At 36.3% G+C, this 144,179-nt stretch overlaps 1 protein-coding gene across 1 annotated transcript; it reads right to left on the bottom strand.

The window, feature by feature from the left end:
* Positions 1-29,530: 29,530 nt before the first annotated feature.
* Positions 29,531-114,968, bottom strand: Fsip2 (fibrous sheath interacting protein 2). The gene is made up of 24 exons (XM_021233990.2): positions 114,870-114,968; positions 114,491-114,616; positions 112,094-112,255; positions 110,815-110,904; positions 109,589-109,728; positions 108,058-108,199; positions 107,374-107,484; positions 101,656-101,779; positions 98,627-98,713; positions 94,921-95,036; positions 91,392-91,428; positions 90,689-90,792; positions 88,827-88,890; positions 85,349-85,406; positions 72,498-72,531; positions 61,745-70,691; positions 53,911-60,984; positions 50,909-53,112; positions 46,605-47,099; positions 38,461-38,552; positions 36,710-36,756; positions 33,660-33,703; positions 31,099-31,168; positions 29,531-29,715 (listed from the first exon to the last, which is right to left on the bottom strand). The coding sequence occupies exons 1-24, from the start codon at positions 114,966-114,968 to the stop codon at positions 29,579-29,581; spliced, it is 20,604 nt and encodes a 6,867-aa protein (XP_021089649.1). The 3' UTR covers positions 29,531-29,578.
* Between the last annotated feature and the right edge of the window lie 29,211 nt (positions 114,969-144,179).

The raw sequence follows: 144,179 nt of genomic DNA, 5'->3' as shown, positions 1-144,179 counted from the left end.
ATTGATGTACCAAAAATATAAAATAAAGAATTTAACAGCAAACTCATAATTGAAGTTTTTTTCCTCAAGAAATGCTGTATATAACACATCAGTGAGAAGTTCCACGGAATCTGCAGCCTCTGTGCAAGCACAACTAGACTTAAGGCTACACACAGGTTAGGTCAAAACCTTTACAATCCTTTGTGAAAATGGATACAAACTTAAGTAACTTTAATGAAATAAGGAGATGTTTTGGATTTAACATATTTATAATTTATCTAATAGTTCAATAGATAACCAATCATAATAGCAAAATCATATGTCTTTTCCTAACAAAATATGTAAGAATTTCACATATAATTTTAAAATTCTCCTGTAAAAGAGTAGTTTGAAAGGATTGCTCTCCTTTAACCTCAACAGTAGCCTATAACCTATTCTGATGCTTGGGATTAGGGTCTTACACATCTAATGTGCTGTAGTATACTAGAAAGCATTAGGAACTTGAAAAATCTGTTTGATAGCACAGGAGTTAGTTACTTAATGACCTTGTATGGACTGGGCAGATGTTTGATGATTATTATGAGACTTTTCAGGAGTTACATATGACAATGCTGGAAACTCAATTTGTGTTGGATTATTCTTGTGACTTTAAATATGGACTTAAAAGAAACTTAAAAAAATAACAGATAACATAATGACACAATTACATGTAAAGGAAACAAGTTAGTGTCTAAAAATAAAGTGGACATTTAAAATGTAGGCACATCTTTATTGAGGATAAGAGATTTTGGAGGGTCTTTGTAAACTATGGGAAGAACTTTGGCTTCTGGCAAAATGGTTTTTAGTTGAAAATGGACAACATAAATTCAAGGAGAAGCTGATTATAAATCTGCAATGATGACCTATCTGAGAAATGGTACTGATACAGGTCACTTACAGTAGATATCGTAAGAGGAGTTTGGAATTTCAGACAGATGGACCAATTTAGACACACCACTAGTATGTGAAGTAAGTAACCAATTGCCTATGCTAATGACCTAGAGCAGTAGTTCTCATCCTTTCTAATGCTGTGACCCTTTAATAAAGGTCCTCATGTTGTGGTGACCTCCAACCATAAAATTATTTCTATGGTATCTCATAACTGTAATTTTGCTAATATTACAAATTGTAATGTAAATATCTGTGTTTTCTGATGGTCTTAATTGCACATGAGGCAAATGAGTGCTAATTGTGTTTAAAATGAAAGATTATGTGTAAATAAAAATGTGTTGATGTCACATTAAAGGATATTAAGAACTCTAAGAAGAGTCTATGTTATACCTAGTATAGCAAATTTTGTTAATTTGCATCATATTTTAATTTTCACCTGTAATATACTGAAGAAGACACTTTTATGTCATCAGTTTAGATGATTATAGAAAGTGAGTTATAAACTGAAAAGGAATTAGAAAAATATTGTTAAATTTAGTAATAATTCTTGCATGAAGAAATTATTTTAAATAATTAATTTTATTTTTGATTATGTATGTATGCCTGTGTGTATGCAAGCCACTTATGTGTATGTACACATGGAGGTCAGAGGAGGATATCAGATTCTCTAGAACTGGAGTCACGGGCAATTATGGGTTTCCTCATGTGGGTGCTGGGAACTGAATTCTGAATCACTGAATCACCACTCCAACCCCAAGAAAATTATTAGTTGATAAAAATCACCGGCTAACATATTTCTCTACATTTGTATATAGTAAGTCAGCTTTCCCTAGGGTGCGCAATTTGAAGGAAAGTTATTTTTCTTCTGTGTCTCAATGACATGTTAGAAATAGCAGTACATAAAAATACCAAACAATGACTTATGGTCAAGACTTTGGTGTGAATTTTCTCAAGATTGAAAAGTTGGTTTAAATATTGGAACTGAGATAAAATAGAGCTACGGACCTAGAATTTTCAAAACCACTTAAAACTGAAGAAAAATAAAAACAGCATTCATTATGTAACATGCCAGATTCGAAGTACTTTCGTTAATTTAATGAGTCACATGGAAATGCACAATGTGTATTTAATAACATTTTTATTCAAAATATAAGAAACAATAAATAGATAATATAGCCTTTTAAATCATTTGGAAATAAATAATAAACATTGGAACTAGAAGACAAATCCAGAAAAAGTATGTACAGAGTCCATATTGCTCAGTGTTTATTTTTCTTATCATTTTAATGGCAAAAACACAAAATTTAAGTTACAATTTACATGTGACAAGTAGAGGAAAATGGATCACAATGAAATATTCCACAAATCAATGATTCTATCAAAGAAATCTCAATGTAAAACAAAGAATAAAAATTAAATTTTGTTCTGTGACCATAAGGATTACAAAGAGAAACTACTAACAAAAGGAAGGGGAATATTCTCATAAAAATAAAATACATCTAAATTAAATAAATTTAAAAGTCCCTAGTTTTATTATCCCAACATATAGTGGTATATAGTACACATTGCAATATCAAAAGAGAAGCTCAAGAACATAGCAAGCAAAGACTAGTCAAAGCAATTCTGAAGCTCAGCAAGGCAAACACCAAATTCCTCAGTTCCATATCCAGCATCTGTATCTCACAATGGAATTGTCTGGCTCCAAAGACTCCGAGTGCACTTGCTACTTCACCTTTGCAGCAATCCACGCAGCCTCTTTCTTGGGTCAGCTTCATTTTATGCTAGAAGCTTTTTCTGGGTATGAGTCCCATGGGGGCCTCTCCAGATTGTGGGATCTGTATTACAACTTTGGCTTGATATTCCTAGCTTCATGAAGTGATCTCTTAAGGTCTCTGCAAAGACTTTCCCAGTCATACATTGTCTTACTTCAGTGGTTCTCTGGGACTGTGACAAGACTCTGCTATGTCCCTTCATTCTTTCATCATTCATGCCACCAATACTGCATTGATGACACTAGTTGTACTGCCATATTTGTATGGAGCCTGATCACATTGGACCTTAGTTGCCTCAGCCTTTGTGTACTTCCCCTGGGCACACTGGAGAAACATCCCTGAGTACTTGTTTTCAAACAGGGAACAGCTTCAGTAGCATTTTCAGCTTAGGCTCTCTCCTTTCAAATCCATGTACTTTTTCTTAATTTGAAGCCTTTAAAATTTATTTAGGCGTCGAGAGGCAGAGGCAGGCGGATCTCTGTGAGTTCAAGGCTGGGCTGGTCCAACAGCCTCCAAAACAATACAGAGAAACTCTGTCTCATAAAAACCAAAAAAAATATTTATGCTTGTGTGCACCTGTGTATTTGTATGCCCAAGGAAACTGAGAAATACATGAAGGATCCTCTGAAGCTGAAGGAACAGGTGATTGTTGTAAACACGAGTTCTAACAGGTCTTATTAATAATAATGGCTTGGAGTCAGTTAGAGGGGAAAATGCTGAGAGGTAAGAGAGACTAAGGAGCAAAACCATAGTCACCTTCCCAGCCAAAAGTAGAGTGAGCTTCTGTCTCCTCCTTCCTTATTGCTTCCTCTCTCTGCCCAGCTATATCACTTCCTGTATGTCTGTATAGATCTCCAGAACTCTATGGTTAGTTAATGGATGGTTCAGTCCTCTGATCTTCATTCAGGGAAGCTTATTTGTTAGAGTATAAGCAAGATATCATCACAGGTCATTAGCTGTCCGGTGTGGGTTCCAGTAACATCAGTCGTCTGCAAAAACAGCAAGAGTTATTAGCTACTAAACCATCTCTTAGCCCATGAGTTGGAGTCTTTAATGTGTGTGGTTTTGTCCTAAGGGAAGCCTTCCCACTGTTCTAACACAGAGCAAAGAATTTCTTTAGCTATTAAAGCCTCATTTTTTATAGCACACATCTTGACTTTAATTTTTATAGCACACAGCTTGCACTAGACCTTTTACTCACCAAATTGCACATTTAAAAAATTCTTTCTGCTGTACTTGTTGTTCAGTGTAGATCTAAGGAAGAGCAAGAGACAGTAGCCATGCCAAAGTTTAGATGCTTTCCTGTCTTAAAATTTCATCCAGCAAACAAATTAGACCCTTTTCAACCCCACTCAAATTCTCAGGACTTGAGTAAGAGGAAGACAGATTCTTTTCCCAAATAACATGTGGAAGACACTTTCCTCAGTTCCTGATAGTCTTTGGTCCTTCTGAAGTGTCATAAGCCCAGGCACTACCATATGTTTCTCCCAGCATGCTTATCTTCCAACCTTTCACTACAATGGCCCATTAAGCACTGCTGAGCCTATTCAAGTGTTTTTCTAGTCAAAGCTTTCAAAGTATTCAATATTTTCCTCACAAACAAGTTCAAGGATCTAAGAACTGAATAATCGTGTTTACCACAGCAATGGCTCCTCTTTTCCTATCAGTTTTTAATTTTTGCTGTTTTACTTGCTGTTATAACAGAATACAAAAGCAATTTAAGGGAGGGAGGATTTATGTCAGGTTACAGTTCAAAGCGACATTCCATCATGGTGAAGAAATCAATCCAGTAAAAGCATAAAGTCGCTGGTCATGGTTTATTATATCTACCATCAGGAAGAAGAGACCAATGAATTGCATACTCAGCTCACCTTTTTCTTTTTAGTCAGTCAATGACCCAGCCTAATGGAATGCTGCTACCCACAATTACGGTGAGTCTTTGCAACTCAATTAATAAAATCAGCTGTCCACCAGTGTATGGTTCCATGTCTGTGTCTTTGACTCTATTCCATTGATCCATCTGTCTTTTTTCATGCCAATACTATGTTGTTTTTATCATTATATATCTATAGTAGAGCTTGAGATCAGGGATAGTGATACCTCCAGAAGTTCTTTTATTGTAAGGATTGTTTGTTATCCTATGATTTTTTTATTTGTTTTTCCATATGAAGGTGATGATTATTCTTTCTAGGTCTGCAAAGAATTGTGTTGGAATTTTAAATGGGGTTACATTGAATCTGTAGTTTGCTTTTGGTAAGATTGCCATTTTTACTATGTTAAGTCTATTGATCCATGAGCATAGGAGATCTTTCCATATTTCCATCTTCTGATATATTTTTCCAACTTATTTCTTCAAAGACTTGAAGTTCTTGTCATATAGGTCTTTAACTTGCTTGGTTAGAATTACCCCAAGGTTTTTTTTCTATTTGTGGCCATTGTTAAGGGTGGTGATTTCATGTTTCGTTTCTCAGTCTGTTTATAAATTGTATATAGGGGGCCTACTGATTTTTTAAATTAATCTTGTATCTAGCCACATTGTTGAAGGTATTTTTCAGCTGTAGGAGTTCCCTGGTAGAATTTTTGGGGTTGGTTGTGTATACTATCATGTCATCTGCAAATAGCAATCTTTTGATTCTTCCTTTCTGATTTGGATCCCCTTGGTCTCCTTTTGTTGTCTTCTTGCACTCGCTATAACTTTGAGTACTATATTGAATAGATAGGGAGAGAGTAAGACTCTTAGCAGTGGTGGGTACTTGGTTAGAACTGGCCATCTCCCATGATCTTCCAGTGGAGAGACTGTATCACCAACCCAGTCATATAATCTTTGTGTGTATTAGTGAACTCACCATTTAAAAACATTTCTAATATTTTTTGTAATTGCTTCATGATTGGCTTTTATATTTGCTTTCCTATATAGACATTTCAATAAGGGTTATTCTGAACTGTCATTATTCTACATGCTGTTTCCATTATATTTTCACAATATTCAAGTTCTTACACGAAAGGCTCTTGATGTATAAGAAACTACACAAAAGTCAAAGAAAACATAATGTGTCAGTCAGAGTCTATACAAATAAAGAGAAGCTTAATACAAGAATCTGCTTGCATAATGGAAGCATAAAGATAGGAGGGAAAATCTCTGAACTAGAGAATCATAGGTTCATAATGCTTTTACTACCTTTTGGTGGGGGCATGGAAAGAAGGGCATGACCTGAACCCAGCAGAGAGCATGTCTGACCACAGTTTATATTTCTGAAACTATTTTTCAGCTGTGCTCATCATTCAGGGGAGAGACTTAGGTAACCTAGTACTTCTGAAATTCAAAATCCCAAGAATGTCTGGGATAGTATATCTCTGAGAAAAGAACATACAATTTCTATTCCAGAGATGTGGAAAGGATCTAGACTTTGGATGAATCTCTCTTAGCCACACAAAGGGCACAGATGATAGAAATGGAAGTTGCTATGTTCTATAGCCTATTTATCTTCTATAGTGACTATCATGAGGAGAAGATAGTTTCCATTGACAGTAAGTTGGCTAAGATCTGAAAGGTGAGCAAGTCTTCCTCATTTTAATGCTTGCTGGTTACCAAAACCTGACCACACAGAAAGTTCATGAAGCTCTTCAAATGGCATGAATAATTATTTTAGATTGATGTGTAGTAGATTTGGTTCAAACAGGTACTAGTACAACAAAGTGCTTACATGATGATTGTCTCACTTAGGATGGTGAGTACTAAGGCTTCACTAACTACTACACTGACTTTCCCATCTACAGCTGGAAGGCAGAGGGAGAAGAATTCAGCTGAGTAATTGGTGCTTCTCAAGCTTCAGCATCTGTCAGCATCTGGATGTGCTAAAGCAGAAATTTCTGAATATCGGATCTAATTATGACAAGTTTAAGAATTTATATATGTTAAAAGATCTTAGTGGATACCAATACGTATGGAATTTGATTTGTGTAGAAGAAGATTCAAAAGTGTAGTGCTAGCTCAATATAACGTGGAAGGGAGATTTTGGATGACCACAGCCTGTCAGGTCATATTCTGGTGGGCTGTAGGGATCTGGTCATTCCACTTCCATGAACCTTATCTTTTTCAGTTACATGAGATGAGTTAATTTGAGAAGTAAACAAATTTGGGTGAAATCTGATAAATGAAGTTCAGCCAGTCTCTGAAGAAATTAAGATCTAGAAATGCCTTTACCCATCTTTGTTCATCAAGGACTTTCTTGATATCTAAACTCTGTCAATATGTTTCCACATCCACCAAAAAGGATGAAATAAAGTTTCTTAACTATAGAGTTCTATGAGAACTGGGTTTTATTTTTCATTTTAAAATTTAAATTAAATTAACATACTATCTGATATTCAAATTAAACTTGAAATATGGAATAACAGTTCCATACTCAACTATAAAACAAAATGTGAAGAAAAATGTAAGAAGTGAATGTGATATCTCTATGTGCTCATATTGTTCTGAAATAATTGTGTAATAAATCTACAAAACAAAGCGTTTTATAAAAAAGCAACACAGGATGCAATTAAGGATGTTGGAACTCTTATGCAGAATAAAGATGTAAGTCCAGGAATAATGGGTAAAATTTATGATTCAATTACATGAAATACTCACTTTTCAATGCTAACATAACTACTACTGTAGTTGTATTATGAATTGTAATAGACATAAAATATAATTTCACTAATAAATTATATCACATTTCACTGTTATATTACATGGAAGTTAAATATGATATTCTGATATTAATTTATGAAATACACTTGAAATTTAAAGCAATTAAGTTTTAAGTTTACATGTTTTAGAACTATGAAAAACACATTTCATTCAAAAGGTACTTAGCTGGAGGTTTTATTTCTGAGAGATGATTATTTTCTACCTAAAATCTCTCTTCTATTTTAAAATTGAATTCTATTAACAAAAAGAGTTAGATTTTTGCTTTATTTTGAAAATTCTGTTATTGCTAATTATCAACTTAGGCTGCTTGGCAATACTTACCCCAGCTTGTAGGAGGAAGGCTGTATGCCGCTATTAACCATGTGACTTACTAGAGGCACATACAGATGAGGTAATAAAAGGGCGGTTTACCACACCGCTAACCACACCCATTTTAGGCATGACTAAAGACATATACGGCTGGACGTAAAGACATGTACATAAGTAGGCGGTGAACTACGTCACTAGCCAGGCCCACTTTTGGGCATGGCTAGGGGGCGTTACGGGGGAAGGCATAAAAGACAGCACACAGGAAGTCTTGGTCTCTTTTCCCGGGGTTCGGCTTCCGGTTCGGCAGCAGAAAACTACTGGGCTCATCTGGGTTACTTGTTTGGTATCTTGTGAGTAATTTCTACAATAAATACTTAGTTTTACTTTCAGTGTGTTGTTTATCGTTATAGCGTCATTTGGAGCCTCATTTGGTGTCAGAAGTTTTGGAATCCGGATCCAGGCGCCCAGAAAAGTGGCTGCTCCTCGGCCCAACCAGGCACACGTGGACTCTCCTTTCCCTAAGTTCCTCACCACTTCGCTCGGCAAGGCAAGATTCCTGCCGCCAGGAACCACCACCTTCTACCTGCTGGTAAGGTTAGGTGGTATTCTGAGATTTCTCTCGCGGCCACGTGCTGTTTTAGTGGCGACTTGCTGACTTCGGCCACATGCTCTTTCGCTGGCAGCCTGTTGATTTCTGCCTGAATTACTCCACTGGTAACAAACTTAACTGCTTTATACAATGTCAACAGCTAACATTATGATGCAGGATGTTAAGAATTTTCTTGTTTTTTGTATGGATGGGATTTTAGAAAGGGTTGAGGACCTACCTGAAAGGTACTTCCTACCCATGATGGTAATTATTAGTTTCATAATCAATATAATTTTGCTAAAGAATGGCTCAAAAATAGGACGAAACTTATACAGGTCATATGGTCATCGCAGGATAGTTTTGAAATCCTAGTACAAAGAATTCAGGAAATGCAAAATTCCTTGCAGGATAGTAAGGAAAGTTTGGTAGAAAATATTCAGTATATTAAAAATGATAATGTAGGTCTGACAAACAGGTTTAAAGAGACAGAACACAAAATTGAATTAATTTCAAGAAAAATGTGTTCAACAGATAGAATAGAAAAAGTGGAACATAATGTTGAAACATTTAACCAACAAAACTGTTCCATGTTTGATGATTTCACTAGCAAACTACAAAGACTGGAACATAAGATTGAAATGCTAACAGAAAAGAATTGTTCCATGCCTGAGAGCAATGACAAAATAACTGATAGAATGTCATTTGTGGAAGGCAGTTTACATGCCATTGAGGTACTTTCTAAGGATGAGAATATTAAATATTTGGAATCATATGTAAATGATGAATGCAAAAAAATGAACAATTCCATGACGTCCTTAGAAAATTATTTGACCCAAGAACTTCTAAAGCTCAGAGAAACAATGATAAATAGATTGCAGGTCTTAGAAGACGTCCAATCTGATACTTCAGGATCAGACATACAGGCAACAGGTCAGGACAAGGATTTCGTTGCTTATCAATGGGAACCTATACAGATGAAGGACCTAAAGGGAATCAAGGAGGCCATTGTTTCATATGGTCTTCATTCTCCCTATGTCAGAGAGCTCCTAACCTCATGGGCCACTGCAAATAGAGTCACCCCAAGAGACTGGGCCCAATTGGTCTCAGCAGTGCTCGAAAATTCATGTCAAATTCAATGGAGAGCTTTATGGAGGCAAGAGGCAAAAGTCCTAGAGATTCAGGGATTAAAGAACGGTTATGAAGCGCCCCTAGACAAGATTCTTGGAGAGGGTGCTTATGCTGACCTGCAGGTACAGTATGCATATGACAAGCACATGTTGTCTTTATGTCATACAGCTGCTTTGAATGCTTTGGATAAGGTTTGTGAAACAGTAGAGATAATGCAACCCTATACCAAAGTAGTACAGTGTCCAATGGAAAGGTTCACTGAATTTTTAGAGAGATTGTCCAGAGCAATAGAAGTACAAGTAACAAATCCAGAATCTAGGCAACTCCTTATAGAATCGTTGGCATATCAGAATGCAAATCCACAATGCAAGCAGGTACTTTGGCCATTAAAAATAAGATCAGCACCATTGGAGGAATGGGTCCTATATACAGCTAATCTTGAATGTAAAAGTCAGGATACGGGAGCTTGGGTAGGTGAGGCAATTTCTACAGGCTTGAGGAGGCACCAGGATGCCAAATACCCTACCCGTGATGATATAGAGGCCTGGGTAGGAGAGGCAATCTCCAAAATTTTAACAGACATGAAGATGCCACATGCTTTAACTGTTGTAAAATATGACATCTGAGTAGGAACTGTAGACAAAGCATTCCTAGAAATAATGCTTCTACCAGGAATGCTTCGGACAGAAGGACTCAGCCTTCCGGTCTCTGTAGGAGGTGTGGAAAGGGCAGGAATTGGACCAAGGAATGCTGGACAACTACAGATAGACAAGGTAGACTTATCCAGGGGCCTCAGGAAGGCTCTGAAACCCAAGATAGTCCGGTCATTCCCAGTGACAGTGGAGGACAGCTTCTCCCAGGACAATTAGAAGATCCACTGCCCATTGTAAATAATACGGCACTGGATAATACATTAGCTCCAGAGTATGAATCAATTATATCAGGAGGAAATACAAAACATATATTTTGGCAAATTTCTGTACAATATCATAGACCCAAGTTACCAGTTAAAGTAAATAATACCATGATTAATGACATTTTAGACACTGGACTACAGAGAAGAATTCTGAACTGAACCAACCGGTGTATTTTAAGGATGTTATGACCTCAGTCTGGAAATAAGGATATGTGTTACGTTGGGGAAGGGGTTTTGCTTTTGTTTCCACAGGAGAAGAAAAACTTTGGGTTCCATCAAAATTAAGATTCTATCAGAACAGAAGACATCTCACGAGGAGGAAAGATAACGGCTCATCTACAAAATCATATTCTACCATGGGTAAAGTGACCTCATAAAAGAAAAGAGAAGTGTTTTGTTTTTTGTCTTCACAGGTAAACTCAGTAAAGAATACTGGATGTATGGATTCCTGAAGAAGAATGAATAGCTACCCTTAGGACCACCAAACAAACAATAACTCACTGTGTGGTATCAAAGTCTAAATCTCTCTATATTGTTTTTTACAATACCCTTTTATCTTTGTTTCTTCACATACTTTAGTCCCCATTCATTAACTGAAGCTGGATTTGGATTGGCTCTCCTACTCTAAATTCAGGCATATTATTTACATAAAATCCAGAATTTCTGTATTATATCAAAGAGCCATTGATACAAGACAGAAAAAAAAATAAAATTAGGGACTGTCATCTGTGGATTTCTTTTTCTGAAAAGTCTAATTTCCTTCAGGTTTACCATCTTCCCTATTGTCACCTCTTCCAGTATGCATACATATAAAAGTTAAAATATTTCTTTGTTAATATTAATGTTTGAGTTTTCCAGAGAACAAGGGATTTCCTGACAGCAATCTTCAACTGCTTCAGAAAGAGAATGAGGATCCACTTCCTTGACTACACCTGATTTGACTGGAGGCATCTGAACTGCCCCACATCATCAACTCCACCTGACAAGCACTATCCTGAAACTGGCTTGAAACTACATCACTCTACACAACTCTGGACCAAGAAACTGAAACAACACATCTTCTACAATCTGGCCAGAGCTTCAGATGAGAGCTTCAATCAACACTAGAACCCCAGTCAGGAACTTCAATCAAGCATCTCCTGCCATACAGAGACTGATTTTGTTATACTAACATTTTTCTTCTCACAGGTCCCCATGAGATTATCATTGTCCCATCTCAGCAGGAAGTAGTTTTGAGAATTCCACGCCCCCTCTCCCTACTATTCATATTATAGGATAGTTTACACCTGTTAGTGTTAGTTTTCAATTATTTTAGAGTTGGGATTGGAAGGAGGTGTTCAGATTTGGGTGTTTCAGATAAGTTTAGGTTTAGATAGAATAGATGTTTGATACAATTTGTTCATTAGCACAAGTTAATTGTCCTTTTTAGACTAAAAGGGGAATTGTAGGAGGAAGCCTGTATGCTGCCATTAACCATGTGACTTACTAGAGGCGCATACAGATGAGGTAATAAAAGGGCGGTTTACCACACCGCTAACCACACCCATTTTAGGCATGACTAAAGATGTATACGGCCGGAAGTAAAGACGTATACATAAGTAGGCGGTGAACTAAGTCACTAGCCAGGCCCACTTTTGGGCATGGCTAGGGGGCGTTACGGGGGAAGGCATAAAAGACAGCACACAGGAAGTCTTGGTCTCTTTTCCCGGGGTTCGGCTTCCGGTTCGGCAGCAGAAAACTACTGGGCTCATCTGGGTTACTTGTTTGGTATCTTGTGAGTAATTTCTACAATAAATACTTAGTTTTACTTTCAGTAAGTGTGTCGCTTATTGTTACAGCGTCATTTGAAGCATCACCAGCTATATTTTTCAAGGCTACAAAAACAATCCATTTATTCAAAGATTACAATTTAAGTGGTTATGTTGTCATTAAAATATGTTCTTCAAGACGTGGTTCCCGGAAATATTTTAGAAAAAGTAAATAAATAAGCTTTATTCTTATCTATATCACAAAAATTCTTAATATGAATATTTTACATTATAAAACTGAATAAGCAGTTTAGCTGCTACTGTTTTCCATATGATTTTATGTGTGTTTGTGAGAGATTTTCAATGTGCATTTTTAAATCAAAATAACAAGCAATGCTTTGCTTAAATTATTTAAATTGTGTACATTCAAGTTTTATAACTCTTCTGTTTATCAGATAAAAAACCAAACTTTTTTTCTTTAATTTAACCTGACTAATAGATGTAAAGATTTCAATAAACATTGAGAAACTGGCTATATTAGGAAGTAAATACTTTCACTGTTGGGAAATATTTAAACAATTCAAATGTAGTAGCAATAGAGAGATGACACAATGACTTGACTCGCTTCATACAGCCTTCTCTCAGGAGAGCTATGGGGATCACAGAAACTCATTTATATTAGAAAGACATTACACTGTTCATAAGGGCTCTGCCCTCATGTCATAGACTCCTCTCATTAGGTGCCTTTTCTCAACACAATAGGGACAAAGCTCAACAAGAATTTGAGTGACAACAAATCATACTTAATTTATTAGGCTCTCTGCCTCTCTTTGGGATTTTCCTCTCACTTGTTTTAGGTCTTAGCTCTAGGTTATTTATTGAATAGTTCTTCATGGACTTTCTATTTAAAACAAACCTCTCCACTATCACTCTGCTAGCCTTGGTCTTAATCCACTTTATAGCATTTTTACTGCTCTACAAAGCAACCTCTATAAAACTGGGAACTGTCCACTTGGTTTAGTATTTGACCATGTGTGTTATAAATAGTGACTATAAAATGTTAGGTACTAATATGCATTTCTTACAGGAACAGCACATTTGTAGCAAATTTTGAAGATGTACTAACAATTCTAAATGTTAGGCTTTATATTAAGTGCTTTAAATGCATGTTACATAATCCTGAGAGGAACTCCATATTAGGGAGGAAAACTGCTCCAGCCTAGAAGTAATAGAGGGAGGATTTGTTTTTAGAGACAAAATGCTTGCACATCATGTCAGGCTCCAGTATAAGAAATGACTTTTAGTATTTAAAACACAACATTGGTATGGTGAGATGTCCCAGTGGGGAAAGGCATTCTACATCAAGTCTGACTACCTGGATTCAATCCCCAGGAGCCACATAGAAAAGAACTAACTCCTGTAAGCTCTCCTTAAATTTATACCTGTGTGCTGTGCTGTGCACATACTCAACCACCCCCACAAACACACACAATAAACAGATGTGAGCAAACTTTTAAAATTAAATGGTGATAGATTATTTATGATTTATTAAAGCTTGCCTGAGGATTTAGAAAGCAAAGTCAACCACAAACCATAGAAGCCAGACACACACTTTTAATCCCAGCAGCCAAAAGCTAGATGGTGGTGGTACACACCTGTAATCCTAGGACTCGGAATTAATAGGTAGACTGATCTCTCTGAGTCCAAGACCACCCAGATCTGCATAAAATAGATCTATTCCTAAGGAGTAATAACCCACACAAAGATGATCTCAGCACCTGGGATCTCACCCTTTTAATCCCAGCACCACAGGAGTATAAAAGATAGCATCTGTAAGACAAAGGACACAGTCAACAAGACAAAAAGGCAGTCCACAGAATGGGAAAAGATATTCACTAACCCCACATCTGACAGAAGGCTAATCTCCAAAATTTACAAAAACCTCAAGAAGCAAGTCTCCAAAACACCAAAGGATCCAATTAAAAGATGGGGTACAGAACTAAATAGAGAATTCTCAATAGAGGAGGCCAAGAGACACTTAAGAAAGTGTTCAACATCCTTAGCCATCAGAGAAATGCAAATGAAAACAACTCTGAGATACTATCTCATTCCTGTCAGAATGGCTAAAATCAAAAACACCGAAGACAATTTATGCTGGAGAGGATATGGTAAAAGGGGAACACTCCTCCATTGCTGGTGGGAGTACAGCCACTTTAGAAAGCAGTATGGAGATTCCTCAGGAAAATGGGAATCAATCTACCATATGACCCAGCAATTCCACTCTTAGGCATATATCCAAATGAGGAAAATTCATACAACAAGGGTATCTGCTCCACTATGTTCATAGCAGCATTATTTGTAATAGCCAGAACCTGGAAGCAACCTAGATGCCCCTCAACTGAAGAGTGGATAGAGAAAATGTGGTACATTTACACAATGGAGTATTACTCAGCAGTGAAAAAACAATGGAATCTTGAAATTTGCAGGTAAATGGATAGCACTGGAAGAATCAATCCTGAGTGAGGTAACCCAGTTGCAAAAAGACAAACATGGTATGTACTCACTCATATATGGATTTTAGACATGGGTCAGGATTGTGCCAGTCTGCACTTCCACTGATAGAGAGTCTGGGAAACAGGAAAGAACCTAAAAGATATGCATAGTACCGAAGAGAAGAGGAATGAGGCAAGATCCTCTGAAAAGATGGGAAACACGTCGAGGGATGGGGGGAGTGGGAGCTGGGAAGAAGAGAGGGGGAGAAGAGGAAGAGAGAGTAGGTCATGGAGGAACAGGGAGATTGAGTGGGGGGGAGCTAGAATAGGGGGGAAGAGGGAATCATAGGTTAGAAGACAGATTAGGCACCAGTGTGACCTCTAGTGATCTAAAGGGATGACACCAATTGGCAAGGTAAGCAATAGTGGAGAGACCACCTCGAATGCCCATTCCTGATAATGAACTTGATGTCTATAACCATCTGGGAGCCTTCATCTAGTGACTGATGGAAGCAGAGGCAAACACCCACAGTTAAGCACTGAACTGAACCCAAGGAACTCAGTGACAGAGAGAGAGGAGCAATGAGCAAATTGGCAAAGAATGGGCTGGCAAAACCAGCAGAGACAGCTGATCTGAACAGGGGAGAGCTCTTGGACCCCAGACCGACAGCAGGGAGGCCAGCATGGGACTGATCTGGAACCCCTGAATGTGAGAGTCAGTGAGGAGGCCTGGACAACCTATGGGGCCCTGAGCAGTGGATCAGTGTTTATCCCTGGAATACAAACAGACATCGTGTGCCCATAGCACAAAGAGGGATACTCTCTCAGCCTGGACTCTTATGGGAGTGCCTGGACCCTACCCTGAGTGAAACGATAGACTCTACATATCCCCTATGTGGAAGGAATTGGCAATAGGGTGGGAGGCTGGGGGGGGGAATGGGGGGTATGAGAGGAGGGGAGGGAGAGGAAACTGGGATTGACATGTAAAACACGCTATTTAAAATTAAAATAAAAAAATTAAAAACAAGACTTTGATTCTAAGAATGAGTGAAAATCTTGTAAAAAGTCGGCACAAATATGAGATGATAGGAATCCCGGAGTGGTTCTATGGAGGACTGTGCATCTGAACAGGGAGTGGGGGTAGCAGGAGCTGATGAGGGGAAACAGAGCCCCACTCTGTAGGGAAAAAAAGAAAAAAGATAGGAACAGAGTCTTCAGAAGTCAATATCAGGCATTCATTCTCCAGCTGCATTGAGGATAGGAAGACACTGAAGTCTTCGGATTCTCCAGCCATGATAAGGAGATGCAGCAGTTTGAGGTTTGGTGAAGCCAGGATCGCCTTCCATCCGAGGCAAAATAAGAGCTAGTGGCTGCCTGCTTTGCTTTTCTGAAATTCAGCTTGAAGCTTGAATCCCAATATCTGTCTCTGGGTCTTTTATTTTTCATGTTATATTGTGCAAACAGAAAAATTGTAGGCAACTAAATATATAGCTTTAGGTTATTATTTACTCTTCTAAAATTATTGGTGTCTCCAATAGGACAGTAGTTTATCTCCTATCTTACATGGTCATTAAAATGTGCTTTATAAAATAATATGCATGAAAGCATAAACTACATATGAAAATGATACTAATTTTAGAGATGATATAATTTAAGTTGCAGGCACATTTATGGATCTATACATAAATCACTTTATCTGTATTATCCTAATTTTAGTGCATTAACATAATTCTAAGTTGGGATTTGATGCATACCCATTGGGTAATTGTATGGCTTTCTACCGTTAGAAGAAATTCTGGTTAAATGTAGGCCCTAATGTTGCTAGTGGTTAGAAATAACAGTATTCTGTTGCATAAAAAATAAAGACCCAGAGACTGATATTGGGTTCAAGCTTCAAGCTGAAGATCAGAGAAGCAAAGTAGCCAAGCCAGTAGATCTTACCTCTACACAGCTGAAATGGCAATCCTTGGTGGCAAAAAGCTCTCTGTTCCTGTCTCCTACTGCTTTTTTTCCTTTCTCTGCCCAGCCATGACCCTACTGTTTCCACTTCCCTAGTGCTGGGATTAAATGTGTGAACTCTGTTACTCTTTTAGAATGATTCACTCTGATGTTGCCCTGGGTGCCCTTGAACTTAGAGAGATCCATCTGCCTTTGTCTTCTGAGTGTTGAGATTAAAGGTATGTGCCACCACTGCCTGGCTTCTATGGCTAGCTAGTATGGATGCTCTTTTATTTTGATCTCCTGTGGCCTTAATAAATCATAAACAATATATCACCACAGCCTTCCAGATATGTTTGTATGTTTAAATTTGCTATAGAACTGCAACTTGTGATAGCTGACAACCAGAAGTTTATATATGAAAGTGATGAGTTACAATCAAGTTTTGTATTGGAATGTACTCCATTTCCATGACTCTTAGAGACAGCAGCCTCTAGAGATGCAAGATCATCTCCACTTTCTGTGCCCCTCATAGATTCATTTTTCCCCTTTATTATTAAAGAATGTGTTTGTGTCTCTGGCTACAAAGGGTAGAAGAAGTAGACAACTTGTAACAGAAATGGACAGAATCTTTATGTGAATCAACTGGTATCATTGACCAAAATGCAAAGAGATTTTCTTAGCTTTCACTTTTACTAGTGAATTAAAAGGGAAGGCTTTTAAATGCTTCCGCAGTAATCTGTGGGTTCTCGTCTCAGAATATTGCTAACGCAGGGGCAGCCTAATTTCTTTGTAAGTATTTAGTTTAGCCTTAGCAGCTGCTAGGCTCTACTGGTAACTACAGTTTTTTCTTAAAATAATGATATCCATTTTGCGGAGAAAAAAATGGTTTATTAAATACTGGTGTTTTGTGCCTCCTTTGTTGAAGCACTTTGCCACAGCTGGAAAATACAGTGGCTTTCTTGCTTTTTATGGTGCAAATAAGATAACTTGTAGGAAAATTAATTATAAAATAAAATAATTTATTCAGTATTTAGATTTGGATTTCTGCAAGTAAGAAATGTAAGATTCTCAGAAAATGAATATATAGTTTAAACCAAGAGATTCTAATAATGATCAGTTATTCTAAACATGTTGCAAGAAAATTTGAAATTTATTTTTCAATAAAAGACAAATTATGCTTTTATTTAAGTTTTAAAGAAAACTGAACTTGTGAACTTTGGGATCCCCTAGGGAGTCATTTGTAAGAAATGATCATATATGAAACTTGTTTAGAATTTCATCAGGTCTTTAGGGTTCATATTAGCAATTGGAATCTGGAAAATGTAAAATTATTTCTGATCACATCATTAGAGAAATCCAGAAGGTATTCTAGAGTCAAAAATGCATTGCTGAAAAGAATTTGAGTGGCTTAGCCTGCAATATAACAATAGAGAAACTTTTGACTAAAACACAGAAAGACATTCCTAAATGGCTGTAGTGATCAGTGCCCTGGGTTGATAAACTGTATCAAATGGTTTGTCAAAATATACATGTAGCTCCCTAGGGAGGGGAAAGAGAATTAAAAGTAAAAGAGACCATTTACACAGTTATTCAAAGTAATAAACCTCTGTACAAGTAACCTGCTCAGTCATTCAAAAAAGTCAAATTATAATCCAAACCCTTTTTATAGCTTCGTTTTTAAAAATCTTTTAAAATTTAATTTACAAATGATCTTATTTTACATATCAATTCCAGTTCCCTCTCCCTTCCATCCTCTCATGCCCCCACCGACACCCCCCACCGTCCCACGCCCCCATCCACCCTCCAGGGAGGATGAGGACTTCCATGGGGAATCATCAAAGTCTTTCATATCATTTAGGGAAAGGTCTAGTTCCTCCCCCTTATATCCAGGTTGAGAGAGTATCCCTCCATGGGGAATGGGCTCTCAAAGTCCATTTGTGCACTAGGGATAAATACTGGTTCCAATGTCAGTGGTCCCATAGACTTCCCAGACCTCCTAACTGACACCCACGTTCAAAATTCTTAATAGAGCAGAAAAAAATGAAAAGCTAGAAAAGAACCAGAGTAAGCCAGGCTTGCTGGTGCACCTAATATCTCCATTGTTTGATGCAGGAACCTGTGAAGGACAGTCTAGGCTGCAAAGGAAGGTCAGGGCCTCTATGTACTGACCTCATGTATCTTATAATAGAAGCAAAAGTAAACCATAAAAGACCTGGAGTAAAGTCACATAAAGAATTAGCAGATTGAGAGCATGGGGGGAGGGAAGATGGAGGGGGGAAGAGAGAGGGAGAAGAGGATTAGAGATGAGGACTTGGGAGGGTTAAGTTGGGGGAAGAATAGAGGAGAACAGGATGAGAGATACCATAATAGAAGGAGTCATCATAGGTTTGAGGATATATATGGCACTAGTGAGATTTCTAGAGACCTACAAGGCTGACACCAACTGCAAATGAAGCAATAGTGCAGAGACTACCTTAAAATGGCACGTTACAAAGTTAACTCAAAAAAATCAGTAGCTCTATTATATACAGATGATAAATGGGCTGAGAAAGAAATCAGAGAAACATCACCCTTTACAATAAACCCAAACAACATAAAATATATGGGGATAACTCTAACCAAACAAGTGAAAGACCTGTATAGCAAGAAATTTGAGTCTTTAAAGAAATAAATTAAAGAAAATACCAGAAAATAAAAAGATCTCCCATGCTCTTGGAATGGTAGGAATAACAGAGAAAAAATGGCAATATTGCCAAAAGCAATCTACAGATTCAATGCAAACCCCATCAAAATAATAGCACAATTCTTCACAGACCTTAAAAGAACAATACTCAGCTTTATATGGAAAAACAAAAGACCCAATAGCCAAAACAACCCCGTACAATAAAGGAACTTCTGGAGGCATCACCATCCCTGACTTCAAGCTCTATTAAAGAGCTGAAAACAGCTTAGTATTGGCACAAAAATAGACAGGTAGACCAACGGAGTCGAATTGTAAACCCGATACTAACCCACATATCTATGAACACTTGATTTTTGACAAAGAAGCTAAAATTATACACTGGAAAAAGGACATCTTCAACAAATGGTGCTGGCATAACTGGATGCTAGCATGTAGAAAGAAGACTGCAGATAGATCCATGTCTATTGCCACTCACAAAACATAAGTACAAATGGATCAAAGACCTCAACATAAATCCAGTCACACTGAAACTCTTAGAGGGGAAAGTGGGAAGTACTCTTGAATGAATTGGTACAGGAGACTGTTTCCTGAACATAACTCCAGTAGCACAGACACTGAGATTGATAATTGATAAATGGGACCTCCTGAAACTGAGAAGCTTCTGTAAGGCAAAGGACACAGTCAACAAGACAAAAAGGCAGTCCACAAAATGGGAAAAGATATTCACTAACCCCACATCTGACAGAGGGCTGATCTCCAAAATTTACAAAGAACTCAAGAAGCAAGTCTCCAAAACAACAAAGGATCCAATTAAAAAGTGGGCTACAGAACTAAATAGAGAATTCTCAATAGTGGAATCTAAAATGGCTGAGAGACACTTGAGAAAATGCTCAACATCCTTAGCCATCAGGGAAATGCAAATCAAAACAACTCTGAGTTACCATCATACTCCTGTCAGAACGGCTAAAATAAACACCAAATATAATTTATGCTAGAGAGGATATGGAGATAGGGGAACACTTCTCCACTGCTGGTGAGAGTGCCAACTTGTACAGCCACTTTGGAAATCAGTATGGCGGTTCCTCAGAAAAATGGGAATCAGTTTACCACAAAATACAGCAATTCCACTCTTAGGCATATACCCAAAAGAATCACATTCATACAACAAGGACATCTGTTCTACTATGCTAATAGCAGCATTATTTGCAATAGCCTGAACCTGGAAGCAACCTAGATGCCCATGAACTGGAGTGGATAGAGAAAATGTGGTACATTTACACAATGGAGTACTTACTCAGCGGAAACAAAAAATGGAATCTTGAAATTTACAGGCAAATGGATGGAACTAGAAGAAACCATCCTGAGTGAGGTAACCCAGTCACAAAAAGACAAGCATGGTATGTACTCACTCATATATGGATTTTAGGCCTGAAACAGGGTAGGGCCAGCCTACAATCTCCAGCTAGAGAGTCTGGGAAACAGGGAGGACCCTAAGAGAGATATGCATGGTAACCCAGGTAAGGTGAACAAGACAGAATCTTGTGAGGGGATTGGGAGCACAGGGGTGGGGTAGGGTGGGGGTGGGCAGAGGAAGCTGATAGAAAGAGATGGGGCTGAAGAGGAGGGGAAAGGAAGACATGGGGGAGCAGGATAGTTGAGTAGGGGGAAGAATAGAGGAGAGAAGGATGAGAGATACCATAATAGAAGGAGCCACTATAAGTTTGAAGAGAGATCTGGTACTAGTGAGATGTCCAGAGGCCTACAAGGATGACACTAGCTGGCAATCTAATAAATAGAGGAGAGGCTACCTTAAATGCCCTTCCCTGATAATGTGATTGATGACTTCCTTGTATGCCACCCTAGAGTTTTCATTCAGTGGCTGATGGAAGCAGAGGTAGGCACCCACAGCTGAACACTGAAATGAACTCCTGGAACCCAGTTACAGAGAGGAAGGATTGATGGGTTATGACTTGTCGGGGGAAACCCACAGAAACAGCTGACCTGAACAAGGGGGAGCTCATAGACCCTAGACCGATAGTTGAGAGGCCAGCAAGGGACTGATCCAGACACCCTGAACATGGGTGTCAGTGACGAGGCCTCAGTATTCTTTGGGGCCTCAGGCAATATATCAGCATTTAGCCCTGCCATCCAGATGGACTTGTGAGCCCATTCCACATGGAAGGATGCGGTCTCCGCATGGACACATGGGTGAGGGCCTTGTTCCTGCCCCAGATCATATGACAGACTTTTGAGATCCCCCATGAAGGGCCTCACCTTCCTTGGAGGGTGAAGTGGGGATTGGAGGAGGGGTTGGAGGAAGGTTAACAGGGGGCAGAAGAGGTGGGGAGGGAGAGGGAGCTGGGTTTGACATGTGAAGCAAACTTGTTTTTAATTAAATTAAACTAAAAAAACTAAAGACTTTTTCAGATGCCAGGAAAACACCAGTAAAGGACATTTGAATCTACACATGGAAGAAACTTATATGAGAAATAAACAGTGCATTATATACTTATTTTCTGACACAGTTAAAGGAAAACAGACATGTCAAAGACAAAATGTGAATCACATGTTTTGTGATTTGATGTATACAGAATTAAATTTCATGAAATAAATAAGGTAGCAGACAAAATGAAAACATGAAATTACAAGTTACTTAACATACATATATAAATAATATGTAATTGTGAGATTTAAGAGCTCTGACAAGCAACAGACTTTGTCAAACTGGATAAAAATCTCTTGTCTTTAAGTTGCATGAAATGGAAAAAACTTCATGGTATTTAGTTATTTTTAAATGCACTTACAATACAAATTACACTGTATCTATTATTACATTAGTTTTGATACCTGCCTAAAAGAAGGGAAGTATATATCTCACTTATTGAAACATTTGTCAAGTCTAGAACCCTTCATTTATTTATATTTGAATAGTTTACAAATTTGGTATCTGTTTTTGCCATTCTAATGATTTGACCTGACATATCTTATCATGTATGCCTGATGGAAATAAAATCAGACTTTGAGTACATTTCTCATATCTTCTTTTGAAATATGTCTTTAGCATATATAGAAGTGGACATACTTGGATTCTAGGTTTCATTGAGAACTGTGAGAGTGTTAGTCATTTTATTTTATGTTTATTGGAAATATGAGGATTCTCTATTATATATAATGAAGATGTTTTATGAGGGTAAAGACTATCTTAGTAGATAGTTGGTATGATTGCACTGATTCTAGTGTTAAAAAGTCTGGGTCTGAGTAATATTTTCATAGTCAATGCAATTCTACAAACTGAGCTATCATAATTTTCTAAAGAATTTTTCATGATTCATTGTTTTTGATATTTTATTTCCTTTTATAATCTATATTTTCAGGTTTTAAAGTCAGTTTATACACTGAGAATATCCAGTGCAGAGTGGTCAACCCTGACACCATACACAGCAAGTTGTAATTATTATATAAATATCTGTTAACAATAAAAATCAAAGAAAAAGAGGCTATCAAGTTAAGTGTGGAGGGTCGTGGGAAGGGTTTGAGGGAGCAAATACATCTGAAAAGTGATGTAATTATAATTAAAATATGTTAAAAATAAAACTTTGCAAAAAGTTAAACTAAAATAAATTGAAGTAAATATTTGTGTGTTGGGAGCTGCAGAGTACCGGGCCTATAAATGGCGCTAGTTTCCGCATTTCACCAGCCGGACGGTGAGTACTCTCAGTAAGTAAACAACTCCTTATTAGGAGTGAGGCCACATACCCTTCTAGATCTGCTTGGTGACAACCTATCCTAGCGAGCCACCTGGGTGTAGTTGATTGGCTCCCTGGGGTCGGGGCCACTCCCTGTAAGCAAGTTTCCCGAATAAACTGTGAGAAGATTCCTCATTGCTGCGTCATTTTTGCTGGTCGAGGGTGGTCGCGACATTTGTGTACAAAAGTGTGCAGTTTACAAAATATAGCAATGAGAGCCAACCATCTAAAAATGCTTCTAGACCATCACTGCTAATAAAACATTAAAAATTATATACCATGTTTGTCTTTTTGTGTCTGGGTTACCTCACTCAGGGTGGTTTCCTCTAGTACCATCCATTTGCCTGCAAATTTCAAGATTCCACTGCTTTTTTTCTGCTGAGTAGTATTCCATTGTGTAAATCTACCACTTTTTTTCTATCCACTCTTTAGTTGTGGGGCATCTTCAGATGTGGATCAGGGAAGTGTCAGCCTACAATCCCAGTGCCAGTTTGTCTGGGAAACAGGGAAATTCCCAAGAGAGATGCATGATATCCCAGAGAAGTGAAATGAGGCAAGATTTCCTGAGCAGATCTGGAACATTGGGGGAGGGGACAGGGAACCAGGAAAAAGAGAGGGGGATAAGAGGAGGGGAGAAGAAGGCATGGGGGAGCAGGGAGGTTGAGTTAAGAATAGAGGAGAGCAAGATGAGAGATACCATAATAGATCAAGTCATTATAGGCTGGAAGAGAGAGCTGACACTAGTGAGATCTCCAGAGATCTACACGGATAACACCAACTGGCAAACTAAGCAGTAGTGGAGAGACTACATTAATAGTCCCTCCTTGATGATAAGATTGATGACTACCCTATATGCCATTCTAGAACCTTCATCCAGGGACTGATGGAAGCAGGGACAGATACCCACAGCTAAACACTGAACTGCATTCCTGGAACCCAGTGACAGAAATGGAGGAATGATGAGCAAAGGGGTCAAGACCATGATGGTAAAACCCACAAAGACAGCTGACCAGATAAGGGGGAGCTCTTGAATCCCAGACTGATGGCTGAGAGGCCAACAGGGGACTGATCCAGACTCCATGAATGTAGTGTCAGTGAGGAGGCCACAGAAATCACTGGGTCCTTCGAATAGTAGATCAGTGTTTACCATGGTGTATGAATGATCTTTTGGAGCCCATTCCAAATAGAGGGATGCTCTCTCAGTCTGGACACATGGGGAAGGGCCTAGGTCCTGGCCTGGATGAAATGACAGACTCTAGAGATACCCCCAAGGAGGCCCTCACCCTCCCTGGGGAATGATGTGGGGACTGGATGGGGCACTGGGGGAGCTGGTGGAGGGACTAAGGAGGAGGGGAGAGAGGGAGCTGGGATTGACATGTGAAGCATTCATGTTTTTAATTTAAATAAAAACATATATTGAGGGGAAAAAAGGAAAAGACAATTTAAAACAAAACATTTAAATCCTGACCTTCAAGGGTCTGAGCTCTTGTTGATTAAAGTAAAACAGTGACAGAAGACAAAGTCATAAATGTGTAAGGATATAAGCAAAGTGCAGTGTATGAAATCTGAATTGTATCAGTGGATCTGATTTTAGCATGTAGCAAGCACTCCTGTACCTTGTGTTAACACTGATTTAATTACTAAATTCTGTCTTTTAGAAAGACACTGCTGTAGATGCTGTAGAATAAATGCTCGTGTCTCATCACCCATGAATTTCCTCTGGAGTACTCCAAAGGGTCAACACATGGAGCCCTTAAAGCCACTTTTGTATTCATATTTCACTCTATATTTGTGGGTAGAAGCTATATCTGGATTTTAAAAATATAATTGGCAGATTTATAAGGATTTAAATAAACCTAAAATTTGAAAATGTCCAAGAAACATTAAAATTACAATATATATATACAATACAATATATGCAGTTGTGCAGCAATTAAAAAGTCTTCAATGGAAGCCTGAAGCTGAGCCCTAATTCATCAGTGCCAGGATGGGACAGGTTGACTTGCCAGCCAGAGTAATTAATGGCAATGAGGCAAAAGCAAAGCTTCCTGCCAACTTACATATGTTCAGATGTATACAATTCAATCTGAAATCATTTGATGAAGCATTTATAGACTATTTAATAAGTATTAGTGATAGAATAGAAGTTGGAGAGATAAATTCATGGTTAAGAGCACTTGCTGCCTTTCCAGTGGACCTGACTTGATTTTTCAGCACCCACACTACCTCTTACACCTTCTAAAACAGCAGTTTTAGAGAATTCAATGCCCTCTTTTTGCCTTGGTGGGCACTACACACACATGCAGTCAAAACACAATACACATAAGACCAATAAAAATAATAAAACTTATAAAAGGAATGCACAAATTCTACTAGGATTTTAGCTTTCTAAATGTTTATATAAAATATTTTTAAATGAATATCCTAAAATCATACAGTAGTTTTGATTTCTCCTATTAAATATAAGAATTTTACTTATAAAGAGCATATTGCATGTTTTGTTATGACTTCCAGATTTTATTCTGAATAGCATAAAAATCTCATAAAGTTAAATCATTATAGTTAATGCTTATTTCACTGAAAACATTTTAAGCAGAAAACTGATGACTTGTCTCTGACTCTAGTTAGCAGGGTAATGCAAGTTTCATAAAGTGAGTTTGGAAGTATTTATTTATGTTTTATTTTTCTGCAATATATTAGATCCGACTGCAGTTTCTCCTCCCTTCTCTCCTCCAGTCCCTTCCCCCTCAATAATCCAATCCACCATTTCCCTTCAGAAAAGAACAGACCTTGACATATCAAGTTTCAGTAGACTATGCACCCCCACCCCCTCACCCACTCACCTCATATTAAGGCTGGACAAAGTAACCCAGCTTGAGCAACACCATCCTAAAACCTAGTAAAAGAGCCAGGGACAGCTCCTGCTCCCATTGTTAGGAGTCTCGCAAGAACACCTTGCTGCACAACTGTAACATATATGCAGAGGACCTGTCAGACTCATGCAGATTCTCTGACTTTTGGCTCAGTCTCTGTGAGTCTATGTTTGCCCTGGTTGTAGGTTTGTGTGTGGTATCCTCCTATGTCCTTCCTTCCCCTCTTCTGTAGGATTCCACCAACACCTTCTCATATTAGTTGAGGATCTGTGCATCTGCTACTTTCAGTTGCTGGATGAAGTCTCTCTGAAGATGATTGTGCTAGGGTCTGGTGTACAAGTGTGGCAGAGTATCATTATTGGTCATGGTATTCGTTTGTTTGTTTTTGGTCAGTCATTTTTGATCCTATTCTTAGGTCTGTAAGCAATTTAGGCTCTGATTCTTGGTCCATTGAGCAATGTCAAGGGTGAGCTTCCTCTTGTGGCATGGGTCTCAAGCTAGACCAGTTCATTGGTTGGCCACTCCTATAAGTTCTGTACTACCTTTAGCCCAACACATCCTGTAGGCAAAGACAAATTGTAGGTTGCAGGCTTTGTGGCTGTAGTGTCCCAATCCCTACATTGGAAACTTTGCCTGGTTACAGGCAAGTAATCCCTATCCATATTACAGTGAGTTTTAGTTAAGGTCGCACTTGTATACTCCTGGGAGATTCCATTGCATTGGGTTTCCACCATGTCACTGAAATGCCCCCAATTCTGGTAGTGTCTCTCAGCACTTGCTCCTTCCATCTCCCCATCCCTCATGTTCCCATCTCCACCCACTACCACCACATCCTCAGATTCTGTTCTATTTCTCCTTCTCAGGGAGATCCATGCTCCCACCATGAGCCCTCTTTGCTCCTTGGTGTCCCTGGGTCTGTGGAATGTAACATGGTTCTCCTTTACAGCTTATCTCCACTTACAAGTGGGTATATATCAAGTTTGTCTTTCTGGGTCTGGGCTGGAGAGAGATGGCTTAGTCATTAAAGGCTAGGCTCACAAGCAAAAATATAAGAGTTTGGACATATATGTATTTTTACATTTTAGAAATATTTGTAGATAATTGTCACTAATTATTCTTTGAATACTAGCAGACTACATCTATGAAGGAATATGCTACTACGGCATTCTATGAGACTTTTTTATTAGAATTCATATATTTGTCTATGTTTTCATCTTCATCTTGAGTCACATGTTGAGGCTGCATGTCTTTAAGAATGCATCTCTTTCCTCCAGTTACGCATTCTGTTGTATAGAATTATTCATAATAGCTCATTATAATCATTTGTGGCTTCCAAGACCTCTATGCTAATTCTCTTAGCTTATTTGGATCTTCTTTCCTGTTTAGATTAGGGGACTTTTGACTTAAGTTTTCAAAGAAACTTTTTATTTGCTGACTTTTGTTTTTTATATTACTTATGTTTGTTCTGATATTTTTATTTCCTTTCTTATGATAATTTGTAGATTTGTTTGTTCTTATTTTCCTCAGTCATTGAGAGCTTTTTTGGCTTTTTTCTTTATTTTTAATGGTGACTAACTGCATAAAATTCCCCTTTAGGGTTCTTTCTTGGAATCCTACTAGGTCTGATTTATTATATTTTCATTTTCATTTTTCTCAAGACATGTTTAAAATCCACTTTTGATTTCATGTTTGGCTCAGTCATTGTTGAAGAGAATTTTGTTTAGTTTCTATGGGTTTGTGGATTTACCAGAGTACTTCAGTACTTCTTGCTATTGGTTATTACACATTTCATTTCACCATATTCTGCAAAGACACTACAAAACACCAGTTTGTGTCTTTGAAGAATACTGGTGAAAAGATCCTTGAAAATGATCAGAAGATTACAGAAGAGTCTGGATTTTAAGTCTTCATTGGAAGCCTATAGCTCTGCCCTAATTCACTAGTGTCCAGGATGGGACAGGTTGACTTGCCAGCCAGAGTAATTAATGGCAAGGAGAAAAAGCAAAGCTTCCTGCCAACTTTTATCTCGGCTGCTCACATTTCAGAGTGACTTTTCTTGTTCAAATAATGTGACCAAGAAAATCCCTCAAAGGAATTCCATAATTTCCAGAACTCATATAATTCTTGCATATAGTTTCCTCACTGTATTTTCTTCCTCAAAATGCCTTCTTTTATTTACTATTAATACATTTAGTACCAATTTTTTTAAAGTTCTAGTTAATAATTTTAATATCTGAGCTAGTAAGTTTTTGTCAACACAAACTCAGACATATCTGGGAACAGGGAAGGTTGGTTGAAAAAGTATCTCTGTAAGATTGGTCTGTAAGCAAGTCTTTACTGATTGATAAGGATGAACCAGATCACTGTCGACAGTGTCACTGCTGGGCAGGTGGCCCTGGGTTGTTTAAGAAAGTAGGTTAAGCAAACCCTGAGGAGGAAGTAGGAAGTGTTCCTCCTTGAGAGTTATAAGCTATAATAAATACTTTCTTTTCCAGTTGTTCTTGGACATGGTATTTATCAAAACAAAAGAAACCTATCCAGGACAATATCTTAGCTTCTTTCTAGCTTTACCAGTAATAAAAATAAAAGTTCAGAAGTAATACTCCATAGGTGATGATGAAACTATGTAAACTGCTGAGACATGAATTCTCTGAATGTGCCTTAGTTCATAATTGTTTTGTATAATTCATAATGGCTATGACATATACTTTACAATCATATTAGGAATATGAATCCTAAAAAAATTCTAGCAGGCAAAGTTCACATTCAGTTCTAGCAGGTACTTTGGGTTGCTTGATTTATTAATTAAATTTTTAGTCACTTGCTGTCACAGCATACAGATAATAGTGAAGTTTAAAATATTACTGAAATTTTCATAGAAAACACTTATTATATACAGAAGTTGAATCATTGATGCTTATGGTGTATATAGCAAATTACTATAAAAATAGCTCAAATTAATTTTTAAGTTCACAATAAAGAAATAACTTCTCTAAGAGACAAATTGTTTTACTCAAATTTAAACACTGTAATTAATATGTATACATATACCTGCAGGTGCACATATTGACCAGTATGGTCCTGCATTATATAGATTTTTTACTTAATTTACTGTTTCTCTATGCTGATTAAAATCTGTTCCAAATGAAACATATACAGAACTGGGGCACCTAAGATTCAATGCACACTGCTGAAGAGAAGGCAGGAAGACTGTGTGAGACAGCAGAAGAGGGGATTTGCTGTGAGGCTTTGTCTCCTTGTAATTTCAGAAGTTACATCCTTAAAGTTTCATCAACATGGTTGCCTAAACATGAGCTGAACAAGGGCAACAACAACAGACGTTTTAACTTGGAAGGGAGAAAGAATTCAAGGCCTCAGCCCTTCACAAAGAACTATAGGCAGCTAAGGAATGCTGAGAGCAGAAGAAACAGACTTCCCTAGGAAAAAGCACATCAACTGGCTATTCAATATCAAGTGGTCAGCCTTGAAATTATGCATATAAGTAACAGTATATAGAAAAGACTGGTTATATGTATGGACATGTATGCATATGCATATATGCATGTAATAACTATTAATAAAAATGTCCATGAAATTGAAATATAGTAAGGAGGAGTGTATGCAAGGGCTTGGGAAAATAATTTCATTAAATTGCAAACCTTACTATACCTCTAACTAAAGTACATATTTTAAGTTGAATTATTATAATAATTGGACAGTATGTTCCACTTTAAATATTTTATTTTATAGGAAATCACAATTTTATCAAGTGGAGAAGCTTAGTGCTTATCCTGGTGAGGTGGTGAAGAGGAGTTCAGAATACTGCCACTAGATCGGGAGAACACCTTTGACAGAGTTGAAGATACCTTTGCCAGCATTTTAGACCCTTGCTTGGAAATAGTGTTCTTGGATGTTTCTGTGGAAAAAGACAGTATTAATAAAGTGAGAGATAACTGAAGTAGTTACATTATAGCAATGGTTTAGAACTCAGAATTTGGCATCTGTAAACTAATTTGTGGAAACTAAAGCAGAGTTACAGTGTCTTCACTTGACTTGTTATATTCCCCCCAAGGAAAGATGCAGAGCATTGTCTTTATTTATGGGTGATGTGTTTTGGTACTGTCAAAGACCTTGTCTATAAGTCTAAGCTAGGAGTACAGTTCAGTAATTTTGTCTCTCATGGTGTAGTATTCACTTGACCTTGAGGCATCTTCCAAGTAAGTGTGTAAAGTCCACTTCTTGTCCCTCCTGAAAATATTTGAAAATGCCTAAGGAACTGAACAGGGAGATACCGTACAATGCTCTTATGTGGATTCTACTTTCTAGTGCTCAAGTGTAAGAAGAAATATAGTAGGGGCTGTGATTTCTCTATTTTGTATAAATTTCCTTTTGAAAGTCCATAGGTATATTTCTTCACCATGTAAGATATGACTGCATAGATGTTGAAAATGACAGAGTTTAGATTCCGTTTTCTGTATCAGATATTAATAACCCCCGAGTCTTTAACCAAGTACCTCAGTTTATGAAAACATACAAGAGGTCGAAGTCCAACATTTTCCTAACTTCAATATATAACTTTCAAAAGTTGGGAATATTCGTATTTGGTTTCTCTTAGAGAGAGAGAGAGAGAGAGAGAGAGAGAGAGAGAGAGACAGAGAGAGAGAGAGAGAGAGAGAGAGAGACAGAGAGAGAGAGACAGAGAGAGACAGAGAGAGGAGAGAGGGAGAGAGAGAGACAGAGAGAGAGAGACAGAGAGAGAGACACACACAGAGAGAGACACAGAGAGAGAGAGAGACAGAGAGAGAGAGAGAGAGAGAGCTCTGAAAATACTAAGAATCTAGCATTCTGGTGATGAATGGGTCTTGCCAGTTCCACTGAGTTACAGTCATTATTACATTTGCTCAGGAAGCCATACTTTCTTGTGAACAATGCTGCTTCTAAATGACTGTAGGCCATAAAAATCCTGGGGGGATCTATGTAGCTCAGCAGCTATGGACAGCTCACTATGGTTTTCCTCCTCAATTATTTCTACTTCTTTAGTAGCATATGGATAGCTGTGGCCTAAAAATGTTAGTTGTATCATCTGTTGCCCCTTCATGTCAAAAGTTAAAGACAATTTGTATAATAATCTAAAGATTTTTTTATTTAAATAGTTCGGATAGTATATAATCCCATATTAACAATGTACAAGACAAGGGCCATTCATCCTGGAAGGATCAGTGATAAAAATGTCTACATTCACAATAGTATTAATAAGAGTTTTATTTCAATAGTTGCTAAAAGTTACTGTATTTTGTACCTGAAATGTGTTCCTTTGAGGGGCATGCACTGCTGGCCATATTTTTTGATCCTTCAAAGATGGTGACAAACTGCCAAGACAAATTGGCATACTTAGTCATTAGATAGTAAAGATTACATATGCCGAGAAATACCTAAATAAATATAAAACATAAAATTTCACCCAAGTGAAATCTGTATTCTTCTGTTTCAAATAAGCCCCCTCTGAGCCTCAGGCAGGTTAACTTTGCCAGTTATAGTTCTGAGGATTTGTTTATATGATGGGTGATGACCTTGGGTATAACCACATGATGACCACAGGCAGACCTGTATTGACTCTTGGAAAAGGTTAGCGGTTTGCCCACATCTCCCTTTGCATTCATTGACATACATTGCAAACATGTCTGAGAAAAGAAAAAAGTATAAGGAAAAAGCCAGAATGCTTTGCTCTGCAGCTCTCAATTTTCTCTATGGAAAGTTTAATAATTACAGGTTCTGAAACAACAGTCACTTCTTATTTTGGTATTTGCAGGAACAAATTCTGTAAAAATATGTCTGATTGGTTTGAATAAAGCACTGTTGGCCAATAGGGAAGCAAGGTAAGTGAGACTAGAAGTCAAGGAGGATTCTGGGAATGAGAGGCACAGTCAGAGACAATGTAGACTACTTGAGGAGTAAGGTAAGAGAATACTTAGATTAACAATTATGGGTTAAATACTTAAGTCAGAGCTAGCCAGTAAGAAACTAAGCAAACGGCCAACATTTTCATAATTAATATAGCGTCCTGTGTGCTATTTGGGGATGGCAACTGTGGCAGGGCCCAGGTGGCTGGCTAGGGAAAAACCAAAGTGGCAGGCAAGGAAGGATACACTCTACTCTAGTTTTAATTTGGAGACCTGTGTCATTTTTCTAAATTAAGAGTAGCAACTGATCCTAAAAGACAAAATTTGGCCACTACCAAGACTCAAGTTCTCAAAACCTTTTGTCAAGTACTCAAGAGAAACTTCACACAGATAGGTGAGTACTACCTTTCCTCTGCCTCTCTATAATTTGCCTTATTTTGGACTCTTAACAGACCTTGTCCATTTAATTATCTGGTTAAAATGCCCTAGGGCTCTAGTCTCTTATATGTTATGTTTCATACTCCTTAGGATTGCATCCACCTCCATTGTTCCATGACAATAAACAAAGAATAGAAACAAAACAGGTCCACCTCATAGTGTTCATCACCTTGGTAGTGTTACATTCCCTGCTAAGAAAGAATACACTTCCTCCCAAATTTATCTTCATGACTGACACTTGTCAAGGTAGCAGGTAAAACAATCCATCCTCTACCACTCATGGGTTAAATACCAAGGCTGTGTAAGCGAACTTCATTCTATTGGGTTTTTTCCTATGAAATTTTCAAAATTGTGCCAGCAAATAGTGATAGAAATTAAAAAAAAATGGTACTGACTGCTCTTTGAGATTTGATTTCCGTGCCTAAATGTCTACTATTTATTTTCACATCCTCAGTATTGTCTACAGTTTTCAGTTATAATCAACTGGAGAATATGTGTATGTGAAAAGTACTTTATTTAGAAATGCACTGAGTAACAATTTTGACAACAGTTTGGACATGGAAAAGGTAACAAACTAGGAAAGTACTACAGGGAAAGGGTATAGACTATCTAGGAATTTAGCATCATCCAAAGAATGTTAATGACTACTAGACTAGAACTTCTTCCATTGACATATGATTTTATTTTCTGCAAGGTATGAGTTAACTGAGATTGGAGATTATTAAATAGATGCTAGCATTCATAAATAAAAATGAAACTGAGTGGAGAAGTAACTGGTTTCTTTGGAAAAATGACAAAAATGTCTTTAAGTGTGATCCAGAATGTTATGAATTTGATCTGAAAATGGTAGTATATTTTAATACTTGAAAGCGGCTGAGTTCCTGGGGAATTTGTAATTCTGTTTTTGTGGATGTGGGGGAAATTATGGAACTGGATTAAATTAAACCAAGAAGATACTGTGAAAAAGAATGAAACAAATAAAAGATACAGCAGGATCTACAAAAGGGTTGAGGAAGAGGAATGTAGAAAGAGCCCAGTGTAGAAGATAGCAGGATGTGAAGTGTCAGTCAGTATGAACATGGCAATATGGGTGACATCAGGCATCTATAGTCCTCTTGACTCATCCGTGAAGTTGCCCTATGTATCCTGTCTCCATTTACCACATGATAGCTGGACCCTTAGCCTGAGGCTAAGCCTTTAGGCTTTTCCTTAGAACAAGAACAAGCTATTAATGGAATTGTCACATATTGAGAATCAGTAACTTACTCTGCTCACCCAAATAATGAATTCTTATGAGAATCCAAGTGTAAGAAACTTTCATAAAGGGACTTTTCAGGTATTAAGGACAGGTCTCATTCAGATGCAGAGATCTGAGTATGGCTTGACTGATTATGAATAGGTCAGTGTTTCCTGATTTGCCTCAGTAATTCTGGCAACTCAGGCTGTGATAGAATTTGAAAACTGAGCTACTTTACAGCTAAACCCCAATGTACAGAAGTTAGAGGATATTAAAAAATATTACCTGAACACTGCTTGAGTTCCCTGCATGTGGTTCCTGAGAACATCCTGTGAAAGTCATGAAAACATACTTTTTCTTACATATACACATTCATAAACACACACACATATATAATTGTTGATACAAATCCAGTATTTTCACCTCAAATAATATAACTTGGCCATACAGAGTTATTATTATTTTAATTAATTGACAGTTGTAACAAATTTGAAACAAATAGGAGCCCTAGAATGTTATGTCATTTTTGCTTCCACTTGGAAATGAAAGATGAGTATGATCTTGTAAAAGAGAGATTACTTAAATGATAGCTACTAAGGCCCTTTTGAACTTTAACATGTTTTATATTCATCTAGTTACAAAAAGGTGAGTCAGACATGGTGGCACACACTTTTAATCTCAGCAGAAGCGGTCTGATTTCTATGAGTTCATGGCCTGTTTGGTCTCTACAACAATTTCCAGTTTAGCCAGAACTACATATTAAGACTCAGTATCAAAAACAAAACACATGCCAGAAATAGTAAGTGATGATGTTTTAAAACAGGGTGTCTCTGAGTTAATACTCAGAGAAAATCCAATGAGATCACTTCAGATCAAAAAGCTACATGGGGTTCCAAAGGAGGTCAATGCGTCATTGAAACAAGGGAGAAGAAAGAACTTTAAAAGATTCTCAGAGAACCATTTTCAGTGGGGAACTAATCTGCCAGCAGAGGATGTCTGTTGAGCCTTACCTTCATTGCTTAGAAGTGGGTACAAGTTAAATGTAACTTTTCTGACTCAGTTTCCTCATATGTAAAATGGGAATAAGATTATCTATTCTGACTGTGTTATAAGAAGACACAATGAAATACGACACACTCAGGTACTATGTCCTCTCTACATATGATGTAATCAAAAGCCATCAGAAGTGAATATTATAACTTTTGAGAGCAATAAAGATTATAGAAAAAAGTAAAGGCTAAACTTCAAGTAGGAATGATTGAGATATCTGGCAGTATTAATAACTTCATGATTAATTAATTATATTCCTAAAGGATCTGATTCTACTTTATATTTCACATGACTGAAATGACATTTTCTTTGAAATGGTGTTATATAAGAGCCCAAACTGTAAGCATCAGTTTTTTTCATGTTTCTACAGGGGATAGGCTTTGGGCTTTCAGGACTATCTAGAAAACTGCTTTGATTAAGAGGTATGTAAGAGTTCCAGTTATCTAAGTGGCTCAGCTATTCACACTTACTTGAAATTTTGTTTTATATTATATGAAAATAGGAATAAGTATATTCAGACAACCTCCATTGAAATCTCTATTGAAATATCCAATGGTTCACATGATGCTCAGCTTGAGTGTCTAATGGATACCTTAATCTCATAACCCAAACTGTTTTCCCCTGCTTCTTTCCCACTTATTTAGTTCCTTCCAGATCCTGTATTATTCAACGTTTTTAACATCTATATGCTGATGTTCTATTTCAGGCTTCAGTGGATACCAATTCACTAAGCTTGCATTCAATAAAAAGCAGTCAAGATCAATAATTAAAATACATGATCTTTAAGACAACTGCAGGAGAGAGAAAAAGGAAGCAAAGATGTGGCCTACTTAAGATCACAAAAGACAATTAATTTCACTTTCAGGGCCTGTGATCAGAAGAGTTCTTTCTGGGATAGTGAAGTGGAAAAAAATCTACAGGTGAAGGAAAAATAAGGTAGACTAAGGGGAAAGAAAACTCCAAAAGTCTTGTCAAGTGAAAGGCTGTCTAGGATTTAAGGATGGCAAAGAGGTCTGGAATTAGTTTGTTGGAGTAGAGGAAGCCACAAGGAAAACAGAGGAAGAGTTAAGAAAGGCAATTGGAGTAGTATAAGCTAATGATAGGAGGTCTTGTAACCATTGTAATATCTTGAAATTTAGTCATTAGTAAAATTGGAATGGACTTAACAACCTCTGGATTTATCTTATATTCTGATCATTGGACTCTTCAACTCAAGTTAACATGTAAATTCCATAAGAACAAACATTGTCTGTATTGATTACACAGGAATATTGTAACAACTTTGGAACTGTTTAGTGAATCTTTAGATTAATCAATGAATAAATGACTTGGTCAGTAACAATATCACTAAAAATATAAAAAAATATGCAAACATCAAAGTGAAACAAAACAAAATAGTACAAAAAAGTTAACCACAAGGAATGAGGCCCAGTGTGAACTCTTAGACAAAAAATTGGACATGTTAGACACTAATACCTTCACCTCCTGCTTGAATGTCTTCAATAATGAAATAAAAGAATTGCACTAAGTAGTTCCTAGCTGGATCTTGTAACTCACAATTCAGAACTCGGGAATCTCACATACAGATTATGATGTGTTGATGGTGTTCAGAAAGAATTGCTGCTAGCAACAGTGAAAATGATTTCTACATCCCAGTTCAGAGAAGGTTTGCTTGAGTGGATTGCAGAGAAACAATTATCATAAACTTGTGGCTTGAAATTCAAGGCCATGCTGTAGTAAAAACGACTTCTATACCTCTTCTACGTTTTGTTTTTCATTTAATCAGATATATCCCCCGAGAGCTGAACAAATATTGAAATAAAACATTCAAAAATGTGATTAACTGGTATTCATATAAGCTGATATTTAAAAACAAAAGTAAACAATTCATGCTAGCCAGTAATTATTGTGAGCAACTCTATTTAGTCTTTAAAAGGACTTTTGCATCTTAGTAGAGGTAAGTAGGATTTGTTATAAGGAAAGTATAACTTTTCAATGAGGTAATTAAATCCAGTTCTAGTCCCGGTGTAAATTAGCATAACACTTATAATAAATTATAATATCAGACTAAATTTATATAAAACAAAGGATTTGGCTTATTTTAACAGCTGGGTGACATAATAATGAGTCACTTCCTAAAAGTAGTTATACTTAATGGAGAAATAAACTACTATCAGTTTCAAGTTAATGACTAACATTTTCCCAGTAGGAAATAAATAAGTTATCAAAATAGTCAATAAAGTTACTTTTTCATCAGTTTCTAGAAGTTAAGAAAAATATCCAACCTTTCAATACTTTACCCTTTAGATCTGGTTTAAACTCTTCTGCTTCACTAAAATAAAATAAAAAAAGAACAATTTTAATATATTTATTTAACAAATTAGCTGCTGGTTAACAACAAGCTGCCATTTTCAAAATGGATGGAGAATGATTTACAAATTTATTTTCTCCATTTTAAATATATTATTAAATATACATAAAATTTACAACCTTAAAGCGCCATTAACCACATTTACATTACTGCACAAAAATTACTATCTCCCACCTCTAGACATGTTTGTACTTAAACACCAACACCCATTTTCCTTTAGAAAATGACTATTATAATTTGTATCTTTGGGATTTTGAATACTCCAAATAAGTAGAATCATAACTGTTTTTGTCATTTTGTGACTTATTCTAATTAGTTCAATGTCATCTATATTTATGTGTATTGTATTGGGTGAGTATTTTCTTTAAATAGTAGATGATATTCAAAAGAATAAGACACATTTTCTCATGAATTTATCCCCTGATGAACAATGATGGAAGGTTGTTTGTCTATTGTAAATCATGACATCTTGATACAGTTTCACTGACATCTGTTGCAGTAACTGTTTTCAGTTCTTTATGAGTATACTTAATTTATGGGCCACATGCTAATTCTTTAGGAAAGCTCCACACTGTTTTTCACAATGATTTCACAATTTTATAATTTTACTATCAGTGCATAAAGGTTTCGATTTAGATCCATCCTTAATACTTATTTTCTTTTCTCTCTCGTGCTCTCTTTTCTCTCCCCTTTCCTTTCAGTGACTGCCTTGATTTCAAAATGGTATCTTTTCTGATTTTGATTTACATTTCCTTAGTGATTAGTGATGTGGAGCACCTTTCATGTACTTTTTGTACATCTTTTTAGAGGATTTTTCTATTCAAATAATTTGTGTTTTTAAATTGTTTTTGTTGTTTTACCTTAAAGTAGGGAAGTAGTTTAGATATTGACCATGTGTATATATAAATATGTACATAATTTGCAAATATCTTCCATTCTTTGTAATGAATTCATATTGACCACATTGTCACACAAAGAATACTTCTTATTCTATTTAATAATTTATATGTTGACTTCTGTGTTTTATACTAATTCAGATAATTTGTGCTTTTATTTATATATTTATTTTTGGTTTTACGAGACAAGGTTTCTCTGTATTGTTTTGGAGGCTGTCGGTCCAGCCTGGCTTCGAACTCACAGAGATCCACCTGCCTCTGCCTCCTGAGTGCTGGGATTAAAGGCGTGCGCCACCACTGCCCGGCAATTTGTGCTTTTAAGATTGATTTTTGAGCACTCAAGCTTAACATTTTTCTATGTCTTCTTTGTATTCTTTTTGTAAGGCAGAGTTATATACCTTTAACTTACTTAACAAAGCTGAGCAGAAATCTTTCTGTACTGACAGCACACTATCTGCTGCTGACTCTATGGGTATCCATTGGGTTATAGTAACAACCACAAGCAGCAGCAGAACTCTATCACATTATCAAATATCTGATCCACAACATTTATATACAAGAAAGCAAGTGTCCAAAAGATATGTAGAGATCAGGTAACTAGAAGTACAGTATTGTGTGTTAAGAGAAAACTTAAAGGGTGTGGAGTCAAGGAATGGGACTCATAAGTGAGGAGGATTTGATGCTAGACCTTTTCCAACTACAGATTTACTAACACACTCATTCTTTCAGCTTAGATTACTAGATTTGTTCTGCATTAAATTTTATGTACCCAGAAATGAGATCTTCCTGGTTGTATGATGAGGTACTCATAATTCTGTGTATGAAGTAATGTGTTGGTTCCGTAGCAAGGCTTTCTTCTTTCTGCAAAATTATAGATCAGGTATTATACACAAGGAACTTGATATGTACATTTGCCCACATTGCCATTTTTGTATTCCAATCAATACTTTAATGGAAAGAAAGTTTTAGAGATTACTTACAATATTTTTAAAGTAGTAAAAATTGAGATGGTCTCAAATTCTGATTAAATTATCTCCTCTGAACAGGGGAGAGCTCTTGGACCCCAGACCGACAGTGGGGAGGCCAGCATGGGACTGATCTGGACCCCCTGAATGTGAGTGTCAGTGAGAAGGCCTGGGCAACCTATGGGGCCTTGAGCAGTGGATCAGTGTCTATCCCTGGAATACAAACAGTCATCTTTTGCCCATAGCACAAAAAGGGATGCTCTCTCAGCCTGGACTCTTAGGGGAGTGCCTGGACCCTACCCTGAGGGAAATGTCAGACTCTAGATATACCCTATGTGGAAGGAATTGGCAATAGGGTGGGAGGCTGGGGGGTGGGGAGTGCGGGAGGTGGAGGGAGAGGGAATTGGGATTGACATGTAAAACAGGCTATTTAAAATTAAAATAAAAAGTGATAATAAAAAAGAAAAAAATATCTCCTCTAGTGTAAGTTTTCTTGAAATTACCCTGTAAAGCTATTCTAAATTATAATACTATATTTTGAACACATTTTAAATATAAACCTAGTTCAGATACTGAAGAATGTAACATCCTATTTTAAACTTTAAAATATTTTAAATATAGTTTATTGCATTGAATAGAAGATCAGGGATACAACTCTAAACATCTCAAGAGCTTGTCTGATAAGACATTTTAACACATACTCTTATCTATTTGTTGCAAACTTCTGTGCTTCATATTTGACTGAAATTAGATATGTTTATTTTCTGTGGTTTATTGCATATTTTGTGTAGCATAAACACAATAGTACAAAAACCACGTGAGGATGTTTAATTCAGGCAATTGCCTCACTAGGAAATCTCATATGATTTCCAAAAATATGATTAGTATTGAATTTTGGACAGGGTAAAACCACAAGGATCATTTGATGGTTTAGATGCAGTAACATGAAGTGTACCCCATCATGATTAAGAAGCTTAATAGGTAAATATATTTCTGATATTCAAAACACCGTGTATAACTTGTTACATTTAAGAAAGTTTTCAAAATATATTTAAGAAAAACATTCGTCATGTAATTTATGAAGGTAACATGCCTATTAAGTTCAAGTCTGGTTTCAGACACATTGCAGGATATTTGATTAAACCATGAACTTTGAGATGGCATTATTTATTGGAAAATCCTGTGTCTAGTTGTGGTGTAGTTCTGATCTAGTGCATAACTTTAATCCAAGATCTTTCTGCTTGAATACTATAAATAGAAATAAATAAATCAACCATAGGTCAAGAGGAAAGCAAGTGAGCAGTTGATAAGAAGTAAGGATAGGATTAAACCACAGAGAGTAAGAGGGGGTTTCACAAGAAATAGAAGGGAAAACATTGAGTTTGAGATGGTGTAGAAGAAAGGTCTTTTTCTGGAATATCAGTGGAGGAAGGTCACCAGGTGCTTTCTCTGCCTTTCTGACCTAGTAGGCTTTAGCCCCACCATATGGCTCTTGAGACTTTATGGGTAAATTGAGCTTTTGAGATTGTTAAAAACAAAATTTGGTGCACAATGTGGGGCATGACCAGAGACAGAAATCATGCCAACTGTGAATAAACTGAAAAGACATCAGATTTGGTAAGACATCTGAGAAGTCCTCAAGGAAAGAATTAATATTAAAAAGAAAATATCCTTGCCGTGTCAAGAGTGGGAAATATCATAATATGGAGCATTAGGACCCTAGACTACAGATGGCTTGAAAACAGAAGAGAAAATGAAAAGATAAGTGACTTAACTGAGGTCGGCATATTATCAATTATAATTACTGTCAGTTTGGTAATTAATAATTTATCCTGAATAGCCACATTTTTTGTGCCAAATGTGAAATGGGGATTGATAACATGCAAGCCTTAGAAAGAATTATAAATGAAAATGAGAAAAATACTCAGATACAGAGCAATTTAGACAAGAACATACCATACCACTACTTGATGAAACTAAAGAGAACAGTCCAAGTGTTGTAGAATATTATTTAATGTTGTAGGAAGTGTTTATTTAATGATGCAAAGATATGTTGTATTCCTTTATGTTCATTTGTTTAACTGTGAAGCTGTGTTATTTTGCCTGTCTAAAACACCTGATTGGTTTAATAAAGACCTGAATATCCCATAGCAAGAAAGGAGATAATAGAGGCAGGACTGGCAGGCAGAAAAAATACATAGAAGACAGCATAAAAGGGTGATCAAGCAATGAGAAAATGAGGAGAGGAGGACTCCAGGGGCCAACTACCTGGCTACACAGTTAGTCATGGAATAAGAACTAGTAATATTACAGAGGAAAAAAGAAAGACAAAAGCCCAGGGACAATAGATAAGTGGGATGATTTAAGTTAAAAAAAAGTCTGCTAGAAACAATCCACGTTAAGGCCAGGAATTTATAATTAAGAATAAGCCTCTCTATGTAAGTTTTTGGGAACTGGGTGGCAGGTCCCCAAAGAACAAAGAGCCAAAAGAGCAAAAAACAACCAACAACAGCCAAGAGTGTTAGTAAGCCAAACTTAGTTTATTCAGTTACAATACAAAAACTACCAAGGTATAGTCATACCCAAGGTTATCAAGTTTAGGGGTGGTCATTAAGAAGTGGTCATTTCATATGGTATGCATTTACCCTATCTGAAACAGATATTAAATTCATGGGTAACTCAGAAAAGAATTATTCCCAAGATTGGAAACATTTGGCATTCACAATATTGGAAGTTGGTCCTCAGTTACAATGGTTGAATATGGTGGAAACAGGAAGCTAGGGCCATAGAATAACAAACATGTCTGGGAGTACTAATATTTCCCAAGATTGGTTCCTAGGTGAAGGTCAACATGCTGAGTTACAAAGGCAGCTTAAATTTGGTGATCACACCTTGGCAATATGCTGTTTAGCAGTTTTAAATGCTTGTCACAAGGTTGAATCATTTACTAAAATTATAAAAGTCCCAAAGAAACCTTTACTGCTTTTGTTTTTGCAAAGGTTGAATTCAGCTGTAAAAATAATAGTATCAAATCCAGAAGTCAGATAAATATTAATTGAATATTTGGCTTTTGAAAATGCTAAGTCACAATGCATTTATGATTAGGACTTCAAAGGCAAATCAGCAACAATAGATGAATGGATTAGAAATATGGATGTCACATTTATCATGTTTTTCTCATAGGAGAAATGTCAGATGTTTTAATTGTGGTAAGCAAGGTCATTTGAAAAGGGATTTTAGACAAGGCATTCCTAGAAACAATGTTTTTTTCTAGAGATAATACAAATATAAGGTTCCATCCTTCTCAAAGTGTGGGAATGGCTGTCTTTGAGCCAATGAATTCAGACCAATAAAGAACAGGCAAGGCAAACCCTTTACATCAGAAAATGTCAAGAGGCCTCCCACAGACCCCTATATCAAATCTGATATAATAATTCCCTGTTAGCATTGGAGACATTCATCCACAGGGCAATGAAAAGATTTAATGCCTGTTTTTTGTTTTGTTTTGTTTTTTTGTTTTTAAAACAGTGTTCTGGATGTAATCAAGGATAAAACACTTAAGCAGATAAAACAAAAAATTCAGGATAGAGCAGAAAACAAGTATTTTGGCAAACTGCTAAAAATGAAGAGAAACTAAAACTAAAATTAAATGATATTAAAGCTTTCCTAGTCACAGAATCAGATGTAACAATAATTTCATCTAAATCTTGACATCCTGACAGCCCTCTTTGGGAGGTAAATATCAGCTTCTAGGGATTGGAACTTTATAGCAAGTAAAACAAAGTTCAAGATGGATCCATTGTATAGGCCCAGAAAGTCAAATAGGATAATTAAAGCCATATGTGGCTAATATTGCCATGAATTATGGGTAAGTTGATGGGGAAGTCCTGTGTATATGTCAATAAAGCACCGTTGGCCAATAGGGAATCTAGGTGGGACTAAGGAGGATTCTGGGAAAGAGAGACACAGGCAGCCACAAGGTAGCTGCCATAGGAGTAAGAGGTCTGGACCCCTTTCTCTGGTAAGAGAAATACGTAGATTAACAATTATGGGGTAAATACTTAAGTCAGAGAAAACCAGTAAGAAACCAAGCAAACGGCCAACAGCTTCATAATTAATATAGCATCCTGTGTGTTATTTGGTGACTGTAACTGTGGCAGAGCCCAAGCAGCTGGCGGGGAAAAAACTAAAGCAGCAGGCAAGGAAGGCTACACTCTAAAGGAAGTGATTTGCAGCAGCAATGGAAAACACAGATTAATATTTCTCCAATCAAATAAACAAGCCATAAAATAAAAGATGCTTCTGAGGCAAAAAATGTTAAAAGCTATTATCAAGAAGACTCACACACAGATCATTCAGGTTGTACATAAATCTCTCTCTCTCTCTCTCTCTCTCTCTCTCTCTCTCTCTCTCTCTCTCTTTGTATATGTATGTACACCACACAATTGAAACCTATATATGTGACTCTGCCATGCCCTCTAGCACAAAGTAATGATGAAATTGATCAACTACTGATAGGAAATGTGCTAAAGACCTCAGAATTTCATAAAAAGACACCATGTCAAAAGCAAAGGTTTGAAAAAAAAGACTTTTTCCATCACTTGGCAACACACCTAGGATATTATAAGGAAATGTCTTACTTCATCTTTATATAGCAAACTCCACTACCTACAGGAAGTAGCCCAAGGGCTACTCAAAGGAATAAAATATGGCAGATGGATATGTTCCATTTTGTAGAAATTGGAAACTAAAATGTGTATACCACATCATTGAAACCTATTCAGGTTTTCAATGGGCAACTGCTTTGACTTCAGAAAAGGCTTATTTGGTAATTACATATTATTTTCTAGAAGGTATGGCCATCATGGGCATACCTGCACAAATAAAGACCGACAATACTCCAGCATATGTCTCTAAGAATATGAGACGTATTTTTACTTATTATAATAAAAAGCATATTACAGGTATTCCATACATTAGTTTTTTATCTAAATTATAGCTATAATGAACAAGGTTGTGTGGTGGCACATGCCTTTAACCCTACCACCCAGAAAAAACACCAAACTCAGATACAGCACCTAGTTGGTGTGTCGTATACTATAGAAATCACATACCTTGTTTACAGAATATTATTTTTAAAAACCTCTATATGGTTACTATAAAAGCAACTAACAGCAGTTTTTGTAACTCTGCCAGTAAGCTGTTCTCCATGTATGCAATCCTGAACAATATCGTAGTTATTGGTAAATTGGCAATTGGAGACTCTTCATAAAGCAAGGAGTCCATTAACTTTTGCCTGTTGGCTTCCATTGCAAACACTTTTCATATATGGAGAATAAATATTCTCTTTGAGAGTGGAGAACCTTATACTCTGTCATTGCCAACCACCTTATGTTCCTCAGGGCACCCTTATCATAATGAATTGGATCTGTTCTGGATCTGTTCAAAGACAGAGTTCTTTACAGGCTTAGACATGGATGGAAATGTATTACATTGGAACTATCTGAATTTCTTCATGACCAGAATATGGGAGTAAAGGGGCATGTTCCTTCCTGCACTGAGGAAATAGCTCAGTTGTCCACAGTCCCCATCCTTAAACATCTCACTCCTCCCCCAAAAGAGTCACATATTGAACTTGGAGACAAACAGAACAGTCACATTTGACTAAGCTATGGTTTATTGATAGTTCATCTACCACAAATGAAAACAAAACTAATGAAATGGCAAATCTATAGACCAGGAGTGGAATGGTCAATACTGAGCAAGGAACCACAAAGCCAGTGCAGCAATATTGGAAACAAGACAAACAATTCGGAAAGCAAAAGGAAAATCTCGATATCTCCAATTCGTGGTGTGCGTGCAATGGTATAGATATATGGTCATCAGAATGGAAAACCACTAACTGGTAGACAAATGGAAAAGTTATTTGGTCATGGGGGGCATAAATGGAAATGATATAACCTAGCAAAATTTAGTAAGGATATCAAATTTTATGTAGCTCATATAGGCAAGATAGCCAAAACATTCAAAAATAGTTAAATAGTAGATATATTTACATCATGCTTAATTAAGATTAGAATATTAAAATTTGCCAAGTAACAAATTCAGAATAAATCAGCAAGAATGGTGGATTACACATCAGAACAACTTGAAAATTTATTCCTAATATTAAGCAATAAGGGGAAATTGGGAACCAAATTAAACTAGGACAACACTATAAGAATAACTAGTCTAAGGAATCCATAGCCAGGTGGTGGTTTACACCTTTAATCCTAGCACATGGGAGGGAGAGGCAGGCACACAAGAATTACAGTGATTAAAATTTAAAAGCCACTTGTAAAAGGCAGGCTGAAATTCAAAGTGAATGCCCTTTGTGATTTAAAAATAAATACACTTAAGACTTGAATTTATATGTAAATAAAATTATATGTACATAAAATAAAACATATGAGAATATATGTTTATCCACACATACTAAGGTATATTTAGTTTTTATATTTAATTTTTTAAATTGAAAAATAATACTTTTTCTGCTGCCAAAGAATATTTTGCCCTAGGAAAGTTATAACCTGCAAAGGAAAGGAATCCCCAAAATTTGGATTGGGGTAAGGTTTTAATTTTATCTTTCCAGGAGAATGAAAGCATCCAACTAAGGAATCCAGAGACCACTGGACAAGTGAAGCATCTACCAAATAAATGAATGAATGAATGAATGAATGAATGAATAAATAAATAAATACATGATGGATCATCAGGAGAAAATGTCCTCTCCAAAAGAGCAAATTGGCCAAGCAGTATTGTTTACCTCCAGCTGATGAACCTAATATCCCAGCTTGGAGCCCCCAGACTAGTGATCCCAAGATGAGCTTCAGACTACAAATTTCTCAGGACATTCAAATTTCTGTGTTCATATCAGACTGATACAAACATTTTCTAGAACTTTGAACTCAGAAATACTTAATCCAAAGAGTGCCAAACACAGCCTAGTTGGACATTGTGGAAATCTTGGCACAAATAGCTTCATTATTGTAACTAGTTCTACTGTGGTAGAGTTAAAAACCTTTCCCTTTTATTTAGACAAAAGGGGAATTTTTTCCAAATATTTTATGTACACTGTGAGCCCTGAGATTATGTTATTTACTGGAAAAGCTTGTTTCTAGTTGTGGTGTGGTTCAGGCCTAGTGCACGGCTTTAATCCAAGAGCTTTCTGTTTGAATATTGCAAACAGGATTAAATAAAGTCAACCAAAGGTCAAGAAGCAGAACAAGCAACCAGGTGATAGGAAGTGAATATAGGATTAAACTATACAGAGTAAGAGGGAGTCAGAAGGATGAATAGACTCACAGGAAGTAGAAGGGAGGGACATTGAGGTTGAGATTATTTTGTTTGACATAGCATAGAAGAAATGTCTGTTTCTAGGACATCAGTGGAGGATGACCAGCCAGGTGTTTTCTCTGCCTCTCTGAGCTAGCAGGATTTTACCTCTGGCTCTTGAGTCTTTATTAGAAAAATTGAGCATTTGAGATTTAGTTATTTGTTTGTTTTCTATGCTGCAGATTAAACTTAACACAAACTATGCAACAATCTGTCTTCCCACAGATTTCTAACTTCCGTATAATTTGGCCATGCATCTGGATCCATCCTATTGACATTAACTTATCTATGGATATCTAATTTAAAAAATAGTATTTGTTTAACAAACAAGGTTGAATTCCCTTAAGCAGTGCCAATTTTCCATTTTGTTATCAGCTAGTAGTTCTAGGTTTCCTTGTACTAAATAATTGAGTTTCATGTTTGGTTAAATATTTAACCTATACTATATATATCTGCAAGCTTATGCAGATAATGACTTTAGCATGCTTTGCTGGATAATCAAGGTATATCCCAGAACAGAATGTATGAGATTGTCTACCCTTCCAAGCTTCTGGGAATTATGTTTGCCACCTACCTTATTTTGTAACTTGTCCCTAGAAGACGGTTCTTCTGCTAAGCTTTTGGAAGAAGGCATGTCAAGCTCAGCAACAGCTCTTTTAACACTTGTCTTGTTAGGCTCCACTGTCTGGCTTTCAGTTGCTTCTATACTTTCAATATGTTCACCAGATGTGGGATGACAGCATTTGCTTAGTGCTAAGAATTTTCTCAGGCTGCTTGTGCTCGTTGTTGACTTGGGAGAAACAACTTGGGTTTCTGAAGGTTTCACAACTTCTCCAACATGATATCCAGATATTTCTCCTAAGCACTGATGTCCAACAACCTCTCCTAAAACAATTTCCTCTTCATCAGAAATCATGTCCTCTCTGAAGCTACCATCTAAATCTTTCTGACTAATGTCATGAGCTACTAACCGAACGATCAGATCTTTCTTGTTATGAATATCTTTCAAAAGCTCTACTCTGGTGATATCAGGCCTTCTTACATTTTGAAATGAATTCCTGCCAACAGCCTAGAATTGAAAGTACAATACATATTAAAAATAAACATGTCAATATATTTTCTGATATTACTTTGTGTCATAGCTATTTTTTAATAACTTCAATCTAGCAAATAACTTCAAATTATACTTACTGGTATATTTTCACTATTTTAAAAGAAATAGATTAAAATCATAAGCAGTATTTGTTTGTATCTAGAATTATTTTTATATTGAGATGTTAGTCTATCATAATTTAATCCCAATATTCAGCCTAACAGAATAGTTTGAGCTTTATGCTTTATTATAGAATAATTTGTTTCTATTTGTTTAATTTTTCTTAAAAATTGTTGTAGAACTATGTAAAACTGTTTGTTCTTAATAAGTAATCCTATATAAATTTGGGCATTCATTTAAAAAAAGGCAAGACTTTGAGGAGCTTTACTTATAAAAATCAATAACCCATTGAAATTATGATCTTTAGATTATTTTTTACACTATAATCACATTCTTTATATTTTTCAAAACTAGGAAAGCCTTCATTTCTTTTATATTTTCTACTCAAATACCAATTAGTATTTTTAACTCAGAAGAATCCAAGAAAAGGTAATTATAATTCAGTAATCAAGTCACTCCATTTCTGTAGCCTTTCTTATATCACAAAAATTATAAAGTAATTTATAATTAATCTTCAACTCAGCATCCATTTGCAAGTTTTCAAACCATATTTTCAATTGATAATGTCTTTGCAAAGATACCCTCTGTGAAATAAAATATTTAGCAGCCACTCTTGAAAAATTTAAAGCAACAAACTTTATCTATTATATGTAAAAAATTATAAGGTTAGAAAATGAAAATATATGCAATATAGTTTGGGGATTTGTTACTTCATACTGTTTAAGTATGTTATATTGGGTGAAAAGTATGATATCTCTAAGCAGAATATTAAGCCATGAGATAAAGCCAAGTACCTAAAATAACGGACTTAAGCTACTGGATTTTTTTTTCTGCCTCTGTTGACAAAAGACATGGTTATAATCTGATTGGCATGTAAGATTTCTGTGCTTTGAATTCTACATGGCTGTTGGCTGTTTATTGTTATTGTTGTTATTACTACTATTATTATTATTGCCAAATGGATTTTTCTCCACTTAAAAAGAAAATGGTATATGTGTTTAAAAATTAACTGTGCATGAATAAAGTTGATAACCAGGAAAAAATGTTATGGATGGTTCTATAGATAATTAAAAATTATTTTACTAATATTATTTTAAAGGATACTCATAGAAATTTTACTCTTAAGGAGTATATGTAAAATGAATACTACATAAAATATATACTAATGTAGCAATGGGAACTCAGAAAGGAAAAGAATTTTTTATACTGGCAAGGACCATCATATGTTCTTTACAAAAGAACAAAACCTATTAGATGAATGTAAGTGCACAATAATTTCAGCATTTCAGTTTGAAAACATAAATATTTGCAATCTAACACCAAAAGGCAGGGGCAGATAGTCAGAGGGAGACAGAGAGAGCACAGGGTACCTTTTCCTGGGGATACATGAACAAATGACTGTTCTTTTCAGGCAGAACTCAAGGATAGACTTAAAAACAAACAAGCAGCAACAACAACAACAACAAAAAACCAATTTTATCCAACTCTAACTTACTAGTATTTTTGAAACCAGTGAGTTTATTGGGGTTACTTAAAGGAATATGGATGACAGAGTACTTAGAGAAGAGTAGATGACTCAAAGGTAGCTTTATTAGCAAAAATCTCAACCCAGCAAGACTGATGTCTCATTAAAATTGCATCCTTTGAGCACACTGTATAATTTCCAGGCAGCTTTCTCCTTTCTAGTAGTTACTGCTAAAATGATTTTGAGGAGAATTTAGTGAATCTGTTGTGCCCGCGGAACTTCCTGAGACTTGTAAACTGTATTTAATTCTTGAGTTTTAGTAGGTCTCTGTCTAAAAGAGAATGTTAATTTTGGAAGAAACAGCAAACATCACCAGCCTTTGTAATGAGTTCCAGCTTGGCCAGGGCTAAGCAGTGACCTGGTCTGTAAGTAAGAAATCAATCAATCACCAGCCTTAAGACTTAATTCAGGAATTTTCAGAGTCATTTTGGAAAACACTGAAATATTTATTCTTCAGAGAATATAGTTTTATAATTGGGTCAAGGCCATGGCACAAAGTACAATCCATAAAAAGAAAAATCTGTCAAAAATGCACACCGTCCATGTGAAGAATTTTAATAGAATTCCATGCCAGGAATGGGTTCCATTATATTGAACTGCTGAGCCTATAGAACCTCTCCAGTATCACAGGCTATTGATAAGTTACCTTCTCCGTAAAATGTTACTGCTTATGTCTTCAAACATGAAGAAATAGTGCTGGTATCTCACTAGAAGCTTCACTCCTAGTGACTAGCTTTCCTGATACAGGAAGGCAATTTGAGTGCTACTGGAGAAGAAAAGTAGTTATCAATATCACCCAGCTACAAACCCTGAGGCCTGCAACAGTGACCTGACTGCAAGATACACTGGGATAATAGTGGCACAAGAGTTACAGCAGTAATTAACCAATTTTGATTGTATGTAAACTCAGTCAAATGAGACCAAACCTATATCTGACACTATTCAAGTGGTTAATGGCCTGAGACTAGAGAGATCATTGGCCTAGGAGAAATCTAGTTACGATTATTCTGATAAAGGAAAACAACAATTAAATAAGTTCTCACGACATATTGCTATAGCCATAGATCAGTGTCTCATTCATCACTCATCAGAAAATAATCTTCTTGGTAATTAACAAAGAGATCTACAACTAGAAAATGTACAGAAACTAAGAGACTTTGTAGCACTCAGCCCTAAATGTGGTGTCTTTAAGCAAACCTCTACCCTTAACAGGTATCTATGAAGAGAAGATGAAAAGACTGTTAAGGATCACAGGTGGAAGATGATTGCAAGAAAATGGTATCTTCTAGACATAACGTAGCATGTCTGTTAGACATGTAAGTCACAGAGAGTGTGACAGCATGCACAAGTTCTAATCAAACAGAATTCCAGCAGTGAGAAGAGAAAGTGGATACATAGTGTCACTCCTAAGCAAGAAGCTATTTCCAAATGATAGAGAAAGGGAAATCAGTTTCCTTTAAAAGAATGTCACTAGGTATACACTCATACTCCAGGGCAAGTCTCATGCCCAGGAATAATTGACCTACAGAAACTTAACTCTGGGTACTTTTGCACGTTTTTGTTTGTTGGTTGGTTGGTTGGTTGGTATGTTTTGTTTTATGGTTTCCTTACTAGTTTTTTTCCTTGGTCTGTTTTCATATTTTTATTTTTTAAGAAGATTAAAAAAAGAAAGAGTATGAAGTAGAGTGAGTAGGGAGGTCGAAGGATACAAGAGGTCTTGGTATAGGAATATGAATAAAATATACTACATGGAAATTTTTAAATAAAAATAATAAAAGAAAAATAGTACTGTATTGCATTAAGTAGATGCCTTTTAATACATGTTCCCAAAAATTTCTAAATAAAATTACATTCCAGTCATTCTAGTTTTAATAAGACTCTATACTTATTTACTTCCCTGCTTCAAAGAAAAATAGTTTTAGTGGATTGTCTTATAAAAACTAGCCTTAGGCTGTTAGTGTGAAATATGAAAATGATATGGCAAGTCCTTGAAAATCCTGACTGTAGAGATGAACAATTGTAACCAATTTCCTGTTCAGCTGACAAAATAACAAACATATCTTTCCTTGTACCAAGAAAGGAAGGAAATCATTGAACTAGCTTACGCTTTGCCGATTTTCTCCGTTGCTGCGATACTTACCTCTAAGGGTTTTACATCTAGTCGTCCTGTCCTATCCAATGAGATGCGTCTTTCTTTCTGTCTCGTTCCTACTTCACACACTTCTGTGGAAGAGTGACCTTTTCCACTTATGGAAGCCCTTCTCAGCTCTGCGATGCTGCATCCAGTTCTCTTTATACAGTCCATCTTAAGTGTTTCCAGAGGCTGAGTCTTCATAGAAATAACTGCTAAGTGTTCTGCGATGATATTTGGATCTATTTTCAATGGTTTATTCCCGACATGTGGAATTATTCTAACTGGAAGTTCATCTTCTAATACATCATCTGACTCTTTGTCAGAGTCAGAGCTCATTCGTGCAGCATGCTTTTGTGCCTTTTCAATGATTCGATTTGTGTCTAGATCTCCAATGGCACCAGCATCAGAACTCTTTGTGCTAACTCTACATGATGGAACACTGGAAACTCCATTGACAATTAAGCTAGCCACTTTCTTAGGGAAGGACTTCTTTGTATCTTTCATATCACAGAGTTCATTATGGGCTCCAGATTGTTTTATTATATTATCATAAACAGACTCAATAACCTGGGAAATCATTTCAATGTTTTCTGGATCTAAAGGTTGCTCTTCAGGATCAGAGTCCACAAGACTTATGTTACTTCTGGAAATTTCAGCTGTTACAGATTTTGTCAGCTGAGATGCAATTTTATTTAACTCCGGCTTTGTTAAACTGTCTGTGTCTTGGCTCGCCACACCAGACTTCTTTACTAGTTTAGCCAAGAACAAGGCCAAAGCTTCCTCCAAAGCTCTGGAGTCTAACATTAAATCTTTTAGGGATGAAGATTTTTCCTGGGACTTAAGCTCATCAATAATTTTTACTACCTTCTCCATAATTTTGACAGCTTCTAGAGCTAATTCTGAATTTGAAAGTTCTTCTTCTGCTTGAGGTTGAAATTCTGAATTGGAAATCTCCTTCACCATTAGCGAACCTATTATGTCAGGAAGAACATTACTCTTACCCATTAAGTCTTCAAATACAGACGTAGGAGAGCCAGAGTGTTTTAAAAGATTGGCATAAACAGAATTGGCTACTTTTTCAATAGTTGCATCGTCAGCTAAAGGCACAGGTTCCGATTCCTTGGAAGGTTTTACAACTTTGATCTTACTTTTGGAGATACACTCTTGGATTGACTTTAATATTTTGGAGCTTATTTTTTGCATTTCATTTTCTTGAGATTTAGTTCTTCCCATTTGCACTTTTGGAAACACGGATAAAAGCTTTGATAAGAACTTTACAGCAATTGCTTCTATTACATTATAAGATAGTTTACGAGGACATGGTGGCTGTGATGGAGTAGTTAAGGCAACATTGGTGAGGATATTTTCAACAACATTGTCAACTTCTTCACACTGATATGGAGTCAACTCACCACCAAAATAGTTCTGTAACTGATTGCCAGCCACTTCTCGTAGAACTAAATCCACTATGGTTTTTGAAAGGAGTCTGCATCCACTAGCTATACAATTTTGTATGGTTTCCTGTGATCCGAACTGTGGCAAAAGATTATTATAAATGGTCTGAACCACCAGTTGAATAATTTCATCGTCATTTGGATGCAAGGATTCTACATATTGTATAATCATATCTTCATTTTTGGCAATATCTGCTGCAACCGCACTTACTAACTTCATTTGAAGGAAATCAAGTTGTGTCAAAAAATTTTGTTGTGATATTTTTGTTTTGACATTGGATAGCTTTGAAAACACTTTTGCTAAAAGAGCAGCAATAACATCATCTAAAAATTTGAAAGGCAACTTTACAGTATATGGAGATGAGGTTTGACATTCTTTACTAGCTGTTTCCACTGCCTTTTGGATCTTTTTCTCAATATCTTTTGATTCCAGAGGCACACATGCTGAAGTTGGTATCTCATCAGAAAATAACAAGTTAAGCTGATGCTGAAAAATTTCACTTATCACTGTGCTAGTTAGCCTTTTTGCTAGTTTTTCCCCATTACTGTTGATGTTCTTGCAAACCGACTCTTGAGATGTGCATTCCTTTAAAACATTGCAAACACAAGAGTGAACAATTTTATTGACAACTGATTTTTCAATTGATGGCATCCTATCTATGGAGGGGATCTTGTCAGGAGAGGATTGTTCAGTGGTTTTATGTGTATGTGGCAATTTATCCACATTTTTAATATTCATGCTGGATGCTGGTTCACCTTTAGCTGCTTCTGGTATGGAGGGAATCTTGTCAGGAGAGGATTGTTCAGTGGTTTTATGTGTATGTGACAATTTATCCACATTTTTAATATTCATGCTGGATGCTGGTTCACCTTTAGCTGCTTCTGGTATGAAGGGAATCTTGTCAGGAGAGGATTGTTCAGTGGTTTTATGAGTATGTGGCAATTTATCCACATTTTTAATATTCATGCTGGATGCTGGTTTACCTGTAGCTGCTTCTGGTATGAAGGGAATCTTGTCAGGAGAGGATTGTTCAGTGGTTTTATGTGTATGTGGCAATTTATCCACATTTTTAATATTCATGCTGGATGCTGGTTTACCTGTAGCTGCTTCTGGTATGAAGGGAATCTTGTCAGGAGAGGATTGTTCAGGGGTTTTATATGTATGTGGCAATTTATCCACATTTTTAATATTCATGCTGGATGCTGGTTTACCTGTAGCTGCTTCTGGTATGAAGGGAATCTTGTCAGGAGAGGATTGTTCAGTGGTTTTATGTGTATGTGACAATTTATCCACATTTTTAATATTCATGCTGGATGCTGGTTTACCTGTAGCTGTTTCTGGTATGGAGGGAATCTTGTCAGGAGAGGATTTTTCAGTGGTTTTATGTGTATGTGGCAATTTATCCACATTTTTAATATTCATGCTGGATGCTGGTTTACCTGTAGCTGTTTCTGGTATGGAGGGAATCTTGTCAGGAGAGGATTGTTCAGGGGTTTTATATGTATGTGGCAATTTATCCACATTTTTAATATTCATGCTGGATGTTGGTTCACCTGTAGCTGCTTCTTGAAACCCAAGAGGTACCGTATGAGCTTCTGATTCTTTGGTTGCTTGTGAGATAATCTCATTTTCCTTCTTTGGTCTAAATACCTTAACTTCTGCATCTGAAAACTGCTTCAACATTGAGTCAATGAGTCTCATAGCTGTGTCATAAAGTTTACTTTGGTTTTGGTCCTCACTTGTTGCTGGAGTTCTATCACGAGTTTTTGTTTCTGGCGAAGATGTAAATATTAGTTTATTCACCAATTCAGTGATCACATCTTCTAGAAACTTAGCAGGAATAATTGTAGGTTTACTTTCTGATGAGGACTGTGGATGGTCTGATTTACTAGGATGACTTTTAATGTCTTTCTCTTTTTTTATCTCACTCTCCTCTTGTTTTCTGTTAGTTTCAGTTTCTTCACTTGCTTTCTCTTTAATGGTGATGTCTTTGCTAACTGATGGGGATAAACTCTTTGTTGTAACAGACTGTGCAGAATCTTGAAGTATAGCCAAAGCTTTATCACTTTGGAGGGCTTTGTTGTATATTTGTTTGGAAAAATCCAATGGTTCTTGAGAAGATATTGTTAAAACATTGTCATAAATATTCTCAATGACATTTTCAACACGCTCAGTTTCTGAGTACAGCTCTTCATCTATATCTGTTTCAACTACAGATTGTGTCCTTTTTTCCGTAACGGGCAGTTGGGCTATTTTTACAGTTTTTTCTGTTGTGCTCTCTTTACTCTTGTTTTGGGGCTTATCATCTGTTTTCACTAAATCTTTACTGGCATTGTCCATTTTCCTTTCATTGTCTGTTACAAAATCTGATACAAGTACCTCCTTCTCAGAACTGTTTTCAACAGTAGCAACTGAAAAATGGGTGTATATTTCAAGCATCTGACCCTGCTCATTGATTATAAGTAAGTTCTCTTTCCCAGTTTCTTTACTCTTACCTCTGTCCCTCAAATGTTGAACTTGAGTACCTATACTTTTCACACTGGTAGTTGAAGACATAAATTTCGAGGCATTCTCATATATTTGATTGGCAGATCTCGGTTTATTTTCATCATCTTTCTTTGTATCTGTGACACCTGTAGTTGATCCCGACATCAGGTTGATGATATTGCTTTTCATCATGGTAGCAAAAGAGCTAAGCATTGGATATGGGACCTCATCTTTTTTCATTGATGTGTCTTTAGATAGAGCCAGCTGGGTCTGTTTTAAGCATCGGCTAATCTGTGTGGAGGTTTTCTGTGGTAGGAGCTGAATCCTTTGGGTGATATTTTCTGGATCTAAAAATGAAAAGAAAGTTGAACACCAGTCTCCTGAAAATAGAGGTTGAATTTTGAATGCAGATATTGCCTTCTGGGCTAAAGAAGAAACCATTTCTATAACAATGTTACCAGTGTCATCTTTCTGAATACTATCAGATCCAAATTTCCCCACGAACTGATCATATACAAAATTAGATATCTCAGCAACTGTCTCCTTCCCAATTGGTGGGAAAGAAAATATTTCTTCAGCATGTGGTAAAACTTTGATTTCACTTTTCCTAAATTCCCGTATGAGAGAGTTTGCAAAGTTGATAGGCAAGCTTACAATTTCTGGCTCTGGCATACCTTTTTTCCTAGAATCTTCAGTAAGAGTTGTAAAAGAACAAAATTTGTGAGCAAGGTCAACAATTACATCTTCTAAAAATGCAGCTGAAAATAGAGAAGGCTGTGCCTTTTCTTTGCCAGACTTAGCAACAACAGAAGCATGGCCATAATCAGGTAAGTTACTGGAAGGTGAGTCTTCACCATATAAAAATGGTCGCAAATGATAATCCATGATTTCTTTCATAATGAAACCAGCCATTTTACTGAGAAATGAACCTCCCTTTTTGTGTGCATCTTTCTGTACTTCTGCTTGGAATTCAGAGTTTTTCAAAATATTATTACATACAGAGTCAACGAAATTCTCAGTAGTTCCCAGTTGTGTAATATCTGCATTCTCCTCTTCAGTTGCAAATCTGATCTCATGCTCAGAAATTTCTTTCATAATTTCATCAGTCAGTTTTGAAGCTGCAGCCATGAACTCGTCACCATCATCTGGCCCAACCTCTTTCTCTTGTTTACTTGTAGTCTCATCTGTAGGGAAGATATTTACTAAAAGCTTGTAAATCATATTTTCTATTAGAGAACAAGGGAGCACTGTAATGCATGATGGCAAGGCATTGGTATCCTTCAAGATGACATTGAGCACATTTTTGATGATATTTTCAGCTCGAGGAAAAGAATAGGAAGAAGGCATTAATTCACCTGAAACTAATGACTGCACTTGATAATCATAAATTTCTTCCAGTAGAAAATGATATACTTTTCCTCCAAAACAAGTAGTGTCATTTTGTACAGCCCTATGTAGTTGCATCAGTGATTTATATTTATCTAATATATTTTCATAAACGGAGTTGACTGTTTTTTGAACCATTTCTTTATATGTGTCTGAACACCATAGACTCTCATCCAAATTTTCTGCAAGTAAAATTTCAGATGTAGTGAACTCTAAAACAATTGATTTTACTAAGGTTGTAACGATATCCATTATTTTGGCTATTGCTTTCTCTGGGGTTTCAGCAGCCAAGTAATTCTGTACGAATGTCTGCAGAATTTTGCATAAAAGCTCAGAAATTACTTCCTCCAAAAAGACAGCTGAGTTCATAATGAAAGACAATTCTCTTTGCTTAGGGTTTGTTGATTTATTTTTGCAAGGTTGAGCAACTGAAGCTGAAAGAAAACTTTTATCTCCTGATAAGAATGACTCTAGATGATGATTAAAGATTTCTTTTATTATAAAACTTGCTATTTTTGAAACAGGTATGCTACTTACACCTTTTTTATCCTTTGTTAGAGACTGGTAAAGGTTTGAACGAGAAAGATCAGCATATATGGAGTCAACCATTGACTGCATATCTTTTTCTGAAATCATACTTTGTTTTTCATTTCCATGTTTTACAATACATATTGCATGTTTTGAAATTATTGACATGATTTCATTTATCAGTTTCATAACTGTGTTACTTAGGTCTGATTGAGAAGTATCAGAATATTCTACACTGGAATGTGATGTATTTATCTGAGATATAAGCTGAGTGACAATTTTTTCTAAATGAATATGTGAGAGCATAGTAGTATATATTGTTGATGCTTGTCTTCGGAATCTTGATTTACTAATATCATAATGGACTCTGTTTACCAAAACATTTTGACTAAGTTTGGAATGTAAACTTGAAGGCAGATTTGCTATAAGATCTGGTGGAATTTGGAAATCAAAAATTTCAATCAGAATGATTTTGGTTATCTGGCCAGCCAATGCCTTTGTGTCATCTAGAAAATCTTTATCAGGCACCACTTCCATTTCATATTCTTCTAAAACTTTGCTGTACACAGTGCCAATAATGTTTTTGAGTACCTCTTCCTCAACTGAGGGAAAACACAACCGTTCCTCAGCATTCTCTATAGTTGTAACCTGGGCTTTTGAAAATTCCTCTGTTATCCAATATATGAGACTTTCAGCTTTATCAAACAGAACATCTTCTGAATTTCTTGTAGACTCCACTTGGACAATGCCAACCACTCTGTGAAATATTTTGCTTACTACTCCAGAGACCACATCTTCCAAAAAAGTTGAAGAATAAGCACTAGAATAAATGAACTGCTGTCTGTCACCAACACATTTGTACGGTGAAGTAGATAATTGCCTTTTTTCCAAAAATGGCTGAAGATGCTGTTCACACACATATTTAATAATAAAACCTGCGATTTTGTCAATGAAAACGTCATTACTCTTTGTGATATTTTCTTCCACTGATTCTTGAGAATCTGAGTTTTCTAAAATATTTGTGAAAACAGAATCAACAAGACGGCGAACATCTTCTTCTGAGTAAAAGGGCTTGGCTTTAGCTTCATCTTTTGAAAATCTAATTTCATGTTGGGAAATTTTTCTCCTAATATCGCTGATCAGATTGGAAGCAATTTCATTAAAATTTACTTCTTTATCTTTTGGAGCTGCTGTATTTGGAACCATTTTGGGAAAAGGGAAAAATTTAGATAAGAGTACTCTGATCATATCTTCTAAAAATGTATATGGTAGCAATGTATTATATGGAGGTAAACACTGGTTTGGCTTACTAGATTTATTGATGTTACCAAGAACATCATAAACAATATTATCAGCCATTGAACTAGAACAGGAAGCGGTCGATAAATCACCAGAAAACAGTGGGTGAAGAAGGTAGTCTGAAATAGCTGCCATGATTAATTTGGTAATATTTTCCACAAAAGCATCACTATTTTCAGACTCGTCAATGTCAGGATCTAGCCCATGCTGCTTCAAAACGTTTCTATATACTGAGGTGACAAGTTCATCTACAATATCTGTATCACCAAATGGAAAGGATGATTGTTTATCACATAGAATAGGAATCTTAGCTTTGTCTAAATGGTTATTCACTGAGTTTACTATTTTTTGGGTCATATTTTCCAGTTCAGCATTAATATTAGGCTTAGGACTAAAAATCTTTGATAAAATTCTGGTAACGATTTCCCCTACAAATTTATCAGGGTAAACGCTAAAAGGTGATGGCTTCTGGAGTTTGTGAGACTCTACAACTTCACTGAGAACTTGTTTGACCATATAAGATACCTCATCCAGTGGAGTTTTGGGGCGAGGTAAAATCTCTCCACACAAAAATGGTTGAAGATGGTTTTCAATAATCTCTTGGATAATGAAACTGGCTATTTGGTCAATCATAATCGGACTTCGGTTAATTATATTCTTCTGTATTGAATCAAGAGAATCAGAAATTTGTAAAATATTACTATAAACAGAATCTACCATCTTTTGGAGGTTCTTATCTGTGTAGAGACATTGATTATCATAGATGGTGAACCAGATTTTATGTTTTGAAATGGCTGACATAACTTTATTTGTTATACAGTTGGACATTTCATTAAAATTTGAGTTCATTAAACATTGTTTTTCTAAAGATGAAGGCTTAATAGGCAGGGGAATAAGCTGAGCTAAAAGTCTTCTGATGACATATTCTAAAAATGAGTGTGGTAACATGGTGCTATAACCTTTTGAAGACATGGGTTCAGAGATAAATTTTCTTAGATTATTTTGAAGTTTATATAGTATGATTTCAGCATTGAGAGTATGATATGAATTTGATCTAAGCTTTCCCTTGAAGCAAGAAGGAAGTTGATAGTCCACAATCTCTAACAATATGCTATTAGACATTTGTTCACCTACTGAAGTGTTGTCATATGGCAGATTATTCCCACAGATTACTTTAAATTCATAATGCTGTAAAACATCATAATAAATGGAATCAACAATCTTAGTAACACATCCTTTATGTGCTGATGGAAAATACAGCCTTTCCTCAGGATACTTTAGAACATTGATTTGAGCATTATTTAACTCATCCACTACATTGTTGATAAGTGATGTATTTATCTCATTGAGCCAGGTTTCAGTGATGTTTATATTTTTCCTCCACAATGAAGTAGTCAGCTTAAAAAACAATTCTGAGATTATGTCCTCCAAAAATGTGGCTGAATAAATACCACCATTTGCACCTCTTTGACATAGCTTACGAAAGGCTACTGTGTTCATTCCCCTTGTTTCTTGTCTATCAGGAAGTGACAAAGAGAAAGGTCTTACTGCCCTTTGTTTGCCAAATGGTGTTTGCATTTTAAAGCTTGCTCCATTATTCAGAATTTTACTGTCACAGCTCATGAATCCTACATGAGCATTATTTTGTCCCAATTCTATTAATTCTCGCCTTTTTGCTTTTGGGAAAAAAGGCTGTATTTCTCTTGTTCTGTAGCTCATGCATTTGTTTTCAAAAGGAGCTTGTTGAAAACCATGAGATAGCTTATCCATCAAAGATTTAACCAAGCTGTGGGATATAACATTAAGTACACAGTCTGATGATAATAAATCTTGATCCATGTCTGCCAGATTTTCCAAAAGGTCTGCCATGTAATCTCCTTGAAATTGTTCACAGTCCATTGGTGCCTTACAGTAATCAAAATCTCCACCTTGAACACTTTGAAGTAATTTTCCATATTGACATTCTTCTGCTACTTCACGAAAAAGAGAACTATCTGCAAGAAATGCAGAACCTGTGCATTTTTCTAGAAGTGTTCTAATAAGTTTCTCACACACAATATTGAGAAGAAAAACTGATTTAGGGGAAAGTCCTAGATTATTTGTAAGGATTCTATTACTTTGTTGATTATTTGTAGTGACAAATGTTCTTGCTAGTTTGACAGAACTCATATCCCCATCTGGGAATTCATCTGGTAAAAATAAATCTAAAACAATATTGAAGACTTCATTGACAACTTCTTTGGATTCATGAGATTTTAGGTTACCAACAAGACTGTTTAACCTACATGCCAGATAATTTAATTTATTTCTTTGAGCATGGTGATCAATTAGGTGAGATGATTCCTGGTCTCTGGGACCTATCTGACTTTCTATGGTATTGATTTTGTTAAAAATGGGCATATTGTTTCTAAATGTAGAATATGTTTTGTTTCTTACATTATTTTCAAAGTGATGATTTATTCCTAGTACTTTGGACAATACACAAATCACTCCTTTTAAGAGATCTTGAAAGATATCATCAATGTCGGAAGAAGTCACTCTTGGACCGAATCTGTACTTGTTTTTTATGGAAGTCTGATGTGCCTCGTCAGCACTTATAAAGTTACCATTAGAAAGAATTTCAATAATAACTTCAAAAATACTTAAAGCGAGTTCTCCAATGGAAATAGTCCTGCTCTTATACACTTGAGAATGAATTAAGATATTTTTGTTAGATATTACATCTTGGATTTCCCATGCTTTGTCTTTGTTATCCTCTTCGGTGCCATCTGAAATGTTTGAAATTAAGTAGCAGATGACTGATTCAGAGAGATGTTCACAAAACTGATACACTGAAGAATTACTGTATATACTTTTTAGAGGCTGTTTTGAGTCATAATTATTCTCTGCGAGTGAAGAAACATGAGATAACTTCTCATCAGTTGAAACTAAAAAAAAATGTAAGAAGAAACATGAGCATCTTTAGAATGGATTAGAGGAAATTTGGAAAATTCAATATATTGGCATATATTTTGTCTGCAAAACTCCTTACTAAAGTAAAGGGTAAAACTTAATGGCAAAAGAAATAGGATTTTCCTTAAATACTTCACAATTGTAAAGTCTTACTCTTAGACAATATGTTGAGATAACAGGTCTTCCATATTCAATTCTCTAAGACATGGGTAGATTTCTGCCTTGGCAGAAATTAAGAGACCAGATTTTCAGGTCTGTTGAAACATCCTGCTATAATTCCAGTGATATGATTATTTAAAAGCATATTAAATGACAATATTTGATGCTATGCTGCTTTTTACTTGGAAGTTTAAAGATTTGTGTTACTCTGTCATCTTGAATAAAACACAAGTGTGTCACTCCAGAATGGCTAATGAGAGAATACAGCAGCAAAGGCATATATAAGTACTTTGCCAACTTTTTTATTCACAGTGTTTGCTCAATCAAAGTTTCCTACTTTCTTTTTCATTTTTCCCTCATCTGCAGGCATAAAGGGGAAACAAAACCCCAAATCTTTTATATTTAACACATAAACAGTTAACTATGGAAGTTTAAAAACAATCAAATAGCTATTCCATATTTTTGAAGCTATTTTCAGATAAAACAAAATGTAGGCTCTTGGACAAGAGATCTTTTAAATATACCTTTTACTGTTTCCCCAAAATTATCCCAACTTAAAACATATCTCTTGCTTACCTGCAGTTTTGAAGTTCTTCAAGTGTCTGATCACAGATGTAGTAACATGTCTTGCCACCAAATGCATTTCATTTGGACCCAGTTCATGGTCAACGAAAGTGATTGTGTCAGTTTCCTCCAAAGTCTCTGTCATTTTAGTGTTTTTATTTTTCCATTTGTGTAATAAAGAAAAATCCCCTTGGCAGGCTTCAAGTCCTTCACTTTCTTCTTCATTTATACAGGCCATTCGTTGATACCACATTCTAAGCAAGTTTTTCTCATTTGTTTGTCCATCACATACCGCAGACAAAGAATTTTGCCTTGATGTAAAACATGGTTTTGTGTTCTCCAGGCTTTCATCAGGGTTTGGCTGATGGGAAAAGTCATAGCTTGACAGTACTGTGTTAACAATATTGTCTGCAGCTAAACATATTTTGAGTGGAGAAGCATTTGTCTTAATTTCATTTGGCTCAGTTGGTTTGGTGGTCTCATAATGAAAAACCCTTGGATTTTCACCTTTCCCCATTTCTATGAATGACATGACTTGTTTTAATGATTCTTCTGTGGAATCATTTGCTTTCTTAAACAATTTTTGCAACACACTGCCTTCAGGAAGAGAACTGCTACCTTTGGTGGATCCCTCAAAAAGTCCAAAGTTTGGTTTCCTTTGGCTCTGGTCTTGTGCTTTGTTTCTAGAATATGATGGCACAGCTTTTGAATTGGGCCTTCCTGTTGACTCTGGGCTTTTAATTTTGTTTTCGACACAGGAACTGATGTGTGAGGGTGAATTAGAAGTTATCTCATAGTTTTGTTTTGCATCATCCTCTGAATTAATCCCCAAACCAGATATACTCCTTTGTGGAGTGTTAGTCCTCATACTAGTGTTTCTTATCTTTGATGTAGGCATTTTCACATGAGATCCATATTCAACCTGATTAACAATGTAAACATTCTCAGTTCTTTCGAACCAATTTTTGTTTGGAAGGTTTGTGATCAAAGACTCATTGAAATTAGTACACTGGTCTATCAGTGTACCAATGATTTCACTTGCAGCAATATTCTCTTTCAGGATGCTAACTGGAAATGGTTCCATTTGGCTTATTTCTTTGTCTAGCTTATTCTTGATTATACTAAGCATGTCACTGACAGTAGTGACAGAATACGTAAGTAATTCTGAATGGAATGAATGAACCTGTAGGAGTGTGTTCTGTACGTTTTCTTTGGATATAATAGCACTTGACTTGGGTTCGTCACCAAACTTTCTAAATGGTTGTAATTTTGGCAACATCTTTTTGCTTAATTGTCTCTGTTGCACTTGAAAGAGATTGTCTATAGGCATTTTAACTATTTCAGAAAACTCATATTTAGAGATATGCTTAAACTTCAAGTCCACAAATGACTCTAACATGTTTAAGACCCTTTCTACAATCTCTTGCACAATTTGGTTTCTAGGATTCATAGACACTTGATCTTTCGTCTTGTTACAGGTCTGCACACCACTGAGGATACGCTTGTTTGGAACACCATGCTTACTTTTAGCAGCAACATGTTCTTTCCTACTTGTTAGAATTCCCTTACTATCTTGAGTAGGCATCTGAGACAAGAAGCACAGTTGTAATTTTTCAAATAACATTTCGACAATTTCCCGTCCAAACATATTGATTTGTGCTTTTGTATCCTCAGCTCTAGTAGATCCACACTTAAAGCGATCATAGAATCTGTTTTCACAATCTTCAAGAGGTGGTAAATTTAAGAGTGAAAGTGAATACTCCAAATCTTTTGCTTTAATTGAAATTTCAGTCAAAATGTTTTCAGCTATGGTTAAAAGTTTAGACTTTTCATTTTCTGTATCACTTGTTTCTGTTTGCCACTTGTCAAACATTTTTTTAAATATACCTTCTTTAGGAAAAATCTGTTCTAGCTGTGAGGAAACATTCTCTAAATAAAAGCATGCCTGTTGCTCAGTAGGGGAGCCTGCACTCAGATTCTGCTTTGATAGGCGAAGATCACCCACATTTGAGACATTAATTGGAGAAGTCAAATTTTGATTGTTTGTAGCATATAATTCTTGCAACACTGAATTAACAATTTTGCTTGCTTCAAGGATTTGACCAGATGGTAAAGCTTTTGTATTCAACACGGTTCTATTTTGTGCCACCCTTTCAAGTTCTTTCATAATTATTTCTAAAATATCAGTTATTATATTCTTGGCATAAACTCTTAATTCTGAAGCTGGTAGTTTAGTTTTCAGCATGACTTTGGCATCCTCTGTTGACAGAGTTTGTGGTAGTCCAATGGCGGTTTTGGATCGGTTCTCTCTTGGAGTCTTCTCTCCAGCACCTAACTTGGTCTTGCTTTTAGACTTAGTACCGCTAATGCCTAGATGTGGTTTTGTTCTAAATTTAGAGAGAGAGGTAATTTTTGACCTTGTTTTTAAACTTGTTTTACATCCTGTCCTAGGGCTGTTCTTAGGGCTAAGTTTAGAACTATGTAGCCTAAGAAGGTACATGTCATCATAGCTACCTTCAAAGGGAAATCTTTCTTCTAGATGCAGGGAAACAAAATTTGACAGCTTATCAAGAACTATTTCAACTAAATATCTTCCAATTTGCAATGGTGAATATGGAAAAAACGTGTTTTCTAACACAAGAGCATTTAAATTGTCAGCATAATGATGCATTTCTGGTACCCCAAATCTAGGGGGATTACTTATTTTTCTTGTTGGCTTAGTTTCTTTAAAGCATGGTGTTTTTAATAATATATCATTATTGTCATGCATTTCTACCTCTCTCCTGCTTTTATTTTTTTTGTATAACGATGCCACAACTACAGAGTGCATTTCTCCCAAAATATTTTCAAGTATATCATTTGAAACATTGTTAATGTGAGACTGAAAGAATTTCTTCTGTGTTATACCTGACATTTTACTTTTAGACTTAGATACAATGTAAGGAATTTCATTAAATGGAGGCAAGTGGCCTATAATTTCCATTATTTTTTCACTCAACTTCTTCAAAACCTCTTCTACTGCAGTGAATATTTCAGATTTTCCCTTTGGTTTTGATTCACCTTTCCTCATAAATATTTCTTCCAAAATAACTCTTTGACTTTCCTTTTCCACTATTATTTGGCTTTCTTCTAAGGGGTGATTTATAAACTGTGACAATGTGCCAGTGTTTTCCTTCTCTTTGTATTCCAGCAAAACTTCATTTGGTATGGTTAACTGTGAACAACTGGGATTTTCTGGTGAGGGTAAAAAAAATTGCTTCATAGATCCTTTATTGTGCAAAATCCTTAAGATACTATTGACAATTTCACTGACATTAATATTTTTTTGAAATAAAATGCTGTTTGAACATGTGTGCATACTTTGTGTTTCTAAGTCTAAATCATTTTTAATAAGCTTCAAAATCGCACTGGCAATGAAGTCAGCATAGTCTTTAAGGGCAGTTTGTGATAAATGTATTGTGGTTCCAAGACTTTCTCCACAGCTGGTAAAAATGGGTTCCACAAGTTCTTGGCTAGGGTCTGCTTCAGTTGTTGATAATTTTAGGACATTCACACGAGATTCAACTTGGCCTGGTTCAAGAAAAAAGTTGTCATCATGTTTACCATTTTCAAATTCTGGGCTAATAAATACATTTTCTTTACTAGACTGAAAGATAGGAGTCGTTAATGAATTTATTCTTTCTGTGGCAAAAGACTGTAACCTATTGAAAATAGTTTCAGTAATGAAGTTGGCATTTTCCTCACATGGATCTGGTGCAGGTTCCCTGGTGTCTTCATTTCTCTTTATGGGCATCTGGTAAACATCAGCATAAGCTAAACTCTTATCTTTTGCACATAAAAAACGCCCCGGTTTTTCTTCAGTTCTTTGTGTTATATATAGAGGCTGTTGGCACTGTGATTTTGGAAACATATCATAGAAGGCCAATCTTGCGGAAGCAGGATCATTTGCATTTATAGCAAGCATGACCAAGGAAGTAAGGCTATGAAGTACGATATCCACTATATCTTTGGACACCAAAATGACATCTGTTTTAGGAACTGACACTTTAGGGATAATATTTGTACCCCTAACAACTGGTTGGAAACTTGCTTCTGAGTGTTTACGAGGTATACTATATTGCAGAGTGGGTGTGGCAAATGAGAAGTTATTTTGATATATAATGTTTTCATAAATATCACATAAGATCCTTTCAATGGTATCTTGAATTTGAAACTCAAGTATTTTTCGATATTCTGTCTTATTGACTAGCCTTTCAATAATACCATCTTGCTGATCTGAATAATTGTCCTTGTCAGAACTGTTTTTGTCACACTTACTTTTGCATGACACAATATCAAGCACTGAGCTAACAATCTGACTTGCAATATTCTCGGAAACCACAATGTTATTTGTCAGGAGAGGACTTTCTTGCTCTTTATCTAACTCATATTTGATACCTTGTAAAATTTTCCTAGCCACTTCTTTTGCATAAACATTTAATTTGGACAAAGACAGTTGGCACCATGAATCCATCTTTCCTGGGGTGTCATGCTCCACTGAACCACAGGGAAATTGCTTATCAGAATAGGAGTCTCTGCTTGATAATGCTTTGCTTAATGATCCCCCTTGCTGCTGTACTGGCAAAGTCACCGGAACTCTGAAGTTGATTTGGGGATGAAAGAGAGATTCTACTTTGGAAGCAGCAAAATTTTCTAAATTTTCTAGTATTGCCTGAACAATATCTTCAACTACATTTATTTTTGTCTGTTTGTCAACATTCCAGCTCGACTGAATATCACATGTATTTCCATTTAACACACTGACAGGCCTGTTTCCTGCATAGGTATGCTCACAAAAAGAAACATTGGTTGAAAAAATGATTGTTTCACATCTGTTTTCACTTACAGGTTTTACTGTCATGGCAGCTGAAAAAAGTTTGTGAAATACGGTCCTAACCACATCATTTACCACTAGAGATACATCTGTGTCAGACACTAAAGGGCCCATCAATGGATCCATAAACTGAGTAGATGTTTGAATAGTTGACACAGGGACATTATAAGACATACCAGTAAAATGGGAGTGTGAGAGAGAAATAACATTTAATTGATTGATTAAAGCACTTTGAAAAATTTCATTCAAAATATTTCTTATAATGGGAACAATTGGAGATTTGTGTGGTTCTTTGAGTTTTACTTCAATTTTGTTTAAGATTCTTTCAAGGATCCACTGGTCAGTAGAAAAGGTGTTAGTTTCTTCTCTGGATGATATTCTATCTCCAATAAATTCTTTCTTTTGATCTTCATCATTATCTAGAAATGACTCTGATTCAGCTCCTCCAGGAAGGAAATTTCCGTAAGTTGGTCGATATCGATAATTTTCAATGCCTCTGTTCTCAGATATGGGTTCCGTAAATATGTCTGAAGATGCTACATTTAAAATTAAATCAACTATATTTGTAAACATTTGTGTCTCTTGAGGTGAGCTTTTTATATCTTTCTTACAATCTGATGGGTCAATATTTAATTCCGTTTGAATGGCTTTCAAAATAGCACTTGATACCTTCTTTGCATGATTGTATAAAGTAGACTGCAATGATTTATCATGTGAATCTGTGGGTGAACTTTTGCTTTCACATTCCCAATCCATCATATTCTCTTTTTTATTTTCATCATTAAGACCACCAACATTTTCTACATTTCCACTGGCAAATAGTTCCAGTTTAGCAAAAACCATGTTAAGAATATCTGAAGCTAAAGTTTTCAGTTTATTTGGGCACATTCCTTTTGAGTTCTCAGTTTTGGAAGACACTGGGATATCAGTTTTTGCTTTATTTTTAGTAGTCTCTTTTTTACCCATAATCATTTTGGAAATTATGCTTGAGATTATGTTGGTGCATTTGGCCATTTCCTCCAGAATTGAATCAAATGATAGGTTGTCAATGTCAAGTGATTCTGAGACAGTTTTTGATCCAGAATTTACAATGCTGGTATCTATATCAATATCACATAGTTTTGCAAGCACATATTCCAGAATTGCTTTGGAAATGGGTTGAACATTAGATAGTGCTGGAGGATCCTTATGTGACTTCTCTGTGTTTTTCTGACTACAAGATGGTTGAGAATCATGATGGGTTCCTGGGAGTTTGCTTAACATTTCATGTAGTGTTTCTCCAATTTGATCTAACACCTTCAATTTGGGACTATCTTTCAAATCCTTTGTGTTGACGATGCTGTGGTGAATACAAGGTGTAGCCATATATTGTTGAAATGAATTTTTATCTTGCTTATTTGACAAAATGTTTTGTTTATTAGCATTGTCAGATCCACCTAGTGTTGTAGATACTGCCTTATCTGTAGAAGTTAAATTATTTGTTTGATTTTCATTTGTACTTGATATCATTTCACAAATATGTGTCATTAATGGACTTTCCTTAAGGTCATTGGCACTGCTGATATGGGAGTCTACTGCTTCATTGGCATCAGTGAACAACCCTTTGCTTGCATGACACTTGATATGGTCTGTCTCCCTAGTATTTGGGTTTAGCTTGTTGAGGCCTAGTTCATTCTGTATAGCATGTAAAACAATGTTGACTATTTTCATTGTATAAGCACTAAGTTGAGAATGTAATGATTTTTCTACCAGTGAAGATTTGTTGCCTCTCTGTAGTTTTGGACAAACAAATAACTTCAGACTTTTAAAAATTGTATTAATGATCTTATCAGTAATATCATTTACATGCTTAGGTTCACATTCTCTAGACCTTAACTTGGATGTCTTTTCAAGCTCTACATTGAGTGAAGATAAATATTTCATTTTCTTATCACTGTCAAACCATACTTTGAATGGTGTTTTACTTGATGTTTCTTTGGCTGTTTGTGGAGCATCTGAATGATCTAGACAAGTTTGATGAACTGGTGAAAAAGCATTTTTAATGGTATTAGGAATGTACTTAGAGGCCTTGTGGAGTATATTTATCACAGAATCTGTTATTCCATGTGCAAATGCACAAATTTCTGGCCCAGAGAACATCTGTCCCATACATTCTTGATTTGGTAGTCCTTGAGATTTTTCTGAGATGAAATCAGAGGTTTCTTCACTAGCTTTACTATCTGGGTAAGAAGATGAAACAGATGACATATCCTTGAACATCTCTGTTAAAATGTGTTTAACTATGTTTTCGGAAGCCTTTTGTATTTGATGCTTTTGGTCTTGGTTGAAAATCGGAGCATCATTAGTCAAGCATTGCTTTGTCTTCATACTGTCTTCACTACTAAGAGATAACTCCAAATTTAATCCCCAGTCATGAGATCCAGATTTGCTTTGAAAAGTTTTTGTTGGTAGTTTATTACTTCTTTTGGGTTCAAAACAAGTGTCTCTCTTCACAGACCAATCGTTAGTAATCTGCTCCTGTGATTTTGTTTTTTCATCATTGAAGGATGAATCAAGCACATTTTTCACGAGGTAGTCTATTTCCTCATCATCGTCTTCAGAATACAGAACCATGCCTGGGACATTAACAGGGGGAAATGGTCTTTTAGTTCTAAGATCATTAGATGACCTAGGACCAGTGAGTCTATACTTTTCTTCAGTATCAGGAAGATTTCTTACTCTAGGTTGTCTGTGTTTTTTAACACTTGCTTTTGCTGGCCCCTGGTGAAGCTGAGTTAAGACATCATCCAGGAGCTGAAGGAGTACTACTGTTTCTTCAGATGCAATAAGTCTCTCATTATTAAGTTCAGTTTGTACATAACCTAGTATAGTGCTTATTGCTTCTTCTACATAACCAACTAGAGAGGACTGTGAAAAAATGTTTGAAATTAAGTTTTGTATTTCTTCTTTCACAATGAGATTAGCAGTGTCAGATTCAGGACTAGATTTCCTTTGGTCAGGTTTTTTATGTAGTTTATGTGTTGGCTCTGTCTTTATTTGTTGGTGGAAATGTTTAGTCGTGTCTTCAGGAGGAAGTTCATTTTTCTTATAAGATGCAAGAGTCATCAACTTCTCTAAAATGGCATGTACCATATCATCGGCAATATCACACATTGGCTCCAAGGTGTAAGTCAATGTATCTTCTGAAGGTTTTGTATCTATGGATGAGAAATATTCTCCACTAGTTGAGAAGTGTGGTTTAATATCAACTGTCAAATCTTCTTGTGAAAACATCTGCACACATTTTTTCTCAACGGCAGACTCTAGCTTCTCAAGCATGTTTTCTACAATCTCTGAAGCTACTGAGCATATGTCAACATTTGAGACCAAGTCTTCTCTTTCTGTATCACTTTGATCAACAAAAACTTCAGCAGTCACAGAAGACAGAGAAGGAATAGCCTGGCTCAAGTCAGACATTATTTCTTGAAAAATACTTTCTAAAATAAGTTGTGTTTCTCCTTTCAAGTGACATTTAAAGTTCACAAAAACGTTCTTCAAATTTTTCATCTGATCCATGGCCTTTGCTTTTTGATCATATAGCATTGGAATCTCTAAGTTATCTGTTTCTGTGGTAGCATCTTTAGATTTTTTAGTGCTTGTTTCTAAGGATGTCATAAGGTGACTATCAGATTTACTGCTTCCTATCTTAGGAAATGGATATTGCAAGCTGCTTTTGTTGTAATTGACTTGTGAAGATATCGATTGTTCTCTCATATGATATGCTTTACCAATAACTGTTCTTTCAACATGTGCAGAAGGAGGTTTCAAAGGCGTGGGTGGTTTCTTCACTGGCGTGTCACCAGCAAATGTACAAGGATCTGCTGGAAATGTTTTATCTGTGTAACTTCTGTATGTAAAGCCCTCACTGCATGTACTACAGAAACTTGAACTATCAGAAGAAAGGTCTGAGTCATCAGACACTGGGTAAATATTTCTCTGTACTCTTTCTTCATATTTTGTGATAGCTGGATATAATATGCTGGTTACTGTAGCTACAACCCAGGTCATTATATTTTGAATTATGCTATTTAGTTCTTCAGAAGTTATCTAGAAAGAAAATAATCAGATAAAAAAGAAAACCATATCAATATTTATTCCATATTTGGGAGATATGAGTGTAGCATCTAATTTTTGTGTTAAAAATTATATACTAATTGTATATCATAATGAAACACCACCATCATTTATATTAAAATGAAGAAAGAACCTATTCAGAAATTTGGACTCTTTTAAGTTGATATAGTTCACACTGGAGATAAATATTTTTATCATAAAATTTCATTTTATTTGTATACCCTAAGAAACTATATAAATTATTTCCCAACATTTATAACTTGGGTAAATAACCTTAAAATTAAAGTTACCAAATTGCTGTTTAGTCACATCTTATGAGAAAACCCAATGTCGTATTCTTAACGCTGTTGTATATTTTGAAAACTGATTTTCAAAATATTTTTCCAAACAGATATAGTAAAAGTATTTTGGAGTCTTCAGAAGCATTTATATAGCTTCTATATGAGGATGAAAAATAATTAATCTTTACATATATTCCATGCCTTAGTAATAAGTACACAGTTTTTTTTCATAGAATACAAAAATTAGACTTGCTTGGCAGCTAACATGACCTATCAGTACAAACTATCTAAGAAAGCAGAAAATAGATGAATGAAAATACAGGACATGATAGAAAGGCTGAAATATTTTTCCCACTCAAAACATATCTATGTAAAACAGAAATTATCCATGTTTTAAGTTAATATTACAAGAAAAGTTAAAAATCTATCTAGCACCCTCTCAGTTGATCCATTTTGACATTCTTAGGAAGCACCTAATGAAAGGCCACTCAGCACTAATCCCCTAGTTTCTTAAGTGTTTCCTGCTGTTGTACATGATTGCTAATGTTTCAATAAGCACAGATTAATGTAACTGTAAGTATAAAAATCTTGGTTACATAAACACAGCCTTAATTGAAAATTATAATAATAAATCATAAATTTAAAAATAGATGATTATTCTAAATGAACAATACTGAATGTATATATTAAATATATAACATAGTTTCTCATACAAGCTATAATGAATAACAGAACCATACTGTTGTTCTTGAGCTAGGTGAAGGATAATGTATTTCCAACTGTATTATAAAAAGAGGGAAACTAAAGTTTTGCATTTAGCAAAAGGAGATTAAAGGAGTTTTAATTTTTCAATATTTTTCAATTATAATATTAAACAGAAAGCCATTCCTTTAACTGAAGTCTTGTGTGTGCTTCATGCCTTATTAACTGAGCAGGATTCAGTCATTGCTGTGATACTCCTCAAGGTTCCTGACTAGTCTGACTAGATTTAAGAGTTATTAAATGTTATTAAATGTTATTAAAACATACCATCTTTTCTTCTCCTGCTTCAAGTCTCAGCTCACAGGTGAGCGAATACCATTACCTGTGATCTTTGGTAGCAGGTTCTTCCCAAGAGAATTGTTAAAGACAAATTCAGGCATCTCAATTCATTCTCTACAGAATTTGCCATCAATATCTGCAAAGCTATACTGATTAATATCTCCTGAGAGATGAGACTCCATTATCTCATGCTGCTCAACAATGCTAGGTCCCTGAAATATTCTCCATGCTACACCCTAGAGGCCTTCCTAAAGTACCAGTAGTATTTTTGATAACAACTTTAAATTAGAAGGAAACTATTAAAATTATCTAAAAGTAAACTTCCATTACAATAAAAGGCAAAGGGTATGAACAACACAAATCAGTAGATGATTATTGGTATCTGATTTAAATGTTTTCCTAGAATGGCATATGATAATTAATATACTGTCTTATCAGTTGATTTTATAATACATACTTTATCTTGCAAGCAATTTTGTAGATTTTGCTGCCTGTAAAGTTAAGAAATAATTATGATTTAGTAAATTTAGGACAAACACTTTATGTAAATACTTTTTAAATTCCTATAAACTTTTTTCTTTTTATGAGAGACAGAGAGATATACATAAATACAAATACCTTAATCTTTATTTTGTTTTCTTCAGTGTTCTTATTTAATGGACTGCTAAGATACTGACCTATAGACTCAAAAGTATGCTTTATTTACTCAGGAGAGTAGAATCACAGTATGCAATTGATCACATAAACATGCATGTATGTGGTAGTTGGAACTCTGCTATCCCTTAGATATGTCTGTTTTGTGTTTCTGTGGAGTGACACAGGATAAGGCAGGAAGGAATAGATGATTAGTCTATTTTATCTACTAATAGAGATGATGGTATAGTAAGTTTTCAGATCACAGCTCTCTGACACTCCTTTAGCAGCATTTTAAGATCCTATAGTCCCATCCTTGTTTGGTTACATGTCATAGCCGAAAGAGAGCATGTGGATTATTGTTCAGTAACTAGTGGTTAGAATCATGGGTTGCTCGCTACAATCAATGCTACCTACAGTTATCTTCATGTAATGGTGTGATGAGCACATCCTTTCAATATTGTAATTAGATTTACTATTACATACTCATGAAATTAAGGATAGTTTTATGAATTTTAAAATGTATAAGAACTCAGTATTAGGCTCCAAGTGTGGTGGACTCACCCTGGCAGGACTGACCACCTGCAGTCAGCCCACACCTCAGGCTTGGGCCCTCCTCCTCCCTCTGCCTTTTGTTTGAGGTGAGTGTGGGCTCTGCTCAGGCAAAGCTCGACTGATAACCCCCTTGGAACTTTCTGGGCCTGTCCCGCGTGTGGTGGACCCACCCCAGCAGGAAAGACCAACCAGGGTCTGGCCACACCTCACACTTGGCCAGCCCTCTGCCCTCCACCCTCTCTGCTGGGCCCAGATCCCACCATGCCCCCATTGAAACTTCCTGACCCTGCTCCATGTGTAGTGGAATTGCCCTTGCAGGACTGACAACCTGAAGTCTGGCCACACCTCAGTCTTGGCTGCTCTGCTTTGCCCCATACCCTCTCCTTGAGTTTGATAGTCCAGACCATTCAGAGTTACAAGCACTGAAGTCTTGGCCTCCTTAAGCCACCAGGAGATTAGAGGAGAGGGAGAGACCCCACCTGCACCCATTCAAATAAGGGATGGAAAAACAACAGTATAAGAACACACGCAACAACAGAAAGAACAATAATATCACCACAATCTAGGGGCTCCATAACAACAAGACCTGAAAAGCCCAATGCAGACAAAGCAGAAGAAAAGGACCTTGAGAACTATTTGATGAAGATATTAGACACCCTCAGAGAGGAAATGAGAAAATCCCTTAAAGAAATGGAAGAAAAAAATACAGGAAATGGAGGAAAAGATAAACCAAAAAAAAATTCAAGAAATAAACAAATCCCATAAAGAATGCAAAGAAAGCCAAGAGAAAAAAAAACCAAGTGAAGGAAGTAATTTAAACAGTTCAAGGCTTAAAAGCTGAAACAGAAGCAATAAAGAAAACACAGAATGAGGGGATGTTGGAAATATAAAAGCTAGTTAAATGATCAGGAACTACAGATGTAAGTATAACCAATAGAATACAAGAAATGAAGAGAGAATCTCAGGTGTTGAAGACTGACTAGAGGCTATATACATTCATTGACAAAAGAAAATCTAAGTCCAACACATCACTAGCACAATATCCAGGAACTATGGCATACCAAGAAAAGGCCAAACCTAAGAATAATAGGTATAGAAGAAGGTGAAGAAATACAGCTCAAAGGTACAGAAAACATATTCAACAAAATCATAAGAAAACTTCCCCAACCTAAATAAGGATATACCTATGAAAGTACAAGAAGCTTAGAGTACACCAAATAGACTGAACTACAAAAAGAAGTCTCCTCACCACATAATTATTAAAACACCAAACTTACAGAATAAGGAAAATATATTAAGGACAGCAAAGGTAAAAGGCCAAGTAACATATAAAGGCAGACCTATCCGACACCCGACTTCTCAATGAAAACTCTGAAAGCCAGAAGGTCCTGGATGTTGGAACTGGTATGCTGACAATGGGTGGAATATGCAGCATTTAAGCAGATACTTAAGCAGCTCAAAGGGCCCTGTGTTGCCTGGCCATATCATGGCTACTTCACTCATTACAGGGATGCTTAAAGACTCAGTACACATGTGCAAGTTTCCCCTTATAAGCGAGAACCTCCATGTGTTTCACCCTTCCTCTTCCTCTTTGCTCTTTTACATTCTCTTACCCTCTTCATCTCTCTCTATTGCTCTTCCTCTCTCACTCCCTTGTCTCTCTTCCTCTCCCCCTCCCACACTAAAATAAGCTCTATGGTTAATATATCTCGTATTTCTTGTTCCATCTCACCATAATTTAAGCAAAAGAACAACACTGGATAGATGTTCTACAAATGCTAAGGGAACACGGATGCCAGCCCAAACTACTATACCTAGCAAAGCTTTCAATCAATATAGATGAAGAAAACAAGATATTCCATGGCAAAATCAGATTTAACTATATATACCACTAATCCAACACTACAGAAGGTTCTGGAAGGAAAACACCAACCTAAGGAAGTCAACTACACTCAGAAAAACATAGGCAATAGATAATCTCACTTTAACAAAAGCCAGAAATAGGGGAAAACTCACAAACAATACCAACACCACCAACAAATCCCAAACAAACAAGAATTAACAATCAATGGTCCTTAGTCTCCCTCAGCTTCAATGATCTTAACTTGACTATAAAAGACACAGGCTAACAGACTGGATACAAAGAAAGAATCCATCCTTCTGCTCCATACAAGAAACACATCTCAATGTCAAATATAGACGTTACCTCAGAATAAATACTTGGGAAAAGATTTTCCAATCAAATGGACCCAAGAAACAAGCTCGTGTAGCAATCCTCATATCTAACAAATTAGACTTCAAACTTAAATAAAAAAAAGAGAGATGAAGAAGGTCATTTCCGGAGGACCTAGGCCCTGCCCATGATCAAATGACAGTTATTGGAGATCCACTATGGAGTGCCTCACCCTCCTTGGGGATCAGATGGAGATTGGGTAGGGGACCAGAGGACCTGGTTGGGAGGGCAGGGAGGAGGGGAGGGAGATGGAGCTGGGATTTACATGTTAAATAAGATTGTTTCTAACCTAAATAAAAAATAATTAAAAAAAGAAGGTCATTTCCTATTCATTACAGGAAAATCCATCAAGATGAAGTCTCAATTCAGAACATCTCTGCCCCATACACAAAGGCATCCTCATTTGTAAAAGAAACATAAACTCAAGTCACACATAAAACCTCACATACTCATAGTGGGAGGCTTCAACATCCCATTCTGACCACTAGACCAGACCACCAGACAGAAATGTAACACAGAAATAATGGAATTAACAGAAGTTATGACCCAATTGGGTTTAAAACACGTCTGTAGAGCATTCCATCCAAACACAGAAGAATATACACTCTTCTCAGCACCACATGAAAACCTACCACATGCTTGACAACATAGCAAACCTCAACAGATACAAAACAATTGTAATAGCCCTCTGTATCTTATCAGACCATTGTGCTTTAAGATTAGAATCCAACAACAACACAAATTGCAGAAACCCTACAAAGTCATGGAAATTTAACAATTCACAATTGCACCATTCCTAGGTTATCAATGCTGATGAATGAATCCAACTTACATATTTTGAAAATGCCTTTACTTCTAAATTTAAATATAAGGTCAGGTTACTTTGTTTCCACAGAAAATGAAAAACTGTGGATTCCTTCCAGACTAGTATGGTTTGATGAAGCAAGACATCCTGAAGCAGTGTCCCAGGAAGTCCAGCATCTGAAACAACTGGGATGCAGGACCCACAGAAAAATGACTGCTGAACTTACAAAACAAGATGAACAGTCTCACAGGGGTCATGCTTCATGAAAGAGTCTGCCAGAAATTCTGCAGGACACAGAAAAATGACTGACAGACTGCCAATGCAGGCAGACAGTTTAAAATTTCCTGCTTTGCTCAGAAGTCTGCCAGACACACTGTGGCCTATGGATGCCCCAACATTATAGTGAAACTTTGGGTGACTGTCCAGGTAGCTAGATGTCTTTGTCAATTCTAGTGTTTATATATTATCCTCCTGTGGTCTTTGGTGAGTTGAAGCCAGATAGTTATAGTTTTCCTTAGATATGATAAAAGATAAGCTACATAAGGCTTTAGACTCACACAGATAGGACAGATGATAACATATTTTCTTTAAACCTTACTAAATATTAATGAACTAAATATTATAACTGTAGTTCTTACTCTATAACTGATCTGTTACATATAATTTTACTATGTTAAAGTTAAAAACTTTTTTTTTATTTAGATAGAAAAAAAGAGATGATGGGGGAAGTCCTATGTATATGTTTGTCCTATTGGTTGATAAATAAAGCACTGTTGATCAATAGGGAAGCAAGATAGGTTGGCATAGGAGAGGTGGAGGATTCTGGGAAATGGAGGTACAGTCAGTCACTGCATAGGATGCTAGAGAAGTAATAGGTCCAGATCCCTTCTTCAGTAAGAGAAGACCATGTAAAAATAGTCAGATTATCAGTTATGGGTTAATAATTAAGTCAGAGCTAGTGGATAAAAAACCATAGCAAATGCCAACACCTTCATAATGAATGTAGTGTCTTGTGTGTTATTTGGGGGTAGAGACAGTAGAAGGACCCAGGCTACTCTCTACCCAGGGAAAGAGTACACGTTACACAGTGCTAAGAGGAAAGTTCATAGCACTAAGTGCCCATATGAAGAAACTGGAGAATAGTAACACTAAAGAATTAACTTCACAACTGAAAGCTCTAGAACAAAAAGAAGCAAACTTACAGCAGAAAAGCAGATGCCATGAAATAATCAAATTGATGGCTGAAATCAATAAAGTCAAAACAAAGAAAACAATACAAAGAATCAATGTAAAAAAGAGTTGGTTCATTGAGAAAATCAACAAGATAGACAAACCTCTATCCAAACTAACCAAAAGATAGAAAGAGAGAGCATGTTAATTAACAAAATCAGAAATGAAAATGGGGCATGTCAGTGGACACTGGAAATCCAGAGAATCATCAGGTCATACTTTGAAAACCTGTACTCACAGAATTCAAAAATTTAAAGAAAATGGATAATTTTCCGAATAGGTATCATTTACCAAAATTAAATCAAGAATGGATAAGCAATTTAAATAGAATTATAACTCCCAATGAACTTTGAGTCATTAAAGAAAGAAATTAAAGAAGATACCAGAAAATTGAAAGATCTCCCATGGTCTTGGATAGGTATGATCAACATAGTAAAAATGGCAATCCTGCCAAAACCAATCTTCAGATTCAATGCAATCCCTATCATAATCCCAGCACAATTCTTCACAGACCTTGAAAAAACAATACTCAACTTTATTTGAATAAATAAAAAGCCCAGGATAACCAAAACCCTGTACAATAAAGGAACTTCTAGAGGCATCACTGTCCCTTACTTCAAGTTCTATTCTAGAGCTATGGTCCTGAAAACAGCTTGGTATTGGTATGAAGACAGGCAGACAAATGGAATCAAATGGAAAACCCTGATATTAACTCACACACCTAAGAAAACCTGATTTTTGAAAAAGAAGCTAAAATTATACAATGGAACATAGAAAACATCTTCATCAAATGGTACTGGCATAACTGGATGCTGACATGCAGAAGATTGCAGATAGATCCATATCTATCACCATGTACGAAACTTAAGTCCAAATGGATCAAAGACCTTAACATAAATCCAGCCACACTCAACCTCTTAGAAGAGAAAGTGGGATCTAGCCTTGAATGAATTGCAATAGGAAACTACTTCTTTAACATAATACCAGTAGCACAGACACTAAGATTGACAATTAATAAATGGGACCCCCTGAAACTGAGAAGCTTTTGTAAGGCAAAGGACAGAGTCAACAAGACAAGACGGCAGCCCACAGAATGGGAAAACATCTTCACCAACCCCACATCTGACAGAGGTCTGATTTTCAAAATATATAGTGAATTCAAGAAGTTAGTCACCACAACACCAAATATGCCAATTAAAAAGTGGAGAACAGAACTAAAGAGAGAATTCTCAATAGAGGAATCTACAATAACTGAAAGACACTTAAGAAAGAGCTCAAAATCCTTAGCCATCAGGGAAATGCAACTAAAAATAACTCTGACATACCATCTTATACTCATCAGAATAGCTAAAATCAAAATCAGCAATGATAGTCTATGCTGGATAGGATGTGGAGAAAGAGGAATATGCCCCCATTCTTGGTGGGAGTACTTTGGAAATCAGTATAGTGGCTTCTCAGGAAAATGGGAATAAGTCTACCTCAAGATCCAGAAATTCCACTCCTGGGCATATACCCAAAGAATGTATATTCCTACAACAAGGACATATGTCCAACTATGTTCATAGTAGTATTGCTTGTAATAGCCAGGACCTGGAAGCAACCTAGATGCCCCTCAACCTAAGAATGGATGGAAAAGATGAGGTACATTCACATAATGGAGTACTACTCAGTGGGAAAAAAGAAATCTTGAAATTTGCAGGCAAATGGATAGAACTGGAAGAAAACAACTTGAGTGAGGCAACCCAGTCATAAAAAGACAAGCATGGCATGTACTCTCTCATATACGGATATTAGACATAGAGCAAAGGATTATCAGCCAACAATCTACACCATCAGGGAAACTAGGAAACAAAGATGACCCAAGTAGAAAAATGCATGGTCTCCCAAAGAAGGGGAAAGTGCCAAGAAGCCCTCAGCAAATTGGCAGAATGGGGAGAGAGAGGAGGGAGGTAGGAAAAACAGAAGGCGAGAAGAGGAGGAGGGGAGGAGAACAAGAGGGATCAGGAAGACTGAGACAGGGGAGGAATAGAGGAGAGCAAGAAAGGGGAAACCTTGATAGAGCAAGCCAGTATAGGTTAAGGAATTTTCAGGAATCCACAGGAATGATTTCAACCAAGAATCTAGGCAGTAGTGGAGAGGCTACCTTTGATGCCCTTCCCCTATAATGAGATTGATGACTACCTTGGTTGCCATCCTAGACCTGTCATCTAGTAGCTTATTGAAGAAGAAGCAGGCACACACAGGTAAAGACTGAGCCATACTCCTGGAATTCAGTAGTAGTGAGGGAGGAGGGATGCGCAAAGGAGTCAAGACCATGCTGGAGAAACCCACAGAAACAGTTGACCTGACCTATTGGGGGCTAGGACAGAGACTCTAGTTATAATTCTGGGGAACCAGTATTGGACTGAACCAATCCTCTGAATGTGGGTGTCAGCTAGGATGCCTGGGCAGTCTATGGATCCTCTAATAGTGGAGCCAGTGTTTATCCCTTGAGCACAAATGGACTTTGGCAGCCCATTCTCTATGAAGGGATACTGTTACAGTCCAAATACATGCAAGAGGGCCCAGGCCTCCCCTCAAAGGATGTGACAGTCTTTGAGGAAACCCCATGGAAAGCTTCACTTATCTTGGAGAGTGGGTGGGTATGTGTTGGGGGAGTTATTGGGGGCTTGGGAGAATGGGAGAGAGAGAGAAAACTAGGATTTTTATGTAAAATAAGAATGTTTCTAAAATAAAAATAGAACTCAATATTAAAATTTTTGGTAAATAATTCAAAAAACTGAGTTCTGATCACCCCAAAGACAGACTATTTGCTATGTTCTTCCCACTTAAAGCCAATTTGTCTTTCTTTAATTTTCTTAAGCCTATACATTCAAAAATTATTTTTTTCTCAAAATCTAAAACAATTAAATAAACTTTCTCAATATTGCAACTCACTTGTGTGAAAACCACAATACAACATATTGCACCAAAATACTTTAATTGTTGCAGCTTTAAAATGGATTTGGGAGCCTGGCATATAGGCTATGCTTTCAACTAGGCAGGAGGCTGATGTAGGACAATTGAGTCTATGAACTACCAGCAAGGCTGTGATTATAGTAGGAGATGACAGAGGAATAAAAAGGGAAAGAAGAAAGAGGTGAGAAGGGGATTTCAGTGGAGAGGAAAGAAACGGGAGAGACAGGGAATGGGGTAACAATAGTCCATAGACTAGAACTTTTCTCAGATCTAGTTTCTTAAATCAACTACAAGTTCCACATTTTCCTTCTTTTAACTATTTATGGTTTTCAATGGTCTAAACTTAGTTCATTTTTTTCTGTCTTAAGGCATAGAATAGAATCCTGTAGCTCTCTCTGTGTCCAAACATGGAACAAAGACCTATGGAAGACCTAAAGAAATAGCTGAAAAGGCAGTTTTAAGTAGTAACTATGTTAAGATGCCAGTGTAGCTCAATGAGTGGTACAGTGCTTGCATAGCATGAATGAGGCACCTCAAGAAATTCCCAGCACCTTCCACAGAAGCAATAGTTTTCTAAGGCGAGCCATAGAATAAAAAATAATGGAAGAGCAAAGACATCAAAAATCCATTCTTTTCCTAAAAAGGTGAACACTGGCAAAAACATTATGTCAGAAAAAAAATTATGTCAGAAACATAATTCTACAATTCCTAAAAAAGAAGGCTTGCACCATTTCGAACATATTTATTTCAGAAAGATGTGAATATAATATAGGGAGTTTTAAATTGGCCTATATTGCCTCCTTAAACTAGTGCATCATGATCACAGTGTATTAATTCTGTAAATCTTAATATTTGCATAACATCTGGCACAGTTCCTTAAATACAATGTGCACTTAATAGATGCTTGATAAATAGGTTATAAAGATGTGCCTACCTATATCGAATTTCAAATGAAGAGCATTATTGAATGGTTTCTTGACTTTAGTTTTATCCATGTATTGCTGACAAAGTAATTAATTATATGTCAATTTGATCATAATAATATTGTCCCAAACTATTAGCCTTTTACCTAATAAACAATATAGGTTCTAGACATAGTCTATATGGCAGAGAATTTCAAACTTAATCATCTAATGCTTAGCTATTACACCTCTACTTTCACTGCTCACATAGTTTATCTTAATTCTCCGTCATGGATTCTCATTTCTACATCAGCAATCTTTTGCATTTACACTTTTAAAAGGACAAGTAAGTATTTGAGGGTGGTGAGAAGTGATTTACATTGGAAAAAATGTGAGGCCTCCATGGTAAAGTCTTTCATGATACACAGTTAATTAGTATGTGTGATGAAGCAGAGTCTGGGCAAACAGTAAAGAGTGTTATAGTTTTCTTCTTTTAGCATTTATTTATCCCACAAATACAAGTAGTCATTATCTGTACATGGCAGCATCTTTCCTCCTTCTTTTACTTGTTTGAATGAGATTCATTACTTCTGGCTATAAAAAGTGCCATGTATTTTATGAACCATCATTAGTTCTACATATTGACACCCATCAACCTCAAGATAAAAGTTTTCATCTACAAAGCTTAGTCTGAATATCAAATCTTTTGTAATCAGAGATCTTTTCATTTATATGGCCATTTTTGTAGGAATCTATGGTTCTGAAGTTTAGTTTGCATTTGATTTTATTTGCTGTTTTCTTTATAAGATTTTAGCACAGGGTTGCTGGGAAGACAGTCTGTGTGTAAACGGCTTGCTGTGCATGAGAACTTGATTTAGATCCCAAGCACAGACATAAAATCTGGGTTAGGTTCAGGGAGAGACTCTGACTCAGAAAAATAAAATGTTAAAGAGAAAATGAGTGTGAGGCGATTGTGATAACCACTACACTACGAAAAGCAATCTACAGATTCAATGCAATCCCCATTAAAATCCCAGCAAAATTCTTCACAGACCTTAAAAGAACAATTCACAACTTATATGGAAAAGCAAAATACCCAGGATAGCCAAAACAACCCTGTTCAACAAAGCAACATCTGGAGGCATCACCATCCCTGACATCAAGCTCTATTATAGAGCTATAGTCCTGAAAACAGCTTGGTATTGGCACAAAAATAGACAGGAAGACCAATGGAATCCAATGAAACACTGCAGTATTAACCCACAAACCTACAAACACCTGATTGCTGACAAAGAAGCTAAAATTAAACAATGGAAAAAAGAAAGCATCTTCAACAAATGGTGCTGGCATAACTGGATTTTTGCATGTAGAAAACTGCAAATAGATCCATGTCTATCACTATGCACAAAACTTAAGTCCAAATGGATCAAAGACATCAACATAAATCCAGCCACACTGAACTTGTTAGAAGAGTTGGAGGTATGCTTGAAAAAAATTGGTACAGGAGGCCACTTCCTGAACATAACAACAGTAACACAGACACTGAACTGGACAATTAATAAATGGGACCTCCTGAAACTGAGAAGCTTCTGTAAGGCAAAGGACACAGTCAATAAGACAAAAAGCCAGCCAACAGAATGGGAAAAGATCTTCACTAACATCTGACATAGGGCTGATCTCCAAAATTTATAAAGAACTTAAGAAGCAAGACTCCAAAACATCAAAGGATACAATTAAATAGAGAATTCTCACTAGAGGAGTCTAAAATGGCTGAGAGATGCTTAAGAAAGTGCTCAACATCCCTAGCCATCATGGAAATGCAACTCAAAATAACTCTGAGATACCATCTTACTCTTGTAAGAATAGCTAAAATCAAAAATACCAGTGACAGTTTATGCTGGAGATGATGTGGAAAAATGGGAGCACTCCTCAAATGCTGGTGGGAGTGCCAACTCATACAGCCACTTTGGAAATCAGTGTGGAGATTCTTAAGGAAAATGGGAATTAGTCTACCACAAGACCCAGCAATTCCACTCTTAGCCTTATACCCAAAAGATACACATTCATACTACAAGGGCATCTGTTTCACTATGTTCGTAGCAGCATTGTTTGTAATAGCCAGAACCTGGAAGCAACCTAGATGCCCTTCAATTGAAGAGCAGATAGAGAAAATGTGGTATATTTACACAGTGAAGTACTACTCAGTAGAAAAAAAAGCAATGCAATCTTGAAATTTGAAGTCAAATGGAAGGCACTAGAAGAAACCATCCTGAGTGAGGTAACCCAGTCACAAAACCAAACATGATATGTACTCACTCATATATGGGTTTTACACATGGATCAGGAGGTGCCAGTCTACAGTCCCACTGCCAGAGAGTATGGGAAACAGGAAGGACCCTAAGAGAGATATGCGTGGTATCCCAAAGAAGAGGAATGAGGCAAGATCTCCTGAGCAGATTGGGAGCATGGGGGGAAGGGGAGAGGGAGCCGGGAAAAAGAGAGGGAAAAGAAGAGGGAAGAGGAGAGAGAGGAGGACATGGGGGAGCAGGAAGGTTGAGTCAGGGTTGGGGGGGGGTCAAAGAATAGAGGAGAGCAGGACAAGAGATACCATAATAGAGGGGGAGCCATTACACGTTTGAGGAAAGATCTGACACTAGTGAGATTTCTAGAGATCTCAATGATGACACCAATTGGCAAATGAAGCAATAGTGGAGAGACTGCCTTAAGTGCCCCTCCCTGATAATTAGTTTGACAACTACATTATATGCCATCCTAGAACCTTCATCCAGTGACTGATGGAAGCAGCAGCAGACACCCACAGCTAAACACTGAACTGAACTCAGTGACAGAGAGGGAGGAGTGATGAGTATAGATGTCAAGACTGGGCTGCTGAAACCCACAGAAATAGCTGACCTGAACAAGGGGGAGCTCTTGGACTCCAGACTAGTGACTGAGAGGCCAGCTTGGGACTGATCCAGATCTCCCGAATGTGGGTGTCAGTGAGGAGGCCTAGGCAATCTATGGGGTCTTTGGTAGTAGATCAGCATTTATCCTTGGCATACAAATGGACTTCCCACAGTGAAGGTATGCACACTAAGCCTGGACTCTTGTGGGAGGGCCTTGGTCCTGCCTGAAAAAAATGACAGACTCTTAAGATTCCCCTTGGAGGGCCTTACCCTCCCTGGGGAAAGGAGTGTGGATTGGGTGGGCAGCTGAAGGGGCTGGGGAAAATGGGGGAGGAGGTGATGGAGGGGAAGGTGGGACTGACATGTGAAGCAAGCTTGTTTCTAATTTAAAGAAAAAATTTTAAAAAGGGGAAAAAAGAGATGAGGACAACCAGTGATGTTGACTTATAACAACACACAACAAAAACAACAACAGCAACACACACACACAAACACACACACACACACACACACACACACACACACTGCCCCACATAAGCCTTTATAAAAGGATCACAATGGTTCTAAAACAGTAGCTTTTTTTTAAGTTGAAAGAAAACCACTAAAATATCTGCTCCCCAATATTTATTTGAGGAATGAAAAGCTGTGCTATTTGACATCTGTTCTTTAGAAGTTTCAGTTGCCAACACTAGTATTATTATTATGGACAACATTAAATATTTTTAAGGAGAAAGTTGATCAAAGCCATTGAAAGGGTATAATGCACAATTTTTGTCAGCCTTTAGAAGGTAAATATTTCAAAGAGTCAGTATTTCAAAATTCATATGTAAACATTTTAAATATACAAAGAAACCCTGGAGAAAAGGTCAAAGACCCTGGGTACAGAGAGCAAAGGGGTAGATATTAGGAAGGAGAATGGCTTTTACTTTGTCTATCATTCAAGTTCAGTTTTGAAAGTTTTCAAGCAATAAAGTTTCAGTAAATGTAAGTAGAACTACAAAAAATACAAGATTTCATGTAGTCATGTATTTAATCAATTATCAAAATATTAATATACAATCCCATGTAATTAATTTGGATACTTACATATTTGAGTAAACAGGAGAAGAAAAAATACCCGGAGCGGGAGCACCACCCTGAGATCCTAAGCATCAGGAAAAGAAAATTGTAATTTATATTTATCCTCAGTAACTTTTAAAATGGCAATACCACTTGCAACTGACTTGTTTACAAGCTTCTAAGGACATTTCACAGTAATTTCCAAAGTTCTTAGCACAGATTTTAATATACTGTAAAATCTGAACTCCTTATCTACCTTTCCTATGCCTCTTGATGCTTAGAATTTTGTATATATTCTATGGCCTACAGACAGAGTAAAATTTAATATCCTACTCTAACATGCTTTCTATACCCTGGACTATTGCTTGGATCATTTCTTTTGGTGAACCTTATATTTATACTTCTCTTTTTTAAAGGTTTTGCTGATTCTGTGTTAAGTCCTTTGAAATGATATCATTCTTTAGCATTTCCAAAACATGCTACAGTGCTCATATTAAAGACTTCATAGGGGGAGCATCAGGTAAAAACACAAACTACTCATACACAGAAACCAAGCTCCATTGTCAGAAGACATGTCAAATAGCTTACAAAGCTTGAACTTCCTGCTCTAGAGGATCCAATACCACACTCTAGTTTCTTCCAGCACCTGAACTTGTGCACATGCCCACATGACATATACAAAAATAATTTTTAAAGATTAAATATGTATTAAAATAAAAAATTAAAAACACATATTCCTATAAATCACAAGTTTGCTCATATATATTGAAAACGTAGTTGTTTTACCACAATATTCTCAGCAACACTGATTTGTGGAATATATTATTTGGTTTATTTTTCCTAATCACTTGTTCATTACTTTGTTATTTATCTTGTCCTGTTGAAATGTCTGACTTTCTTTGTATATAACATAGTGAGATTCTGCTTCTGACTATGGTTAATAAAGACATAGAGAAGGTTGCTCTGCAGAGCATCTCCACTGCTTTATTGTATAATATATAGAGATTTACGTGTTATTTATACAAATAAACAGGAAACAAAAGTCTTAGAATGGACTGCTAGAGAAAATTTGTTTTTGTTTAGAGTCATTTCAAAATCAATTTTATTAGTAATTCTTAATTTTTTCAAATAATGAAAGTAAACATCTCTCATATGTACATATATATACATATGAATATATGGATATCTATTCTTAAATTATATACTTTTTCATTGTGTGTGTATGTTTTCATGTATTTGATTTTGGAGAGGAAAGTAATGTTAAGAATGTATAGAAAAAATCACATGAGGTGCCAAATGCTCATAATCCCTGTAATAGGGAAATGAACTAAGGTGGATCCTTTGGACTTTATGAAGAGCCTGCTTAGCCTAATTTTCAAATATCAAGCCAGTGTGAATCCGATTAAAAAGAAACCACACACACACACAAACACACACAAACACACACTCTCTCTCCCTCCCCTCCACTCCTTCCCTCCCATCTCTCCTTCTCTCACAAACACGCGCACACACACACAAATAAGTATTATAAAAGAGTGTTCATGAATAATAATCATCATAGAAAATCACTTTACTGAAAGGCAGCAAGTAATGACTGACTGAGCCAAGTTCTCAAGCCCAAGACACTGAGTATTGTTTCAAGTTGGGTATTTTGTTATAGGAACAAAATGTACTAATGCAAATAAATATATGATTGGATAAAGGTCATTGGTATATAGAGTTATCCCTTGGTATCATTAACATATTGGTTTGAAGATCACATCCATGGACCCAATTGCCCTTCATAAAAAATAGCATAGGACTTTTATATAGCCTAGCCATGTCTCCTGCACATTTTGTTACATTTATTACAAAATAAACAGTACACAGTGTATTGTATAAATAAGTGTTATTCTGCGTTGTTTATAGAATAACAGTTTAAAAGAACACATGCTGAGTATATATGCAACCAGCACTGACTTAAACAGGGCACAACTCAGTTTTGTGGATTTATTAATACAAAATATGTTGTTATGGACACTTAGCTGTAAATTTTGAAATATGGGTATTCAGGTGAGAGCAGGAGGATAAAAAGTTTGAAAGCATTTTTGGAAGGAAAAGAAAAGAAAAAGGAGCACACACAATTCTGGAGATGATTGTTACATGAAATAAGTCAAAAGTGCTCAAATGCCTCTTAAACATATTCCCCCTTACATGTGACATATGGACTGTCAAACTCATAACAGAATACAATGGAGATGAAGTGATATTGCTCACAGTTCTGTCTTTTGTAAAATTAATAAACATATACAGATCAAATACATAGTGTGATTGCTGTTAAGAGTATTTTGTTGTGTACTTAAAAATTGTCAGGACAGGATATCTTCAATGTTCTAACCATGCATACATGCAAACATATATGAACAGGTGTAACTGAGGTGAAGGATATGTATACTGGCTTACTATATATCATTTGTGTATTTATGTATTTATATATGTATGCATGAATGTATGAATGTATGTATGTCAATAATTTGATGCATCTCAAATTATTAAGTAGATTCTCATGCATTCATAAAATTTTACTTGTAAACTATACCTTAAAATCTGGAAGACAGGAAAATACAAACTACTAGACAAGTAAAAAGGACATAAAAATATAAGTACAAAATGTTAGGAAATTATTTCAATTTTGATTGTGTTCATTAGAAATACCTCATTAAAAACAGCATGAGATTAAAGCATATACAACTTTTCAAGGCTCAGGGAACACTGAGAAATAGAAGAAAAAGATTGTAGGAGCTACTGGAACAGAGAATTTACTTTCCTACCGTGTCTCCTGGAAATATCAGAAACTACAACTCTAAATTCTTAGCAACATGACTGCCTGGACATAAGCTGAACAAGGATAAAATAATGGACCTTCTAATGAGGGAGGAGGGACTCCAGGTGGCCTGAATCCTACACAAAGAACTATGGGTAACTAATAAGTGTTTACAGCAGGACAAAAAGTCTTCCTCAGTGATGAGTATATCAATTGCTCAACCCTAAAGACATACATACAAGCAACGTTGTACAGAATGAGCATGTTGTACTTAAGTATTTAGGAACATATATGAATATTTTAATGAGAGGAAGGAGAAGTATATGGCAGGTTTGAGAAGGAAATGATGTAATTATAGTATAATCTCAAAAATAAAAAATAGTAAGAATCAGAAAACTTTTTTTCTCATGACTCAAATAACATAGTCCTAACTCTTCATACAGGGTGTGACTTTTATACATCCACACTTTATTGTATTTATAAACTTGGTTTGTGTGCTTGTCAAGACTACTTCTTCTGTTACAGAGTAAAAGCTCTGAGTAACAGTCCTGACTACCTTTATCTTCTGTGTTCAGTTCTTTGCACGAGACTCAGCAGAGATCACTGTATTAATACATTAATTGGCAGAGAATTTGGAATGTCATAATAAATGGCAGGTGAACGAATATTTTAATAACTGCATTATTTCCTGCTTACATTTACCTGGTTCACCAACATAGCTTGATTTCTTGCTTGGTCTTCCATTCCAATCACCTTGCAACTCCTTCTACATAAACAATGAGAAAGATTTCTCCAGATTTTTATCACCAACTTATATTTATATGTTACATTTAAAAGATAATATTGTTGTTTCTCAAAATCTCCCTTTGTAAGAAATAATCATGTTTGTGCTTATGTTATACTTAATATTTATACAGTTAAAATTAATATATTTCTTAGAAATATCCATAATACTATAAATCACTCATCTGATTATCCAACTTTGATACTCAACATATAGTTGTATTCATGTCAAATACAATATCATAATACAATTCAATTAAATTAAATACAGTTGGAATTGGCATTAAGAGTGAAAACTGAAGACTTAGAAGCTTAACAGGAAGGTTCTGCATCCCTGTTATGGTACGTATTCTCTGATAACCCTAAATTAACTACATGAAGAAGACAAAGAAGTCAACTTAATTAGAAGAAGAGAAGCAATTTAGTGGAACTGAAAAAGAGAGGGCATGTATACTCCATGAGTGATGTGAATTTCTATACTTTTTTTGACACTTAACTTACTTGCAAAAAAATCCTGACAATAAGTATCTGCATTTTTCAATATTTGAAATGTGAAAGCAAGCAATAAGAAAAATGTCTGAAAATTTAGGCTTTGCACAGTGTGTTAAAGAACAATTAAACTTCTTGCCATAAATTTGACATCTATGAATATCTGCTACCCATTTGGGAGTAATAAGTAAAGTCAGTAGAACATGCAATACTCACAGAGGTCAATAATACAGTTTACACATTCTATTTTTGTGTAGCAAGGCAAATCGTTTCCTTGTATTTTAATGTAAAAGTTATCTGGATGAAACACTGATATTCTCATTTTGCAGTCTGGAGTATTGCAACCTACACAGAGTACTATCATGCCAGTTTTTACTTACAATCCCATGAACAAACTTAACACATGCTTTTTGGCCTCTTCTTCCTTGTAATGCTTTGAAAACGTATACAAAACAAAGATGTGGGCTACAATGTGTTTTAAGACACTGTTTTAACTGATTTCTTAAATATTTAAGGCCTTAAAATTTGGTAAAAAATGTGACGATTTCATGAGTTTAAATTTTTCCTGATAACAAATTTAACAGAACTAGTGAAATAGCGATTAGTGAACTAACTATGCAAAAATATAGTCAATAAATATGAATTTATAATAAAATGTATCACAGAGACATACCATCATGGTAAGCATAATACATTCTAGATAATTCTGCATCTTTTATTCTGCATTACTTGTTGGCAATTGTTATGCATTAAAAGTCATATAAAATGATGTCATTTTCAACTTTATCGTGAAGAATTCATTTGGAGTCAATCTATTAAATATTTACTATTAAAAATAGTTGTAAATCATGTAAACTACTTAGTGTATTGAATCAATTAATGTCATGCTAATAGTGGAGCTGAGGATATTGGTTTTATTCCTAAAATAACAAGTTGACAATTTATAGATAATATTTGTTTCATATGTAATGGTTATACCCTTGGATTCCCATTGATAACTTATCATGAACAGATACCTGACTACTGATGAAAAATGCTAAATCAGTGTCACTAGAAGCTTAACTGAGGCCTCTGAGAGTTCCATGTGTGCAGTAAATATTACACCTTGTGGATTATATTTAGGCACCTTGACCCTGAGTTATTTATTAACACCTTTACTATTTTATGATAAATTTCATGGAATGGAGATATACTAGTAGTAAGGTTAAAGAAGGGCATTTTCATATATTAAAATGACCTTAGCATGTCTGATTTATTATGATTGAACTTAGAGCAAATTAAATGTTACATACCTCGTCTTTTTGAGGACCCAAGGATGCATGGGAAAGTCTAGTATTCTTTGTGGGTGAATTTTGAGTTGAAATAATTGAATTCCGAGCTGATGTGTTTACAGGAACTGGAGAGATAAGAGGTAGTTCTAAATAGGAACACACTGTAGAATCAAAGGTAAAGCACAACTTGCAGTCTTGCTCTGGCATTCTCCCCACTAAATTGCAACACTGCCTAGAATAATTACAGTTTGCAATCTAAGCTAAGCAAACTTCTCCAAGGATAACATCTTTGTGGATGTTTACTGCCTAAAACATCACTTCTTCCAAATTCCTTCCAAAGAAAAATATGAAATCCTTTAATTTTTGATGACTGCAACAGCTTAGTCTCACAAGCTAACAGGGTTCACTGACAAAATGGATGGTTTTAATTGTATTCAGTCTTCAGTGACAATCTACTGTTGTGCAAAGGACTAAACAAAGCTGGACTTTAAATTGATTTGAGGAAAAAGGCAAATAAGTGATAAAAAGCTGTTTTAAGAAGATTCTGCTTTCAACAGAGAGATGTATAGTGAGATAAAAAGAAGTGACTGGAGGAATGGCACTTCAATAATAAAATGTGAAATTAAGCATTCCTTTTAAAAATAGGTAAAACAGCTTTCGAAACCAGATTAACAGAGTACAATTATGTACTTAAGTGAATTGTTAGTACTGTATATAATCTTACCTCTTTCATCACTTATTTTTCTCATTACTTCATTTCTCTACATGGTAAAATATAAGGAGAAAAATATAAGTAATAATATTTCAGTAAGAGATTTTGCTTTCTATCAGAAAATCAAATGAATCCAGATGCTTTTATACCCTTCATTCCTTAAGTTTGTCAAAAAATGTGTACCAGGTACAGTGAATATGACTAACTTCCCAGGGCACTTTTTGCCATCCTAAATTTAGTTCAATATTAAGCTCAATTTATAGCAATGTAGATCTGTACTCTATTAAAGACACAGGGAGACATTCAATGGATAGTTTTTAAAACTTAGTCATTCAACTGGATACAGAGAAATAAAATTCTATCCATTCAAATTCCATGCATCACTATAATGTGTATTTAAAATATTCCTTAGAAACAGAGTCAGAGTAAAAATTAGTCATTCCAGATTAGTGTAACATTTTCTATGTCTATGCCTGACTAGACAATGTGTCCTTGAGATGGGTGTTACCTCACTCACTTTTGCATTCAATGGACTCAATTTGCATTCAATTTAATAAGAAAATTGGCTCAATTTTCTTATTTTCCCATATTTTTTATTACCCTAGTGTTTGGTCAGCAACATGAGCATAGATTTCTTACAGTACCAATAAATAGCAATTCTACCATGACTATTGTTCCTGGGCTTTGGATTTGTTTTGTTAAATTTCATAGTAAATGAATAATAACACTAAATTGACTCTTCATTGCCCCAGAGTGGGATCACATTTTCTTGGAAGAATTCATTTGCCCTAATAATACAAGGTTAGCAGAAGACAGAACATATGTAAATAAAATCCTTCCCAGACATTGAAAGAAGAATACTCAACTTCATATGGAAAAACAAACAAGCAGACAAACAAAAAACAGAATATCTAAGACAATCCTTTACAACACAGGAACTTCCAGAGGTATCACCATCCCTGACTTCAAAGTCTACTATAGAGCTATAGTAATAATAGCTTGGTATTGGCATAAAAACAGACATGTGGACAAATGGAATCAAATCCAAGACATTGACATTATCCACACACCTATGAACACCTGATTTTTGGCAAAGAAGCCAAAAAAGTACAAGGGAAAAAGGACAGGACACCTCTTTAACAAATGGAACTGGCACAACTTGATGTCAACATGCAGAAGACTGCAGATAGATCTATATACATTTCCATGCACAAAACTCAAGATCAAATGGATCAAGTACATCAACATAAGTCCAGTTATACCGAACCTGAAAGAAGAGAAAGTGAGGAGTATCCTTGAATGCATTGCACAGGAGACTACTTCCTAAATATAACACCAATTGCATAGACACTGAGAGCAACAATCAGTAAATGGGACCTCCTGAAACTGAAAAGTTTATGTAAAGCAAAAGACACAGTCAACAAGACAAATCAACAGCCGACAGAATGGGAAAAGATCTTCGCCAACCCCACATCTGACAAACAGCTGATCTCCAAAATTTATAAAGAACTCTAGAATCTAGGCATTAAAACACAGAATAATACAATTTTAAAAAAGGTTAACTCTTGAATCCCAGGCATCAGCCTGGGAATCCAGCATGGGACTGATCAAGACCCCCTGAATCTGGGTGTCAGTGAGGAGGCCTAGGTAATCTATTGAGCCTTGGACAGCAGATCAGTACCCATCCCAAGTATACACACGGTCTCTGGACTCCCATAGAACAATGTGAGGTGCACTCTCACCCTGAACTCTTGGGGAAGGGTCTAGGCCCTGCCCTATATGAAATGACAGACTATGGACACCCCCATGGAGGGCCTCACCCTCCCTGGGGGAATGAGGGGATAACGGGGGGGGGGGGATGGGGGGAGGGCACGGGAGGAGGGGAGGGAAAGGGAGAGGGACCTCGTACTGACTTGTGAAGCAACCTTGTTTCTTATCTAAATTTAAAATGGAAAATAAAAAAATATTAATAAAAAAAAAAAATGTGGTACAGATCTAAACAGAGAATTCTTAACAGAAGAAACTCAAATAGCTGAAAGACATTTAAAGAATTGCTCAACATCCTTAATGATCAGGGAAATGCAAATCAAAGTGACTCTGAGATACCATCTTATACCTGTTAGAATGGTTAAGATCCCAAATACTGAGGATAGTTTATGTTGGAGAGGATGTGGCGTCAGGGGAACACTTTTTCACCTACTGGTGGGAGTGGAAACTTGTCCAGCCATTTTGGAAATCAGTATGATTGTTTCTCAGAAAACTGGGAATCAATCTACCTCAAGCCCCAGAGATACTACTCTTGAACATATACACAAAGGATATTCAATCATACCACAAAGACATTGTTCAATAATATTCATAGCAGCATTTTTCATAATAACCAGAACCTAGAAACAACATAAATGACCCTCAGCTGAAGAATGAACTAAAAAACTGTGGTACATTTACACAATGGAGTATTATGGAGTATTACTCAGCCGGAAAATAAAAACAATGACATCATGACATTTTCAGGCAAATAGATGGAACTAGAAAAAAAAACATCCTGAGTGAGGTAACCCAGCCTCAAAAAGACAAATATGGTATGTACTCACTAGTAAGTCAATATTAAATGTAAAGTAAAGAATAACCAGACTATAATCCGCAGCTCCAGAGAAGCTAGGTAACAAGGAAAACCCTTAGAGGAAAGAAAATTAGTTAAGATCTCCTGGACAAACTGGTGGCAAGGTGATGAGAACATGAGGAAATAGAATGGCTGAAGTAGGAGTGGGTAGAGGGCGAGCAAGGAAACAGATACCTTGATAGAGAGAGGCACTATAGGATTACAGAGAAACCTGGTACTGAGGTAATTCCCAAGAATCCACAAAGATAATGCCAGCTAAGACTCGTAGCAAGAGTGGAGAGGGGGCCTGAACTGGTCTTTCTCTGTAATCAGATTGGTGAATACCCCAAGTATTGTCATAGAGCCTTCATCCAAAAATTGGTGGAACCAGATATAGTGATCCACAACCAAGCACCAGGCTGAGCTCTGGGAATCCAGTCGAAGAGAGGGAGGAGGGAATACATGAGCAAGGGAGGTCAAGATCATGTTGGAGAAATCAACAGAGCTGACCCAAGCTCATGGAAACTCATAAACTCTGGATCGACAGCCATTGAGCCTCCATGGGACCAAACTAAGCCCTCTGAATATGGGAGACAGTGGCAAAGTTTGGGCTATCTGAGGGGCCCCTGGTAATATGACCAGAATCTATGCCTGGTGCATGAACTAGCTTGTTGAAGTCCATTCCCTATGAGGGATGCCATACTCCATCTTAGCATGGGGGGAGGAACTTGGTCCTGCCCCAACTTAATGTGCCAGACTTTGACAACTCCCCATAGGAGCTCTTAACTGTTGGGAGGAATGGACGGAGGGTGTGTATGGTGGGAGAATGGGGGCATGGGAAGGAGAACTTAGGTTGGAATATAAAATTAAATTAATAATAATAATAATAAACTTAAGCAGATGAAACAATACTAACCACATAATTTGAAACATTTTTACCTTTTGCTCCGAACTACTGTTCTGTATGTCTGGCTGATAAGCAACTGAAGATACTGATATTTTTGTAACATTCTTTGAATTACTCTGAGACTGATTAACAGCAGTTGATACTTGTCCTAGAGGTAAATGAGAAAGATATGATTTGTTTTTAAACATGTTCTTAAGTATAACCAATTGTATTTCCTTAAGCTAATTATTAACATTTGAAATATTCATGGGAAACAATACTTCCCTAAGAGATACAACTGAAAACATCATTCAATCAACAATATATTGGAATTACTCATGTAAGTGCTAGGCTTAATGGTTGTAATCGATCTGTCTTTCTATTCCCAAGAAAGTACTGATCTGTAATGCTTAAGATTAGTTTGTGTTTTCTGAAAATTTACATTAATGCAATTATACAACGTGTACACTTCTCCTTTGTTTTTATTGTGGGAGAAGTAAAATATTTTTATGCAATATAATGTTGTTTGGATACACCTCACTTTGTAGTCTACCATCAGTTCATGGACATCTCAGTTGTTTTCAATTCCAGCCACTTCTTAAATGAACTTCTGTGAATTTTCATGCACAAACTATACATAGATATACATATATAACATCAATAGATCTATATATGCATATATATATACATATGTGTGTGTCTATAAAACTATTGATCTGTCTCTGCATCTACTTTAATTAAAGTGAATAAATCTTTACCATAAGAACTGTCTGGGTCATTTGGTAAATATAATTTTAGGTAACTTCAAAAACTTTATCAAAGTGACCACCCTACTGTAATATCAATTATCAATGTATCATAATTTATCTTCTTTCACACATGTGTTTCAATATTAATAAGCAGAGAAAGTGATTCATTTAAAAACATAGCGAAAATTTAAAAAGTAATCATATCAACAGGCGACTCTAAATTCAGTTAAAAAAGAAAAACAAGACTGACTGACTAGGGAAGGGAAAGGATTGTATTAACACAGCTGAGTCTATAGATAATTACCAAAAGATTAAGAAAGGTGTACAACGCAAAATGTATGATATGAACGCTTAAATAAGAGACAAAATTATTGAAAACTCACATATCAATCTTATTTATGAATAAGTAAAAATATGGGTAGATTATTGTTTAATAAATACAAACGAGTATAAAAACATTTTCTACAAAAAAAGATTTCAAACACAAATTACTTCTTGGGTTTAAGTGACTTCACACCATTGAAGTCAATTTTCAAGGGAAATTAAATTTACACAAACTTTCATAACACTGAAGTGCAAACATTTCTCAACTCCTATTGTTGTGAATTGTCACATACATTTTATATAATATTAGGCTTCATAAAGACATTTCTATACAGGTATATAATAGACTTCCCCCCTCTTTTCCCTTAACCTTTCCATTAGTCGTCCTTAATCTTACAGTTTCATTTGTACATTCATGTCTTACATAAATATATACTTTTATGTATCCACATAAAATCTAGGATTTGCAAATGAGCAAAAACATTCAGTATTTCTCACTGAGTTTGATTTAATTTGCTTAATATGATATTCTACACTTGCACATATATTTCTGCAAATGACACAATTTTGTTCTCTTTTGACAAAATATATTTTTGTTGTGCATATATACCATCTTTTCTTTAGTATTTTATTGAAGGGCATCTATCTTGATTTCATAATTTATTGTGAACAGTATATTGAAATGAATATTGATGTGCAAGCTTCTGTATGATTTGTTTTCAGTTTAAATATGTCAATGCTGCTGTACATATGTTTACAAAGTGTATGGTATTGTGTGTATATGTATGTGGAGGCCTGTAGTCAGTGATGATTGTCTACTTTGATCAGGCTCCACTTTAGTATTTGGAGCCAAGGTTTCTTACTGAACCTGGAGCTCATCTATTCAGCTAGCCAATGAGGTCCAGTCATCCATTTATTGCTGCCCAAACCCATCCTAGGACAGGGTTAGGGACTTAGGACTTTAAGATGTATGCTGGGGATGAGAACTCAGGGCCTTGTACCTGGGTGACAAGATCTTCAAAGACTGAGTAATTTCCCTAGTCATGGACAGGTTTTTAAAAGTGTACAATCAACTGTCAACCTAAAGTCTATTCTAAATGAGAGTAATGAATTTCAGGAGTAAAGATAAAAAGAGTATGAGATTAAAAACAACAGCAGCGGCACAAACCTGAGTTAATTTGTTGCTGGAAATGCTTTATAAAAGAGAGACCAAAGAAGACTAAGATGAATGAAATAACACCAGAAAGATAACCTTGCATGAAAGTATTAAAGCAAAATGCAGTGGGAACAATCATGGTAAACAACACATTTTCCCTTAGTAAGTCTGCAAAATGCATTTCATAATTAAAAGAAAAATGTATGCAGTGTCTAATTGGATATTGGATGTATATAGGCATGGTACATGAGGAAATTCTGAAGGAGAATAATTAGTATATAGTAGTAAGAATGCTATATTCCAATGAAGGAAGTACAGTGTTGACTAATTGTTTATTCTAAAGAACAATAATATTATAAACCTAGAATACTCCTGATAAAACTGAAAGCATAATAACAAAAATAGTCATGTTGGAAACCAGCTTGAAGATGGGCAGTGTTCTGGTGACTTTATGCTTATAATACCATCAGAACAGAAGCTGAGGCAGAAGGAATGCTAGAAGTTTGAGGCCAACCTGGGTTATAAGAACATGCTCAATATCATCAAAGTTGTAGTAGCTGGAGTTATCTGTGTCAGCTGTTGATAGAGGGAGAGTAAGAATTTTTTAAGGCCCATGGTATCTTACCCAAACTCTAGTAGGAGATTGAGAAATGCTAACTGGGAATGAGGTGAGCTTTTGCAACCTAAAAGCTATCCCACTCCCAATGGCACACTTTCTCGAACAAGGCCACATCTATTAATAATTTGTAAGCAGTTCTACCAACTAAGGACCAAGCATTGAAGTACATGAGCCTATGGAGGTCATTCTCTTTCAAGGTATCAGAGAGATGAACAAGTTTACATTCAGAGGACCTTGTGGCAGACGAGATTGTTGAAAATTTTTCTAAAAAAAAAACATGCTGATTACACACAGGGAAGAAAAAACTTGGACTTTGTTTTGTTTTCTGTTTTCTTTAGGTTTTAATCAGTAAGTCCCAAGGTTATTCTAAGCTTACCTATTAAAAAGAAACGAGAGTTTTTAGTGAAAGAAGTATATTGTTCAGATTTAATTTTTTTCATTTTCATGTATATAATAAGATTTACTTCTTGTTGGGAGGTTCATGGTATAATTGAGTAAACTTACATGGAAAACAAAGTGATGCAGCATAGCAATTATAGAAAGTGATACTTCAACAAATGCTCACTTTAGCTTAGATTCAATCAATATATTTAGCTTCTGAATTATTTCAGAGTTTTCTAAAAACATTCTGAGAATATAAAGTGTTTTACACTCAGTGAATCTGTATCTATAATTAGTATTAGTAAATCCTGCATTCAACTCTTATTAAGTGAAAGTTCAATGACCAATTGAAGGCACTAACCCGGCTATCTAGAGATTAAATCTGATATCAGTACATGGCAGGCAGCCTAAAAAAGTCATTCATCCGAATAAACGGAAGCTTTATCTGCTTCCAAGTGAAGGTCACCTCAACTCAGTAGTCTCCAAAATTGCTACTGTAATATTTGATATTTCTTAAAATATCCAATTACCTGATGTTCCTTTGCATGTTTTCTCTTCACCATCAGGATAAACTATTTTTATGTCATCAAACTGCTTCTTTTTCTTCTTTATGGAAGCTTAAAAATGTAATAAGACATATTATTAGTAGTGATAACAGAATTAACCAAGATCGAATATTCTTTCATGCTTAATATAAAACAAGTCCTTGTTAATCTATATGTGGTTTTTGGAGGACAGAGAGGAGAATATGAAGACATATCAAATGGGAGGAGATAATTATTTCTGAAGTATTATGCCTTTTACCTAGAAGACATACTTAAGAGAGGCTTTTTTATCTTCGAAAGAAGGAAACCTGCACCATAAGCATGAAGCTTACTTTTGCAAAAATGCATATCAGAATAATGACATTGATGAAGATTCACCAGTCTATGACTATGAGATTCTTGAATTTTACTTAGAGAAAAATGAAATTAAACATATAAGGTGTGTATATATGTTTCTCTACTTGGTAGAAGAAGATATTACTATAGTTGTGAAATTGATATCTTTACAGCTTGTCACTTCAATATTATGAAAATATTAATATACTGCTTTCTAAGGAAGTGTGATGTAGCAATATTTAAGATTGTTACTGCAGGGAGCTGAACAGATGATTCAGACATTAAGGGTAATTGTTGCTCTTGTAGAAGACCTGGGTTTAATTCTGAGGATCCAAATGATGGTTCACAAACAACCAGTTCCAGTACCAGAGATACCAGGTATGCATATGGTTCACATATATGCATATAGGATAAAACACACAAAAATTAAAAATTTAAAAATATTTTGAAACAATTTGAAAAAATTGACAATTCACATTATTTCCCTCACTTGAGAAAGATATTGGAATGTGCGAATCTGTTAAGAGTGATTTGTAATCTGAAGCACAGGTTGCACCAACGTTTTAAGAAGTAAATACACTGAGTTAATCCATCTAGCAAACTCATTTATTAGATTTATCTTTCTCAAAATTGTATGATATGCAAAAAATATAAGTTTAGTATAATAGTGATTTAAAACATTGGAAATCTGTAACTAGATAGAGTATTGCAAGATTCCAGTGATGTATAGAAGAGGGAGCGTGCACTTGAAGGTTATCAAGAAATACTTGATTGAATGCAAATTGAGTGTCCAGGATTAGAAATAAACAGTGAGTGGTGATAGTTGGTTGAGAAAATGGACACAGAGATACAAAAAAAGGGGAAATAGAATGTTTAATAATGGTCAGTACTCCTTTTTTGACAAAACTATAAAGTCTTCCTATGTGGTAGAATTGTGCACGTCTTCATATAAGTTGTTTAATATGCTCAGTTTTAGGTGGTGAAAATGTCTGTGAAATGTTAAGTAACTTGCAAAACCCATTCACAGGTCCTGAAGATTATAGAGGAGAAGTTAGAGGAGGAGTTGGACAGTAGTAGTGTAACTTTGGAACCTGTACATGGCACCAGTAGAGGACAGCTCTCATCCTCAAGCATATAGTGCAAAACAAAATCTACAAGTTTAATTTAGGACTGGACTCCATGTACTGATGCTTTCTTGAATACACCATTTAAACTGAATTTAGTGGGATACAGTTTTGGGTCAACAGAAGAAATTATCAGAATTAAACAGATACAAAACATGGGTTGGGGAAGGTAAAAACAGAATCTAATTAAGAACAGTTACTAAAGTAATAGTGATATAGGGAGGAACAAAAACTAAAAGTGGGACTGATAAGAAAGATTAATGACCATGTTCTTTCTAACAGTACACATTCTTTGAACTTTTGAAAGAATTCTACTATGTTAACCAATTACTAATATATATTGTTTCACTGTAATTTCTTGTTGTTACACATAAAATGCAGCTGATATTAGGCACAGTCAAGTCATGCTCTGTTACTTTTAAACCTTCCATTCTTTTTCATTTTATGTTCCCCTTATTTTGTCTACAACCTTTCCTCCAGGTTTATTTCCACAATTTCCCGGTTTTTCTATTCTTACTAGTTGACATCACACAAAAACACAAGGTCTACGTATATAAACAATTATTTTATATATTAGTTTTAATGTGTTAATAATAAAATATGCATCATCTTAAGTATAGGAAAATTGGTGTATAAAGTGTAGGGCAATAGGATTGCTACCCCTGTTTGTTTCTTGGGTCCATTTGACTGGAAAAATTTTTCCCAACCCTTAAATCTGAGGTAACAACTGTCTTTGAAGCTGAGATGTGTTTCTTGCATGCAGCAGAAGGATAGATTCTGTCTTCAAATCCATTCTGTTAGTCTGTGTCTTTTTATGGGCAAGTTAAGACCCTTAATATTGAGGGAAATTAATGACAATTAATTGCTCATTCTTGTTTGTTTTGGAATTGGTGGTGGTGGTGGAATTGTGTGTGGATTTCTGCTCCTTTTTTCTTTTGGTAAAGTTGAACAAGGGAGAGCTCATGGACCCCAGACAGATGGCTGAGAGGCCAGCATGGGACTGACCCAGATCCCCTGAATGTGGGTATCAGTGAGGAGGCCTCAGTAATCTATGGGGCCTTGGCTAGTAGATCAGTATTTATCTCTGGCATACAAATGGACTTTGGGAGCCCATTCCACATGGAGGGATGCTCTCTCAGCTTGGACACATGGGGAGGGCCTAGGCCCTGCCCTGGATGAAATGATAAACTCTGGAGATTCCCCCAGGGAGTGTGAGGCTCTCCCTGAGGAGTGGCGTGGGGGATTGGTGGGGGACGGGGAAGGAGGAGAGGGAGAGGGAGTGGGATTGACATGTGAAGCTTGTTCCTAATTTAAATTAAAAATAAATAAAAACTGTAGAGCAATCAAATTTGTCTCTTAAATGAGTTGATAAGATTATTTCAGTTTAGTTGTGCACACTCACATCCACATTTGCATGTGTGATCTTTTCAACTTGAACAGTAATGTGGAAGTGGTTAGCTTAGGACCTCATATAAAATGGATAGCAAATACAAGTATTTAAGATATTACATGTTACAGAGATCAATATGTCCTACTTAGTGGTATAATTCTCACATTCATAAGGAACTCCGTTTTGTCCTTTATATTCAAATGCATTTCTTCCTGTCTCATCTTTAATTCCAGTATCCTGCATTTTTTGTAAATGATAAGCCATTTTTTTCTCTAGCATTGCTTGTTTCTAAAATGTTAAAGAAAATATACTGATTAGTATTAATTTGTCATTTAGAAATTCCTAACAAATATTTAAACCATGTATTACAGCAGAATTAAACACTTACTGTCTTGTGGCTTGTAATCGTATAGTATTTAGAGAGCAGCAGGTGTCCATTCTATTTCCAATCAAACACTTAGTAAGTCTCACAAAGTATTCAAATTACTCCTATGTTTTTTGAAATGTAACCTTTGTTTGTGAAACTCTGTGATACTACTGACCACAGACATGGCAGAAGAGAGATAAATGTGCAGAGAGAGCCCTAGGCACTTTATATCATTCTGTAAGAAAAAGGATTGTTACACATAAAGAAGTATGCAATATAGCATAAAGAAACATCCTGAGGGGTAAGAGAGAAGAGAGCTTTGCATTTCTCTAAAGATGAACATTATATGTATTTTCACAAGCTCCAGTGTAAAGGCTTCATGAGTCATACTGGCTAACACATTAAAATGGCCCTTGCTTCAGTAACCAGTTCAGGGAAACACCAGTTCAGATAACACTAGTCTCAGCTAATAAATCATAAAAGGATCTGATTAATCAACTTGTTTCCAATGTTACAATGATTGAATACATGAAGTCAATATGTGGCAACAAATGTAAGAATACTAGGCCTGTAAAGAAACAGAGCCATATGACCTATAAAATTACATCATTCAATTATAGTTAACCTAGGAAAGACAAAGAAGTTAGATTTCAAGCTGAGAATATCAATGCACCCAATCTAGCTGCATTCTATATGAATTTAGAGATAGAAATTATCTTAAAGGAAGCACAGAAAGGGAAAAGATTCAGACTTTCAAACATGAAGACTTCATTTAATGTAGTTACAGCTCTAAAAGGAGGAAAGCATGGATGGACATGTATGGTTGATCTTCACTGCAAACTTGTTGGGATTTAGAATCACCATGGGTGTAAGCCACATGGTGGGTCTGTGAGGTTCTTTATTGAGAGGATTAACTGAAAAGAGAAGGCACACCCTAAATGTGGGCAGCACTATCCCAGGGGCTGGCATGTTGGGGAAGTCCTGTGTATATGTTAATAAATTACTGCTGGCCAATAGGAATCTAGATAGGTGGGGCTAGGAGTCCAGGAGGATTCTGGGAAGGAGAAACACAGGAGAGTTGAGATGTAACGCCATTGGGGTAGGAAGCCTGGAAACCTCTCCAGTAAGAGAAATACTTAGATTAAAAATTATGGGGTAATTGCTTAAAGCAGAGCTAGCCAGGAAGAAACAAGCAAGGCCAACAGCTTCAGAATTAAGATAGCCTCCTGTGTGTTTATTTGGGACTGATGCAGATCTGGAACCAGGCAGGCGGGAAGGCATTCTCTGAAGGAAAAAGCTTCTCTTAACATAATGGTTGTCAGGAGTGGGATTGAATTTCTATGCAAAACAACAAAAGCTTTAAAGGAATTTTAGAAACAGAAGAACAGAGAGAAACACAGATTTTGGTAGCAGCATTATTCTCAGGTGTGCTCTGTTTTGCTAGCCACAAGCCGAGATTCACGTGGCTTGCTTACTGGAGTCTTCCTGACTCGGCATAAAAAAAAAACAAAAAACAAAAAAAAAAACAAAAAAAGACCAGTAAGGTTGTTTTAAGAGACTCTGCTAACGATTTAAAGGTGTGTACGTTCTGCTGGAAATGGCAGCTTTTGCTGGATGTCAACATGGACTGAGGCGGTAAGCTGGAATCTCGCTTACGCCCGCCATCTTGAAACGGCAGTTTAAAACAGCTGCGGTTTTACAGATAAGACACGTGGCCAGAAAAACATAAAGATTTACAGTAGGCCAGAAAAACGTGAAGATTTACAGTAAAGTCAGACTTGGATGAACAAAACCTCTAAAGGTTTACAGAGTGTTTAAAAATATGCATGAGATTGAGAGAGAAAATGAAACGTCAAAGTGGTAAATAAATAAAAAAGCCAGCATTGTGGTGGTGCACGCCGGTAGGATTTACTCCAGAGGCAGAGGCAGGCAGATTTCCAAAGAGAAACCCTGTCTAAGAGAAAAATAAATAAAAGTAAAATAAATAAAGTAATAATAGATAAATAAGCCACGTAAAGATGGAAAATACACAGAGAGTCTGGATACTGTACGCTATTATGTTTTTCAGTTTTTTGATTGCTAAGGAAGGAACAGCTACTAAAGTACACTTCCAGCAGGAAGCAGTTTGGAATGAGCGACATCCTAATTCCCATCTTGTTTATAAACCTTTGTTTTCATTTAAATGGGATTGTTTATAATTGGTTAATGATCACAACCAATGTCTTTTTAATGGTAAAAAAGGGAATTATGGTATGGGTATTGTTTTTCATTTATTGATACAAATTCAAGGTCAATTTTGTGATGCATATATTTCTCCTCTTGATTAAGTATTGTGCTTATACTGATCTTTTAAAATTTAATGCGTAATTAAATACAGATTATAGATAGTTACTTATAATAGTCAGAATTTATAGTTAGGTAAGTTAGGTTTTCTAGATATACAGAAATATATGTGAGATAGATAGTCTTCAAACCTTTCAAAGACCTTCAGAAAATGGCATTTTAAATGGTTTAGGGTTTTTCTTGACAATGAGAAATGTCTGCTCCTGGCAGCACCAATTATGTCTGAGAGGAAGATGGGCATCGAAGAAACTCGTTATGGAGTTTGCTTTCAATATGGCAAGATTAGCCATTTGGGCAAGAAACTGCTCTTGCCTAGACTGACTGTTGCTGTATAAACTGGACATGCAGGACCCACAGGAAAGTGAATGCTGAACTCAGTTTTACAGGGTTCCTGCTTCATGGAAGAGTCCGCGAGACTTTCTGCAGGACAAAGAAAAATGAATGATAGACTGTCAATGCAGATGGACAGTTTGAAATTTCCTGCTTTGCTGAGAAGTGTTCCAGACACATTGTGGCCTATGGGCTGAAGATGGATGTCCCAACGTTACAGAGGAACTTTGGGTGACTGTCCAGGCAGTAAGATACCTCTGTCAATCCTAGTGTTTATATATTATCCTTCTGTGGTCTTTGATGGAGTTGAAGACAGATAGTTATAATTATAGTTTTCCTTAGTTATGATAAAAGATACATATAGAACTTTGGACTCACAAGGATGGGATGGATGATATTTTCTTTAAATCTTGCTAAAATATTGTAACTATGTTCTTATTTGATAACTGTTCTGTTATATGTAATTTGACTATGTTAAAGTTAAGACCTTTCTTTTTGTTTAAACAGAAAAGAGGAGATGTTGGGGAAGTCCTGTGTATATGTTAATAAATTACTGCTGGCCAATAGGAATCTAGATAGGTGGGGCTAGGAGTCCAGGAGGATTCTGGGAAGGAGAAACACAGGAGAGTCGAGATGTAACGTCATTGGGGTAGGAAGCCCGGAAACCTCTCCGGTAAGAGAAATACTTAGATTAACAATTATGGGGTAATTGCTTAAAGCAGAGCTAGCCAGGAAGAAACAAGCAAGGCCAACAGCTTCATAATTAATATAGCCTTCTGTGTGTTTATTTGGGACTGATGCGGATCTGGAACCAGGTGGGCGGGAAGGCATTCTCTCAAGGAAAAAGCTTCTCTTAACACTGGCATCTCAAAATAAATGAATAACAAGTAAAAAGGTGCGCTAAGCACAAACATTGATTTTTTTCCTGAGCTTCCAAACTGTGGATGCAGTGGGACCGGTTGTCATGATCCTGCCTTATCTCTAAGATGATGATTGACTGTATCCAATGGAACTGGAAGCACAATAACCTCTTCCTTTCTTAAGTCACTTCTTTTCAGATATTTGACCACAGAGTGAAAATTAACTCATATGAAATGTAACAGAAATATTTTTACAACTGATACCTAAAAAATTCCAAAGTTGCTACCTATGGTGAACTCTGAGATTCAGGAGAAACCCTGAGGAAGATTACAAACCAAATGAATGAGATTATGCTACAATGATACCAGATCTAGATAAAGACACTACACAAGATCAAAAACAAAACAAAGCATGCTAACATTTCTTCTGCAAAATTCTATACAAATTTTAGGCAATTTGTATCAAACTACATATCACATAAATTAGAGATCAAACGAACTGATTTTATGACCATGAATTCCATATTGATTGAACATTTTGAATTTGATTTATATTATATATTGCAGAACCATAAACATCAATTCAACAAAATCATAAAAGAAAATATTTGATGACCCACCAAAATTCCTTCCTAATAAAACTTTTGGAAATCTAGTAATAGAATTTTTTAGACCTGATGAAAAGTATGTATGATAGACATAGAGAACCTCATAACTAATTCTATTAATAGTAGTTTACCTTTGAGATGCATGCTAATGGAAACTGCTATGTAATACTATCATATTATTAAAACCTACTGTAATTAATTATTTTTGTGAATGTATGTGTTTGCTTAATATAGGTGTTTACAGAGTTGTTGAAACATTGAACATAAGATGATATGCAGATTTTACTAAATAAGACAAGCCTACTTATTCATGTGAAGAGTGAATCTCAAACAAGACTAAGATGCACATGTGAGAAGCAGAATACAAATTTCAATTTTTATATTCTAATACAAATCTAACTTTGTAAATTATACATCTAAGTTTGCCAAGAATAATTTATCCAAAATTTAGAATTTTAGATATATATTTATTATCATGAAAAATCACTTAGTGTGTTTTATTAAATGAAGAAACTACCTACAAACTATAAGATGTAAAAGCGAAAACAGGATGGGGACTTGGGAGTTAAGAGCTCTTGCAGAGAAACCGGGTTCAGTTCCCAGCACCCACATGGCAGATGACAACTGCATGTGACTCAAGTTCCAGGGGATCTGACTCCCTCTTCTGGCCTCTGTATATGCATATATGCTGGTAAACACTCACACATAAACTAAAAATAAATCTTTTTAAAAAGATGAAAAAGAATTGCTTACTTTAGGAGTAAATAAACATTTCTAAGAACATTGGATAGTGTGTATTGTGTATGTACACTTAACATTTAGTTAGATTCTATATGTTGCTGTTTGTCCTTATTCTGCTTTACATTTTAAATCAGAAGGCACAACATACTATTAAACACAGAAAGAGAAGAGTAAAACTTTTTTAAAAATGAAGGAAAAGCCAAAGTTTTGTGGTTTTTTTTTAGTTCTCTTCAGGAACATTTTTGTAAGAGTAAGGCTTTTATGAGAACTGAAGCTAGTGTTTTATTGTGAAGATAAATCCAAAAGAGATTATATCAAATAATGGAGCAATGATTTTCACATTGTGAAAATGCATTGGACAAGACATGTAAAAGTGTGGGTATCTGGGCATGGTGGCGCTGGCAGTGGGTTCAAGACTCACATGCTCTCAGGAGACTGAGGTCACCAGGTCTCTTGGAGTCTCAGGAGTTCACGAACAGACTGTGCCACATAGCCACACCCAGGCTTTTGTTTTTTTAAGATTTTACCATTCAGTTTTGCATAACATATACTTTTGAATAATTATTCACACAAGTATTTACTCTAAAAAACAAAGCTACTCTTCAAGCATCCCAAGAAAGAACCTCACAGTACCTTTCTGTCACTCTCTTCTCGGCTTCTCCGCCTTTGCTCCTCTACCCTCTGCTCTCTCTTGACATCTTCTCCGATCCTCGTGAGCAGCAGCATCTCCTTTGTCTTCCATTCCTAGGGACCACAGTATCATCATGAAGGGGAGAGTGTGTTTTGTTTTCACGACAGGTGCGTTTTGTTCACCACCAAGGGAAAAGCTGGCAAGCCAAGGGACCAACAGCTATCAAGTCATCAAATATATATATATATATATATATATATATATATATATATATATGTCATTCAGCCCTTTTCGAATGGACTTTTCTCAGAGCATTTGTATTAATAAAGCTAGGAGGTGCTTCAGAGGGTGCAGTACCTGTTGATAACCCTCATAGCTGACTCCCCTAAGCTGTCCTGATTTATCCACTGCATTATGCGGTGTGCATATTCAAATGAATAAATTTTAATAAAGAATGAAAGTTAGCTATGGCTGATTTTTACTAAAGATAATTTAGAAATTATTTCTTATGCACACTGAAGTTTAATGGAAAGTGAAGCAATGCTTAATAACTTTACATTGGTCTTTAAAAACAAAACAGATGGTTCGTTATGCAGTTTGTGGCATCTGCATCTACCATTAAAACTATTCACAAATGGAAAAGTTGCACTCATTTTCCCCTCACAACACTTAAAGTCACCTCTTACCTCTTCAATTTTTCTACGAAGACTAAGTTTTTTTCTTGTGTATTCCCGCTGCCGTCGCTCTTCTCTGTCCATGCGGAGCAGGCGCTGCTCCTCCGCTGTGCGCTCAAGTTGTTCTAATTCTTTACTGATCATATCCAAATACCTGAGTAGGGATGAACATATGATCGCAAGGGCGTTGGGAAGCTTTGTCTTCATCCACCAAACCAAGCCTTCCCCTGCTCGCCAGGGTTTGAACTATACAATTTTCATAAGGTTTATACTTTGTTGTTGTTTTTTCAGTTCCCTTAATCACTCTTCAGATCAGACATGCTCATAATGTTTGGCTCATTCTTTATTCTTCTTTTGGACTGCATATGTATTACCAAGGCCAAAAAAATAGTGGAGTGGAGGAACAAACACGATTCAGAGTTTTACACAATGAACCATAACTCAGTGGGCTTAGGAATCTGGACTTACAAACACAACGAAAGCAAGCATGGCCTCAAATGTATTCACTGAAAGAGTATTTTCAGAACTAAGTGAGCACTAGGCTGTTGCTAGCAACACAAAACTCCCAGGAAGGTCGGGGAAACAAAAGTAACAATAAATGTCACTAGACATAAAACTCTCGCTCTTTGGAAAGGAAAAAGAATGGAACATCGTTTCACTTTCATAAAGATAAATTTAGTAATGCTAGTTATTGATTATGAATGGGAACATCTGAATAAATTTGCTGTTATTCTAGAATGTTCATGTTTTCTTCAGATATGCTAAAACTCCTGTTTTTCATTTGGACTGATTTCTTTTTTTTCCCCCTAAATATAGGTTTTCATTTAAATTAGAAACATGAAGGCTTCACATGTCAATCCCAGCTCCCTCTCCCACACCTCCTCCCTTGTCCCTCCACCAGCCCCCCACCTGTCCCCCAACCCATCCCCACATCATTCCCCAGGGAGGGTGAGTCCCTCCTTGGGGAGATCTGCAAAGTCTGTCATTTCATCCATGGCAGGACATAGGCCCTTCCCCATGTGTCCAGGCTGAGAGAGCATCCCTCTATTTGGAATGGGCTCCCAAAGATCATTCATACACCCTTGTAAACACTGATGTACTACCCAAGGCCTCAGTGATTTCTTTGGACTGATTTCTTTAAACTTAATGCTGTCAGTCTTTCAAGGGTGATTATAAAAACTTGCTTTTTTTTAGCCACTGCTGAAATAATTTCTCCTAAAGAATGTCTCTGAGGTCTGATGCATTCTCCCATTCTCACTCCACTATCTCTAGAATTCCCAGAAAACTCAACTGCCCTGGAGGAAGTCTCCACTCATAACTTTAGGAACAAGATTCCTGATCTCTGTACCTTCTTCTTTTCTCTATCCACTTAGTCATATAGGAGAGTTACACACTATTTACTATTAAGAAAATAAAAATCCTACTTACAATGATTTTTAATATAAATCATTAAACACGCACACACGCACACACACACACACACACACACACACACACACACACACACACACACACAAACACTATGCTATGACTTTAGGCTCACCTGTGCCTTAACAAACGTTCTTGCTCCTTAATAGACTGTGTGTTATCCTGTAACAACCAGTTCTGGAACCGTGTGACATCAGAACAGTGAGGAAGTTGGCTGGTTTCTTGCAGTTTATGTAGTTGTTTTGTAATCAATTGCTGTTGTTTTTTTAAAATAAAAGAATGCCAGAAGTATATAATGTTTTTACATTTCCAAGAAATATAATCATTAAAATTCCTACATTTTATGAGATAAATTGCATTTAATTTTCTTGAGTCCATTACAAATGTGGACAGCTGAAATAAAATTGGAATTTATCTTGCTAAAAATAAAAGACAGATATTTGATTTGTTCACCAGGACTACATTTCCTTCCTGACTAGTTTTCTCTCTATTTTTGGTTTTAATGATACAAGATCTCACAATATATAAGCCAGACTGACCATGAACTCGCAGTTCTCCTGTTCCAGCTTGCATAGTACTGGGATTTCAAATGTGTATGGTTTTTAGTCATTCTCATTTTTCTCTAAAATTTTCATTTTGTAATGTAAAATTGTGAGCACATGCTTGCCTAGTTTTCAGATCTTTTGACACTTAAGAAAAATCTGAATCCTGTTATGCATATCGCCCATGCACAGAGAGAGAGAGACAGAGAGAGAGACAGAGACAGACAAAGACAGACAGAGAGTCAGGGAGACAGAGAGACAGAGACAGAGAGGCATACTGCACAAAACTTTGATTCAAGACTTTAAAAAATGATCATAATATAATAATTATAATCAACTTTTATGAATTTTTGTGAATATATACAGTGTATGTATATAGATACAAACAGAGCCTACCTGGTTCTTCAATGCTATGCGGGATAGTATAGGTGTAACACAGGAAATCAGCTGTTCTTACAACTTTTGTTTTAGCCTTGGAATTTTTCTAGTGCAACACCGTCTAGTGCCAGCTAAGGTCTAACTAGCTTATCTGACTTACTGACTTTTTGGTTTACTGAATTAGTTACTAAATTAACAGCTAAATATAAGTAATAATACTAAATATTAGTATACTGATGATGTGATCTAAATCTTCCCCCTTATTTGACAAATGTAACCTGCAAATATTGTTCATTCTGCTCCAAATTTTACATAGATTATTTAGTCCGCAATTAAATTTCAAAATATGAGACAATATCACGCACAAATAAAACAATTTTTATCTTCCTTTTAAATCAGTCATTTTAAATGCATAACTTACCTGTTCTCTTAAATAGTTTCTTTCAAAGTCTAATTTTAAGCTTGTAAGATATTGTCGGTATTTATTCAGTTCCCTCAAGCTACAAACAATCTAAAAATAAAATAAAAAACGTATAAATATTTTAAATGTATGTATATTTAAATGTACATATAAATATTTTAAAGTCATAACAATTACTTATTAGAGAAAAAAGAGCAATGACAATTTTAATGACACTTTGGTATGAAGAGTAAGAAATTACTAACAATGTAATTGGTGGTACCTCTACATTTGTAAGCAAGAAGTTTCTATCGAGAAATAAAACTTTCTTATTACTATATTATAATAAAGAACTACATAAGTGTAGTTATTAAATAATAATTTTCATTAATTATAACCGGATTATGATTGTAGATATGCTCAAATGCAGTAAGAACAATCTCGTAGGATGCTAAAAAACATTTCCTACATTGTTATTTCAAGTTTTTAAAAATACACTGACAAGAACACAGTACCATTACAGAGAGGAAAAAGGAGAACTATGACTCAGGGGGGAAATTAATATACCTTTCCTTCTTCAAAATACTTGACAATAATTTGTTGATAGTTGACAGAAAAGAGTAAAGGAAATAATCCCATGTGGTAGCACTCATTTTCTGAACCCTGAGTATTCTATAAAACTGATCAAGAAGTATTCAATTACAGCAACGTTAATGGTGACACTACAGAAAGACAATTCCTGGAACGACCTTGTACTTGCCAAAACTCACCTATTCACTAGGACTTCTGTGATGAGGGGTTTGAATGTTGCAGATCCGCAACCTAAGTATAAGTGAGCTTAAGGTGTCTTTAGACATTCCTTGCCCACATTTATTAGAACTAACATATAAAAACCCTTTTTAGTCTATTAAAATCCCTATTTTCTACTCATGAAAAGCCAAAGAATTCTATTCACACAGCATACAAGGCCTATACTCAACACTTACTCACTTGGCTATACCCACTTCTCTGATGTTTCCACCAAGACATTATAAAGGTCTCTTGATTTACGATTTTCTTTGTTTAGTTATTATAAAACTTCATGAAGTTGCTTCCATTAGATCATGGATTTTGGGGTAACTTAAATGTGTTCCTGAGCAACTGTCACTTATTTTTGACCCCAGAAGAAATTATTTTGTATCCTCTTTGAGGTGAGACCTGTGTTTTTGCATCAAGAGACTGGCTTTCACTCAGGGAGGGGAGCACACACAAAGTAGTAAATGTTTTCATCGATTAAGCAAAAGAGCATCCATCAACTCACTTTGTTATTGCTGGTGATGTAGCCACCTTTCTTTAGTCTTCTTAGAATATCTTTGCGTTTATAGTATGCTCTTAAATGTGGATCATGGAGACTTTTATATTGTGTTTCCAAAAGTCGACAGTAAGGATCACTCAGGTTAAAACCATAGGAAGGTCGAAAAAGCTGCATCACAGATATTAAAACATTACAAATATAAATTAATGTATTTTCACTTTTAATTAACCTGCTGACATGACTGAAAAAATCAAACATGCAGTTTAAATTTGAACTGGGAATATGCAAGCAACAGTAGGATTTACTCATGCAAGTTTCCCTTCCTCCCCTCACCCAAGTGAAGTAATTTAACCAGTTGGTCTCACTATATCAGTTCTTTCCCTGGTGCTTCACCTTTTGACCAAGAGACAAATACAGAGAGGAAGAAAAGGATGAGAATAATGTTTCATTGGTTTTTTAAAAAATACAGTCAATTCTGTCTTTTCTTTCCTCCCTAGACCAAGACACTATACCCAAGAGAAAAAAATATATATTAATCATTATGTTCTGATCATCTAAAAGTGAAGAAAATAATGAAAAATAATCTTTTACTAAGATTAAGGGGAAGAATGCATATAAACAGTGTAGAACTTAGATACTAAGGACTAAGGATAGTGTCTTGGGACCTTTAACAAATTCAATGTTCTTTGAGTGTTACGGTCATAAAGAAAATCAATGCCTATGCTATATAATTCCACATATTGAAATACAAGTTTTAAGGCATATTTACAGAAAATGTGTTTTTGTCCTATGTATTAATACCAAACAAAACCTCAATAAAAATTAACATGTTAAATTTTATTATATAAATATAAAGATTACCATATAAATAACATAATAAATATAATCATGGGAAAGAATGAAAAGACAGCCAATGCATAGGATCATGATTCCCTTTATTTTAGTGTGAAAGAAACACCTAAATTATTTAATCTTTGTCAATTGAGATATTATCGTAGTAAGGTTTTGATGTGAGTTCTCAGTTAATTTTTCAAAGGGAGAATGAAATTTGGTTGTGCAAGTATTTCTAAAGAAAAGGTAGCTGATAGACGAATGTGTAAAAGTGTGCTAATGCTGTTTTTGCATCTTTTCAGCTTTAATGCTTACTATTACAATGCCAAGTCAGAAAAATAGGTGATGATATTGGAGTATGGGTGGGGGGATGTAGAGGGCGTATGCTCTATTTGTAGGCATCAAATTCAATTTGCAGTACCACATAATATTGTGCACTAATCCAGAGGGTCCTGGAGGTGCCAGTTTGAGACCTTTGTTCATTTTACAAGTTCAGTTCCTTTCTTGAATACGGGAGAAACAGGTGGAGTAGGGTTCTAAAAAGAATTAGAAGGCAGAAGCAATGCTTTGTACTGGACAAAATGTAAAGTCTAAGGGAGCAGGGGATCAGAATAGCTCGTCATTTGCATTACACAACCTTTTGTTAAGTCACTAAGTTCTTAAAGTTACAAGTTTAAAACCTTTCAAAGGGCCCAATCAGAAAAGTAGATTGAATGACTATCAAAGCTTCCCAAAGAGCACTAGTCCCCTGGTAGCTTAGAGTCTAATTCAGTGTGAATAGGACCAGATAAGAGGTACTCATCACTGAAGGAAATATGTCAAAGAAGGAACTGGTTGTCTTTCTTGGTAACATTTGGCTGTCAACTTCTTTTAGATGTTGACTTTTAACAACAGCAAATTCGTGTCTCAATATTAAACTAACCACTCAACAGAAATATAAGCCTTATGTAGATTTATTTATTCAAGAACTGGAAGAGGTAGGGATAGGACAAAAAGCTAAGCATTTTAAGGTAAGTGGGTTGTATCATACAATTCAATAAAGAAATATGAAAACTATGATGTAGTTCACAAGTGATCCTCTAGAATGATTCAGATTAACAAATTAGGAAGAAGAAAAAAAAAAGAGTAAACCAAGTCTGGAGGTAAACTGGACAAAAATCATGAGTGGTGGTTTCAAACGAAAAAAAAAAAACAAACAAAAATATCTTTCAATGAGAGTTTATTCCCAGTCAGAATTGATTAAAACCCTAGTACCAATTAGTAACAAATAGTAAATAGCCTTTTAATCAAATGTTTCTAAGAAAAATTAATACATAGGCATATAAAGAGCATATAATTAAATCTTAATATGCTGCTCTGTATTATAAATTAAAACAGGGCCGAAGATCTAAATCCTTTTGATCATGATTCTATAAAGCAACATTGGATGAAATTGCTTAACCACAATCTCAACAATACCTGTGGTATGATGTCTGACTGTTGGTATACATTCTCCTAATATACTCTGCTGTATTGTCTAACAGAATACAGCATTGTAATATAAGACAATGTGATTATATAAAGTTGCCCTACCTTTTCACTGATATTCGTAGTAAAATACACAGTATCAGTTCCCGGGATCATAGGCAGCTTGACCCCAAGAGGAAGATCCAGTAGCTGAGCGGCTCCCACCCCTGGAATTGAGGTTTTGTGTGCCCCCTGTGAAATATAATCAGATCATTTGTCTTTTCTCTCCGTAAGTCCTTTGCTTTGGCCCATCTCCTCCCACAATAAGGATAGACATCAAAGGGCACATCCTCACAGGGCCCCTCTCTTCAGCTAGACTAGGGTAACCTGGGTGGTCAGAGAGGAGCTGGTGAGGAGATTCCTACTCCCAACCCGAGGCCCGCAATGGCTACTCCCAGGCCTGAGGCCCAGGACATCCCCACTGGCCTGAGGCCACTCCACTCACATCTCCACATTGCTGACTGTCATCAGCCACGCTGCTGGAGGCTGCTTTTTTGGCAGCCACATTGGCAGTCTTGGAGCAGGCACTGAGGTACAGCTCCATGGTGTCCTGAGCCTCAGGTCCTCCCTTGAGGCTTCCTGGCTTCCTTCACCGTGGTCCCTCCGTTCCGAATGACCGGTGCCAGCCCCCTGCGGCCCCGCGAGCTTACGTTCCATATGGAACAGTGGAGGCCACGCAGAAAATCCGGTGCCTCAAATTGGGAAATTCGGCCCCAGAGAACCGGACTGTGACGAAGTAGACGGAAAGTTTGGTTCTCTTGGAAACCGTCACCCCTCAGACAGTCCGAACAGACAAACCAAGACATTTTGTTGGTTTTATTTGGCATTTTTAAAAATCATTGGTCTGTTAAATATTTTGATTTTTGTTTTTGTCTGTTTTGCTTTAGTTTTAGAGATAGAGAGAACATAAATTTGGGTAGATGGGAAAATCGGGAGGACCTGGGAGGAGCTTGGTGACAGTAATACATGATAAAATTATATGAAAAAAAATAAAAACAAAATAATAGTGTTTAAAGTTGCAACTGAAATCAAATTTCAGTACTATGAAAACTATCTAATAATTTAACTTTCTTCTTATTAGACTGAAGTGAGTATTGAGTTCACAGGGTTCTTTTGTTGTGCTTCTGTTTTCCAAACCACATCATGTTATGTACAGCCACCACAGAAATAAGGCGGTGCTTTTCAATATTTCCAAAGAATAAACATTCATTTTAACGTATTTAAATAAAGTGCCTCTAATTGCGGTTTTGTAATTTCCTTACTTTTTAATCTTCATAATACTGAACGAAAGGAAATTTGTTTTTGTTAACATGGAATAATTGTCACTGATTCATGTAGTTGGTATTGTAACCATTCTAACGTTCCTGTGCAGAACAAGTGCCAATTAAAATATTACTACATCCTTATCATCCCCTGCCAGCTGGCTGCTTATATTAACATTGCAGGGGATCACAATGTTGTTTAAGGTAACTGCTTATCACTTATGACTCGATTTTATGTTGCGGCTAATATTTTCACCTAATTAGTGAACAGTCAGAGAAAAGCTTTATCTTTTGTGTGGCTTCACAAATAATGAAGCTGAGAATAAAGTTAATCTTTGGAGACATTCTGTAAGAAACAAAGTAACAAAGATCATCTCTATCATCTTCTGCTTGCTGAGGCTTCTCTGTGCAAAGTACCTTGTCAGCTATGAGCTACTCGCTCTGTTACGTGGGTACTTGTGTATATTTGTCATGCTCTTTCCAATCTCTTTCTTGAAAATTCTTCTGAGTCAAGCTGTTTTAGATATAGGCCCTATGTCCTGTCAAGTTTCATGTCAACTTGACACAAGCTAGAATTGTTTAGGAAGAGAGAACCTTCAAATGAGAAAATGTCCCAATATTTTGACCTGTGAGCAAGCCAAATTTTAATTTAGCAATTGATGTGGGAGGAGCCACGTCATTGTGAATGGTGCCACTGTTTCACAAGTGTTCCTCGGTGTAAATAAAATTAGGTTGAACAAGCTTTGGAGAACAAGCCAGTAAATATCAATCCCCATGGCCTTTTGTATAAACTTTGTCTCCAGGTCCCTATCCCGTTTGCCTTCCTGCATTGGCTTTCCTCAGTGAACTGTGACCCAGGATACATAAACCAAATAACCCCTTTCCTCCTTAAACTGTTTTAGGCCATGATGTATTATCACTGTTATAGAGAGCCTAACTAATACATCCTACAGGTAGAAAATCACTGGGTTTGGTTTGATAGTACCTTGAAAGAATCTTTGTAAATGTTGTAAATTCACTCATTTTCACTTAATAACATAAATACTATATGCTATAAACTATGTGTTTACTGAATCTTTGGTTCTTTCTTTCTCACTTTCCTCATAAAGAGTCTTAATTGAATTATAAATGCGCCTCCATTTTTGAAAGTTTTTTTGCAAAAATACCACAATGAAGTTTTAAGGTGTCGGCTTATAAAGAAATGTGTTGTGGAATAATCTGTTTTCACACAGTGAAGATGTGTCTTTGCCAAGGCATTTTATGATTGGTTTAATAAAGAGCAGAATGTCCAATAGGTAGGAAGGAAGAAGTTAGGCAGGATTTCCAGGACGAGAGACAAGGAGATGAATTTAGGTGCAGGGGAGTTGCTAGCTGGATGCAGAGGAAGCAGAATGGGTGGGAGCAGAGGTAAACGCCTCAAGCCATTGGGCAACATGTAGACTAATAGAAAAGAGTTAATTTAAGTTATATGCTAGGTAGATAAGCCTAAGCTAAAGCCAACCTTTCATTATTAATAATGTTTCCAGGTCTTAATTTGGGGACTGGTGGTCCAAGAAAAACCTATCTACAGATATGCTCCATTGCTTGTGTGTGTGTCTGTGCATTTAAGAAAGGGTCTAACTATGTAGTACAGCCTGATCTTATATTCACAATCCTGCAGCAGCCTCTGGCTACTGGGATTACAGGCATGTGCCATCCTGCCACACAGGGTTTGATTTTCTTAGTGGTCTTAGTGATTTATATTCTGTCCTGGCCCAGGAAGTGATTATTATTAAAGATAGGAATCATTCAAAAAATTCTATTAGAGGACCATTCAAATATGTTTTTTTCCCTGTGATTTTAAAGATACAAAATGAACTATGGACACCCCCATGGAGGGCCTCACTCTCCCTGGGGAAATGAGGGGATATTGGGAGGGTTGGTAGGGAGGCACAGGAGGAGGGAAGGGAAATGGAGAGGGACCTGGAATTGACATGAGAAGCAACCTTGTTTCTAATTTAAATTTAAATATATATATATATATATATATATATATATATAACACACACACACACACACACACACACACAAAGTAAAATAGTTCCTTCAAGCAAGGAAAAAAAGAAAGCTCAGGAAAAAATGGGTTATTTGAAGGCTAAGTACCCATAAGTCCACAACACATAGGTGCTTCATTTCAAATATGGTCTATACCTGTTTTAGATTTGCAGTTATTTAAAATCAAATCTGTTACTCTTCAGATGACCTTAAAATTCTGAAACCATTGTTTTGATGTGAACTTAGGGGACAATACCTCTTATGTAGCAACCCTTATGGAGGACTTATAATGCTGCACTTTGATATATGTCCTGTCTTTTATAACAGAAATAATAAAGCAACTGATTTTTATGTTTGATTTTTAAGGCTCAGATACTTAAAATAAATTTTCTTTAAATTTTAAAGCAGTTCTATCATTGTACTAAATACAAAAGATATGCTAGAAACTTCTTGCTATGATGATCTTTATCAGAAAACTAGCAATTATCATTATTATCATTTCCTGAAGTAATATTAAGTAATATTCTTATTACTGTACTTTATTTCAAGCTATCACTTTCTGTGGAATAGGGACAATAATTTACAGTTAATATCTTTTTAAAAAAACTGTGATTGCAAATAAGATATGTTCTGTTTAGTGGCCAAACCAAAATTTTACTGAAAGATGAGAGCAAGAATTTTATATTTTCCCACATTAGATATGATGGAGTTCCTTATGGCCAGTCATTTGTAAACTGTGAATGAAAATAGGCAGCTTTTATGTTGAGGTACTGTCTCACTAATTTACACTTTCCCTGAGCTCACTTCCTTCCAGCTAATAAAGCCTTTGCTTTTATTCCTCAGCTTCCCATATGTAAAGGGAAACCTTTTCCTTGAGAGAAGCCTTCCCGCCAGTCTGGTTCCAGAGCTGCATGAGTCCCAAATAAACACACAGGAGGATATATTAATTCTGAAGCTGTTGGCCTTGCTTGTTTCTTACTGGCTAGCTCTGACTTAAGTAATTACCCCATAATTGTTAATCTAAGTATTTCTCTTACCGGAGAAATTTCCGGACTTCCTACCCCCATGGTGTTACATCTTGACTTTTTTTGTTTCTCCTACCCAGAGTCCTCCTAGTCCCACCTATCTAAATTCCCTATTGGCCAACAGTGCTTTATTGACATAATCACAGGACTTCTCCCATCATCTCCTCTTTTCTGTCTAAACAAAAAGAAAGGCCTTAACTTTAACATAGTCAAATTATATATAACAGAACGATTATCATCAAGTAAGAATATAGCTACAAAATTATAGCAAGATTTAAAGAAAATATCATCCATCCCATCCTTGTGAGTCCAAAGTTCTATATGTAGGCTATCTTTTATCATAACTAAGGAAAACTATAACTATAACTATCTGTCTTCAACTCCATCAAAGACCACAGAAGGATAATATATAAACACTAGGATTGACAGAGACATTTTGCTACCTGGACAGTCACCCAAAGTTCCACTGTAACATTGGGGCATCCATTTTCAGCCCATAGGCCACAATGTATCCAGAAGATTTCTCAGCAAAGCAGGAAATTTGAAAACTATCCATCTGCATTGGCATTCTGTCAGTCATTTCTCTGTTTCCTGCAGAAAGTCTCGTAGACTCTTCTATGAAGCAGGAACCCTGTAAGACTGAGTTTATCAGTCACTTTCCTGTGGGTCCTGCATGTCCAGATTATATAACAACAGTCAAGCAGTACAGGCAAGAGCAGTTTCTTGCCCAAATGGCTAATCTTGCCATGTTGGAACCAAACTCCATAACAAGTTTCTTCGATGCCCATCTTCCTCTCAGACATAATTGGTGATGCCAGGAGCAGACATTTCTCATTGTCAAGAAAAACCCTAAACCATTTTAAATGCCATTTTCTGAAGGTCTTTGAAAAGTTTGAAGACTGTGTATCTATCTATCTGTCTCAAATACATCTCTATATATCTAGAAAACCTAACTTACCTAATTATAAATTCTGACTATTATAACTATCTATAGTCTGTATTTAATCATGCATTATGTTTTAAAAGAACAGCATAAGCACAATACTTAATTAAGAGGAGAAATATATGCATCACAAAATTGACCTTGAATTTGTATCAATAAATGAAAAACAATACCCATACCATAATTCCCCTTTTTACCATTAAAAAGAGATTGGCTGTGATCATTAGCCAATTATAAACAACCACATTTAAATGAAAACAAAGATTTATAAACAAGATGGGAATTAGGATGTCGCTCATTCCAAACTGCTTCCTGCTGGAAGGGGGCGCTGTTCATACCATGGGGATCATGACAAAACTCAGAAACCTGTATAAGTCCTTAGTTTTAGGGTCTGTAAGACTGCATCATCTTAGCTGTTTCAATTGTTGGAACACCTGGTCCACTGCTTCCGGGGGGTCTTGGTTCATCAAACCACAGAAGCCTGGAAGGAATCCTCAGCTCTTCATTTTCTGTAGAAACATAAATAAAAACTCCTTTTCCAAGTAACATATCCTTATACTTAAATTTTAAACTCAAGGCATTTTTAAAAGGTGTAAGTTGAATTAATTCAGCAGCATTTATAATCAAGTGTCCTTTAACAGTTGTTCCTTCCTGAGCAATCAAAAAACTAAAAAACATAATAGCGTACAGTATCCAGACTCTCTGTGTATTTTCCATCTTTATGTGGCTTATTTATTTATCTATTATTGCTTTATTTCTTTTACTTTTATTTATTTTTCTCTGAGACAGGGTTTCTCTTTGGAAATCTGCCTGCCTCTGCCTCTGCAGCAATCCTACCTGGGTGCGCCACCACAGTCGGCTTCTCTATTTACCAATATGCCGTTTGTTTTTCTCTCTCAATCTTACGTATATTTTTAAACACACTGTAAACCTTTAGAGGTTTTTCTTTATCCAAGTCTGACTTTACTGTAGATCTTTATGTTTTTCTGGCCACGTGTCTTATCTGTTAAAACCACGGCTGTTTTAAACTGCCATTTTTCCAAGATGGCGGACTCCAGCTGCCGGCTTGGAGATGTGGTCACTGCCACTTCCAGCTGTAAGTACAACTTTTAAATCATTAGCAAAGCCTCTTAAGAGAACCTGTTTTTTTTTTTTTTTTATGCTGAGTCAGGATGACTGCCTAAAGCAAGCCGCGAGTCTCTGCTTGCTGTTAGCAAAACAGAGCCCACCTGAGAAAAGGCTGCTACCAAAAATCTGTGCTTCTCTCCGTTCTTCTGTTTCTAAAATTCCTTTAAAGCTTTTGTCATTCTACGTGGAAATTCATCATCCCACTCCTGATCACCATTATGTAAAGGGAAACCTTTTCCTTGAGAGAAGCCTTCCTGCCAGCCTGGTTCCAGAGCCACATCAGTCCCAAATAAACACACAGGAGGCTATCTTAATTCTGAAGCTGTTGGCCTTGCTTGTTTCTTACTGGCTAGCTCTGACTTAAGCATTTATCCAATAATTAATAATCTAAGTATTTCTCTTACCAGAGAACTTTATGGGCTTCCTACCACCATGGTGTTACATCTTGACTTTTTTTGTTTCTCCTACCCAGAGTCCTCCTGGACTCCTAGTCCCACCTATCTAACTTCCCTATTGGCCAACAGTGCTTTATTGACATAATCACAGGACTTCCCCCATCACCCATAGACTGGGATTCATGCCTGTATCACAGCAACACAGTTGTTTTGTTTTTAATTTTTTTCCTCTATATAATTTTTCATTTAAATTAGAAACATGCTTGCTTCACATGTCGATCACAGCTCCCTCGCCAAACCCTCCTCCATTGCCCCTGTACGAGTCCCCAAAACCCCCCACCCAATCTCCACATCATTCCCCAGGAAGGGTAAGGCCATCCATGGGGGATCTTCAGAGTCTGTCACTTCATCTGAGGCAGGGCCTAGCACCTCTCCCATGTGTCCAGGCTGAGAGAGGTTCCCCCCATATAGAATGGGCTCCCAAAGTTCATTCATATGCCATGGTAAACACTGATCTACTACCCAAGACCCCAGAGATTGCCGAGACCTCCTCACTGACACCACATTCAGGGGAGTCTGGATCAGTCCCATGCTGGCCTCTCAGCCATTGAGTCTGGGGTCCAAGTGCTCCACCTTGTCAGGTCTGCTGTCTGTGGGTTTTACCAGCATGAGACCCTTTGGCTCGTCACTCCTCTCTATCTGTCACTGGGTTCCAGGCGTTCAGTTCAGTGTTTAGCTGTGGTTATCTGCCTCTGCTTATATCAGTGATTGGATGAAGGCTCTAGGATGGCATATAAGGCAGTCATCAATCTCATTATCAGAGAGGGGCAATTAAAGTAGTCTCTCCACTATTTCTTAGTTTGCCAGTTGGTGCCATCCTTGTAGATATCTGGAAATCCCACTAGTGTTAGCTCTCTCCTCAAACCTATAATGATGCCCTCTATTATAGTAACTCTCATCCTGGTCTCCTCCCTTCTTTCCCTGACTCAAACTTACTGCTCCCCCATATCTTCTCTCCTCTACTCCCTCTCTCTTTTTCCTGGTTCCCTCTCCCCTCCCCCCATGCTCTCAATCTGCTCATGAGATCTTGCTTCATTCCCCTTCTCTGGGGTATCTTACATATATCTCTCTTGGGAATCTCCCTGTTTCCTGGACTCACTTGCAATGGGATTGTAGGGTGTCACTCCCCTGATCCATGTCTAAAATCCATATATGAGTGAGTACATGTCATGTTTGTCTCTTTGTGACTGGGTTACCTCACTCATGATAGTTTCTTCTGGTGTCATCCATTTGCCTGCAAATTTCAAAATTCCATTGTTTTTTTTTTTCTGCTGAGTAGTACTCCATTGTGTAAATGTACCACATTTTCTCTCTTTACTCTTCAGTTGTGGGGCATCTAGGTTGCTTCCAGGATCTGGCTATTATAAATAGTGCTCCTATGAACATAGTGAAACAGATATCAATGTTGTATGAATGGTCATCTTTTGGATATATGCCTAATGGAAAGATTGCCCCTGTTCATGGGTAGGCAGGAACAATGAAGTAAAAATGACAATCCTGCCAAAAGCAATCTGCAGACTCAATGCAATCCCCATCAAAATTCTAGTACAATTCTTCACAGACCTTAAAAGAATAATGGAAAAACAAAAGACCCAGGATAGCGAAGACAACCCTGTACAACAAAATAACATCCGGAGGCATCACAATCTCTGACTTCAAGCTTTATATTAGAGCTATAGCCCTGAAAACGCTTGATATTGGCACAAAAATAGACAGGTAGACCAAAGGAATCGATTTAAGAAAATACCCAGTCACACAGTTTCTGAGCATTCAAATATCAGAGCCTACGACTCTGTTAATTATTAACCAAATGGATAATAAATATCAGAATCCCAACTTATGAAAGATAATTATAATATCTATTTTATATCATTGTAGCATTTAAAAATTGAATAATATATGAAAGGATTCTGTACAATTGTTAATAGAGTTGCCTTAGTACATGTTATATCTTGTTCTCATTTTAGTAGTGTCTTGTCTTCTATCTATGAAAGCAAGTGTTAGGATTTGAATTTGACTATATTATACTTTTTATGACCAAAATATTCAAATGAATATTCAATTTCTTTAATTCTCTTAACCTTCTTTATTGAGTATTCATATAAAGCAGACTTCCTGTGAGTTTCTCCAATTTTATCAAAATAACTGAAAAGAGACTGTTTTCATTTCTACTGGGAATGCTATGTTATTAACTTTGAAAGTTAATATCATAGATTGTGCCAAGATAGTCAGATGCCAGACAATTGTTTAAATTCCTACTTTTATATAAAACCAATGAATAATAAGGATGCATTTGATAATTGATAATATTCTGACATTGAAAAATGCTAGTAATACAAAAATGTATTGATCCTGTGTCATAAAATATATAAACATAGCAATTATGATTTTTAGCGACTTTCTCAAGAATTAATTGGGTGCGAATGCATGGATGTATTTCTATTATCTCTTTTCTATTCTATTTGCCTGTCATTTCTTAAGTCTTCACCATATTGTTTTGTTTGCTATAGCTTTAGCTTTGTGCATGTTATGTGTCATGTGTTGCTATGTCTCCAACTTTGTTCTCTTTTGCGCAAGAAAGCCTTGGATGATTCAACTTTTTAAAGAACTAAGGTTAATAGTAATAAAAAGTAACAATTTGCATAGGACTATTGTCACAGAACTACTAATAATGTATGTACATTATTTAAATAACTATTATGCTTTCAAGACAATAAGAAATACCACAAATTGTATGTGTTTATTTCATATATTATTGAAGCACTAAGCAATTTAATTTTATGAAACAATTATATTTGATAGACTAATTACATAAGCATTGAAACCCTTCATTTTGTGAATGACATTTAACATCAGTGGCATTAATAGCAATCTTGTGTTGATCTGAGTGGCCTTGTGCTCACGGAGATCCATGTACCTTTCAATCCTAGGATTAAATGTGTGTACCACCTCCTCCTAGCTTCTGGACACTGGGAGTAAAGATGTGTATCACCACTGTCTGATCTCTGTATCTTGAGGCTGACTTTGGTCTCTTAATCCTCAGGCAAGCTTTAATAAACCATAAATAATATATCACTCCATGGCTCAAATTTATCATCTTCCTTGGAAACCAGTTTCTTTTGTGAGTTTTTTTCTCTACAAATTATTTCAACATGTATCACTTTTCATTTCTTTACCCAATTCATATTAATATTTGCCTCATTTACTTGTAGTATCTATCAATATATCTATCAAACTAACTTTGCTTACATACACATGAGAGTATTAGTTTTTCCTTCCTGTAAATGTTCCCTGTTGCCGGGCGTTGGTGGCACACACCTTTAATCTCAGCACTTGGGAGGCAGAGGCAGGTGGGTCTCTGTGAGTTCAAAGCCAGCCTGATCTCCAGATCCAGTTCCAGGACAGACTCCAAAGCAATACATAGAAACTCTGTCTCGAAAAACAAAAACAAAGACAAAACAAAAGTTCCCTGTCTTTTTGCTTCATTTGTATACTTTCTTTTTAGATCTGTTTATTTCTCAGGTGTATCTTCTGTGGTGTATACTCTTCCAGTTTAAAATCTTTCTGGCTACCATGTCATATTTTCCCTGGTGTATAGCCAACACTTCTGTATCTGTGTCTCACAGGGGGATCAAGCTAGAAAAAAAAATGTTTGGAGGACCTGACTGTAGACTAGCGGCCCTCAGACTAGCAAGATTACATACAGTTTTCTTTGCTTATGGTCTTAGTCAGTGTACTATGGCTGTGAAGAAACTCTTTGACCACGGCAACATTCATAAAAGAAAATATTTATTTGGGAATTTCTTACAGTTTCAGAGGTTAGTCCATCATCATCACGATGTGGAGTGTGACTGCACACAGGCAGACACTAAAGAGGTAACTATGAGCTCTATATATTGATCAGTAGGCAGCAGGAAGAGAGTAAGATACTGGGCCTGTCTTGGGCTTTTGAACTAAAATCTTAGGCCACCCCCAGTGACACATTTCCTCTAAGAAAGCCATACCTCCTACTCCTTCTCAAGTAGTGCCACTGCCTGATGACAAATCATTCTAATATATGAGCCTATTGGACCATTCTTATTTAAACCACCACATTTTATTACCTAGCCCCCCATAGGTCTTTAACCATATCATAATATAAAAATGAATTCAGTCCAACTTAAAAAGTCTCTATAACCTGTTACAGTCTCAACACTGTTTAAAATTCTGAAGTTCAAAATTTCTTCTGAGGTTCATAGCAGCTGTAAGCCCCTGTAAAATCAAAATAAAAAACAGATCACATTATATTATGCCACAGGATATATATTGCCATTCCAAAAGGAAGGAAAGGTAAAATAGTGAGGAAATACTGGATCAAAGTAAAACTGACAATCAGCAGGACAAATTCCAAATTCTGTATCTCCATGTCTAATGTCAGAGTTTTCAGAGGTCCAATACCTTTTAGCTTTTTTGAATGCTACATACTTCTGTTACTTGGGATGTCTCCACAGGGGGTCTGTAGCTTCCCTTGGCATATATTCCATGACTCCGGCATATCCAAAACTTTGGGGTATCCAATGATATTTAGAGTTCATCTTCAGAACTTTATGTTTGGCTTCAGTAGCCTTCCTTAGCCAAGGAGAGGATGCCTCAGCCCCTTTCTTGTATCTTTGACTCTAAATCTAGAGGCCATATGACTGAAGCTACCAAATTCTATTACTTGGTGATGCAAGAACATGGCTCCCCTTTTTCAACCACAGTACATCAGCTTTTGGTTATTGATGGCTTCATTCACTTCTTAAGTTTTTCTTTAATTCCTTTCCTAAAGTTGGAAACTTACCTTCCCTTAAGTCACAATTTCCTCTATTCCATTTAGTTCCAGACTTTTTAAAAAAATATTTTATCTCCTTGAGCACTAGACTTAACTTCATTACACATCTGGTGCTCCTTTTCTCCTCAAACAGTAGATATTGTATTTTCCTTGTTCTGCTTGCTCCTTTTTATTTTAGATCTGCATTAGAGTGAGCACTCGTAATCACACAACAGCATCAATAGTAGGATTTCTTGAAATCTCCCTAGCGCATTCCACTAATCCCAAACTCTTCGATTTAGCCTTAGGAAGATATTTGGACAAGGAGAGAAAGCAGGCATGATCTTTGCCAAAATATCATGATAACAATCTCTAGGACACTTACTAATATTCTCCTCCTCTAAAAATTCTTGAGCAAGGCTACCATAATTCACACTGTTCTCAGCACCACTTCCAAGTTCCCATTAATATTGCCCATTAAGACCCACTTAAATTGTTCAACTGCATTCTTAATCCAAAGTCTCAAAGTCTACATTCCACAAATAAGTCGCATGGCCAGAGCAATACCCATAGTTTTGGTACCAATTTTTGTCTTAGTTTGTGTACTATTGCCGTGAAATCGGTAAAGGTGACTCTTACAAATCACATAATTGGGGCTTGCATTCAGCTTCAGGTGAAGCCCATTATCATGGTGGGGAGAATTGTGGCATGCAGGCAGTAACTCAGAGCTATGCCTTTATTTGGAGAGAGAGAGAGAGAGACAGAGAGAGAGAGACAGAGAGAGACAGAGAGACATAGAGAGACAGAGAGACAGAGAGACAGAGACAGAGAGACAGAGAGAGAGAGAAAGAAAATAAGAGAGACTGAGCCTGTATGAACTTTTGAAACCTACATGAAGAGACACACATCATCCAACAAGACTACACAATTTAACCCTTTACAAATGGTGGCACTCCAACTAGTTCAGCCACTTTGGAAATCAGTATGGAGATTCCTCAGAAAAATGGCAATAAACCTACCACAAGACCCAGCAACTCCACTCTTAGGCATATATCCAAAAGATGCCCATTCATACAACAAAGAGGTCTGTTCCACTATGTTCATAGAAGCTTTATTTGTAATAGCCAGAACTTGGAAGCAACCTAGATGTCCCTCACCCGAAGAGTGGATAGAGAAAATGTGGTACATCTACACAATGGAGTACTATTCAGCAGAAAAAAATAATGGAATCATGAGATTCGCAGGCAAATGGATGACACTAGAAGAAACCATCCTGAGTGAGGTAACCCAGTCACAAAAAGAGAAACATGGCATGTACTCTCTCATATATGGATTTTAGACATAGATCTGGGGAGTGCCAGCCTACAATCCTATGGCCAGAGAGTCTGGGAAACAGAAACTTCATTTAGTGGCTGATCGAAGAAGAGGCAGACTCCCTTGGTTAAGTACTGAGCTGAACTCAAGAAAGCCAGTAACAGAGAGGAAGGACTGGTGATCAAAGGGATTAAGACTGGGCTGGTTTAACCCCCAGAAACAGCTGACCAGACAAAGGTTAACTATTGAATCCCAGGCATCAGCCTGGAAAGCCAGCATGGGACTGATCAATACCCCCTGAATTTGGGTGTCAGTGAGGAGGCCTAGGGAATCTATTGAGCCTTGGGCAGCAGATCAGTACCCATCCCAAGTATACACACGGACTTTGGACTCCCATAGAACAATGTGAGGTGCACTCTCACCCTGAACTCTTGGGGAAGGGTCTAGGCCCTGCCCTATATGAAATGACAAGACTATGGACACCCCCATGGAGGGCCTCACCCTCCCTGGAGAAATGAGGGGATAACGGGGGGGGGGGAGGGCACGGGAGGAGGGGAGGGAATGGGAGAGGGACCTGGAACTGACTTGTGAAGCAACCTCGTTTCTTATCTAAATTTAAACTGGAAAATTAAAAAAAAAAGATAAAAAAACAAATGGTGGCACTCACTGATGCCTAAGTATTCAAGCATATGAGCCTAAGGGGGACATTCTTATTCAAATCAGCACTCTTACTAAATCATGTACAGACAACAGATCAAACACTTCTAGATTCTGTGTGGTATAATCCTCACACTCACATACAGACAAATGCTACATTGCGTCCCTATATCATTTTTATTTGTCCTCTGTACACCAAGCACCTATAACCCAGTTTAAATTATCTTCAGAAGATAAAAAGTCTCATATATTCTAAAATAATCTATTGTTCGACAGTAATTTCCTATTTAATACAGGAAAGAGCAAAGGAGTAAATCCGAATTATGGTTTCAACTGAATCTCATAGTCTCATGTTAGCAGTTAAATTCAATGAGACCCACAGACACATGTAAGGTTTTTGCATTATCCAGTCACTTGACTACAGTGATTAATGAGTAATTAATATAAATATAAACTCCATTAAAATATTTAGGTACAAAAATGAATTTAAATAATAATCATTGCTGATTTAATATTTGAGCAATTTGCAATCACACCTTTTGGTAATACAATATTTTTGGCTCTATAAAATGTTTTGAGAAAATTCATACATGGAAAAATTTAAAACCATGGGTTTTATTAAATTTCTTTTCATAGACCAGGAAGAAAACCTGTTGGAGCTACAGGTCACGGAGGAGTGCAGGCTATGAAACAGTGCTCTCCATATGACATGGTCTTTGCATTTATACACTCACAACAGCACAATACCTGTAAAAAACCACCAGTTAACATTCCATTCCATCATGGATGTAGGGAGGTTGGTCTCATAAGCTAATGAACTATTGGCAGTTGATGGGTGTTAGGGCAGGGAGAGTCTGTTTCTTCAGAGATTTGTCTCCTTGTAGTTGACCATATTCGAGAGGATAGCCATACTCACATACTCACATGCCATACTCACATGCCTACTGATTGCACAAATAAGACGTAGTGGATTGTTTTTTAAGAAAAAAGCACATGTGGATTGAAGAGAGAAATGGTGTACATGGACATCTGGAAGGAGTTGAGGAAAGGTGGTAGATGTAATGCAAATACATTATGTAAAGAAATGAAGTTCTCAAATAATCAATAAAAACTGCAATACAAAAATCCACAATTTTTAATGGTCTACAGATGTAACAACAAAGACTCTTACTGTGAAATCTATTTTTACATCAATTATTAATATGTATAAACCTCATTTTGTGTTTAAAACATGGCCCTGACCTAGCTACTGTGCCACAAAAGAGAATTAAAATAATTGTCAAACAGCTTGATTGGAACTTATTAACTCTTCAGATGAGAGAAAAGTATTTTTTCTCACTAGAATTTTAATATCTTCAGCTAACCATTCTCTATCATTCTTCCTCAGCCTCTGATGACTACTATTCTTTTAACTTCTATGAGTTCAGGTGTTTAGAATACATGTGCATGAGATCATGAAATATTGATTACTTCTGGTATTCTGTAGTACACTGGAATAATTAACAATTATGTACTGTTCACTTCAAAACATAAATGAAGGGACTTGGAATATTGTCAATGTGAGTCAATGACAAATTTTTAAAGTGGTAGACACACTAAACACCAGACTTAATCATTATAAAACTTATACATGTTTGGAAACATATTTGATGCCATAATTTGTGAACTTAAGTGTAAAAGACAAAGTAAAAGAAAGAAAAAACATTTTTTTGCATTCAGATGAGCAGAAAATACTGTGTAAAGTTATTTCAAATTAAATATTAAATATCTGAGTGACAGTGAATCAAACTGACTGTGTCCTTTGCCTTACAGAAGCTTTTGAGTTTCAGGAGAACCCATTTATTAATTGTCGATCTCAGTATCTGTGCTACCGGTGTTATGTTCAGGAAAAAAATCTCCTGTATCAACTCGTTCAAGGGTGCCTCCCGTTTTCTATTCTAAGAGGTTCAGTGTGGCTGGATTTATGTTGAGTTCCTCGATCCATTTGGACTAAGTTTTGTACATGGTGATAGACATGGATCTACCTGCAGTCTTCTACATGCCAGCATCCAGTTATGACAGCACCATTTGTTGAATATGCTATCTTTCATTGTATAATTTTAGCTACTTTGTCGAAAATCAGGTGTTCATAAGTTTGTGGGTTACTGTCAGGGCATTCAATTCGATTCCCTTGGTCTACTTGTCTATCTTTGTGCCAATACCAAGATTTTTTCAGGACTATAGTTCTATAATAGAGCTTGAAGTCAGGGATGATGATGCCTCCAGACGTTGCTTTTTTGAGCAGTATTGTCTTGGCTATCCTGTGTCTTTTGTTTTTCCATATACAATTGAGAATTGTTCTTTCAAGGTCTGTGAAGAATTGTGTTGGGATTTAGATGGGGATTGCATTGAATTTGTAGATTGCTTTTGGCAGGATTGCCATTTTTACTGCATTGATCCTACCTATCCAAGAGCATTGGAGATCTTTCCATTTTCTAGTTTCTTCTTTAATTTCTTTCTTTAAACAATCAAAGTTCTTGTGATACAGGCTTTTTTCACTTGTTTGGTTAGCATTACCCCAAGGTATTTTATGTTGTTTTGGGCAATTGTAAAGGGTGGTGTTTCTCTGATTTCTTGCTCAGACCTTTTATTGCCTGTATATGGTAGAGCTATTCATCTTTTTTTTAGTTGATCTTGTATCCTGCCACTTTGATGAAAGTGTTTATCAGCTGTTAGAGTTCCCTGGTAGAGTTTTTTGCATCACTTATGTAAATCATCATAGCATCTGCATATAGTTACAGTTTTACCTCTTCCTTTCCAACTTGTATCCCTTTGATCTCCTTTTGCTTTATCTAGAATTTTGAGTACAATATTAAAGAGGTATGGGGAAAGGGGACAGCCTTGCCTTGTTCCTGATTTTAGAGGAATTTCCTTGAATTTCTCTCCCTTCAGCTTGATGTTGGCTGTTGGTTTGCTGTATATAGTTTTTCTTATGTTTAGGTATGTTCCTGTTATTCCTGATCTCTCCAAGACCTTTATCATGAATGGGTGTTGGATTTTGTCAAAGGCTTTTTCAGCATCTAGTGAGATGATCATGTGATTTTATTTTCTCAGATTGTTTATGTGGTGAATTACATTGATGGATTTTCATACGTTGAACCATCCCTGCGTCCCTGGAATGAAACCTACTTGATCATGGTGGGTGATTTTTCTGATATGCTCTTGGGATTCGATTTGCCAATATTCTATTGAGTATTTTTGAATAATGTTCATGAGGGATATTGGTCTGAAATTCTCTTTCTTAGTTGTGTCTTTTTGTGACTTGGGTATCAGTGTGTTATTGAAGCCTCATAAAAAGAGTTTGTCAAAGACCCTTATGTTTCTATTGCATGGAATACTTTTAGGAGAATTGGTCGACGTTGTTCTTTGAATTTCTAGTAAAATTTTGCACTGAGGCCATCTAGCCTTGGGCTTTTTTTGGTTGGGAGACTTTTCCTGACTGTTTCTATTTCTTGCTGTGATATCAGTCTATTTAAATTGCTTATCTGTTGGGGGAAGTCCTGTGCATTTGTCAATAAAGTAATGTTGAGCCTATAGGGAACCAAGATAGGAGGGACTAGGAGTCCAGGAGAACTCTGGGAAGAAGAAACACAGAGAGTTCAAGACCTAACGCCATTGGGGTAGGAAGCCCGGAAACCTCTCCGGTAAGAGACATACTTAGATTAACAATTATGGGGTAATTACTTAAGTCAGAGCTAGCCAGTAAGAAACAAGCAAGGCCAACAGCTTCATAATTAATACAGCGTCTTGTGTGTTTATTTGGGGACTACAATGCAGCAGAGCCCAGGCGGCTGGCGGGGGATAAACCAAAGCAGCTAGTAAGGAAAAGCTTCTCATAATACTTATCTGTTCTTGATTTAATTTTAGTGATACCTATCCAGACAACTGTCCACTTCCTTTAAATTTTCAAATTGTATGGAGTATAGTTTTTGAAATATGACCTGATGATTCTCTGGATTTCCTCCCTGTCCGTTGTTACATCTCCCTTTACATTTCTGATTTTGTTAATTTGCACATTCACCCTCTGCTGTTGTAAGTTTGCATAAAGTTTGTCTAACTTTTTGATTTTCTCAAAGAACCAACTGGTTGTTACAATGATTCGTTGTATTGTTTTTCTAGATTCTGCTTTATTGATTTCAGCCCTCAATTTATTTCGTGGTGTCTCTTCCTTTAGGGTGAGTTTGCTTCTGTTTGTTCTGGAGCTTTCAGTTGTGCTGTTAATTCTCTGGTGTGAGTATTCTCCAGTTTTTTCATGTGGGCACTTAGTGCTATGAATTTCCCTCGTGGCACTGCTTTCAAAGTGTCCCATAATTTTGGGACTTCATGTTGTGTCTTTATTCTCATTGAACTCTAGGAAGACTTTAATTTCTGTTTTTATTTCTTCTTTGACCCAGGAATGGTCCAATTGTGCATTATTCAACTTCCATGAGTTTGCAGGGTTTCTGCAATCTGTGTTGTTGTTGAATTCTAACTTTAAAGCATGGTAGTCTCATACTTGGAGTTATTCCAATTTTTTTACCTGTTGAGGTTTGCTATGTTGCCAAATATGTGGTTGACTTTTGAGAAGGTTCAGTTTGGTGTTGATTTGAAGGTATATTCTTTTGTGTTTGGATGGAATGTTCTATAGATGTCTATTAAATCCAATCGGGTCATAACTTCTATGAATTCCTTTGTTTCATTGTTAAGTTTCTGTCTGGTATTTCTGGTATTCCTGTGTAGTGGTGAGAGTGGTGTGTTTAATTCTCCCACTATAAGTGTGTGAGGCTTTATATGTGATTTGGGTTTAGTAATGTTTCTTTTACTAATGTGGTTGCTTTTGTATTTGGTTCACAAATGTTAGGAATTGAAACTTCATCTTGGTGGATTTCTCCTGTGGTGAGTATGAAGTAACCTCCTTCATCTCTTTTGATTGATTTTAGTTTAAATCTAATTTGTTAGATATTAGGATTGCTACCCCTGTTTGTTTCTTGGGTCCATTTTATTGGAAAATCTTTTCCTAATCCTTAACTCTGAAGTAACCTCTGTCTTTGAACCTGAAGTGTATTTCTTGCATGCAGCAGAATCATGGATTCTTTCTTCAAATCCATTCTATTAGCCTGTGTCTTTTTATGGGCTAGTTAAGACCATTAATATTGGGGGATATTATTGACCATTGATTGCTGATTCTTGTTTGTTTTGCAATGCTTGTTGTTTGTGGAATTGTGTGTGGATTTTTACTCCTTTTTTTCTTTTGGCTTTTGGTAAAGTGGGGTTATTTATTGCCTATGTTTTTCTTGTTGTAGGTAACCTCCTTGGGTTGGAGTTTTCCTTCCAGAATTTTCTGAAGGGATGGGTTAGTGGATATATGCTGTTTAACTCTGGTTTTGTCATAAAATATCTTGTTTTCCACTTCTATAGTGATTTAATTCTTTTCTGGGTATACTAGGTGGTCTGGGCTGGTCCGTAGTCTCTTAGTGTTGGTAGAATATCTATTCAGGATGTTTTGGCTTTCCAAGGTTCCATGGGGAAGTCAGGTGTAATTCTGATAGGTTTACCTTTATATGTTACTTGGCATTTTTCCCTTGCTTCTCTTAATACTCTTTCTTTATTCTGTATGTTTGGGGTCTTCATTATTATGTGTCTAGGGAACTTTTTTTTGTCCACTCTATTTGGTGTTCTGTAAGCTTCTTGCACCTTCACTGGCATTTTTTCTTTCTGCTGGGAAAGTTTTCTTCTATGATCTTGGTGAGTATGTTTTCTGCCCCTTTGAGGCAGGCTATTTCACCTTCTTTTTTTAAATTTATTTTTCAGTTTAAATTTAGATAAGACACAAGGTTGCTTCACAAGTCAGTTCCATGTCCCTCTCCCTTTCCTCCCCTCCTCCCGTGCCCTAACCCCAACCCCCCCATTATCCCCTCATTTCCCCAGGGAGGGTGAGGCCCTCCATGGGGGTGTCCATAGTCTGTCATTTCATATAGGGCAGGGCCTAGACCCTTCCCCAAGAGTTCAGGGTGAGAGTGCACCTCACATTGTTCCATGGGAGTCCAAAGTCTGTGTTTATACTCAGGATGGGTACTGATCTGCTGCCCAAGGCTCAATAGATTACCTAGGCCTCCTCACTGACACTCACAGTCAGGAGGTCTTGATCAGTCCCATGCTGGATTCCCAGGCTGATGCCTAGAATTCAAGAGTTAACCTTTGTCAGGTCAGCTGTTTCTGGGGGTTAAACCAGCCGAGTCCTAATCCCTTTGGTCATCAGTCCTCCCTCTCTGTTACTGGCTTTCTTGAGTTCAGCTCAGTACCTCACTCAGGATGGTTTCTTCTAGTGTCATCCATTTGCGTGCGAATCTCAGGATTCCATTGTTTTTTTCTGCTGAATAGTACTCCATTGTGTAAATGTACCACATTTTCTCTATCCACTCTTCGGTTGAGGGACATCTAGGTTGCTTCCAAGTTCTGGCTATTACAAATAATGCTGCTATGAACATAGTGGAACAGACATCTTTGTTGTATGAATGGGCATCTTTTGGATATATGCCTAAGAGTGGAGTTGCTGGGTCTTGTGGTAGGTTTATTGCCATTTTTCTGAGGAATCTTCATACTGATTTCCATAGTGGCTGAACCAGTTGGCAATCCCACCAGCAATGGAGGAGTGCCCCCCTTTTACCACATCCTCTCCAGAATAAACTGTCCATGGTGTTTTTGATTTTAGCCATTCTGACAGGAGTGAGAGGGTATCTCAGAGTTGTTTTGATTTGTATTTCCTGGATGTCTAAGGATGTTGAGCACTTTCTCAAGTGCCTCTCAACCTTCTTATATACCTATTTTTCTTAAATTTGGTCTTTTCACAGAGTTCCATATCTCTTGGCTATTTTGTGTTAGGGATTTGTTGGACTTAAGTTTTTCTTTGACGATGAATCTATTTCTCCTAGTGTATCTTCAACACCTGAGATTCTCTCTTCCATCTCTTCTATTCTGTTGATTATACTTGCATCTGATTATACTTCCATTCGTAGTACCTGATCCTTTGCCCAGCTTTTCTATTTCCAGCATTCCTTCAGGCTGTGTTTTTTTTTATTGTTTGTATTTCAGATTTCAGCCCTTGCACCATTTGAATTGTTTTTTGCAATTTTTGCTTTGTCTTTCCTCCATTTCTTTAACATTTTTGGATTGTTTTCTTCCATCTCTTTAAGAGATTTTCTCATATCCTCTTTGAGGGCCTCTATCATTTTCATGAAGTTGTTTTTAATGTCATTTGTTTCTGCTTATTTGTGTTGGGCTTTCAGGTTTTGCTGGTGTAGGGTATCTGGAGTTTGGTGGTGTCATATTGGTTTTTCTGTTGCTCATTGTGTTTTTATATTGTCTCCTTCCTATCCATTCTTCCAGTGGGTACAGAAGGTGCCTCTTCCTCTCCTGGTGGGTCAGGACCAGGGTTCACTTCTGGTGGGTGTATGCAAGTTCTATGCTCTGTTAGCTCTCCACTTCCTGGTCTCATGGGTGGAGAAATGGACAAGGATGCTGGTGTGCTTTGCATCCCTGAGGGATGGACAGAAGCCCCAGTGGTAAACTCCAGGCACAGGAGTGTGGCCTGGAGACATACCCTGATATATTTAGTCTTGTGGGTGGAGCAGGAGACTAGGATGCTTGGGTGTGTTGGCTCCTGTTTGGCATGGAAGCCACAGTGCAGACCCTAAGCACAGTCTGTCAGCCTGGAAATGGACCCCAGTTTTCTTAGTTCTAGTCCCGTGGGTCGAGCAGGAGACTAGTATGCTGGTATGCATTGGCTCTTGCTGCTGTGTTGGAAACTGCAGTGATATACCCCAAGCACAGGCAGATGGCCTGGAAATGGGCCCTGGTTTACTTAGTCCCATTGCTTTAACAGTAGACTAGGATGGTTTGGTACGTTGACTCCTGCCACAGGGATATAGTAAAATTTATAATACACTTTGAAATATGAGATTAAGCATCAATGCAATAATATTCTTTTAAGTGATTTTATGATATACTTTATTTATTTAATTTTTTAGTATGAAATGTGAATTCATCTTAACAATAGGATAGAACATTATTGGTAGTTATAGTTAAATTCTTTGGTAACAGAATAGCTATTGTGAGGCATTATATAATATATGAGTTGTTATGCATGTCTGTGTGATTTGCAATACGTTTTATTTCTTTAAATGAGTTATGAATGGTATGAAAAGACTGTGGTGTTGGGGGATATTCGATTACACTGTGAACCCTGAGTCTGCATTTGCATCAATTAAATAGAATTAACCTCAGGTCAGGAGACTGAGTTAGCAACTAGCTGACAGAATGTAGTCATGGAGCATCAGAGGGCATCTGGAGGATTTAAAGAGACACACAGGAAGTAGCCGGGAGGGATTTGGAGTGGTGCAGCTTTTTATGCTTTGGGTGGAGCAGAAGGGCATGCATTTTAGGAAACTCTGGCAAAGAGAGTGGGTAAGCTAGTTACTACTCTGCCTCTATGAGCTCACAGATTTTCACCCCTGCCTTTTCATCTTGATGCTTATTTATAAATAGAATAATAGAGATTCAACTAACACTACCTTTAGCTGCAGAATCAGGACCAATGCCTTTCAGGCTGTGGTCTCAGGGACCAGGTCAGTGTCACAGAAGCAGGCTGGTAATTGTGGAAATGGAATTGCTGGCTGAAATAGCAGAAGATTAAGGTGCAGCCACTGTTCCGAAGGTAAAACACTGTTGAAGCGGGATGTTGTTTGGGACATGTAGTGGTGTGGTGTGGTGGGTCAGGTAGCACTCAGCTCATAATGCGGGGGTCAGGTACTTAGATAATAGAGGGCCTATTGTCAAACCTTCAGTGTCTATGGTGACTCAGTAGAAGGCCAAGAACTCTCTCCCCAAATACTGAAGGAATACACTTAAATTTATTTTTAAGGACTTTTCAAAGACTCTGAGCAACATCCCTGTCTGCTACTATTAGATGCACTGCATTCTATGTGCTCAATTGTATATACTAGAGCATATGACAAATCCTGGATCATTCATACTTGACTGTATGCAGAACAGCCCTGGATATTTTGCAGAATCTTCTCTTGTTCTGGGTTCCATATGAAACTTGTGGCATTTTAGATAAACCTGTAAATGAGTCAGAACATATAAAATCATCCATAAACCATTTAATCTGTCTTTCAAGTTACTGTAATATAAATTATAGATAAAATAGGAGTTGAACCAAATCTTTCAGTGTCCCTTGTATATAATACACATTGAACTGTGAGCAGTCTCTACAAGAATGTGTCTCAACAATATGGTTTTCATATCTCAGTCTTAGCCTTTCATAAAAAATTTCCATGTACCTTATTCATTCATCTGACAGAACTATCCATTCAATAGTTATATATCACATATACTTGAACTACCATCATATGGTAAGACCATCACAGTGGATTATTACTCTGTATTATTTAATCAAGACTGACTCCCAGAGTCCCAATGTCAATTTTCTGAACAAATCCTACAAGTTAATAAGGTCTACTCTGTAAGCATGAAAATATCTTTTAAAGGCATCTTTTCACTTTTTCTCCTGATTTAAGGCACTAATCTGGATATAGCCAGATGTACTAGCACTGTATAGCCTTCATTCTGATTCACAAAGAAGTCTGAGGAAGCAGTATAATGTGTAGTTACTCTATCCAGGTAGTCGAAACTGACCTGAATTCATTTTCTAACGCATATGGCATTGATGACTTGAACAAAAATTAGGAACAAATTAGGTAGCAACTTTCTTTGTGGGATCACTATTACTATTGGGAAATTTTCTTGGGGCATGCAAATAAAACTAGATCTCTCATTTTAAACAAACTCCTTAATCAAATGAGAGCTGCATAATCTATTTGCAAGGTACTTATGAATGCTCCAAAGCAAAAAAAAATTACTGAGTTTGTGGAAAACAAGTACATTTATGTTTAGCTTCCACACAAGATATATAATTCCAGGAATATAAACCCAAAGTGAAAACATAGATGCTAATCGCATCCCTTTTTTCAACAGGATCAATATTGGACTCTGGTATAAAGTGCTTCTAATATGGTAAGCTATAAGGGAATAAGATTAATCTAAATAACTGAGTAAAATGATTGATTTTGATTGACTACATGAGGATAGTTAATATAATGTGTCCTTCCTTCCTATGCTATCAAATAGGTGGCTTCCAGCACACTCTCATAGGTTGACTCCAAATGGAAGTTTGTAAGATATGTGGGTTTCTGTGTTTAGTAAACAGAGACTGCAAGCATCCTTGCATTTTAGATAGGTCTCTGGGAAAGGTTAAAAACAATGGTGGAACAATTCATAGCTAGAGCTATTTGCAGAGGAATTGCAGAGCCAACAGTCAGTGAAATTTAAGGAACTCATCACAGTTTTAGAGAGCTTACTAAAAAATTTCCCTTCTTGAGAAAAATGGTAGGAACAATTCTAGAATATGAGGAAGCATTACTATTTCTCCCTCCTAGGTCCTCTGCAGAGTCTCAGACCTTTCTTCTGCAGCAATTGATTATTTTGGTCTTTTTACTTAAAGAATCTGTATGCTTGATTGCAATAATTAAATCTTTACCTTTAATCTGCTTATCTCCTTCTGACAGACTAACTTCGTATTCAACAGTTAAGTGTAGCAGAATGAGGCATTTATATAAAACTTAAGCAAGTCTTATGAGTTCAAAGGAGATATAAATAAATCCCCTTTGGGAATGTTTAATGGTTCATCAATCCTGGAAGACAAGTGCCTCTACCCTAATCCTAACAGTTGTGCTTATGGACATAAAAATCCTGCCCAACAACTGACATTCATAGTTCAATGAAACATGCATAATAATATTTATTAAAATATTACCTACAGTGACAATGAGATGAAGACAATATTAATTATTATGTGTTGGTAAGAGGATGGACTAGCATGATTTACGTATACAATTGTATTCTGTGAAGCAGATAGAAACCACAAAGTGCATAGACCCAAAGGATGGAGATGACATTTTAAGATAAAGAATCTAAAATGGCAAAATAATCTACAGCCATATTTAAAGTATGTAAATTTGAAATGATATTAAGATTGGACTGCTGAGGGATATTAATTCATACAGATACTAAATTTCAAGGGAATTAAATAATTTTCACTCCTTACCAATTCATATTTCAACTAATTGCTAATAAGCTCAAAGACTATACGACTGATGACTTCTATGGATTGATCACATGTGCCATAAACCTAGAAATTGATTTTTCTGTCTTTTGCTCATCATTATGTGATTTCTTATTATAATGAATACCATATTTAAGAAATTGCCTTTATGGACTAGACAGGCAATGCAAATGACCACAGCAGATATTCAAGGAGAAAAAGCTTGTTGGTATCATGTTTCAAGCCCATGGTTCACACGTGATATTTTTAGTTTCCAATGCATGGGGAATGAAGCCCACATATTGTTTTAGCTGCTCAAATTTATCTATGATCATTTCACAATCACTAATAATCATGGCAAGGAAAATAGTTTAATGAAATGGGATACTTGACTGAAAGTTTGAACTCAAAGGGCAATTAAGATACTTAGAACTCTCAGAATGCCATGTTTAATAAGGTGGGGAAATAGAATATAATTTTATTTAAATTACAATTTAAGCTTATTGCAATTGTTTAAACACTCCAAACATAGATAGATGTCTTAGTAAGTAAAATCAGAAGAGATCAAGAGTTGAATTAGAAATGCTACCATTCATGTCAATCTAGATGGCATCATTTAAAGTAAGATAAATCAAACACATAAAGGACAGCACTTCATTATGTTACTTCCATATAAATATCTAAATGCCAGTCTAATTGCTAGAATCCGGAAGCAGAATGATGGTTGCCATTCATGGTCTGAGCAACTCAGGAGCTGTTGGTCAAAGGATGTAATGTCTCAGCTAGGTGGGCTGGAAGAGCCTGGAAGAGCTAATGCCAGTGTGCCCATGAACATCAATTACACCATAAACCTTACTTTAAACTTGTTATGACTACATCTTAAGCAGCCCCAGGAAGAAAAAAGGCAACTAGAAAAATAATAGATGTGTTAGCCATGTTAATAATGTAGTCACTTCATAGCGTTTGTTTATCAAAGCAAACATATGTTGGGCCTGGAAGATAGTAGCAGGCACCTTTGCCTGACCACCTGAATTAGAAAGCCTGGACAAAGAGAATTAACAGTCTCTTGCAAGTTGTAGTCTGGCAGTCACACCATTGCTGTACCACATTCATGCCTATCCCAAATAAATACATGGAATTAAAATCCACATTGCTAGGTTTATCAAGTCTTTTGATTTGTCAATTGCACATCATTAAATTTGGGAGGGGGACAAATAGTTTATCAAGAATGAAAGTCAACAATGTCAAATATAGAGCCCTGATCTTATACTTCTGTTTTCAAATAATGTTACATAAATTTGTAATTCATAAAACTACTTAAACCCAAAAATACTAGTCATTTGGAAAAAAGAGATTGTGATTTTTAATGAGGAAATACATTTCTTAAATTAATACATAAAGCTAAGCATGGGATTTCTAGTTCCTAAAAATTTTAAAAATCAGCATACAGTAATTACATGTATTTATTGGGTTAAATGGGATAATTTAATATATGTAGAATGTATGAAGAACAAATCAGGGTAACTTCTACATCTAGTTATTTCTTTATATTTGGATGTCTCCATAGAATTCTAGACCATAATGCTCCTATTTAACTGTACAAAAAGATTACCCTTTCAGATGATAAAGATCACATATTATATCAAACAAGTATTTTATAAAAGTATTACTACTTCCTTTTGTTCTAGAGCTTTCAGTTGTGCTGTTAATTCTCTAGTGTGACTATTCTTCAGTTTCTTCATGTGGGCACTTAGTGCTATGAACTTTCCTCTTAGCGCTGCTTTCAAAGTGTCCCATAAGTTTGGTTATGTTGTAGCACTTTGCAGATATAATAATCAAAGACTTAGAAGATTAAAGGAAGATATAGATATAGTAATTTAGGTTGAAAATGATGACATTTACCAAGCATGATTAACAAAGTTGAAATAATTTTAAGTTTAAAATGCAAAGGTTCTATAGATATTGTGCAATGCTAATGATGAAATTATTAAATTGACATCAGTTTGCTCCTCAAATTCAGTTAATTTGTAATACCTTTCTCATAACTTTTCTTTGTAATGATTTATAACAAATTATTGTGTCAGTTTCCTAGCATTACTAAAAGAAGGTACCACAAACCACGGGGCTTGAAACAGAAATAAAAGACTATTTTTTATTGTTCATGTATCTTGAAATCAGAAATCTGAGTGTCAGCAAGGTCATCTGTCCGAGGTCTGTAAGAGTCTCTCTTGACTCTTGGAAGTCCCCAGGGGTCTCAGCTTACTGCAGCAGCACTTTCTGCCTTCATCATCACTTAATGGTCTGCCTGTATCCGTTTCTTCATGTAATACACTCCTTTGTGGATACGCCAATGTTCCTACTTCCCTTTTATAAATGCACCAGTCTTATTTTATTAGGCTTAATTCTAATAGTCTTACCCTAATTGGGTTTCCTTTGCAATAACCCAGTTTCCAATAAGATCACTTTCCCAGGTATCAAGTGCCAGAGATTGGTACTTCAGGCTTACTTTTATTTTGGTGGCTATGATTTTTTTAAACATAAAACCACACATTTCTTAATTATTTAACACATACTATGTATAAGAAACCATTTTAATTCACTGTGGTACATTAGTTAATCAAACAAAAATATTGCCTTTATGGTGCTGATTATTTAATAAAAAATCGAAAGCAAAACAAAAACTGTCAATGCAAAACACAACAGCCATCATAAATGAGATAAGAAATAGTTTATTCTGGATATGAGTATGGTGGGCCTTTGCCCTGGAATACAGATTTAGATTACCCCAAATTCCATGTTCCAATGTGGTAATAGTTTAATGAGGTTTTTACGGTAACAGAATGAAGCAAGTAATAAATTAAGGGACTTTTCAAATACATTGAGGGATACATTAACTCATGATTAAAACAAAACTGTGGAATTTTCATTGTAGGTTTCAGATGTTTTCTGATGACACTCAAACTTTTGGTAAGGAGAGGCTATTGGTATATTCAGTTATTATATTCTAAAAGGTTTCACCTGTTAATCATAGAGATGTTAGGTTTGACAGAGGTGGGAAAAATGGCTACCAAGAGAGCTGAAATAACCTAAGATAAATTATAAACGGGATCCAGATCTGCAACCTTCAAACTCTATAGTCCCCAATGTTCTAATCAATTTCTAAGACTTGCTAAGAATTCAGTGAAACATAAAAAGACATAAAGATAATAAATAATAGAGTGGATAGATGAATGGAAGTAAATAATCAGAGCATGGAGTTCACTGGTGTGTGGAATAAGATGTTGGAAAGCAGTGTTAAGCGCCATGGTAACAACTGTACTTCCTGATAATGTGAGAGGGGTAGAGGGCTTGCATGCAGATATCCGATTTCGGCATGTCTAGAAAAAAGTGTAAATCTATGGCATGCATGCCGCAGTAAACCTAGTATGACCTGAATAGAGGATTCAGTGTGATACAAGGGACCTGTGAAGGTGATATCATTCTGGAGGAGGCAAATGTTGTCTCTATTTTGGTGAGCTACAGATTAAAACTGGCACATTGTAAATTAGGTTTCTTTACAATAGAATGGCCAGGGGTAAGTACTGTGCAGGAAGAAGGGATGCCACATTCTAAATGAGAAGGGATGGTGGTGGAGGTGCCAATAGCTGTGAAGAAGGGAAGAGGGAGGATTCTGGATGTATATTTAGTGAGCCAATGTGTTGTCTGATTAATCTGCTATAAAAGTGTAAAAAAAGATAAAGGGTTTAAGAATAAATTCAAGATTGCAAACTAAAACCATCAGAAAGAAGTAACATGATTGTTATTGAATGATAAGTGTTGGAGAGTCTTAACTGTGAGAAGTACTGAGCTGGATGAAACTAGCAAGCATCCAGATGCTGGTGTAGAGGGGCAAGTTGCCAACAGGAAACGGGGATCTTAGCTAAAACCATATGGTTGATATTTTAAAGCCACTGGGCTTACTGAAGGGCAGTCTTAATTAGTTTTATCAAAAAAAGCAAAAAACAAACAAAAAACAAATCAGATATCTAGGTAAAAGCTGAAAGATCAGAGAAGCAGAGCAGCAGCCACCAGAGAGTTCTGACCTTTCTGAATTCTCTGACCAAAAGGGCTGAGATCCTGTATCTGCCCCACTTTCTCACTTCCTCTCTTTACCCAGCCTTATCACTTCCGGTCCCCTGTCTGTACAGACCTCCAGATTTCTTTGGTTGACTAGGAGCTAGCTTCACCCTCTAATCTCCAGGCAAGGTTTATTTGTCAGAACACAAAAAAATATTATATATCACCTTACTTATCTTCAACAGTCATTTATGGAGAGGACAATAAAAACATTGCTCCTATTTGGATTTGCAAACCTTACAGCATTGGAAACAATCTTACCAAATTTGGCTTATGTGTGTGAACACAGGGTTCCTAGATCATGGCACCACTTTGGAAAGTTGTGGAATCATTAGGAGGTGGGACCTACCAATAGAAAGTGGGACACTGGAGTTACATGTCTTGAGGATGCTAGTCCTGCTCCGCTACTAGTAAAGGTCTCTCACTCCCAGTCTATTTCCAAGTTGTGAGCAAGCTGTCTTGAAGTCCAGGATGTAATTATATCATTACACCCAAGATAAATGAGAAATAGGAGTTTATTGGGGGAACAGTTACACAGAAAAATACAAAGAACCACTGGAGAATTTCCCTGCGTTTCCTACCAGATTCGGTAACCCAACAGAAAGAGAGGGCAAAGGAAAGCCATGCCTCAAGCTCCTCCCTTTCCACTTCTGTCCACCTGAAGCCACACTCAAAGGGGAATGGTCATTGTTGCAGTTCCACAAACCAGATGCCTGCACTGTCTTATAAAACCACTACCATCACTGGAGTCACCAGGTATTATGTTTTAATTACCAAGACAGACAGTGTCCTCTCAGAAGGTGAGTCAAAATAAATCATTACCCCTACTCTAGGTTATTGAGTTACAGTGATA

Source organism: Mesocricetus auratus, unplaced genomic scaffold, assembly GCF_017639785.1.
Source record: "Mesocricetus auratus isolate SY011 unplaced genomic scaffold, BCM_Maur_2.0 Super-Scaffold_100004, whole genome shotgun sequence".
Classification (NCBI taxonomy): domain Eukaryota; kingdom Metazoa; phylum Chordata; class Mammalia; order Rodentia; family Cricetidae; genus Mesocricetus; species Mesocricetus auratus.
This window is presented reverse-complemented; position numbering and strand designations above follow the sequence as displayed.

Bases quoted from the DNA above. Each gene is read 5' to 3' on its own strand.
- Fsip2 (XM_021233990.2), bottom strand. From the start codon at position 114,968: ATGGAGCTGTACCTCAGTGCCTGCTCCAAGACTGCCAATGTGGCTGCC. The intron at 112,256-114,490 runs GTAGGGCAACTT...TCTGTGATGCAG, and splicing joins CTACGAATATCAGTGAAAAG to CTTTTTCGACCTTCCTATGG. The intron at 108,200-109,588 runs GTGAGCCTAAAG...ATCCCTACTCAG, and splicing joins GAACGTTTGTTAAGGCACAG to GTATTTGGATATGATCAGTA.